A 144179-nucleotide genomic window follows, 5' to 3' on the forward strand; every position below is an offset into this window, starting at 1 on the left:
CACTCCATAGTCGCCTCACAGCGACCAAAACAACACAGAAGGCAGCAGTTACGGGTTATAAGTCTATGGTGTAGAGATTGGGTGCCACGGTTGCCTTTGTCGGTAGGAGAGGTCATCGCATCTCACTAGACAGCTACCGCCCACCTCAAACCGGGCAGCCCCCGGTCTGTAAGTTTCTGTCTCGCCACAGTCCATCTGCTTCAATGGATGTTTGGGGCTCAGGGTCATTGCCCGACAAGTGGACTGTAACACCGCACCAAACAGCACAACAAAAAAAGGAAAGAAGGTACTAGCCCTTCGTTTTGCAAACTGGAACATCAGAACTATGTGTCCTGGCCTGTCGGAAGACCCTACACAAATCAACGATTCTCGGAAGACCGCCATCATTAACAACGAGCTCAGTAGACTCAATGTGGACATTGCAGCACTTCAGGAGACATGCCTCCCTGAGAGCGGATCTCTAAGAGAGCAAGACTACACCTTCTTCTGGCAGGGTAGAGATCCTGAAGAACCAAGACAGCATGGAGTGGGCTTCGCCATCAGAAACTCTTTGCTCATGATAGAGCCACCCTCAAATGTCTCGGAACGCATACTGTCCATCCGACTGTTCACCGCCTCTGGTCCAGTACACCTACTCAGCATCTATGCTCCAACACTCTGCTCCCCACCTGAAGTTAAAGACCAGTTCGACGAGGAACTCCATAATATCATTAGTAGCATCCCCAATACCGAACACCTGCTCCTGCTGGGAGACTTTAATCCCAGGGTTGGGGCCGACCATGACTCCTGGCCCTCCTGCCTTGGGCGCTATGGCATTGGAAGGATGAATGAGAATGGACAGAGACTGCTTGATTTGTGTACCTATCATAACCTCTGCATCACCAACTCGTTCTTTCATACTAAACCTTGTCACCAGGTTTCTTGGAGGCACCCAAGATCATGTCGTTGCCACCAGCTGGACCTCATCGTCGCAAGGCGAGCCTCTTTAAACAGCATTCAAATCACACGCAGCTTCCACAGTGCGGACTGCGACACCGACCACTCCCTGGTGTGCAGCATGGTGAGACTTAAACCAAAGAAGCTGCATCTCTCCAAGCAGAAGGGCTGCCCGCGCATCAACACTAGCAGAATTTCTCATCCACAGCTGTTACATAAGTTTCTAAATTCACTTGAAAAAGCTCTTCAAAACACTCCTACAGGGGATGCAGAGACCAAGTGGGCCAACATCAGAGACGCCATCTATGACTCAGCAATGACCACCTATGGCAAACATGTGAAGCGGAATGCAGACTGGTTTCAATCTCACTTTGAAGAGCTGGAACCTGTCATAGCCGCTAAGTGCATTGCACTGTTGAACTACAAGAAAGCCCCCAGCGAGTTAACATCCGTAGCGATTAAAGCAGCCAGAAGCGCTGCACAAGGAACAGCCAGGCGCTGCACAAATGACTACTGGCAACACCTAGATTAGATTATGATTAGAGATACAGCACTGAAACAGGCCCTTCGGCCCACCGAGTCTGTGCCGACCGTCAACCACCCATTGAAACTAATCCTACACTAATCCCATATTCCCACCAAACATCCCCACCTGTCCCTATATTTCCCGACCACCTACTTATACTAGTGACAATTTATAATGACCAATTTACCTATCAACCTGCAAGTCTTTTTGGCTTGTGGGAGGAAACCGGAGCACCCGGAGAAAACCCACGCAGACACAGGGAGAACTTGCAAACTCCACACAGGCAGTACCCGGAATTGAACCTGGGTTGCTGGAGCTGTGAGGCTGCAGTACTAACCACTGCACCACTGTGCCGCCCTAAGCAGTCATATTCAGCTGGCCTCTGACACCGGAAACATCAGAGGATTGTACGATGGTATTAAGAGAGCTCTTGGGCCAACCATCAAGTAGATCACCCCCCTCAAATCTAAATCAGGGGACACAATCAATGACCAACGCAAGCAAATGGACCGCTGGGTGGAGCACTACCTAGAACTGTACTCCAGGGAAAATGTTGTCACTGAGACCACCCTCAGTGCAGCCCAGTCTCTGCCAATCATAGATGAGCTGGATGTACAACCAACAAAATCGGAACTCAGTGATGCCATTGATTCTCTAGCCAGCGAAAAAGCCCCTGGGAAGGACGGCATTACCCCTGAAATAATCAAGAGTGCCAAGCCTGCTATACTTTCAGCACTCTGCGAACTGCTTTGCCTGTGCTGGGACAAGGCAGCAGTACCACAGGACATGCGCGATGCCAATATCATCACTCTTTATAAGAACAAGGGTGACCGCGGTGACTGCAACAACTACTGTGGAATCTCCCTGCTCAGCATAGTGGGGAAAGTCTTCGCTCGAGTCGCTTTAAACAGGCTCCAGAAGCTGGCTGAGCGCGTCTACCCTGAGGCACAGTGTGGCTTTTGAGCAGAGAGATCCACCATTGACATGCTGTTCTCCCTTCGCCAGCTACAGGAGAAATGCCGTGAACGACAGATGCCCCTCTACGTTGCTTTCATTGATCTCACCAAAGCCTTTGACCTCGTCAGCAGACGTAGTCTCTTCAGACTACTAGAAAAGATCGGATATCCACCAAAGCTACTAAGTATCATCACCTCATTCCATGACAATATGAAAGGCACAATTCAGCATAGCAGCGCCTCATCAGACCCCTTTCCTATCCTGAGTGGCGTGAAACAGGGCTGTGTTCTCGCACTTACACTTTGGGATCTTCTTCTCCCTGCTGCTCTCACATGCGTTCAAGTCTTCAGAAGAAGGAATTTTCCTCCACACAAGATCTGGTGGCAGGTTGTTCAACCTTGCCCGTCTAAGAGCGAAGACCAAAGTACGGAAAGTCCTGATCAGGGAACTCCTCTTTGCTGACAATGCTGCTTTAACATCTCACACTGAAGACTGTCTGCAGAGACTCATCGACAGGATTGCGGCTGCCTGCAATGAATTTGGCCTAACCATCAGCCTAAGAAAACGAACATCATGGGACAGGACGTCAGAAATGCTCCATCCATCAATATTGGCGACCACGCTCTGGAAGTGGTTCAAGAGTTCACCTACCTTGGCTCAACTATCACCAGTAACCTGTCGCTCGATGCAGAAATCAACAAGTGCATGGGAAAGGCTTCCACTGCTATGTCCAGACTGGCCAAGAGAGTGTGGGAAAATGGCTCACTGACACAGAACACAAAAGTCCAAGTGTATCAAGCCCGTGTTCTCAGTACCTTGCTCTACGGCAGCGAGGCCTGGACAACGTATGTCAGCCAAGAGCGACGTCTCAATTCGTTCCATCTTCGCTGCCTCCGGAGAATCCTTGGCATCAGGTGGCAGGACCGCATCTCCAACACAGAAGTCCTCGAGGCAGCCAACATCCCCAGCATATACACCCTACTGAGCCAGCGGCTCTTCAGATGGCTTGGCCATGTGAGCCGCATGGAAGATGGCAGGATCCCCAAGGATACATTGTACAGCGAGCTCGTCACTGGTATCAGACCCACCGGCCGTCCCTGTCTCCGCTTTAAAGACGTCTGCAAACGTGACATGAAGTCCTGTGACATTGATCACAAGTCGTGGAGTCAGTTGCCAGTGATCGCCTGAGCTGGCAGGCAGCCATAAAGGCGGGGCTAAAGTATGGTGAGTCAAATAGACTTAGCAGTTGGCAGGAAAAAAGACAGAAACGCAAGAAGAGAGCCAACTGTGTAACAGCCCCGGCAACCAATTTTATCTGCAGCACCTGTGGAAGAGTGTGTCACTCTAGAATTGGCCTTTATAGCCAATCCAGGCGCTGCTTCACAAACCACTGACCACTTCCAGGCACTTACCCATTGTCTCTCGAGACAAGGAGGCCAAAGAAAGAAACCTTGTTGAATACCTTTTGGAAATCCAAGTACACCACATCAACTCAACAAGGCTCCTTCGACAACACCTTCCAAACCTGCGACCTCTAACTCGACAGCATCTATTGTCCATGCCTAATTGCCCTTGAGAAGGTCGTGGTGAGCTGCCTTCTTAAACCGCTGCAGTCCTTGTGGTGTAGGTACACCCACAGTGTTGTTAGGAAAGGAGTTCCAGGATTTTGACCTAGCAACAGTGAAGGAATGGTGATATAGTACCAAGTCAAGACTGGCGACTTGGAGAGGAATGTGCAGATGGTGGTGTTCCCATGGCCTTGTTCTTTTAAACGATGGGTTTTGCTGGTTTGGAAAGTGCTGCCAAAGGAGCCTTGGTGAGTTGCTGAAGTGCATCTTGTAGATGATATTTAGTACTGCCACTGTGCACCAGTGGTGGATGGAGTAAATATTTAAGGCAGTGATGCGGTGCCAATCAAGCAAGCTACTTTGTCCTGGATGGTATTGAGCTTCTTGAGTGTTGTTGTTGCTGCAGTCATCCAGCATTCCAACACATTCTTGACTGGTGGAAAGGTTGTGAGGAGTCAGGATGTGAATTACTTGCCACAGAATACCCAGTCATTGATCTGCTCTTGTAGCCACAGCATTTATGTGGCTGGTCCAGTTAAGCTTCTGGTCAATGGTAACCCCCTGGATGTTAATGGTGGGGGATTCAGCAATGATAATGCCATTGACTGTCAAGGGGAGATGGTTAGATTCTCTCTTGCTGAAAAGGATCATTGCCCGGCACTTGTGTGCTGTGAATGTTACTTGCCACTTTACACGCCAAGCCTGAATGTTGTCCAGGTCCTGCGGAATGTGGGCATGGACCTCTTCATTATCTGAGGAGTTGCAAATGGAAATGAACACGCTGCAATCACCAGCAAATATTCTCGCTTCTGACCAGATGTTGCGAGGAAGGTCATTGATGAAGGGCTACAGATGGCTGGGCCTAGGACACTATCCTGAGGAACTCCTCCAATTATGTCCTGGGGCTGGAATGATTAGCCTCCAACAATCACAACCATCTTCCTATGTGCTAGGTATGACTCCAGTTTTCCTTCTGAATCCCATTGACTTCAATTTTACTACGACTCCTTGATACTGCACTCGATCAAATGTTGCCTTGATATTAAAGGCAGTCACCTTCACCTTGCCTCTGGAATTCAGCATTTTTCCCACTTTTGGACCAAGGCTGTAATGAGAACTGGAGTCAAATCGGCCTGATGAAACACAAACTGAGCTTCGATGAGCAGGTCATTGGTGAGTAAGTGATACTTGATAACATTGTTCATGACACCTCCATCACTTTGCTGATGATTGAGAGTAGACTGATGGGGCAGCAATTGGTCAGAATGGATTTTTCCTGCTTTTTGTTGACAGGACATACCTGGGAAATTTTCCAATTTGTTGGCAGATGCCACTGTTGTACCTTTACTGGAACACATTGGTTAGGGGCACAGCTAGTTCTGAAGCACATATCCTTAGTACTACCGCCAGAATGTTGTTGGGCCCATAGCTTTCTCTGTATGCTGTGCACTCAGCCGTTTCTTGATCTCATGTGGAGTGAATTAAGTTGGCTGAAGCCTGGAATCTTTGATGTTGAGGACCTCAGGAGGAAGCCAAGATGGATGATCCACTCGGAACTTCTGACTGAAGATAGTTGCAAACGCTTCAGCCTTGTCTTTCGCATTGACATGCTGGGCTCCCCCATCATTGAGGATTGGGGTGCTCTTGAAGTCTTCTTGTCCTGTTAGTTGTTTACTTTTCCACCACCATTCATAACTTGATTTGACAGCATTGCAAAGCTTTGATCTGATCAGTTGGTTGTGGAATCAATTTGCTTTGTCTATAGCATGCTGCCTCCTCTATTTAGGATGCATGTAGTCTTGTGTTATTCACCAGGTTGGCACCTTATTTTATGCCTAGTGCTGCTCCTGGCATGCTCTCCTGCACTCCTCATTGAATCAGGGTTGGTCCCCTGTCTTGAGGGTAATGATAGAGTGAGGAATATGCTGGATCATAATTGTGGTGGAATACAATTCTGCTGCTGGATGCCCAGTTTTGAGCTGCTAAATCTATCCTGAATCTATCAGTGGGACAGGACATACCCAGGGATGGTGATGGAGGAGTCTGGGACATTGGCTGTTGGATATGATTCTATGAGTATGACGACATCAGGCTGTTGCTTGACTCGTCTGTGGGTCAGCTCTCCTAGTTTTGTCACAAGGCCCTGGCTGCTTGAGAAGAGGACTTTGCAAGGTTGGCTGAGCTGGGTGTGTCTTTGTAGTATCAGGTGCCCGGTGGTCTGTGTGATTTTATTCTTATTCAATTTCTTTGAAGAAGTTTGATACAACTGAGTGTCTTGCTAAGCCATCTCATGACAGTTAAGAGCCAACCATATTGCTGTGAGACTGGAGTCACATGTAGGCCAGATTGTGTGAGAATAATAGTGAACCAGATGGCTTTTTACCACAATCCAATAGTTTCATGGTCACCATTACTGAAGCAAGCTTTTTATTCCTGATTTATTTAATTAATTTAATTCACTTTTCCCAGCTGTCATGGGGGGATTTTAATTCATATCTCCAGAGCAATGGTCCAATAATATAACCAGTTATGCTACATTTGAGGTTTCTCCCATTCTTTCACATCTGATTTGATCAGCATATCCCTCTATTCCCTTCTCCCTTGTATGCTTATCTTGCCTTCCCTTAAATGCACCTATAATATTTGCCTTAACCACTCCCTGTGGTAGCGAGTTCCACATTCTCACTGCCCTTTGGGTAAAGAAGTTTCTTCTGATTTCCCTATTTGATTTCTTGGTGTCTATCTTATATTGATATCTTATAGCTTTGCTCTTCCCCACACTCTTTCTTTGTCTACTTTATGAAAACCTTCCATAATTTTGAAGACATCCATTAGGTCACCCCGCAGCCTTCTCTTTTCAAGAGAAAAGAGAACAGCCTATTCATACTTCCCTATTAGGTATAACCTTGCATATCTGTTATCATACTTGTAAATAATTTTTTCATCCTCTCCAGTGCCTCTATGTCCTTTTTTATAATAAAAGAACTGTATACATTACTTCAGGTGGTCTAAACAAGATTCGATACAAGTTTAATATAACTATTCTATTTTTCAATTCTACCCCTCTAGAAATAAACCCTAATGCTTGGTTTGCTTTTTCTTATGGCCTTATTAACCTGTGTCAGTACCTTTAGTGATTTGTGTATTTGCACACCCAGATCCCTTTTCTTCTCTATGCTATTTAGTTTCTTATTTTCCAAGTTAAATGTAACTCCTTGTTTTTCTTCCCAAAATGCATTACCTCACACTTACCTGTGCTGAAGTTAATTTGCCAAATATATGCCCATTCTGCAAGTTTATTGTCGTCTTGTAAATTCTTGCAGTCCTTCTCAGTATTGATTATCAGGCCCCCAACAATTTGGGGTCATCATCAAATTTAGAAATTGTATTTTTTATTCCAAAGTCTAAATCATTAGTATAAATTGTAAATAACAGGGTTTCAGAAACTCATTGTTACCTCTTCAAAGAATTTAATTAGGTGGGTAAACAAGACTTTCCCTTTTGAAATCCATGTTTACTATTCGTTATTATATTTTTGGTTTCTGGATGTTTTTCTATTGTTTTTCCCTTTAGTAGGGATTCATTATATTTCCTACCACCCATGTTAAGCTGAGTGGTCTATAGTTTCCTGGAAATGTTATATTTCTCTTCTTAGACATAGGTGTAGGTGTTCATGCAGCCAATGATACAGCTCTGCATCTGACTATATGCTGCCTTAGAACGTAAGCAGCCAGATCTGCATAGTCATTGCCAGATAGGTGCCCCTCTACCTATAAATGCATCTGCGACAGGATAGGAAGCTGTATGCAGTCAGCCTCTGGTAGAGCCTAACCTGGCAATCTGCTCCTTCTCTTCATCCTCCAAAAAACATAAGGGACATTCCCATTGGGAAAACCTTTGTCCCAATATTGCGACTGAATCCAAAAAATAAAACTGCCAAAACACATGGCACAAAGCCAACTATTTTGGAGATGGGAAAGAAGCCGAAGGAAGATTCAGAAATAGCCACAAAGTATTATTATAAATATTACTACTGGGCTTTTTAAATGCACCTACATAAACAGCACAGCCTCTAGAAGCCTGAATAATAACAACAACTTGCAATTTATATAGAATCTTTAAGGTAGTATAACTTCCAAAGACGCTTCACAAATATAATCTGGCACTGAATCACATAAGGAGATGTTAGGGCTGGTAACCAAAATCTTGGTCAAAGATGTAGGTCTTAAAGAAGGTGAGAGAGGTAGAGAGATGGAGAGCTTTAAGATGGGAATTAAGGCCTTGGCAGCTGAAGGCATCACTGCTAATAGTGAAGCAATTAAAATTGGTGATGCGCAAGAGACCAGAATTAAAGAAGCATAGAAATCTTAGAGTTGTACGGGTGGAGAACACCCATTTAATGCAGACAGGTAAAAGACTGAATGCCATACCAGCGAAAATGTTAACAAATTGCATGGATGTCTAAGTGAGATCAGTGAGGGCTAAACTGGTGGGTGTTTCTGGCACCAGTATGAAACCCAATCAAAAAATTGTGTGCTAACTGGAAATATGGTGTAATGATTCTCTGATTATTTTTGATTGGTATGCTCATTTTATGCCAATTAATCAGGCATAAAATCAACCCTTATGTTATCCCAGAATGGAACTCAAATGGCATCAAGTTCTAAATAATTTAAAGGGGTTATCCCACCCACAAGTTATCCTGAATGTTAATAAACCAGGCCCTGCGCTAATTCAAAGAAGCTTGTCTCTAAGATAGATTTGGTTTTGACACCAATAAGTTTACCTATGATTTTTATTGATTGCTATTCCAAACATTTAACACCCTTATATCTAAGTAATAGCACACACTGAGATCTGGACCATTTTACCCATTTTGTCTCTGGGCAGTATGCATAATGTAGCTTCTGTCAGCTTGATATCCTTTGCTGGGGTCTCTACACAAGAAGCTCTTTCATTTCTGCTCTGATATCCCTTTTAGTTGTGCATCCCTGAACCATTAAAATTGTCCCAGTGAGTACCTTCCCAATATTGTTTTCCCTTATCAATATTACTACAGATCTTCCCTTTTATTCTTTCCTTCCATTCTATGTTTTCCTGCCTCTAAGCTGACTTAAAATCTGTTACATCTGTAACATTTTTCAGATCTGATGAAAGGTCATCAATCTGAAACATTGGGTGGAATTTTATGCTTTCCCCTGCAGTGGATTTGGCGGCAGGGATAGCATAAAAGTGGATGGATATACAAAGGGATATAGATAGGTTAAGTGAGTAGGCAAAGACCTAGCACATGGAGTATAATGTGGGAAAGTGTGAAATTGTTCACTTTGGCAGGAAGAATCAAAAAGAAGCATATTATCTAAATGGTGAGAGATTGCAGAGCTCTGAGATGCAGAGGGATCTGGGTGTCCTTGTGCATGAATAGCAAAAGGTTAATATGTAGTTACAGCACATAATTAGGAAAGCTAATAGAATGATATCATTTATCGCGAGGGATATTTAATACAAAAGTAGGGACGTTATGCTTCAGCTATATAGGGCATTGGTGAGATCACATCTGGAGTACTGTGTACAGTACTGGTCTCCTTATTTAAGGAAGGATGTAAATGCATTGGAGGCAGTACAGACAAGGTTTACTAGACTAATACCTGGAATGGGCGGGCGATCTTATGAGGAATGATTAGACAGGCTATGCAAGTATCCGCTGGAATTTAGAAGAGTAAGAGGCGACTTGATTGAGACATGTAAGATCCTGAGGGGTCTTGACAGGGTGGATGTGGAAAGGATGTTTCCCCTTGTGGGAGAATCTAGAACTAGGGGTCACTGTTTAAAAATAAGGGGCTGTCCATTTAAGACAGAGATGAGGGGAAATTTTTTCTCTCAGAGGGTCGTGAGTCTTTGGAATTCTCTTCCTGAAAAGGCAGTGGAAGCAGAATCTTTGAATATTTTTAAGGCAGAGGGAGATAGATTCTTGATAAGCAAGGGGGTGAAAGGTAATCGGGGTAGGTGGAAATGTGGAGTAATCAGTTCAGCCATGAACTTATTGAATGGCGGATTAGGCTTCAGGGGTCGAGTGGCCTACTCCTGCTCCTAATTCATATATTCGGGGTGGGTTGCCACTACCATCCCTAAATTTAATCTGGAGCGGGAAGGTCTGTGAATGGCCTTCTCACCCCGCCATCAATTGAGGCCCTTAACTAGGCAATTAACCCTAATTAAGAGTCTCTTCCCGCTGCTGCCGCAATAAGCTGTGTGGCGGGCGGCCCTGTTGTCACATGGGAAGCACTGTATGAAAAACTGTGCAAGCTGCTTCCTGGCTCTGGGGTTGGCTTGTGGGCGGGCAGGGTGGGGGGTGGTGGTCCCTTGTTCAAAGGCACAGTGCCTGAACGAGGGAGACGGCATTGGGAAGGGGGGTGCCCACTGAGGACCATCACCCTGGCCTTGCTGTCTCCTCCCGCCTTCCCACGAGACCCACCCTGCGAAACCCCTGTCGCCCTGATCTACCTGAGGCCTGGCTCCAGCGATGCTCCTTGGCCTCTGGTAGGTGCAGCTACAGCAGCATCCACAGCCTTTGATTGGCCAGCAGCTCTGCAAGGCTGGGACTTCCAGCGACGGGGTCCTAAATCCTATGGAAGGCCTGTCACTGTCCACTTAAGTGCCTGATTGTCACGAAATTCAGCGTGCCTTCCGGAAAAGAGGTGATACAGGGATCTTGGCATCGGTTTCACCCGAAGCCGAGACCCCCACCGCCAACATAAAATTCCCCCCAATAACTCTGTTTCTCTTCCCACAGATGCTGCCTGACCTACTGACCATTTCCAACATTTTATGTTTATATTTCAGCTTTCTGACTTGCTACTTGATCAAGTTCACCTTTGTTTCATTTTGGCATATCCGAAGAAAATGAAATGTATCAATGACAGCCCAGGCTTTTCTTTTGGTGCTCCCAGAAGACCCTTCTATGGAGAGCCTTTCTTTTCCTCCCTGTGATCAGCAAAAACCTCCAAATTGCTCCAGCAACTCACCACAGTGCTTCCACAGACTTTGCCTCAGCACAAGTAAGTCAAAAGCACCTCAGTTGCAACTTGTTGAATGACATTTTAAATAGCCCAGAACAGGGCCCATCTTGCTTATTAGCACTTGTTGTTTCAGGATTTAATAATGAAAACAATGTCTGCTCATTCTTTGACTAATATTGGTATCCTGGCATTGCATCGGCCCGTTCATGTCAATGACATCAAGATTGTGTACTTTCAGCGTCTTTGGGTGCACACAAAGGATGGATCTGCGTGCATCAGTCCACTTCACTAATGCTGTGAGGGCCATGCAAAAAGTGGCACTTGACGTGCATGGAAACATTAGGTAGGCCTTAGTAATGCACCCAGAAGTGGCACTGTGCAACTAAATTTTGCGTCCAGTGTCTTTAATTTAGGCATAACATTTGCAATCATCCAGTCCTCTGATGCCACTCCCCATATCTAAGGAGGATTTGAAGATCATGGCTACAGTGACCATAATTTCCAGACTTACTTCCCTCAGTAACCATCTGGACCATGTGACTTTTATACTTTGAAGACTGCAAACATTTTAAATGCCTTCTCTATTTGTATCCTGTTCAATATTGCTACTACCTCCTCCTTTACTGCTACATTGGCAGAATGTCTTTTCTGGTGAAGATAGATGTAAAGTACTAATTTAGTACCTCAGCTATGCCCTCAGCCTCCACAAGAATATCTCTCTTGTGGTTCCAAATCAGCTCAACGTTTCCTTTGATGTCTCTTACTATTTATATATTTATTAAAGACTTTTGGTTTCCCTTATGGTAGCCACTAATCGATTCTTCCATTCTTGCTTTGACCCTCTTATTCCCTTTTTTAGATCTCCTCTGTGTTCTCACTTTTTATTTCAATTCTACATTAAATTAGATTACATTCAGATACAGACTGCAGACTGGTTCTGATCATTCCAGAAATACTTTCTTTTTCTACAATCTATTCTTGACTTTCTTCATGAAGTATTTTGAGCAGCTCTTTAGGACTAAGGAATGCTTATTCCACAGTTGCAAAACAGAGGAAAATGTGACAGAGAATGTCAGATCCCTTTATATTTCAAAGAACAAGAACAAAGAACAGTACAGCACAGGAACAGGCCATTCGGCCCTCCAAGCCTGCGCCGATCTTGATGCCTGCCGAAATTAACACCTTCTGCATTTCCGGGGCCCATATCCCTCTATTCCCTTCCTGTTCATATATTTGTCAATATGTCTCTTAAACGTCGCTATCGTATCTGCTTCCACCACCTCCCCTGGCAGCAAGTTCCAGGCACTCACCACCCTCTGTGTAAAAAACTTGCCTTTCACATCCCCTCTAAACTTTGCCCCTCTCACCTTAAACCTATGTCCCCTATTAACTGACTCTTCCACCCTGGGAAAAAGCTTCTGATTATCCACTCTTTCCATGCCGCTCATAACTTTGTAAACCTCTATCATGTCGCCCCTCCACCTCCGTCGTTCCAGTGAAAACAATCCGAGTTTTTCCAACCTCTCCTCATAGCTAATGCCCTCCAGACCAGGCAACATCCTGGTAAACCTCCTCTGTACCCTCTCGAAAGCCTCCACGTCCTTCTGGTAGTGTGGCGACCAGAATTGCATGCAATATTCCAAGTGTGGCCTAACTAAGGTTCTGTACAGCTGCAACATGACTTGCCAATTTTTATACTCTATGCCCCGACCGATGAAGGCAAGCATGCCGTATGCCTCCTTGACTACCTTATCCACCTGCGTTGCCACTTTCAGTGACCTGTGGACCTGTACGCCCAGATCTCTCTGCCTGTCAATACTCCTAAGGGTTCTGCCATTTACTGTATACCTCCCACCTGCATTAGATCTTCCAAAATGCATTACCTCACATTTGTCCGGATTAAACTCCATCCGCCATTTCTCCGCCCAAGTCTCCAACCGATCTATATCCTGCTGTATCCTCTGACAATCCTCATCATTATCCGCAACTCCACCAACCTTTGTGTCGTCCGCAAACTTACTAATCAGACCAGCTACATTTTCCTCCAAATCATTTATATATACTACAAACAGCAAAGGTCCCAGCACTGATCCCTGCGGAACACCACTAGTCACATCCCTCCATTCAGAAAAACACCCATCCACTGTTACCCTCTGTCTTCTGTGACTGAGTCAGTTCTGTATCCATCTTGCCAGCTCACCTCTGATCCCGTGTGACTTCACCTTTTGCACCAGTCTGCCATGCGGGACCTTGTCAAAGGCTTTACTAAAGTCCATATAGACAACATCCACCGCCCTTCCCTCATCAATCATCTTCGTCACTTCCTCAAAAAACTCAATCAAATTAGTAAGACACGACCTCCCCTTCACAAAACCATGCTGTCTCTCGCTAATAAGTTTGTTTGTTTCCAAATGGGAGTAAATCCTGTCCCAAAGAATCCTCTCTAATAGTTTCCCTACCACTGACGTAAGGCTCACCGGCCTATAATTTCCTGGATTATCCTTACCACCTTTCTTAAACAAAGGAACAACACTGGCTATTCTCCAGTCCTCTGGGACCTCACCTGTAGCCAATGAGGATGCAAAGATTTCTGTCAAGGCCCCAGCAATTTCTTCCCTTGCCTCCCTCAATATTCTAGGGTAGATCCCATCAGGCCCTGGGGACTTATCTACCTTAATGCTTTGCAAGACACCCAACACCTCCTCCTTTTTGACAATGAGATGACTGAGACTATCTGCACTCCCTTCCCTAGGCTCATCAAGTCCTTCTCCTTGGTGAATACTGATGCAAAGTATTCATTTCGCACCTCACCCATTTCCTCTGGCTCCACGCATAGATTCCCATCTCTGTCATTGAGTGGGCCAACCCTTTCCCTGGTTACCCTCTTGCTCTTTATATATGTATAAAAAGACTTGGGATTTTCCTTAATCCTGTTTGCCAATGACTTTTCATGACCCCTTTTAGCCCTCCTAACTCCTTGCTTAAGTTCCTTCCTACTGTCTTTATATTCCTCAAGTGCCTAGCCTTCCAGCCCTTTTTCTTTTTGACTAGGCTCACAATATCCCGTGTTATGCAAGCTTCCCGAAACTTGCCAAACTTGTCTTTCCTCCTGACAGGAACATGCTGGTCCTGGATTCTAATCAGCTGACTTTTGAAAGACTCCCACATGTCAGATGTTGATTTACCCTCAAACAGCCGCTCCGAATTTAAATTCTTCAGTTCTTGCCTAATATTGTTATAATTAGCCTTCCCCCAATTTAGCACCTTCACCCGAGGACTAGTCTTATCCTTATCCACAAGTACCTTAAAACTTATGGAGTTATGGTCACTGCTCCCGAAATGCTCCCCCACTGAAATTTCGACCACCTGGCCGGGCTCATTCCCCAATACCAGGTCCAGAATGGCCCCATCCCTAGTTGGACTATCTACATACTGTTTCAAGAAGCCCTCCTGGATGCTCCTCACAAATTCTGCGTTAAGTGAGTCCCAGTCAATATTGGGGAAGTTAAAATCACCCATCACTGTTACCTTTTACTGTCACCCTGTTACCTTTACATCTTTCCAAAATCTGCCTACATATCTGCTCCTCTACCTCCCGCTGGCTGTTGGGAGGCCTATAGTAAACCCCCAACATCATGACTGCACCCTTCCTATACCTGAGTTCCACCCATATTGCCTCGCTGCATGACCCCTCTGAGGTGTCCTCCCGCAATACAGCTGTGATATTCTCCTTAACCAGTAATGCAACTCCCCCACCCCTTTTACATCCCCCTCTATCCCGCCTGAAGCTTCTAAAGCCTGGAACATTTAGCTGCCAATCCTGCCCTTGCCTCAACCAAGTCTCTGTCATAGCAACAACATCATATTTCCAAGTACTAATCCAAGCTCTAAGTTCATCTGCCTTACCTGTTATACTTCTCGCATTGAAACAAATGCACTTCAGACCACCTGTCCCGCTGTGCTCAGCAACATCTCCCTGCCTGCTCTTCCTCTTAGTCCTACTGACCTTATTTACTATGTCCTCCTCATTTACTTCACTAGGTGTCCTACTGCTCTGGTTCCCACCCCCCTGCCACACTAGTTTAAACCCTCCCGAGTGACGCTAGCAAACCTTGTAGCCAGGATATTAGTGCCCTTCCAGTTTAGATGCAACCTGTCCTTCTTGCACAGGTCGCATCTGTCCCCGAAGAGAGCCCAATGGTCCAGATATCTGAAACCCTCCCTTCTACACCAGCTGCTCAGCCACGTGTTTAGCTGCACTATCTTCCTATTTCTAGCCTCACTGGCATGTGGCACAGGGAGTAATCCAGAGATTACAACCCTAGAGGTCCTGTTTTTTAACCTAACTCCCTAAACTCCCCCTGCAGGACCTCATCACTCTTCCTGCCTATGTCATTGGTACTGATGTGTACCACAACCTCTGGCTGTTCACCCTCCCCCTTCAGAATGCCCTCTGTCCGTTCAAAGACATCCTTGACCCTGGCACGAGGGAGGCAACATACCTTCCTGGAGTCTCTTTCACGTCCACAGAAGCGCCTATCTGTGCCCCTGACTATAGAGCCCTTTATAACTATTGCTCTTCTGCGCTTTGTCCCTCCCTGCTGAACAACAGTGCCAACCGTGGTGCCACTGCTCTGGCTGCTGCTGTTTTCCCCTGATAGGCCATCCCCCCCAACAGTATCCAAAATGGTATACTTGGTAGAGAGGGGAATAGCCACAGGGGATTCCTGCATTGACTGCCTGCCCCTTCTCGCGGTCACCCATCTATCTGCCTGCACTTTGGGTGTAACCACTTCTCTAAAACTCCGTTCTATGACGCTTTCCGCCACCTGCATGCTCCTAAGTGCATCCAGTTGCCGCTCCAACCGATCCATGCGGTCTGTGAGGAGCTGCAACTGGGTACACTTCCTGCGGATGTAGTCGCCCGGAACGCTGGAAGCGTCACGGACTTCCCACATCTCACAGGTGAAGCACTTCACCCCTCTAACTGACATTTCTAGCACTAATTAGTTAATTAATATAAAATAAATAAATACTTATTAAATCCTTACTAAATTATGATACACTTCACTATGTGGTCCCTAGTGCTAGATTTCTACAATAAATACAAATAATAGTTCCCCTGAAGGGGGAAGAATGCCTATGTCTACAATAGGCTCAAGCTATGGTCTGCCGTGGTAATGAGATGGGAGCAAGTGTACCTGGCTCTTCCATCTAGATTTGCTCCCCCAAGAGGGGGATACCCAGAAAAGGTGGGACTAGGAACCAGAAGGATCGGTTGACTAGACAGCTAGTGTATGATGCAAAAAGATGTCAACAGCATAGGTTCAATCCCTGTACTGGCTTTGGTAGTTCATGGAGGCCTACCTCCTCGCCTTGCCCCATGCTTGAGGAGTGGTGATCCTCAAGCTATACATCACCAACTGTCTCTCGAATGGGGAGGGATGCCTATGGGACTATGGCTATGGGACCAGAGTGAGCAGTACTCTAATCTTCTGATTAGAAGCAGATAGGTAAGAAAGACAACAGCATTCAAGATAAACCCTCTTTTCTGATCACAGACAGCTATCAGTGCTGAAGGACTCTCGGTGGCTGTTTCTGCACAGCAGTTAGAAGGCCTCAATTCTGGAAGGCATTCCCAATGCTGCAGACCTGTTCAGCCTCCAACAAGAGCTGATTTTCCTCTGCTGTTTCAATGCACTAGGCCCTGCCAAGAAGGTGTTCAGGCACAAGGTAAGCAAGAAATTTGGCACCATTATCACGAGATGTCATTTGGAACAGTATAACACACTGTAATAAACTCCATAAATCTTTACACTTAGTGATGTTGATGATGGGTGATAGTGTTAAACAGGTGCTATCGATTCAGTATGAAATATGGGGCGGTATGGAAATCGGGCATCTGACGCCACTTAATCAAGGTCAGCATTTCTTAAAAGGAAGGGGCTTTCTAGCTGCACCTTCACAAGGGCAATTAGAGTTAGGTAATAAATGCTGGCCTTGCTAGCGATGCCCGCATCCCAAGATTGAATAAACAAAATACCAGGGAAGATGTTCTGTTGAAGAAATGGCTGAAGGAGGTAGTGAGTGGGTATCAAGGTTATCTAATGCTGCCTTGGAGATGCTGGTGCAGGCAGAGAAGAGGAGGAGGGGCATCCTCTTCTGCCAAGGAGGCAGGAAACCTTTCAGGCATTTACTCATGTGAAAGTGGGAAGAAATAGCAGAGCATGATAATGCCTGGAGCATAGGTGCCTGGATGTGGCTGCAATATCACAGGAAATGTAATAATCTAACTCGAGTTGTTAAGGTAAGAATACTGCTGCTGTACTGTCTGCTCAAAACTGCACCACTTACCACCTCAGCAATACGTATAGCACTCACCGCACACCCATCCCTGACTTCCTTCACCCTCCTACAATCTGTGCACCATGCTTCACTACTTCTCACTCACACACTCACTACTATTACAAGCCTCATTTACCCACAACTTACATCTTATACAGAGATTATCAGCTATTTCACCATGGCTACCACATTCTTCAATCAACTCCGAGGGAGTATTTTCACAATGGTGCAGAGCATGGAGGAGTCCAGCACCAACTTGTCTCAAAGCTTTGTGCAAAGCATGGAAACCATTCTGCTAAACAGATTGCTGCAAAGATAAATACCAATGCCACAATTAAAACAAGAAACAAATTTATCAAACAAATATTCTCACATCATGTCAATATTGACAAAAAAAAAACATACATCGCCCTTGTGCAAGCCCCTGATGCTTTTCGTATATGCTCATTTCCCTGTCCTTATGCTCCTATGCAATGTTTCCACAATGGCTGCAGCTTGGGAGGTGGAAGGCAGCTAAACTTCCGTTGAGGTAATTCAGGTGACTTGGAGGATGACACCGAGCGGCTGTGAGCCTGAAGGGTCCAGCTGCAGACTGCAGCTTCTCAGCATGAGCTGGAGTAGCCTGCCCTGACTGGCTGTGTTGCACAATCAAAGGCATTGGCAGGGGAGCAGGCACACCATCACCCTGAGACTGCTGGCATGGAAGCTCAAATAGCTGCCATCTTGGCTTCTGGGGTCACTTTTGACTGGGATTTCCAAACATTACAACACCTACACTCTGTTCTTGAATAGAGCTCTAGAAATGCTTTGCCACCCCAGGAGTGTCACCTTGGCTCTGTGGGAGAGGCACCTGCTGTCCTCTCTTAGGATTGATAAAGATATCCGGCTGATGAAAGGGAACATGCAAGGTAATATGTTTACAGTCTACAGCACTTTGCACCCTGGGGAAGCCTGCACCTAGTGCTTTCTCATACTGCTTCACTCTGGAAAGGGGACGTATGTATTCCTTGGTGACCTACCTGATACATTGGTGTAATGCAAGCTGCAAGATGTTGATGATGTTGCTCGAAGCATCCAGAAAGGTGGCCGTGATATAAAAGCTGAGAGCCACAATGACCTTGACAGCCATAGGCAATGCTGTTCATGTCCTGGAGCAAGGCTTGAATTGTGGCATCAGCAGGTGACAGAGTTTAGTGAGAGCCTCCTTGGTGAAGCGAAGGTGCCTGAAATTTTCTGCTGAGTGAGTTCATGTAGGAGAAGAGCTCCCGGATGACCCTCTGTGGGTGTGGCCTCCTGTGCAGTTCCCTTCTCCTCCTCCTCCTTGCTCTTCTGGTAACTTCTTCTGCTCTCTGTCTTCCTTGGTGCTCTCCTCCATCTTCCAGCCCAAAGGCAGCCTTATAATACCACCCATGTCTGCAGCCAAATTATTTCTGAGGCAAAGAACAACAGTGCAAGACCAGGAAAGCCACAAACAAATGAACTTTCCAGAGTGACAAAACACACACAAAAAAATCCAGAAGTCCAACAGCAGCCGAAAATGAGAAACCAGGAACTAACTGCAAGTACTGCATGATCCCATTAAATATCACTGGTGAGGGAACCTTCTTGTCAGTTAGTGACACATTGTGCTGTGTAAATTCAGCACATGGTGAGTGAAGCACTGGGGAGATTGAAAAGGGAAAACAGGTTCTGTAGGAAACGAAGGACTGCGCTTCTGCCATCTGCGCATCTACGTTTACCAATGTGGACAACAACACAGTTCCTTTGGAAAATACACACATGCTAGGTTTGTAAACTCTGGCTGGATGTATTCCTGGAAATTTCATTACCTAACCTTCTCTCTCCAACTGCCCCACTCCCATGCTCAACATGTCCATTCTTAATGGCACAGTGCCTTCCCAGCCAATTGGAAAGTGAACAGACTCCTTATTGCCTGATTGAATGATTCTTCATTGGTTAAACAACCTTTTCTTTCTATGTTAATAACTAAGAAGCAAATGCTGTGAAAAGAATGATTTTTTTTTTAATGCCCCTATGATTTTTCTGCTGGGCTCCTCCCAGCATGATTCTGCAGATTAAAGTTCAATTCCTGGAGACTTGAAGACAATCCTGGAGTGTTGGCAGCTTTAAAGTGCACTTCCTGACCACCATATTGGGAGCTTAGCAGGCCATTTAGTGTCAGAGAAACAGTGCTACATAGTGACAATCTAGGCCTTGATGTGGGAAGGATCAACAGAGAAGATGTGATAAAAATGGAGAAGCTGGGAAAAGTGGTTGGAGTCTTTACAGGAAGTGGGGTGGGATGATATATAAAGCTATGGTCGTCTGAAGGTTTGTTATCGATGCTTGATTCCAGAGATTGATAGATAAAGTACAATAAGAGTCAGAGATAGATCATAGTCTTAACAATGCATTAACAGGATATTTGGTCTTGTCTACCCCACTTTCTCTTTGAGAATGGTGTGTTTCCAGCATTTTCTGTTTTTATTGCAGCATTTGCAGATTTTGTTTTATTTTCTCCAGTTGAACCCATCTTTGCCTTTTTCCTTGTTTGGGCCTCTTCCATGCCCTTTCATTCACTTCGTTATTTGAGCATTCTTTGTTCTTTTAATATCTCCTTTTTGCTTTCTGATAGGATATTCTGTATCATCTAACAGTTCCCTATTTTTTTATTTAAGTAGTTTTCGAGTTGTTCAACCCATTAGTTATTCTCTGTCAGATGAATTTTCACTTCTATTGCCAGGCAGAAAAAGGGCGGGAGCAGATCAGCTGTCCATTTTACACCCCACCTTATTTTTGTTTGCATTGATTTCAGTGGAAACAAAAATTGGACGGGGTGTATAATGTAGAACCAAACTGCTATTGTACTTTGGCTCAGTGAGTAAATACTTTACATGGTGTGGTGCACTACAATTGACCACTATATTACCAGTCCAGTGACTACTGTTGAAATGTGTGTCGATGCAGGATGAGAACAAGATTGGATTTGACAATCTATCTACAGTTATACTTCACAAACAATGAAAATCTCAGCTCAACTGTAAAGAGTAATCACTGACAGAATTTTGAGGGTTACTGCGAAAATTCAGAGATCTATATCTCAGCTACATGAGAGATTTAACTTCTTGTCCAAAAAGACGGCACCTGCAACAGTAAAGCAGCCCCTCAGTACTAAACTGTAGTGTATGCTAGATATTGTACTCAAGTTTCTGGAGTGGGACTTGAGCGCACAACCCTCTGGTTGAGAGGCAAGAGTAGTACCAAAAAACCGCAGCAGACACCAGACAGAAAGTTGAAAATTATCATTGTGATCCAAAAGTGAATTTTACAAATTTGTGCTTCTGGTATGGATCTCTACTTGTTGGCTAAATCTGTAAGATTTACCCTACACTACTTATGGGGTTTATTCAATGGTTGGGCGCTGCCTGTGAGGAGTTACGCTCACAGAGAGCTCAGGTTGGGAAATCATGAGCTGCAGGCCAAGATTGTCCACCTTACACGTTGGGAGGGGATGACTTTGAAATCAGCTCTTATAGCTGTACGTAAGTGTTGTAGTGAAATAAATTGCCAACCAAAAGATTGTTTTATAAAGTAATGATCCAATGTCAAAGTGGATGAGATATTTAAAATCAATCTTTTCTATCTCATTTTTCAAAGAACAAAGAACAAAGATAATTACAGCACAGGAACAGGCCCTTCGGCCCTCCAAGCCTGCGCCGATCCAGATCCTCTCTCTAAACATGTCGCCTATTTTCTAAGCTTCTGTATCTCTTTTCTTCCTGCCCATTCATGTATCTGTCTAGATACATCTTAAAAGACTCCATCGTGCCCGCATCTACCACCTCCGCTGGCAATGCGTTCCAGGTGCCCACCACCCTCTGCGTAAAGAACTTTCCACGCATATCCCCCCTAAACTTTTCCCCTTTCACTTTGAACTCGTGTCCTCTAGTAATTGAAACCCCCACTCTGGGAAAAAGCTTCTTGCTATCCACCCTGTCTATACCTCTCATGATTTTGTACACCTCAATCAGGTCCCCCCTCAACCTCCGTCTTTCTAATGAAAATAATCCTAATCTACTCAACCTCTCTTCATAGCTAGCGCCCTCCATACCAGGCAACATCCTGGTGAACCTCCTCTGCACCCTTTCCAAAGCATCCACATCCTTTTGATAATGTGGCGACCAGAACTGTACGCAGTATTCCAAATGTGGCCGAACCAAAGTCCTATACAACTGTAACATGACCTGCCAACTCTTGCACTCAATGCCCCGTCCGATGAAGGAAAGCATGCTGTATGCCTTCTTGACCACTCTATTTACCTGCGTTGCCACCTTCAGGGAACAGTGGACCTGAACACCCAAATCTCTCTGGACATCAATTTTCCCCAGGACTTTTCCATTTACTGTATAGTTCACTCTTGAATTGGATCTTCCAAAATGCATCACCTCGCATTTGCCCTGATTGAACTCCATCTGCCATTTCTCTGCCCAACTCTCCAATCTATCTATATTCTGCTGTATTCTCTGACAGTCCCCTTCACTATCTGCTACTCCACCAATCTTAGTGTCGTCTGCAAATTTGCTAATCAGTCCACCTATACTTTCCTCCAAATCATTAATGTATATCACAAACAACAGTGGTCCCAGCACGGATCCCTGTGGAACACCACTGGTCACACGTCTCCATTTTGAGAAACTCCCTTCTACTGCTACTCTCTGTCTCCTGTTGCCCAGCCAGTTCTTTATCCATCTAGCTAGTACACCTTGGACCCCAAGCGCCTTCACTTTCTCCATCAGCCTGCCATGGGGAACCTTATCAAACGCCTTACTGAAGTCCATGTATATGACATCGACAGCCCTTCCGTCATCAATCAACTTTGTCACTTCCTCAAAGAATTCTATTAAGTTGGTTAGACATGACCTTCCCTGCACAAAACCATGTTGCCTATCACTGATGAGCCCATTTTCTTCCAAATGGGAATAGATCCTATCCCTCAGTATCTTCTCCAGCAGCTTCCCTACCACTGACGTCAGGCTCACCGGTCTATAATTACCTGGATTTTCCCTGCTACCCTTCTTAAACAAGGGGACAACATTAGCAATTCTCCAGTCCTCCGGGACCTCACCCGTGTTTAAGGATGCTGCAAAGATATCTGTTAAGGCCCCAGCTATTTCCTCTCTCGCTTCCCTCAGTAACCTGGGATAGATCCCATCCGGACCTGGGGACTTGTCCACCTTAATGCCCTTTAGAATACCCAACACTTCCTCCCTCCTTATGCCGACTTGACCTAGAGTAATCAAACATCTGTTCCTAACCTCAACATCCGTCATGTCCCTCTCCTCGGTGAATACCGATGCAAAGTACTCGTTTAGAATCTCACCCATTTTCTCTGAGTCCAAGCATAACATTCCTCCTTTGTCCTTTAGTGGGCCAATCCTTTCTCTAGTTACCCTCTTTCTCCTTATATATGAATAAAAGGCTTTGGGATTTTCCTTAACCCTGTTTGCTAAAGATATTTCATGACCCCTTTTAGCCCTCTTAATTCCTCATTTCAGATTGGTCCTACATTCCCGATATTCTTTCAAAGCTTCGTCTTTCATCAGCTGCCTAGACCTTATGTATGCTTCCTTTTTCCTCTTAGCTAGTCTCACAATTTCACCTGTCATCCATGGTTCCCTAATCTTGCCATTTCTATCCCTCATTTTCACAGGAACATGTCTCTCCTGCACGCTAATCAACCTCTCTTTAAAAGCCTCCCACATATCACATGTGGATTTACCTTCAAACAGCTGCTCCCAATCTACATTTCCCAGCTCCTGCCGAATTTTGGTATAGTTGGCCTTCCCCCAATTTAGCACTCTTCCTTTAGGACCACTCTCGTCTTTGTCCATGAGTATTTTAAAGCTTACGGAATTGTGATCACTATTCCCAAAGTAGTCCCCTACTGAAACTTCAACAACCTGGCCGGGCTCGAAGCTTTCCTCGAAGCTGAACCCATTGCTCTCTATGAGTAATGTAAATAAGTTCATTCTATTCAGAAATATCATTGCTGCTTGATTACAATGTCACTTAGCTATATGTTGGCAATCTGCCATTAGGAGCAGTTAATAGCTGTGCAATTGCAGGCAATGTGAATGGCTGCCAGTTGAATAGAATATTCTGGACTGCAATAGATGAACAATATTAAACAAAAAAATTAGTGCATCATCAATGGTGCAGAAGCTGTTCATGTGATTTAAAACTTCTGATTTTGGCTTTCAGAGACTCAGAGATTGGAATCTGTAAATTGGGAAACAATAATTTAAAAAATATGAACAACATAATCAAGACTACTCGCCTCAGGGATTACTGGACCAAAAATATCTACAGGAGTGTCAGGCTTGATCTAAATTCATAGCAATTTTAAATTCAGCTAAAAACACGTGTTTTAACCTGATTCTGCTGAAATGAGGGTACTAAAAATGTCTTGCACCTAATAGTAGCACCGAGGGGCTCTTTGTTATAATTTGCACAAAGTGAATGATGCACACTATTGCACCATATGCTTCAGCATCCCAATTTCCCACTCCAGTTTGGTGTTGGGCAGAGGTGACCAAGGACTCAGGTTCTTGTGTTGTTGCCATTTTTTACACATCCTTAGTTTCTGTACAGGTGTTAAGCATTAACCACAGGATGTGGGACTGGAATCATATATTGGTCAGACCGGGGAGAGTTGTGCAGAAGCCCCTCCCCTTCAACAACAGCAACACTCCCCTCAGTTCAATGAGTAATTGGGTTAATTTGTATAAATCTATATTAAAATTTACCTCCGAGCCCTAACATTCAATTTAAATATTTAAAGGTAACTTCAATAAAAAATTTTTAATCCATTTAAATTGCCCCTGTCCCACCACCCCAAAACACCATAAAATTAATCACTTGCCCTCTCCCCCAAAACATTTCCCCACCCACCTGACCTTCCCCCCCATAAAGTACATAAACTTTACACTCTAATCCATCCCACCATCGCCTACACCATCGATATGATTTTGACCCCGCTCCCCGTCCCCAACCCACACAGTGAAACTTACCTGCTCTCCCCTCCCAACAGTGTTCTGCCTCGGCTCCTAGGACGGGGATCCGAAGGTGTGGGAGTGCCGGCCACCAGCACTAATAGCACCAGGACAGATTATGGGACTGAGAAGGTAATTTATTCCTTTATTTAAATTAATTTACATATTTAAATTTGGCTTCAGTCGCCGAATGGTGGGGGGGCCACCACAAGGCCTCGCCGCCACCGGCAATAGCGAGCTGGGCCTTCCCTGCGTTGAGGCCCATGGTGGGCCTCTGTCGGAGACATTTACTGGAATACCACCATCCCACCCCCCCCCCCCCCCCACCCCCCGATGCCATGACACCCGACGTCAGGGGCCCAAGAGTATAAAATCCTGGCTTATAAAGTCCATGTCCCCTACCTGTAATGTGTTTTGTTCAAGGCAGTAAATAAACTCCCAAAAACTGCATAACAGAGTTTCGACCATTTTCCTTGGGTCATGCCAGTCTTCTACTGCAGTTACAGTAGGGGACTGATAGAACCCTCATGAACTTTCAGGGTCATATTTGTTAAAGGAATATACAGGGCTGTGGTTTGACTGTAGTGCACTGGAATTAGTTTTGGATTTCTTTCACAAAAAGACAGAACTGGCACATTAGGCTTCTTTCAGAGTATAAACTTTTATGGTTCTACGATGCTCTAAATTTAAAAAAATGTTGATATTTGAATTGCACCCAGGATGCTTTAAATCAGGATGAAAACATTTTTCTGAAACTGCTCTATTACTAAAACTAGACAGTAGGTTATGTTGCACTATTCCCCTTGATTTTGTTCACCAGGCCAGTCCATGTTCCAATTCTCTCTCAACAGCATAATACTAATGAACAGCTTTCTGTAGATGATGAGGGTGGATATCCAAAATACATGGTGAAATGTATTTGTACAGCTCTTTGATTTAGATCATAGTGAATCTGCTCTCAACAGTGGTGACTGCAGCAACAATACTTTATTATGAAGTTGCTTGCCTCCATGCAGGCAACATTGAAAGGTAATCTGAATAATATCGTAGAGCCTGATACACAGATGTGGAATGTCGTCTTCTAACAATTGTATTTGCTGGAGTCTGTCATTGAGTACATAGCAACAGCTGTATTTTCAGCATTAAGGACCTCAGTTAAATAGACTGTTGGCATATTGAGAGCAGTTTTTGTTACTATTTCCACTGCTGCTCTGGATACTTTGGGTCCAAGTTTAAGGAGCAGTCATGGCTAGTTTCAATATTTGAAATACAGTCGCAGGCAACCACAGAGATTTAAAAAAAAACTCCTTAATGCCCATTGTTCTATTTTCACACAATGGGCAGTGTGAGGAGATTCATGGAAATAGTAATTCTGTGCTAACCTGTACCTCAGCATGAGTGACAACAGGTACTGCCTTTGAAAAAATTGATAACGCAAAACTTCAGCAAAGCAGATTCTCAGGACTGATTCAGGCCCATTGGGGTTAATTGCAGATCAAAAAGAAGGTCTTCTATGTTAATCACAGCTTGAGCAATGACTCTGTAGCCAGCCACCTTACTACATACCAGCTGGAGCTACACTTAGTAGAAGGGTATATCTATAACCAACATGAAGAAGTTCACAACACAGTCGTGACAAATGTAACAGCATAACATATTGAGCCCAATGTTATCCCGGGGTGGAGGCAGAGCAGGGCAAAATTTTGCAGTGGGGAAGAACAGGTTTCCATCAGATCCAATAGAATTTAATGGCAGGACCTGATTTGCACTTTTTGCATCTGTTTCTTACCCAAAGCGAGCCAGATTGAAAGGCTGGCTGACATTGGGCAGATAGGCATCAGCACAAGGCCACAGCTGGGGAGTGGAGATGAGGGGAAGAGGGATCGGAAAGACTGGGGTTGGGCCAGAGCAGGGGGAATATCAGAGGCCAGGAACAATATTGGAGACCACAGCAAGTGGAAGATGGAGGCCAAAGGCAAGATCATAGAATCATAAAAAGGTTATTGTACAGAAGGAGACCATTCAGACTATTGTGTCTGTGCTGACCCTCAGCTAGTTCCACTCCCCCGCCTTTTCCCCATAGCCCTGCAAATATTTTCTCTTCAGATAAATGTCGAATTCTGCTTTTTAAGCCATGATTGAAGCGACCTCTGCCATACTCTCTGGCAGTGAATTCCAGATCCTAACTGCTCGTTGTATAAAAATACATTTTCCACATGTGGCCTTTGTTTCTTTTGCCATTCACCTTAAATCAGTGTCCTCTGCATCTCGATCCTACTTCCAATGGGAACAGTTTCTCCCTATTGACTCTGTCCAAATCCCTCATGATTTTGAACACCTTCATCAAATCTCCTCTCAACTTGCTCTGCTCTAAGTAGAACAACCCCAGCTTCTCCAATCTATTCATGTAATTGAAGTCACTCATCCCTGGAACCATTCTCGTAAATCTTTTCTGTACCCTCTCTAAAACTTTCACATCCTTCCTAAAGTGTGCTGCCCAGTTGAGGTCAAACAAGTGTTTTACAGTTCACCATAATATCCTTCCTTTTGCACCCTGTGCCTCTATTTATAAATCCCAGGATCCCAGATGCCTGTCCTGCCACCTGCAATGTTGAGTGTCCATATTTCCCCAGGTCCGTCTGCTCCTGCACCCACTTTATAATTGTATCCTATATTTTATATTGCGTGCCCTCGTTCTTCCTAGCAAAATGTATTACTTCTATTTTCATCATGGGATGTGGGCATTGCCGGCTAGGCCAGCATTTACTGCCCATCCCTAATTGCCCTTGAGAAGGTGGTGGTGAGCGACTTTCTTGAACCGCTGCAGTCCATGTGGGGTAGGTGCACCCAGAGTGCTGTTAAGAAGGAAGTTCCAGGATTTTGACCCAGCAACAGTGAAGAAATGGCGATATTCCAAGTCAGGATGGTGTGTGGCTTGGAAGGGAATTGCAGGAGGTGTTGTTCCCATGCATCTACTGCCCTTGTCCTTCTAGGTGGTAGAGGTCGCGGGTTTGGAAGGTGCTGTCGAAGGAGCCTTGGTGAGTTGCCGCAGTGCATCTTGTGGATGGTACACACTGCTGCCACTGTGCGTTGGTGGCGGAGGGTGTGAATGTTTGTGGATGGGGTACGAATCAAGTGGGCTGCTTTGTCCTGGATGGTGTCGAGCTTCTTGAGTGTTGTTGGAGCTGCACCATCCAGGCAAGTGGAGAGCATTCCATCACACTCCTGATTTGTGCCTTGCAGGTGGTGGACAGGTTTGGGGAGTCAAGAGTTGAGTTATTCGCCGCAGGATTCCTAGCCTCTGACCTACTCTTGTAGCCACTGTATTTATATGGCTACTCCAGTTCAATTTCTGGTCAATGGTAACGCCAGGATATTGATACTGGGGGATTCAGCGATTGTAATGCCATTGAATATCAGGGGAATATGGTTATATTCTCTTTTGTTGGAGATGGTCATTGCTTGGCACTTGTGTGGCGCAAATGTTACTTGCCACTTATCAGCCCAAGCCTGGATATTGTCCAGGTCTTGCTGCATTTCTACTCGGACTGCTTCATTATCTGAGGTGTCATGAATGGTGCTGAACATTGTGCAATCATCAGCGAACATCCCCACTATGACCTTATGATTGAAGGAAGGTCATTGATGAAGCAGCTGAAGATAGTTGGGCCTCGGACACTACCCTGAGGAACTCCTGCAATGATGTCCTGGAGATGAGATGATTGACCTCCAACAAGCATAACCATCTTCCTCTGCACTCGGTATGACTCCAACCACTGAAGAGTTTTTCCCATGATTCCCATTGACTTTAGTTTTGCTGGGGCTCCTTGATGCCATTCTCAGTCGAATGCTGCCTTGATGTCAAAGGCAGTCACTCTCACCTCACTTGTTGAGTTCAGCTCTTTTGTCGATTTTTGAACCATGGCTGTAATGAGGTCAGGAGTTGAGTGGCCTGGTGGAACCCAAACTGAGCATCACTGAGCAGATTATTGCTAAGCAAGTGCTGCTTGATAGCACTGTTGACGACACCTTCCATCACTTTACTGATGATCGAGAATAGACTGATGGAGTGGTAATTGGCTGGGTTGGATTTGTCCTGCTTTTTGTGTACAGGCCATACCTGGGCAATTTTCCACATTGCCGGGTAGATGCCAGTGTTTAACTGTACTGGAACAGCTTGGCGAGGGGTGCAGCAAGTTCTGGAGCACAGGTCTTCAGTACTATTGCCGGAATATTGTCAGGGCCCATAGCCTTTGCAGTATCCAGTGCCTTCAGTCATTAGCTCTGCCCATGATGTTGCTTATGCTGTTTGGCATGCCTCGACAGGTTGTAGCCTCGACAGGTTGACACCTCATTTTTAGGTATGCCTGGTGCTGCTCCTGGCATGCCCTCATGCACTCTTTATATCATGCGGAGTGAATCAAATTGGCTGAAGACAATCTGTGATGCTGGGGACTTCAGAAGCAGCCTGAGATGGATCATCCACTCAGCTCTTCTGGCTGAAGATTGTTGCAAATGCTTCAGCCTTATCTTTCGCACTGATGTGCTGGGCTTCCCCATCATTGAGGATGGGGATATTTGTGGAGCCACCTCCTCCAGTTAGCTGTTAAATTGTCGACCACCATTCACGACTGGATATGGCAGGACAGCAGAGCTTAGATCTGACCCATTGGTTGTGGGATCACTTAGCTCTGCCTATGATGTTGCTTATGCTGTTTGGCACGCAAGTAGTCCTGGGTTGTAGTTTCACCAGGTTGACACCTCATTTTTAGGTATGCCTGGTGCTGCTCCTAGCATGCCCTCCTGCACTCTTCATTGAACCAGGGTTGGTCTCCTGGCTTGATGGTAATGGGAGAGTGAGGTAAATGCTGGGCCATGAGATTATAGATTGTGGTTAAGTACAATTCTGTTGCTGCTGATGACCCACAGCGCCTCAAGGATTTCCAGTTTGGTGTTGCTAGACTTCACACATCTCTGCATCAAATTTCATCTGCCACGTTTCTGCCCATTCCACCAGCCTGCCAGGTAGTCCTTGATAAGTCTATCACTCTCCTCCTCACAGTTCACAATACTTCCAAGTTTTGTGGCATCTGCAAATTTTGAAATTGTGCCCTGCACTCCCATTAATATAGATTATTACGGTCAAATGAGGAGTCGTCGAAGGGCTTCCCTCTTTTCCCTCTACTTATTTGACCACAACAGATTTAATTCTTTCTTAAAGTGGATGTACTGGCCAATTCAATAGGTGTTTGATTACTTACTTGCTATGATCATAACAAGAACCAAACGGACGGGTTTTCTTGAGTTAACGAAGAAAGAAGTTAACTTTACTGTACCTAAACTGAACCAATAAAAATAATAAATAACAATAAATAACGCGCAACTTTCACTCACATCCACACTCTGGAGGTTTACACACATAAATAGGTAGCAGAGTGGGGAAGGCTAGGTTGGTTGAGTTAGAGTCCATAAAAAAGATACACTGTCTGTGGAGTTTGGTGGTTCAGCTGACTTCTAGCTGAATTCATATGAACATATGAATTAGGAGCAGGAGTAGGCCACTCAGCCCTTGAAGCCTGCTCCACCATTCAATAAGCTCATGGCTGAACTGATTACTTCACATTTCCATCTATCCCCGATAACCTTCCACCCCCTTGTTTATCAAGAATCTATCTACCTCTGCCTTAAAAATATTCAAAGACTGCTTCCACCGCCTTTTGAGGATGTGAATTTCAAAGACTCACGACCCTCTGAGAGAAAAACATTCTCCTCATCTCTATCTTAAATGAGTGACACCTTATTTTTAAACAGTGACCCCTAGATTTAGATTCTCCCACAACGGGAAAAATGCTTTCCACATCCACCCTGTTAAGACCCCTCAGGATCTTATATGTTTCAATCAAGTCGCCTCTTACTCTTCCAAATTTCAGCTGGTACAAGCCTAGCCTGTCCAATCTTTCCTCATAAGACAGCCTGCCCATTCCAGGTATTAGTCTAGTAAACCTTCTCTGCACTGCCACCAATGCATTTACATCCTTCCTTAAATAAGGAGACCAGTACTGTACACAGTACTGCAGAAGTGATCTCACCAATGCTCTGTTTAGCTGAAGCATAACTTCCCTATTTTTGTATTCAATTCTCCTCCTGATAAATGATAACATTCTATTAGCTTTCCTAATTACCTGCTGTACCTGCATACTAACCTTTTGCGATTTGTGCACTAGGACACCCAGATCCATCTGCATTCAGAGCTCTGCAATCTCTCACCATTTAGATAATATGCTTCTTTGTTATTCTTCCTGCCAAAGTGGATAATTTCACACTCTCCCACATTATACTCCATTTGCCAGGCCTTTTACCACTCACTTAACCTATCTATAATCCCTTTGTAGCCCCCTTATGTACTCTTCACAAGTTACTTTCCTACCTATCTTTGTGTCATCAGCAAATTTAGCAACCATATCTTCGGTGCCTTCATCCAAGTCATTTGTATCAATTGTAAAACGTTGAGGCCCCAGCACAGATCCCTATGGCACACCACTCATTACATCTTGCCAACCAGAAAATGACCCATATATGCCTACTCTCTGTTTCCTGTTAGCTAGCCAATCTTCTATCCATCCCAATATGTTACCCCCTACACCATGAGCTTTTATTTTCTGCAATAACCTTTGATGTGGCACCTTAAAAAATGCCTTCTGGAAATTTAAGTACAATACATCCACTGGTTCCTCTTTATTCACAGCACATGTAACTCCCTCAAAGAACTCCAATAAATTGGTTAAACATGATTTCCCTTTCTCAAAACCATGTTGACTCTTCCTGACTACCTTGAATTTTTCTAAATGCCCTGCTATAACATCTTTGATAATAGCTTCTAACATTTTCCCTAAGTGAGATGTTAAGCTAACTGGCCTGTAGTTTCCTGCTTTCTGTCTCCCTCCCTTTCTGAATAAAGGAGTTACATTCGCTGTTTTCCAATCTAACGGAACCTTCCCCAAATGTAGGGAATTTTGGAAAATTAAAACTAACGCATCAACTATCTCATCAGTCACTTCTTTTAACACCCTAGGACGAAGTCCATCAGGACCTGGGGACTTGTCAGCCCGCAGCCCCATCAATTTGTTCAGTACCATTTCCGTGGTGATTGTAATTTTCTTGAGTTCCTCGCTCCCTTCCATTTCCTGATTTACAGCTAATACTGGGATATAATTTGTATCCTCATTAGTGAAGACCAAGGCAAAATATCTGTTCAATTCATCTGCCATCTCCTTATTATCCATTGTTCATTCCCCAGATTCACTTTCTATAGGACCAACGCTCACATTGTTAACTCTTTTTAAAATATTTATAGAAACTTTTACTATCTGTCTTTATATTTCTAGCTAGCTTTCTCTCGTACTCTTATTTTGCCTTCCTTATCCATCTTTTAGTCATTCTTTACTGCTTTTTATATATTCTGTCCAATCTTCTGACCTGCCTCCTATCTTTGTGCAATTGTAGGCTTTTTCTTTAAGTTTGATACTATCTTTAACTGTTTTAGTTAACCACGGATGGCGGATTCCACCCTTGGAATTTTTCTTTCTCGTTGAAATGCATCTGTTCTGTGTATTCTGAAATATCCCCTTAAATGTCTGCCACTGCATCTGTATTGACCTATCCCTTAACCTGATTGGCTGGTTCACTTTAGCTAGCTCTGCTTTCATGCCCTCATAATTCATAATTTCAAAATACTCTTCTCTCCCTCAAACTGAATGTAAAATTCAATCATATTTTGATCGCTGCTACCTATAGGTGCCTTAACTATGAGGTCATTAATTAATCCTATCTCTTTGCACAATACCAGGTCTAGTATGGCCTGCTCTCTGGTTGTCTCCAGAATGTATTGTTCCAAGAAATTATCTCGAAAACATTCTATGACTACCTCTGCCCATCTGATTTTTCTAGTCTATATGTAGGTTAAAACCCCCCATGATTATCACTGTACCTTTCTGACCAGGTGACATTATTTCTTCCTTTATACCCCACCCTATAGTGTGGTTAATGTTAGGCGGCCTGTACACCATTCCCACAAGTGACTTCTTGACTTTATGATTTCTCATCTTTACCCAAACAGCTTCTACTGCACTCATACCATCACTAATTAACAGAGCTAGCCCTCCACCATTTCCCAGCTTCCTTTCCTTCCTAGGTGCCAATGACATAGGCAGGACAAGGAAAGACATTCTGCATAGTCAGTATGAGGAACTAGGCACCAAATTAAGAAGCAGAACCTCAAAGGTAATAATCTCTGGATTATGCCATGTACCCTTCAATATTCAGGTCCCAATCTATGTCATCCTGCAGCCATGTCTCTGTAATGGCTTTCAGATTGTACTTATTTATTTCTATTTGCGCTCTCAGTTCATCTGTTTTGTTTTGAATGCTATATGCATTCAGATACAGAGCCTTCAGTTTTATCCTTTTATTATTTTTGTAATCTCCAGCCTTATCTGTTGATTTACTCTTAGGTTTGTACGCTCTGTCCCTTCCTGTCACAGTCTGTTTATTATTTCCCATATTAATACCTTTCTCTCTTGCCTTGTCTCTACTCCTTGATTTACCATATCTTCCCAAATTTGATCCCTTGCCCCCACTATTCAGTTTAAAACTCTGTCTACTTCCCTAGTTATGTGGCTCGCTAGAACACCGGGTCCAGCATGGTTTAGGTGTAGACCGTCCTAACGGTACAGCCACCACTTTCCCCAGTATTGGTGCCAGTGCCCCACGAACTGGAACCCATTTCTACCACACCAGTCTTTGAGCCATGCTCGATTTCTCTTATTTGCCCTATGCCAATTTGCACATGGCTCAGGTAATAATCCAGAGATTATTACCTTTGAGGTGTTGCTTCTTAATTTGGTGCCTAGTTCCTCATACTGACTATGTAGAACGTCTTTCCTTGTCCTGCCTATGTCATTGGCACCTACATGGATCATGACGATTGGATCCTCCCCCTTCCACTGTAAGTTCCTCTCCAGCCCTGAGCAGTTGTCCCGAGCCCTGGCACCGGGCAGGCAACACAGCCATCTGGACTCTCGCTCTTTGCTGCAGAGAACAGTGTCAATCCCCCTAACTATACTGTCCCCTACTACCACTACACTCATTTTTTCTCCCTCCACTTGAATGGCTTCCTGTACCATGGTGCCATGGTCAGGTTGCTCATCCACTCTGCAGCCCCCACTCTCATCCAAACAAGCTGAAAGAACCTCAAACCTGTTGGACAATCACAAAGGCTGAGGCTGCTACACTCCTACCCTCTGGGTCCCCCTACCTGCCTCAGCTGCAGCCATACACTTCTGTCCCTGACCACTGACCAAATCAGAAGACCCTATCCTAATTCAGTAGTCCTGAGGCTTTTAGTTTGAAGAGGTAGTTGACTGGTTTGATGGGTCTCTTGCAATGCAGATGATTTCCTCCAATGGGGTTTCTGATTGTAGTTGGAGTGTGCAAAGGTGGTTAGTCAACAGTCGGGATTTGAAAGTTTTCAAGCTGTAATGGAGAGGGAGAGAGAGGGACCCCTACTTGGATCTGCAGATGTCTGAGTCTAGTTGCTTCTCCTCTCTCTGCTGTAGAAAGACACAAGCTTGAAACCACAGATGGGGAGAGGTTTGTCACATGACAGTCACTCAGTCATTCAAACATAGCATTTAGCAGTATTTCTCTCTTGCTAAAAAGAACAGGTAGTTCCTTTGAACTTCCTGGGTTTTGATTCTTGCTGAAGCATGAGCAGACATTTTATCACCATCCTCACAAGCATTGCAGTGTAGGATACAGTGTTGCAAATTAGGTAGCCATATTAAGCTGCCAGCAAAGTCATCCTTTTAGCTGGTCTTTTTAAAATGCCTTTTAAAAAATATATAAATTCAGACCTCCACTCTGTGGATTGAAGAAAATTATTATTCAACAAAGCACATTGGTATAACAAGATCAGCAAAAGTAGTGGTCCTAACACTGACCCCTTGTGAATCCCATTATATACCTTCCTCCAGTCTGAAAAAACAACTATTCACCACTATCTCTGTTTCCTGCCACTCAGCCAACTTTATATCCATGTTGCCACTGGCCCTTTTATTCGCTTTCCATCAACTTTGCTGACAAGCCTGTTATGTGGCACTTTATCAAATTACTTCTGGAAGTCCATGCACAGCACATTATCCTCATCAACCCTCTCGGTTACCTCATCAAAAAACTCAAATAAATTCGTCAAACACTATCTGTCCTTAACAAATCTGTGCTGTTTTCCTTAATTTATCTACATTTGTCCAAGTGACTTTTAATTTTGTCCTGGATTATCCTTTCTAAATGCTTTCCCACTACCGAGGATAGACTGATTGGCCTGTAGTTACCAGGTTTATCCTTACACCCTTGTTTAAACAAAGGTGTAACTTTTGCAATTCTCCAGTCCTCTGGCACTATTCCTGTATCTAAGAAGGATTGGATGATTATGGTCAGTGCCTCCACAATTTACAACCTTACTTGCCTCAGTATCCTCAGATGCATCCCATCCGGTCCTGGTGACTTACCAACTTTTGAGTCTTGCTAATACCTCCGCTTTCTCAATTTTTATCCCGTCCAGTGTCTCAACTACTTACTCTTTCACGAACACTTTGGCAGTATCTTCTTCCTTGGTAAAGACAGATACAAAGTACTTATTTAGTACCTCACCCATGCCCTCTGCTTCCATGCATAAATTCTCATTTTGGTCCCTAATCAGCCCCACTCCTCCTTTTACCACCCTTTTACTATTTATATGCCTATAGAAGGCTTTTGGATTCTCCTTTTTGTTAGCTGCCAGTTTCTTCTCATACTCTCTCTTTGCTTCTCACATCAGAGACCAGAGGCAAACTTGGGGAGCAGGGTCATAGGAAATCTGAAGCTGGAGTCCATAGGCAAGATCAGAGTTTGGGGTCAGGAGAAATAGGAGGCCAGAAGGGAGATTGGAGACCAGGATCAGATTAGATCTACAGCCAGAAAGCATATTGGTTGGGAATAAGGATTGGCAGGGGTGGGAGTAAAGATTGGCAGGGGTGGAACACGTCTGATTACCATGGGTAAGTGAATCAGGCTTGTTGGATCCAATAGGTAAGTGAAAATGCACTTATTTTTTGAATGCAGCAGTTCCTGCCTCCCTGTAGCTGATGGGTTTCCTAAGGCATGGAAAAAACAGCCAGCCAGTTTAATGTAAACTGATAGTTAAAACAGAGGCAGATAGCCTCATTATAAAATGTAAATGAGTAACCCACCTCCTGGGAGTGGATTGGTTACCTGCAAGCCTGCCACTGTAAAAGTTATACATGCCAGGTTGGAGGTGGATTATGGTTGGGATTCAGCTTCTTACATTTTTACATTCCACCAACCCAAACCAAACCCATCCATTTTTAGGCATGACAATTCCTTGCCTCTTCTTCCTTCTCCTCTCTTACCTCCTGCTCCTGTTTCTCGCCTGATGACCTGTCTCCTTCCAAGGCCTCACCGTCCTCAAGGTCCACACCTCTCTGGAGGGTCATATTATGCAGAGCACAGCAGACCACCACAATGACCGAGACCCTTTCAGGAGGATTCTTCTCCAAGGAGCAATCCAGTCAGTCCCACTCCCCTGCTCATTCCCCGTAGCCCTGCAAGTCTATTTCCTTCAAGTGGTCATCCAACCTCCTCTTGAAGTCATTGATTGTTTCCGCTTTCACTACCCTGTGGACAGTGAGTTCCAGGTCATTACCACCCGCTGCATAAAAAATTCTTCCTCATATTCCTACTGCATCTCTTGCCCAAAACTTTCAATCTGTGTCTCCTAGTCCTTGTACCATTTTTTCCTGGAAACAGTTTTTCCTTGCCTAATTTATCTAAGCCTGGCATAATCTTGTACACCTCAATTAAATTTCCCCTTAATTTCCTTTGCTCCAGGGAGAAAACCCCCAGATTTTGCACCCTAACCTTGTAACCAAAATCCTCCATCCCTTGAACCATTCTGGCAAATCTCCTCTGCACCCTCTCAAGGACCCTCACATCCTTCCTAAAGTGTGCTGACCAGAACTAGATGCAATACTTAATTTGGGGCCTAACCAGAGCTTTATAAAGGTTCAGCATAAACTTCCCTGCTTTTGTACTCAATGCCTCTATTTTTGAAGCTCAAGATCCCATATGGTGTACTAACCACTTTCTCAATATGTCTTGTCACCTACAAAGATCTATGCAGGTACACTCCAGATCCCTCTGTTCCTGCACACTCTTTAGAACTGTGCCATTAAGTATATATTGCCTCTCCCTATTCCTTCCGCCAAAATGCATCACCTCTTGTCAGTATTTAATTCCATTTGCCACATGTCTGTCCACTCTGCGAGCCTATCTCTGCCTTGTTGCAGGTGGTTCATATCATCCTTACTGTTTGCCATACCTCCAAGTTTGGTGTCATCAGCAAATTTGTATTCCAATATCCAAGTCATTTATATATAGCAAAAAAGCAGTGGTCCCAGCATTGACCCTTGGGGAACACCACTGTCTACCATCCTCCAGTCTGAAAAACAACCATTTACTATGATTCTCTGTTCTCTATCACCAATTTTTTTTTATCCAATTGGACACTGACCCTCCTATTCCATGAGCCTCAATTTTGTTAAGCAGCCTTTTATGTGGTACCTAATCAAACACTTTCTTAAAATCTGTATAAACAATATCCACTGCATTCCCTTCATCAACCTTCTCCGTTATTTCATTAAAAAAATTCAATTAGATTCATCAAGCATGAGCTGTGCTGGCTGTCCTAAATTAACTCAAATGTATCCAAGTGTCCGAGTGTCTGTTGATTTCTTCCCTAATTATTGTTTCTAAAAACTTAACCCATGACTGATGTTAAACTAACTGGCCTACATGAAGAAAGTAGACTCTCAATTTCTGTTTGTGCAGGCATTATTCAAATGGCTGACCAGATCTGTCTTCGTTTCACTTTTGGAACCACGGCCCCTCAAGGTTGGCTGACAGCATAGTGAGCAGTTTTACAAACACAGCACAAAGCAATCAATCACTGAGCAATCAGATGCTACAACTTCTGCTCTTTTTGCCAATCTTTTAAATTCCTTTTATAGAAGAATATGATTGCTCAGATCAGCATTAAACATAGACAGATCATTTACTAGTCTTTGCTCCTAGCACTGCACCAATTTTTACTCAGTGTAGTACTCCAACGAAAATCAACAATAATCAACAAATCAAGAGTGTTGGTCATATAGAGCTGGAGCAATTGCTCAGCACACAAGGTGTTTGAAAATAGAAGAATTAACTGTAGTTTCATCGTTTTTTGGAAAATACCCCATAAATCACAAATGGTCTTTTAACATTACATATGTATCCAATGTTCTTAACTATGTCACCTTTCAAAAATGTTGTTTAAGCCAAATATTGATGCAGATTTAGCTAAACCTATATTAATTATTCATAGTAAATGATCTAATAATATTTCATCTTTGGGTTTGATGAGTAACTAGACTGATCAATCAATGCAGTTGGAAACATCACTTTCAAAATGTTGTCTCTTTCCTCCCCAGGGTGTTACTAACTATGCTCCACTTTATGGTGAGATATGCATCTATATTTGAAACAGACTGTCAATTAAGCGAATTGGGACATTGTGTGCTGATGTTGCAACTTCAGTAGAACAATGTTAACTGTAAGAGGCAGTTTCCAAATATAAATGAAGATATGATATGAAGTTGCATCATGACTCCAATGGCAAATTCTTAAAACCATGCATAAGTATAGGAGCAATAGAGTTCAAAAGTGGAGCCATAACATTTGGTTTTCACAGAAGACAGATTTCAAAGCCTGCAAAAGGTCTGTGAATACTTTATTGTGTCATATGCTCACATGTTGTGCATCACAACCGATGAGGATGAGAGGTACACACACTTGCAATCTGACTTTTCCACAGCTTCGAAGGGATCACTTTGAAAAACTGAGATTGGCCAGAAAGGAGGTTTATTTTTCACCAAAGAATGGTTCCACAAATCAGCAAAGATCATTCTGAAGACAATTTTCACCAATGTCAATAAGAATGGGGGTCTGGGGGATTGAAACAGGGCCTTTCCTCCCTGCTGCCCTCTACAAACTCGCAGGAATTTCCAGTTCATTGCATTCTAAAGTTTTAAATACAAAATTATTTTCCTTAAAATTTGTTATAAAGTTACATCAACAGTTTATACCTGCACTTCGATATTGCACTGATTTATATAGTAGAACATTATTTCCTTATCATAAAGCACGTTTGAAATAAGTGTTGTATAACTCACTTCTTTGTCCAGTGTCCACTTTGTAAAGGTTTAATTTCTTACTTCATATAAAAATTCCACATGAATCTGAGTTTGGCAGTGTAACCTAAGATGTACATACTGAAGAGCAATAATCAAAAGGGTGTTTACATATTATCACAACATATGGCTGATGTATCATTTCACAAATATATATATGAATAATTTAGTGTAGCCTTAAATTTCACAAGCACCTTTGCAAAGATAATATCACCTTTGCACAATAATATCATAAAGACAAATTTTAATTCAGGGTGTGAATCGGTGGGTGGGGAAAGAAGGGAGATTGAGAAGAGAAATGACATTGCAAGGGTGAGTCTGGGTGATTTTACCTCCTAGGCCATATTTCAATATGATTGACAGACTGCTCACCTGATGGCATTGACAATCAGGCAGCCCACCCAATTTCTGTGTGCAATTTCTGGCAGGCTTCCTGAGGCCAATTTCATAGAATCATGGAATAATACAACACAGAAGGAGGCCACTTAGCACACATTGTGCCTGTGCCTGCTCTTTGACAGAGCTATCCAATTAGTCCCACTCCTCTGCTCTTTCCTTAGAGCCTTGTCAATTTTTCCTTTTCAAGTATATAACCAATTTACTTTTGAAATGTACGATTGGATCTGCTTACACTACTCTTTCTGGCAGTGCATTTCAGGTCATAACAACTCATGGTGTAAAAAAATTCTCTTCATCTCCTCTCCAATTCTTTTGCCAATTACCTTAAATCTGTGCCCTCTGATTACTGATCATCCTGCCATGGCAACAATTTCTCCCTTTGTATTTCATCAAAACACCTCAAAATTTTAAACACCTCTGTTAAATCTCCCTTTCACCTTCTCTGCTCTAAAAAGAACAATTTCAGCTTCTTTAGCTTCGCCGCATAACTGAAGTCCTTCATTCCTGGTACCATTTTAGGTTATCTCCTCTGCACCCTCTCCAAGGCCTTGACATTCTTCCCAAAGTGTGGTGCCCAGATGTGGGCACAGTACTCCAGTTGGGGCATAACAGTATTTTATAAAGTTCTAGCTATAATTTTTGTACTCTATGCCTCTATTTATAAACCCAAGGATTCTATATGCTTTCCTAACAGTCTTCTCAACTTGCCCTGCCACCTTCAGAGATTTGCGAATGTAAACTCCCACGTCTCTGTTCCTGTATCTGTTTTTAAATCGTACTATTTAGCTCATAATGTCTCTCCCCATTCTTCCTAGCAAAATTGCACCTCTTAAACTGTGTTTGCATGCCCTGTTTTGAACTTTCATTACAACAATGCTGGACACAATGTTAGCAAGACAAATGAATTGCAGTGCTACTCCAAGGTTTTCTGATGCCTTCCTGGAGGTCCTGGCAGATGAGGTCAGGGCAAAGAGGGTGGAACTTTTTCCAACTGAATACAAAGTGATGTGGAAGCTGCAAACTCTCCTGGAAACTCAAATAACATGAAGACCCTGTGATGCAATTGTCTGCAGGTGATTGTCCCTTTAAATACCTCTAAATGCAGTGTTTCTGAGAGCGCTATGCTAATAAATTTTACAGGCGGGTTCGACACTGGATGAGACTTCCATAATATTGCGTTAAATTGTCAACAGGGTCCTTAGTGTGTTATCAGACCCTAAATCATATGGCCCCTGCCTCTAGTGGATGCCTTGGTCAACTCAAAGTGTACAAATTGGAGCAAGAGTGCAGCACAAGCACACTGATAATCACTCTACTGCTAATTTACTCCCCTACGTGCCCCAATCCTGTCGGTTGGGCACGGTTACAATCAGGCCTATAGTCAGATTTTAATACTCTGCAACAGAAAAGCAAGAGTTATTGCTAATTGCTGTAAGTAATGGGGAAAATTGTTCAATAGATTATTTTATAACTAAAACTTATTTTGGATGTTGCCTTCTACTCCTGTCTTCTTGGTGCAGTTTTAAAACCTACTCTGAGTATATCTAAATTCTGCCACAGTACAAGGCTGAGTTGTGGTGGCCAACCCAGTCACTTCTGATTAAATTATATCCATGCTTCAATAACTGATTAAGTGCAGGGATTTAAACACCATGGAACATTTTTTATGCCCAAATAAATATAGAATGCATAATTTGGGCTGGTAACAATTCAGCCAAAACGCAAATAGGTATCTGAGTTCAATTTTCCATCTGATGAAAAAGGAGCAATAACTTCAATCGAGCAAGAGCAGGTTGTCTGTAATTAAAACATCTCCTAATGAAAGAAAGACTTGCAATCGATGGTTGTCATATGTTTTCAACAACAATTTGCATTTATAGAGACTCTTTAATGTAGTAAAATGTCCTAAGATGCTGTACAGAAGCATTATCAAACAAAATTTGACAATGAGCCACATAAGAAGATATGACCAAAAGCTTGGTCAGAAGAGGTAGGTTTTAAGGAGTGTCTTAATGAAGGAGAGAAAAGTAGAGACAGAGAGGTTTAGCGAGGGAATTCCAGAGCTTAGGGCAAAGGCCTCTGAAGGCACAGCTATCAATCTTGGAGTGATTAAAATTGGGATGTGCAAGAAGTCAAATTTGAGGACAACACAGATGTCAGAGGGTTGTAGAGCTGGAGGAGGTTACAGAGGGTGGACCGAGGCTATGGAGGGATTTTAAAACAAGGATGAGAATTTTAAAATAGATGTGTTGCCAGACCCAGAGCCATTGTAGGTCAGCAAGCATAGGGTGAAGGGTGAACAGCCTTGGTGCAAGTACGGATATGGGTAGCAGCTTTTTGGATGAGTTGAAATACATAAAGGGTGCAAGGTAAGTGGCTGCCCAGAAGAGCATTGGCTTAGCTCAGTCTCGGGGCAACAAAGGTATGGATGAGTATTTCAACAGCAGAGGAACTGAGGCGGGGCGGAGACAGGTGATGTTACAGAAGTTAAGGTAAGCGGTCATTGTGATGTAGAGGATTATGGGGTTGAGAGTTTAGCTTCAGGTCAAATAGGATGCCAAGGTTGTGAATGATCTGGTTCAGCCTCAGACAGTGGTTGGGGGAACAATGGAGTGGATGGCAAGGCAATGGAGTTTGTGGCAGTGACTGAAGACGATTGCTTTGGTATTTCCAATATTTAATTGGATGAAATTTCTGCTTATCCAATATAGGATATTGGAAAAGCAGAATGACAAATCAGAGGCAGTGAGGGTAGGGGGTCGAATGTGGTGGTCGTGAAGTAGTGCCGGTGTTGTCCACGTACATGTGAAACCTGATGTTGTGTCTTCAGATGATGTCGCTGAGGGGCAACATTTTCAATTAATTATAATGGACAAATGATTTTTGTAGAAGTACTGTATATGCTGAGGAAAATTCATTTGTTGATTATGTTAATAGGTTTTATTGCAGCTTTTGACACAGGTGATTAGGCTGCAGTGTAATACAAGACGTAATAGTACAATCAAAATGACAGTTTAATTGATACTAGTGCTAATGCATGTTAACTTGATTTTTTTAGAGAATAATTTATGTTATTTTAATGAAGTAGGCTAAAATGTATATCCGAATTCAAATCGGTAAATAGCTAAGAGTACCTAATCTAATTTGTTATTATACACAGCTCTCAGCTACTTGCTCATAAATCATCACATGTAACAATTTTAGTGAGGTGGTTGACAAACTGTGGATACTTTCTATTATGCACATTTCACATAAACATTCATAGCAGTGGCTAACCATCAACTTGATTTAGGGCACTGTCTTCACAGATGCAAGCTGCATGTATGCATCAAATCACTGAACTAAGCATTCAATTTTTGATTATTTAAAGGGTTCATTATATATTAAAATACTCAGTGTGGACATTTTTTGAGATCACAAACCCCATTGTAAAAGGGTTTTGAGCACCGGACTGCCAAGGCTTTTAAGAATGGACTGTCATTCAGCCATGAAACTGTCCTATGACATAAGTGGACGTGACCATTGTTTTAAAAGATGTATTACATTGCTGACCTTGAGAACAGGTCAGCAAGGTACAGTAAATCTGCGATTACATTGGCCAAGGAATTTATGAATTGGTTTATCCACAGAATCACAGAATCGTTACGGTGCAGAAGGAGCCATTCGGCCCATTGTGTCCGTACTGGCTCTCTGAATGAACAATTCCCTTAGTTCCATTGTGTCCCTGAAACCCTGCACATTCTTCTTTTTCATATAACTGTCCAATTCCCTCATGAATGCTTCAGTTGAACCTGCCTCCACCACACTCTCAGGCAGCACATTTCAGACCTTAACCACAATCTGTAACCTCATGTTACATTTGCTTTTCTTAGCAAATACTTGAAAAGTGTACCCTCTCATTCTCGATCCTTTGACAAGTGGGATCAGTTTCTCTATCCACACTGTCCAGACCCCTCATGATTTTGAATACCTCTATCAAATAACCTCTCAGCCTTCTCTTCTCCAAGGAAAACAGTCCTAACTTCTCCAATCTATCTTCATAACTGAAATTTCTCATCCCTGGAACCATTCTCGTGAATCTTTTCCGTACTCTCTCCAATGCCCTCACGTCCTTTCTAAAGTGCGGTGCCCAGTACTGGGTGCAGTACTCCACCCGAGGCTGAACTAGTGTCTTATACAAGTTCAACATAACTTCCCTGTTCTTGTACTCTATGCGCCTATTAATAAAGCCCAGGATACTCTCTGCTTCATTAACTGCTGTTTCAATCTGTCCTGCCACCTTCAATGACTTATGCACACATACACCTAGGTCCCTCTGCTCCTGCACCCCCTTTAGAATTGTACCCTTTATTGTTCATTGTCTCTCCATGTTCTTCCTACCAAAATGAATCACTTCACATTTGTCTGGATTGAACTTCATCTGCCACCTATCTGCCCATTCCACCAACTTATCTATGTCCTTTTGAAGTTCTACACAATCCTCCTCACAGTTCATAATGCTTCCAAGTTTCGTATCATCTGCATACTTTGAAACTTTGCCATGTGCACCAAGGTCTAGGTCATTAATATATATCAGGAAAAGCAAGAGTCCCAACACTGATCCCTGGGAAACTCTACTACAAACCTTCCTCCAGCCCGAGAAACATCCATGAATCACTACTCTTTGTTTCCTGTCACTCAGCCAATTTCATATCCATGTTGCTTCCATTCCTTTTATTCCATGAGCCATAAGTTTGCTCACAAGTCAGTTGTGTGGCACTGTATCAAATGTCTTTTGGAAGTCCATGTACACCACATCAACAGCATTGCCCTCATCAACCCCCTCTGTTATCTCCTCAAAAAACTCCAGCAAGTCAGTTAAACATGATTTTCCTTTAAGAAATTCATGCTGGCTTTCCTTAATTAACTCGCATTTATCCATTTGACGATTGATTTTGTCCCGAATTAATTTTTCTAGAAATTTAATAAAATGTTTTTTTATTCATTCATGGGATATGGGCGTCACTGGCTAGGCCAGCATTTATTGCCCATCCCTAATTGCCCTTGAGAAGGTGGTGGTGAGCTGCCTTCTTGAAACACTGCAGTCCATTTGGGGTAGGTATACCCACAGTGCTGTTAGGAAGGGAGTTCCAGGATTTTGACCTAGCAACGGTGAAGGAACAGCAATATAGTTCCAAGTCAGGATGGTGTGTGGCTTGGAGGGGAATTTGCATGTGGTGGTGTTCCCATGCATTTGCTGCCCTTGTCCTTCTAGGTGGTAGAGGTGTTGGGTTTCAAAGGTACTGTCTAAGGAGCCTTGGTGCGTTGCTGCAGTGTATTTTGTAGATGGTACACAGTGCTGCCACTGTGTGTCGCTCAGTGATGGAGGGATTGAATGTTCATGGATGGGGTGCCAATCAAGCGGCTGCTTTCTCCTGGATGGTGTCGAGCTTCTTGTTGTTGGAGCTGCAGCCATCCAGGCAAGTGGAGAGTATTCCATCACACTCCTGACTTGTGCCTTGTAGATGGTGGACAGGCTTTGGGGAGTCAGAAGGTGAGTTACTCGCCACAGGATTCCTAGCCTCTGATCTGCTCTTGTAGGCACGGTAGTTATATGGCTACTCCAGTTCAGTTTCTGGTCAATGGTAACCCCCAGAATATTGATAGTGGGGGATTCAGCAATCGTAATGCCATTGAATATCAAGGGGAGATGGTTACATTCTCTCTTGTTGGAGATGGTCATTGCCTGGCACTTGTGTGGTGCGAACATTACTTGCCACAAATCAGCCCAAGCCTGGATATTGTCCAGGTCTTGTTGCATTTCTACATGGACTGCTTCAGTATCTGAGGAGTCATGAATGGTGCTGAACAATGTGCAATCATCAGTTAACATCCCCACTTCTGACCTTATGATTGAAGGAAGGTCATTGATGAAGCAGCTGAAGATGGTTGGGCCTAGGACATTACCCTGAGGAACTCCTGCAATGATGTCCTGGAGCTGAGATGATTGACCTCCAACAACCACAACCATCTTCCTTTGTGCTAGGTATTACTCCAACCAGCGAAGAGTTTTCCCTCTGATTCCCATTGACTCCAGTTTTGCTAGGGCTCCTTGATGCCATACTCGGTCAAATGCTGCCTTGATGTCAAGGGCAGTCACTCTCACCTCACCTCTTGAGTACAGCTCTTTTGTCCATGTTTGAACCAAGGCTGTACTGAGGTCAGGAGCTGAGTGGCCCTTGCGGAACCCAAACTGAACATCAGTGAGCAGGTTATTGCGAAGCAAGTGCTGCTTGATAGCACTGTTGACAACATCTTCCATCATTTTACTGATGATTGGGAGTTGACTGATGGGGCGGTAATTGGCCGGGTTGGATTTGTCCTGCTTTTTGTGTACAAGACATACCTGGGCAAATTTCCACATTGCCGGGTAGATGCCAGTGTTGTAGCTGTACTGGAACAGCTTGGCTAGGGGCGCAGCAAGTTCTGGAGTACAGGTCTTCAGTACTATTGCCGGAATGTTGTCAGGGCCCATAGCCTTTGCAGTATCCAGTGCCTTCAGTCGTTTCTTGATATCACGCGGAGTGAATCATAAGAATGTAACATAAGAACATAAGAACTAGGAGCAGGAGTAGGCAATTCAGCCCCTCGAGCCTGCACTGCCATTCAATATGATCATGGCTGATCTCATCTCGGCCTCAACTTCCCTTTCCTGCATATTCTCTACAACCTTTCAACCCATTACTAATTAAAAATCTGTCTATCTCCTCCTTAAATTTACTCAATGTCCTGGCATCCACCGCACTCTGGGGTAGTGAATTTCGCAGACTCACGACCCTTTGAGAGAAGTAATTTCTTCTCATCTCTGTTTTAAATCGGCTATCCCTTATCCTAAAACTATGACCTCTCGTAGAATCAAATTGGCTGAAGACAATCTGTGATGCTGTGGACTTCAGGAGGAGGCCAAGATGGATCATCCACTCGGGACTTCTGGCTGAAGATTGTTGCAAATGCATCAGCCTTAGCTTTTGCACTGATGTGCTGGGCTCCCCCACCATTGAGGAGGGGGATATTTGTGGAGTCACCTCCAGGTTTAAACCTCCAGGTTTAATTGTCCACCACCTTTCATGGCTGGATGTGGCAGGACTGCAGAGCTTAGATCTGATCCGTTGCTTATGGGATTGCTTAGCTCTGTCCATCGCATGCTGCTTATGCATTTGGCACGCAAGTAGTCCTGGGTTGTAGCTTCACCAGGCTCACAGCTTATTTTGGGGTATGCCTGATGCTGCTCCTGGCATGCCCTCCTGCACTCTTCACTGAACCAGGGTTGGTCTCCTGGCTTGATGGTAATGGTAGAGTGGGGGATATGCCAGGCCATGAGGTTACAGATTGTGGTTGAGTGCAATTCTGCTGCTGCTGATGGTCCACAGCGTCTCATGGATGCCCAGTTTTGCACTGATAGATCTGTTCAAAATCTATCCCATTTAGCACAGTGGTAGTGCCACACAACACAATGGAGGGTATCCTCAATATGAAGGCGGAGCTTTGTCTCCACAGGACTGTGCAGTGCTCACTCCTACCATTTGTTGCTGGGCTTATGTACTATATACTCCAGGTCCCAAATCACTAGGTATCAAATTAATAATTTTTTTTAAGCTCTTTGACTCAGCCACTTGAGACAGAGGCAGACACTTCCTAGAGGCAACATGTACAGTTCACAAGCAAGAGGTTTAAAGAAAGAAAGTCTTGCATTCATATAGCACATTTCCTGACCTCAGTATGTCCCAAAGTGCTTTACAGTCAATGAAGGACATTTGAACAGTAGTCATTATTGTAATGTAGTAAATGTGGCAGCCAATTTGCACACAGCAGCTCCCATTAACAGCAATATGATAATGACCAGATAATCTGGTTGATTGAGAGATAAATATGGGCCAAGACATCAGGGATAAATTCTCTGCTTTTCTTTGAAATAGTGTGAAGGGATCATTTATGTCCCCCTGAGAAGGCAGATGGGGCCTTTTTAACATCTCATCTGAATGACGGCACCGCCGACAGTGCAGCACTCCCTCAGTACTGTCCTGGAGTGTCAGCCTAGATTTCTTTGCTCAAACAAAAAATGAGGTTGTATGATGCAAGTCAAGTGAATTCTTCAAGTGCGAACCAGGTCAAATACAATAAGTTGAGAGGGGAAGTGAAGAGGAAAATAAGACTGGCAAAGAGAGAATATGTGAATAGAATGGCAGTCAATATAAAAGGGAACCAAAAAAATCTTCTATCAGCATAAGGGGATAATAAGAAGCAGGGCGGGACCTTCTAGGGACAAAGAGGGCGATATATGCTTAGAGATGCAAGGCAAGGCTAGAATATTTAATGAGCAATTTGCATCGGTGCTTACTGAGGAAGAGGATACTGACAAAATGTCATAGAAGTGGAGATAGTAGAGGTAATGGATGGGGTGAAAATTAAGAGGCAGGAGGTACTGGAAAGCTGGTTATGCTTAGAGTAGCTAAGTTGCTGGGTTCAGATAGCTTGCATCCAAGGTTGCTAAATAAAGTGGGGGTGGAGATAGCAGAAGGGCTTACCATAATCTTCCAATCTTCCCTTGATATTGGGGAGGTGCCAGAGGTTTGGAGAATGGTAAGTGTGACACCCATATTCAAGAAAGGGTGTAAGGACATTCCTAATAACTACAGGCCAGTCAGTTTAACATCAGTGGTGGATAAGGTTTTAGGAAAAATAATCATGGAAAAAAATCAACAGGCACTTGGAGAGGTTTGAGCTAATTAGGGAGAGCCAGCATGGATTTGTGAAAGGCAGATCAAGCTTGACTTAATTAAATTTTTTGATGACATAACAGAGAAAGTTGATGAAGGGAATGTAATGGATGTTATCTATATAGATTTTAAGGAAGTGTTTGATAATGTACCACATAAAAGGCTGATTACCAGAATTGAGGCTCATGGAATAGGAGGGTGTCAGCTCATATAAGAAATTGGCTTAATGACAGAAAACAGCGAATCGTGGGTAAATGGTTATTTTTCAGACTGGAGGATGGTAGACAGTGGTGTTCCCCAAGGCTCAGTGTTAGGACCACTGCTTTTTTTTGATATATATATAAATGACTTGGATATTGGAATAGAGAGCACCATTTCAAAATTTGCCACTGATACCAAACTTGGAGGAATGGCAAACAGTGAGGATGATACAAATTGACTGCAACAGAACATAGATGGGCTAGCAGAATGGCCAGACAAGTGGCAAATGGAATTTAATACAGCGAAGTGTGAGATAATGCATTTTGGCAGAAGAGATGTGGAGAGGCAACATAGAATTAATCACACAGCTCTAAAGAATGTACAGGGACAGATGGACCTTGGGATTCATGTGCATAGATTTTGAAGGTGGCAGAACACATTGAGAGAGAAATTAACAAAGCAGATGGGATGTTGGGCTTCATAAGTAAAGGTATTGAGTACAAAAGCAGGGAAGTTATGCTGAACCTTTATAAAGCATTGGTTAGGCCCCGTCCAGTATTCAGTCCAGCTCTAGCCACCACACTTTAGAAAGGCTGTGAGGGTCCTTGAGAGGGTGCAGAGGAGATTTACCATAATGGTTCCAGGGATGAGGGCTTTTATCTATGAGGTTGGGTTGTGGAATCTGTTGTTGTTCTCCTTGGAGCAAAGAAGATTGAGGAGAGATTTGATAAAGGTGTACAAGATTATGACAGGTTTGGATAAGGTAGTCAAAGAAAAATTGTTCCCATTAGCTGATGGTACAAGGACCAGGGGACACAGATTGAAGGTTTTGGGCAAGAGATGCAGGGGGAATGTGAGGAAGAACTTTTTTACGCAGTGAGTGGGAATGACCTGGAACTCGCTGCCTATGAGGGTGGTGGAAGCAGAGACAATCAATGGTTTCAAAAGGAAATTGGATGGGCACTTGAGGGAAATAAACTTGTAGGGCTACAGGGATAGAGCGGGGTATGGGACTGATTGGATTGCTTTACAGACAGCCGTCATGGACCCGATGGGCTGAATGGCCTTCTGTACTGTAAATGACTCTTAAGTGGGGGTTGAACCAAAACCTCTGACTCACAGGTGAGAAAGCTACCATCTGAGCCACAGCTTTAATCTATTTTGATGGGAGCAGCTGAGTTCAAAATTGGCTTACCAACCAGAAGCAGAAGGAGGTGATAAGTGGAAAAAAGTCTGATTGGAGGTAATAATTATTAAAATCCCAGAGGGATTTGTTCTGAGATCCCTGGTGTTCACACTTTCCATAAATGTCAGAAGTTAAATTTTGAAAACCCCATGAGCAAATATTGGTAAATTGGATGAGGAAGTCAGGGGACTTGATGGTTTTACATTTTTTAAATTATCTTTCCTCTTCTTACTGACTGTCTCCACCCGACTGGATAGTTATGGATAATATAACATGCAACAATAATCTTGCTGGCAATGACTGAATTATACTGTAGAACACATAATCAATCCGAGCAAAGGAAGTTCTGTGCCAAATTTGTTTTGTGATCACTCTGATGGATGCCTTGGTACCATTTTAGTTTTCCTTCACTCGACCTTGGACACCATTCCAGGGTCCTGAATGATAGCTGCCGGGGAAACCCTTGGTTTCCTTCCTGGAGTCTTGTTGGCACTACAAATTAAGGGTGACACCATTAACTGCCACAGGATAAATGAATCTTGGCAGCTACTAGGCAAATCACTTACACGATCCTTATCCTCTGGTCATAGATCAGCTGTATAATGATGGAAAGGTGGCCCTTTCTACTTAAGATTGCACACTACCTGGACTCATATGGCTGCAAGAATACAACTAATGATGCTTTACATTTGTGGGAGTCATACCACACTGTGGAAGTACAGGGCTCATTCTTGTTGCCCACTGTTTTGCACTAGAAAAGTGATCAAAGAGGATTCTGGCATTTCTGCAACCACAAACGTGTTTCCTGAATAGTTTGGTGCCTCCCTGGTGCCAAGGATATCACTGAGTGGGTGCCTGATATTTAGCGAGGGGAAGGGAAACAGCCAGAAGTCATGGTCTACGTTGGAACCAATGACATAGGTTGAAAAAGCATTGACAGTTAAATTGGAGAACGCCCAAAACAGGCACAGGGATTGTGATGTGCAATTCACCCATGCCGCTTCGCTGTGCTATTTTCTATGATTGTTCCAAAGCTCCCTGTGTTGCTCACGGCTGCACACATCACCAGGGGACCCAGTACTGCGAGTACCTAGCAGTACATAAAGGCAGATTGCACCTCTTAAAGGAGAGGTGCATTGTGGCTGCAAGAACTGGTGGAATTAATTTGAAAATTGGGTCTGTGCTCTGTTACTTTGACCAATGGCTGACCATGGTAGAGAGTGTGCAACACAGTTTTCAGGCACTGCAAGGTGGTCTTGGTGGAAGAGGTAGAAAGGAGGAGAGAGGCTCGATATCCTCAAGGGGGCAGGAGGCAGTGCTGGAAGAAGTTCAATAACCTCACGTGGGTGTCAAGGTCAGTGAGTTCATCTTTAAATATATCCTGCCAACTGCACCATTAGCCTCATCCACTGCTCAATTCACCTATCAATATTCTCTACCAATCAGGACTCATACGTAACATTCATACGCTTTACCTCACCCTCATAGATGTAGCACTGTTGAAAGTCCCACAGCCACATCTCACAGCTCGCACAATATGAGCAGCTATTCAATCATGGCACCCACATCACCAAAACATATTGTATGACAATAACTGAAAAACTTCTCTCATTCTTGCAGGAGAAGGTGACGCAAATAGGAGGCACCATGAATTAACTGGAGGCTGACAAGTGCACTTGCAGGTTTTAACTCCTATAGAGGACGCAGTGCTGGCCATCATGGGAAGTGGCCACCAGTGGGGCTGGAGCATTTTATGGTGAGGATATCCACATCCCTAATTCTCCTTATTCACCCACTTCTCCTCATCTTTGAACCTCTTCTGATTGGAAGGCTGCAGAGGGTATAAGTTCAGACTTCTTAATTTCTCTTCTCTGCTCACCATAATCCAACTCTTAACCTTTTTCATTTCAGATACCCAGGACTGGAACCAGCACAATAAGTGGAGGATGTAGAAGAAGAAGGTGAGAATGAAGAGACACCATCACTCAATCTCATTCATGGCCACCATGTCAGATACTCACACTATTGCTACAACCAGGTGAGAAATGTGTCTAGGGTTCTCTCTCAGCCTTCACTTGATCTTACAGTAACAAGGTTTAATTTTAAACACACTGTGTTTTTAGCTCCCCCTTGGTGAATCCTTGTTCACTGCTTTCCAATTATAAGGCAAAGAAACCAGCACAAACAGGTTTTCTTAGGTTTAAAGAAGAAAGGTTGAAATTTATTAAACTTAAACAAACTCTAATTCGGTTAACGCCTACAGATACATGATGGGCCCAAGCTTGCATGTATATGCGATACACACATGCAGATAGAGACAGAAAAGAGCAGAAGAAAAATAAAGTGGAAAGGTTTGAGGCAATCTCTGAAGAGGGTTTTTGTTACGGTTCTTCAAGCTCACTGTAGAGTCCTTGATTGTAGGTAGATCTTGCTTTTTTTGGAGCCCAGTATTCTTCTTAAACCTTGTTAGCTGTAGGAGACTTTTCTCTCTTGGGGTTCATGTTTCTTCAGTGGATTTGGAATTCCGTGAGAAAGAGATGGGAGTAGATAGACAGGAGGCTGCGGCGAGCCAGCCGGGAGAGGTCGTTTCAGTCCAGGAACAAACAGACACTCTCAGTTCAAACTCCTTGTACAATTCAGAAAAAACAGGTTGTCAAGCAGGCTAGTCACATGACCAGCTGGTCTGACCCCTGTCTGTTTGTGGATTTGGCCATTCCAGCAGTCATCCTGAAACTTGAGCTCCCTCACCTTCAATGTTTAGTGCTCAAAGTCCATTGCTAAATTGGACAAGGAAAGTAACGCCTTTGTCTCCACAAGCACTGACTGTTATTATGCAAATATCTTTCCAGCCAAGGGCCTGGTGATTTTTTTTAAACATGTCCTTTCTTCACTTCAGCAACAGTTTTCAAATCAATGTTCATATGACAAAATTAATGTGCCTCATTCTTGACAGGTGGGGGCTCTGCATGACACTGTGCATATTTTAGAGGATAGGATAAAGGTGGGATATGCATGTGGTGAGACCCTGAGAATATGTGTGCAGCTGCCACAGGTGGGGAAAAGGATAGTGCAGGTGCCAGCTTGCCTGAGTACAAGGTCACAAACTAATTCTACAGCAGAGTAATTAGATGAGGACTTTGATGGAACAGGATTCAGAAGGAAACTGATGGGTGTACATAACCAAATGCTTAGTGAACTGAAAAGCCTCCCAGAAAGCCTGCACTCAATGGCAAGGAGCATGGAGGAGTCTGGCATCAATTTGCCACAAGGCTGTGCACAAAGTTTGGAGGCCTTCCTTTCTGACATGAAATGAGTGGTCACCTCCATCAGCATAGCTGTGGCACTATCTATGATGCAGTATCTGCTGGCTGATGTCTCAGCTTCCATTTCAGTACAAGCAGCTTCTATCAAAGGTCTGATGCTGTACCGGAAGCTCAGACTGCTGCCATCATGACTCTGGATAAAACAAGGGACTTGCAGGATAGCACACCAGTCCAACAATCTGTTCTCCAAGAGATCAGTAGGATTGCTGAGGTACCACCACGGGATAGTGGCCATGGTTCCACGGAGTACAAACCTGCTACCGTCTCTCAGGATGACAACATTTGTGGACCCACCCCTCCGACTTCACCAGTATCCATATCAGACAACCAGCCCAGACTGTTGCAACCAAGGTCAAGATGGTACAGTCTGAAATTGGGCCTTTGAGGTTGCCCTCCAAAGCCATCTGCAGTCTTCTCAATGGAAAGTCAGCAGCCTTCCACCAGCCAGGCTGAAGATAATGTGGAAGCAGCTCATAGGAGCACTAGGACAGGCGAAGGCATACGAAGAGATCCTAAGGGAATACACAAGTGTGATTAGTATTTTAGTATTAGGATGCATTATAGCATGATTTAATTGAGAAATTTCGATTGGATTGTGCATTTTGCGTTGGCTTTTATTTTAGCATTTTGGGCAAGAGGACAATGTGATGGTCAGTGACAGTGAAAGATAAGGATTGAGGAACTGTTAGGTAATGGGGAATTGGGGTCGAGATTACTGAAATAGCTTATGAATTATTTAATTCTGTACAGCCCAGGCAGAAAGGGGCTGTCTATGTTGAAGCCTCCCTTCCTCTTGCTGTTCTACCGCTTCCTCCTCCTCCTCCTCCTCATCTTCCTCCTCCTCCACTTAGTGCTCTGGCTCTGCAGCTTCTTGCCAGATAGGTGGTGGCAAGACCTGTTCACTCATAAAGGCAAGGTTATGTACCATGCAGCATACTTTCACAAAACCTTGATACCCACTCAGCTGAGAACTGCAGGCTTCCTCCAGACTGATTCAGGCAGTGGAAGTGTTTCTTGAGAATGGCAATGGTGTGCTCTGTAAAATTCCTTGTGGCAGCATGGCTTTATTGTATACTTGTTGTGCATTTGGGCACAGGATTCAGAATGGAGTCGTGAGCCATGCCAAAAGTGTCACCCAATAGGCAGCCTTTGGTTTGCCATAGTGGTTCAAATAAAGCTAGCACAGAGCACTGCCACAGGATGAAAGAATCATGACTGTGCCAGAACATCGAGAACAGACCTGAATGAATTGTTGCCATGCAACTGCACACTGAGGGAGTCTAATCTGTTTCAGATCAGGAGATCGAATGATATGTAGGCAAAGCTATATGCATGCAGTCAATAGCACCCTGACCAAGGGGAAGCCTGTTTTCCAAGCAAACCCTTGTACTCACTTCACCTGCTTGTCTATAGAAAGAGACAATGAGATGAAGCTGTTTCTTTTTGCACAAAGAGCCCTTGACCTCCCCAATGCAAGAGTGTACTTTAAACTGCAAAATGTTGCTCAACTCTCCACCAGTAACTTGGTAGGAGACAAACGCATAAAAGTTAAGAGCCACAGTCACCTTCACAGCCACTGGCAACATGGTCCTTGCCCTGCTTTGAGTTTGGAATTGGGCCACAGTAGTAGGCATATTTCAGTGACGACCTCTTTAGTGAAGCAAAAATGTCTCAAACATTGCTCCTTGCTGAAGTTCAGGTCAGAGAATTTCTCTCTAAAGACCCTGGGTGAATATGGCCTTCTGCTGAGAGCTCGTTGCCTCTTTGTTCTCCTTCCTCTTCTAGTAGTTTGTCCTCCACTGCATAGCCTCTCTTTATTCTCCCGGTCATGTTCAATTCCAGGAGGAATCATTATTAGGTCACGCATGTCTGGAAGCAACTGGTTTCTGTATTGAGTAAGGATAATATTAGAGTTCTGGAGAGAAAGGATATCCTAACATGGTTAATGACAGAATCTATTTGGTTAGAGTTAAGAAACAATAGCAGTACCATTACAATATTGGGTGTATTCTATAGGCTAACAAATAGTGGGAATGACATTAGAGGAGCAAATTTACAGGGAAATTACAGAGAGGTACAAAAACTATGCTGTTGTGCTAATGGGGACTTTATTATCCCAATACAGACTGAGATAGTAATAGTGTAAATGGCAGAGAGTGGGAAGAGTTTCTGAAGTCTGTTCAGGAGAATTTTCTTGATCAATATGTTTCCAGCCCAAACAGAAAAGAGGCTTTGCTGGATCTGGTTTTGGGGAATGAGATTGGTTAAGTAGATCAAGTGTAAGTAGGGGAACAGTTATGGAGCAGTAATCATACTATCATTAGGTTTCGGTTAGCCATTGAAAAGGACAAGGAGCAATCCAGAGTAAATATATTTGATTGGAGGAGGGCCAATTTCAGTGGGTGAGAACGCATCTGGCAGGCAAATTGGCAGGCAAATTGTAATGGAACAATGGGCTGCCTTTAAAGATGAAATAAATCAGGTATAGTCAAGGTACATTCCCACAAGGGGGAAAAGGTAGGACAAATAAAACCAAAGCTCCCTGGGTGACGAAAGAGATAGAGAATAAGATGAAGCAAAAAAAGGGTGCATATGACAATGTCAGGTTGAAAATGCAAGTGAGAACCAGGCTGAATATAGAAAGTTTGGGGGTAAGTGCAAAAGGAAATAAGAGAAGCAAAGAGAGAGTATGAGATGAGACTGGCAACTAACATAAAAGGGAATCCAAAAGTCTTCTATAGGCATATAAATAGTAAAAAGGTAGTAAGAGGAGACATGGGGCCATTACAATTTTGCCTGCCAATTTACCTGGGCCAGATTCATTCTCACCCACTGAAATTGGCTCTCCTCCAATCAAGTATTTTTACTCTGGATTGCTCCTTGTCCTTTCCAATGGCTAACCTAAACCTAATGATACTATGACCCAAAAAGGGGATTTATGCATGGAGGCAGAGGGCATGCTTAAGGTACCTGTCTTTACCAAGGAAGAAGATGCTGCCAAATTCATAGTGAAAGAGGAGGTATTTGAGACACTGGATGGGCTAAAAATTGATAAATAGAAGAGGGGACAGTCGCATAGTAGTAATATTACTGGACTAGTAATCTAGAGGCCTGACTAATGCTCTGGGGACATGAGCTCAAATCCCACCATGGCAGCTGGTAGAATTTAAATTCAATTAATTAATAAATCTGGAATTAAAAACTAGTCTCAGTAATGGTGACCCATGAAACTACCAGATTGTCGTAAAAATCCATTTGGTTCACTAATGTCCTTCAGTGAAAGAAATCTGCCATCTGCCCAGTCTGGCCTACGTGTGACTCCAGTCCCACAGTAATGTTGACTCTTAACTAGCCTCTTAAATGGCCTAGCAAGCCACTCAGTTGTACCAAACCACTACAGAAAAGTTGAGTAAGGATAAAACTGGACAGATCATCCAGCATCGACCTAGGCACTGGAAAGAACAACAATTGACCCTGCAAAATCCTCCTTACTAACATCTGGGGATTTGTGCCAAAATTGGGAGAGTTGTCCCACAGACTAGTCAACCTGACATAGACGTACTCACCAAATCATACCTTCCAACAAATGTCCAGCATCCTCCATCACCATCCCTGGGTACATCCTGCCTCACCGGCATGACAGATCCACCAGAGCTGACGGCGCAGTGGTATACAGCTGGGATAGAGTTCACCTGGGAGTTCTCAACATTGACTCTGGACCCCATGAACTCTCATGGCAGCAGGTGAAACATGGGCAAGGAAACCTCCTGCTGATGACCACCTACCGCCGTCACTCAGCTGATGAATCAGTGCTTCTCCATGTTGAACACTACTTGTACGAAGTACTGAGGGTAGCAAGGGCACAGAATGTACTATGGTTGGGGGCTTCAATATCCATCATTGAATGGCTCAGTAGCATCACTACTGACTCAGCTGAAGGACATATCTGCCAGAGTTGGCCTGCGGCAGGTGGTGAGGGAATCAACAAGAGGTTGACCTTGCCCTCACCAGTCCATCTGTCGCAGATGTATCTGCCCATAACAGTATTGGTAGGAGTGACCATCACACAGTCCTTGTGAAGATGAAGATCCGACTTCACACTGAGGATACCATCCATTGTGTTGTGTGGCACAAGCACCGTGCTAAATGGGACAGATTCGGAATAGGTCTAGCAGCTCAAAACTAGGCATCAATGAGGTGCTGTGGACGATCAGCAGGAGCTGCAATTGTACTCAATAACGATCTGTAACCTCATGGCTCGGCATTGATAATGGTAGGTTAATTATATTGTTAAAGACACACAGGTGAAGGGCATTGTTTAATTAAGGACTTAGAGTAGATAAAGAGAGCCTGCTGGGACACGAGTAAAAGACAGGAGGCAAAGCTATGTAATACTGCATTCTGTGAATAAAATGACTATCAAGAAGTGAATCGTGTCTAGCTTCATTCTTCACCATTTGGCTTGGAACAGTTTAACAGGCATATCCCTCACTCTAACATTATCATCAAGCCAGGGGAACAACCCTGGTTCAATGAGGAGTGCAGGAGAGCATGCCAGGAGCAGCACCAGGCATAGGTAAAAATGCAGTTCCAAACCTGGTGAAGCTACATCACAGGACTGCTGTTTGGCTGGCATCCTTCCATCTAGGAAAGATGATGGATATGCAGCAAACAATCCATTTAGGTGGAGTGTTTTCTTTTGGTGCACCATTGCTGATGGCTGTGAATCCTTGAGAGGCTTGTTCTGCCGCAAGTGCCACATGTGAAGGTGCCAAGTGTCATGCTAGCCCCCCACCTGCCAAGAATGAGGCACTTTAATTTTGTCAAGAACATTGATTTTAAACTGTTACTGGAGTGAAGAAGATCAGATCAGCTGTGACTGATTAACAGACAGTATTTGGAAGGACAAAGCAGCCATTCCCACAATGGACTTTTGATCACCAGACGTTGAAGGTCGGGGTTGACTGCTAAGAGGCCGAATACACAAACGGACATGGTCAAACCAGCTAGTCACATGACTAACCTGCATGGCAACCTGGGTTTTTTGAATTTGTACAAACAATTTGCCAGAAAGTCTAAAATAAAAGCAAAATACTGCGGATGCTGGAAATCTGAAACAAAAACAAGAAATGCTGGAATCACTCAGCAGGTCTGGCAGCATCTGTGGAAAGAGAAGCAGAGTTAACGTTTCGGGTCAGTGACCCTTCTTCGGAACAGTTCCGAAGAAGGGTCACTGACCCGAAACGTTAACTCTGCTTCTCTTTCCACAGATGCTGCCAGACCTGCTGAGTGATTCCAGCATTTCTTGTTTTTGCCAGAAAGTCTATTGGCTCCTGGAATGAGATCTCTCTTCTGTTTGCTCCCATCTCTTTCTCACAAGCCTCTGAATCCACTGAAGACACATGAACCCCAAGAGAGAAAAGTCTCCTACAGTGAACAAGGTTTAAGAAAAATACTGGGCCCCAATGAAAAGCAAGATCTACCTACAATCAAGGACACTACAGTGAGCTCGAAGAACCGTAACAAAACCCTCTTCAGAGATTGCCTCAAACCTTTCCACTTTATTTTCTTCTCTTTTCTGTCTCTATTTGCATGTGTATATCATGTACGCATGTTATCGTAGGGTGCGGTGTGTATCCACAGGCATTAACCGAATTAGAGTTTAAGTTTAATAAATCTCAACTTTTCTTTTTTAAACCAAAGAAAGCCTGTTTGTGCTGGTTTCTTTGCCTTATAATTGGAAAGCGGTGAACAAGAATTCACCAAGGGGGAGGTAAAAACACGGTGTGTTTAAAGTTAAACCCTGTTACAGTAAGACCAGGTGAAGGCCGAAAGGGAACCCTAGACATCTTTCTCACCTGGTTGTAACACAAGTGATGCTGTGAATGTTGTTTTTGATATTGGCACCTGTTGTTAAAGCTGGTGTAGCAACTGGTTGTTGTGGTATTGCACACCAGTCCACAGAATGTGTCGCCATTTCCCTCTTTCACTGGCTCGTGACTCCCAGGTGCAATAATCAACATTTAGAGCCTTCATGTCACACTTGTAAGCCTCCTTGAACCGGAGCTTTGGGCGACCCACTGGTTGTCTGGCCCCGGCTACCTCACCATACAGAAGATCTTTGGGTATGTGACCGTCTTCTATCCTGTGGACGTGTCTGATCCACCGAAGCCACCTCTAATAATTAGTGCCAACACACCTGAGAGATCTGTCTTTGAGAAGACTGCTGCACTTGCAATTATCTCCTGCCAGTATATACCCATAATGCACTGTAGACAGCGAAAATGGAAATTGTTGAGCTTCTTTACCTGGTAGCTGTTAGTCACCCATGTTTCACAGTCATACACTAAGATTCTGAGAACATAGGTCTTATAAACTATCAGCTTGGTCCTAACGGTCAGCTTGGTGTTACCCCATGCACGTTTTGCAAGCTGGCCAAAAGTGGTAGCTGCTGGTCCTGTGCATATTTTGAGCTCTGCATGAAGAGACAGTTTGTCACCGTGGACCCAGGGTAGCAGAGTTTGCTAACCACTTCTGTGAGCTACACCAGCTGGTGTCAACATTGCTGCTCTACACGAAACAAGATTAGCCAGAACAGGCTCTATTCGAGAGGCTAATTACACCTTCTACTGGCACGGCAAGAGTGCTGAAAATCAGCGTGCGCAAAGGTGTTGGCTTCGCAGGGAGCAACCAGCTGACACAGCCAATTGAGTCACCGGCAGCAACCTCAGAGCGTCTCATCTCACTGCGGTTATCATCCCATGGAGGCACAGTCAACATCATATGCATCTACGCACCAATTCTGAAAGCCAGCACCTCAGATAAAGAGCATTTCTATGATTCCCTAGGTGACATTTTGAGGAACATCCCAAATATCACAGGACTACATACATGTTAAACAGTGGAAGCAGCATGTGATAGACAGGGCTAGGCAATCCCATAACCAACAGATCAGATCAAAGATCTGCAGTCCTGCCACATCCAGTCGTGATTGGTGGTGGACAATTAAACAACTACTGGAGGAGGAGAGTCCACAAATATTCCCATCTTCAATGATGGGGGAGCCCAGCGTGTCAATGCAAAAGACAAGGCTGAAGCATTTGCAACCACCTTCAGCCAGAAGTGCTGAGTGGATGATCCATTTCAACCTCCTCCTGAGGAGCCCTGCATCACAGATACCAGACTTCAGCCAATTCGATTCACTCCACATGATATGAAGAACAGTTGAAGGCACTGGATACTGCAAAGGCTATGGGTCCCTACAACATCCCGGCAGTAATATTGAAGACGTGTGCTCCAGAACTAGCCATGCCCCACCCAAGCTGTTCCAGAACAGCTGCAACACTGGCATCTACCCAACAATGTGGAAAATTACTCAGGTATGTCCTGAACACAAAAGCAAGACAAATCCGACCCTGCCAATTAACGCCCCATCAGTCTACTTTCGATCATCAACAAAAGGGTGGAAGGGGTTGTCGACAGTTCTATCAAGCAGCACTTGCCCAGCAATAACCTGCTCACTGATGCTCAGTTTAGGTTCTACCAGGGCCACTCAACTCCAGACGTCATTACAGTCTCCGTCCAAACAAGGATAAAAGAGCTGAATTCGAGAGGTGAGGTGAGAGTGATTGCCCTTGACATCAAGGCAGCATTTGACCCTTGTGGCATCAAGGAGCCCTAGCAAACTTGAGGTTAATGGGAACCAGGGGGAAAATTCCCTGCTGGTTGGAGTCATACCTAGTGCAAAGGAATATGGCTGTGGTTGCTGAAGGCCAAACATCTCAGCCCCAGGGAGTTGATGCAGGAGTTCCTCAGGGTAATGTCCTAGGCCCAACCATCCTCAACTGCTTCATTAATGACCTTCCTTCCATCATAAGGCCAGAAATGGGGATGTTCACTGATGATTACACAGATACTGTAGCAGTCCGTGCACACATGCAGCAAGTCCTGGACAACATTCAGGCTTGGGCTGATGAGTGGCAAGTGATATTTGTGCCACACAAGTGCCAGGCAACGACCATCTCCAACAAAAGAGAATCTAACCATCTCTCCTTGACATTCAACAACATTACCATACGATCACAGGAAATAGGAGCAGGAATAGGCCATTCGGCCCATCGAGCCTGCTTCACCATTCAAACAGATCATAGCTGATCACCTACCTCCAAGCCATATCCCTTGATGTCATTAGTATTCAGAAATCTATCGATTTCAGTCTTGAACATGCTCAATGATTAAGCTTCCACAGCCTTCGGGGTTAGAGAATTCCACAGATTCATTGAGTAAAGAAGTTCCTCCTCATCTCAGTCTTAAATATTCTGAGACTCTGTCCCCTTATTCTAGACTCAGTAGCCAGAGGAAACATCCTAGTCACATCTACCTATGAGATCACCTCTCATTTTTTGAAAATTTAGAGAATCCAGGCCCAGTTTCTGCAATCTCTCCTCATAAGACAATTGCTCCATCCTAGGGATTAGTCTGATGAACCTCCGTTGCACTCCCTTGATGGCAAGTATATCCTTCCTAGATAACAAGACCAAACTGGTATGCACTTCTCCAGGTGCGGTCTCACCAAGACTTTATACAATTGAAGCAATACATCTTTAATCCTGTACTCAAATCCCCATGTAAATAAGGCCAACATGCCATTTGCCTTCCTAATTGTTTGCTGCACCTACATACTAGCTTTTAGTGACTCATGAACAAAAACACTCAGGTCTCTTTGGACATCAACACTTCCCAACCTTTCACCATTCAAAATACTCTGCCTTTCTGTTTTTTTTCTACCAAAGTGGATAACTTCACACTTGCTCACATTATATTCCACCTTCCATATTCTTGCCCATTCACTTAGCCTGTCCAAATCCCCTTGAAGCCTCGTTGCATCCTCCTCACAACTTACATTCCTTCCTAGTTTTGTCTCACCCACAAATTTTGAAACATTACAATTGGTCCCCATGTCCAAATTATTTATATAGATTGTAAGCAGCTGTAGCCCAAGCACTGATCCTTGCAGTACCCCATTAGTAACAGCCTGCCATCCTGAGAATGACCCACTTATTCCTATAGTCTGCTTTCTGTCTGTTAACCAATTCTCAATCCATTGCAGTATATTACCCCCAATCCCATGTGCTCTAATTTTGTTTGCTAAACTCCTGTGTGGGACTTTATCAAAAGCCTTCTGAAAATCCAAATACACCACATCCAATGGTTATCTTTTATCTCTGCTACAAGTAACATCCTCAAAAAATCCCAACAGGTTTGTCAAACTGATTTCCCTTTCACAATTCCGTGTTGACTCTGCCCAATCATATTATTTTCCAAGTGTCCAGTTACCTCATCCTTTATAATAGATTCTAACATTTTCCCTACTCCTAACGTCAAACTAACCGGTCTGTAGTTCTCTGTTTTCTCTCTTGTTCCCTTCTTAAATAATGGGGTTACATTTGCTACTTTTCAATCTGCAGGAACCCTTCTAGAATCTATAGAATTTTGAAAGATACCCACCAATGCATCCACTATAGCCTGATCCTTCAATACTCTGGGATATAGCTCATCTGGTCCAACGGATTTATCAACTTTCAATCCAATTAATTTTTTGAGTACTACCTCTTGAGTCATTTGGTAGTACAGAACTTGAGTATTGCTGAAAATAGAGACATTTTGTTGAAGCTTTTCATCTTGCGCTCATCAGGACAATTTGTAAGAATATCAATGTAAGGAAAAGCAACAAATTTATACAGTATGAGAAAAGAATGCTGATTGGTTGGTAAGTAGACTCTGGTTGGTATAGGTGTTGCCATGGATAAAGCACCAGTTTACGTTGACTGACAGTGAACTGCCAAGCTTTGTTTGAAATTTGAACCAGGCAGCTTGACTCTGATTGGTCAAGGCATTGCCCTGAGGAATGAACCAGTGAATGGCTGTCACTTATTTTGTTTAGCTGAAACAGGCGCAATGTGTGTACATGTTCTTTCTGTTTGCAAAGAACAGGGCCCTGAGTATTAATATATGTAGCTTCCAGTTCACGCAAATGCGCCACACTGCGAGCCCGACTGACAATCTTAAATTGGTTGTCAGCGTAATTCTTAGCGCACTCAGGATTATTTAGCAAATGTTTTTCAATCTCAGAATCACATCTAATGTTGGACACTGTGTTTTGAGTTTTGCAAGCACGGGCTGGTTGGGTATGGCCTGTACCTTGCCTGTTGCGAACAGCAGAAGGGACATGTTGTTTGATACAATTCACCAGTCTTTGGGATGTACAGCCTATCTACCTAGCATCACACTGGCATTGGAATTCATATATCACATTACTCATTTGTGTGATAGGCAGGAAGGGTAATGTATCCCAAAAATTTGAGCAACAGGTGAAGCTAGTTGTTTCATGTTGCTACTATGCAGTAGCAACACGTTTGGTGTTTGCGACTAACAGGATGCTGCCGTCAAACCAAAAAGACATTCTGTCTGGTTCCCTTAGACTGCCTGGCGGTCACCCGTTCCATCTCTGCCTGCACATTCTTAATGTGTGGTGTGACCACCTCCCTAAAGGTGCTATCCACATAGTTCTCTGCCTCGCGGATGCACTCCAGACACTCCAGCTGCTGCTCAAGTTCAGTAACCCGGAGCTGAAGCTTCTGCAGCTGGTGACATTTCCTGCAGATGTGTTTGTGAAGAACACATGGTGCATCCATGACTTCCACATAGCACAGAAGGCACATTCCACTCGGCTGAGCTGCCTTGCCATACCCTAGCTTTACAAACTAATTATTGTTGGTGTAATAAGTGTAATAAGGAGAATAACTTACCAGTTACTCACCAATCAGCTTCTTCCCCATACTGAAGTAAGAACCAAATAGTGGAGATTGAAAAGGCAGAAAAGAAAAGAAAGAGACAAAGGATCACCTCGTTCCCCTTGTCACTGAACTCCCTCACACACCAACTCACAGCCTCACACTCTGTCCAAGCAGCATTTTCTAATTAGTAATTACTAATAAATTACACCAATTAAAACCTTAGTATTAATGACATCAAGTGACAAGAATCACAGAGGAAAGAAAGCAAACTGTCTTAAAGTTATGTAAACAATTTGCTCACCTTACTTGGAAAGGTTAAAAATCCTGCTAAAAGATGCAGCTGTTGTTGATGAAGAGTATATGAGGCTAATGGAGATTAGTGAGAAGTGTGAAATCGTAAAAAGTTTTGAAGGATGCTGCCACGTCCTATTGTAAACTTTCCATTGACAGTGACTTTAGTGAGGTAACTGCCATGGATCTAAAGATATGGGACAAAGACAGAAATGTTTTCATTCTATATTTTATAGACCTGATGACCAGATTTTGTCTTTCTACAATAATACTTAGTAAGAACAAAACGGTTATTATAGACAAAATCATGGTGAAATGGATAGGGACCATATTTGGGGCCCCAGTGAAGTTTCTGACTGATAATTGAGGGAAATTTGCCAATGACGAGTTCAGAGACCTATGTGAAAACCTAAACATTATGGTCATGAATACCGTAGCTGAAAGTCCTTTCAGTAATGGGCTCTGTGAAAGGAATCATGTGGCGATTGAAGATGCTGCATAAAGTTTTAGCTGATCAACCAGAATGCAAGTTGACAACCATCCTGGCAAGGGCGGATCATACAAAGAATTCACTCTAGATGGTTGGAGGAGATATTCCCTATCAATTAGTCTATGAGCGAAATCCCAAATTGTTTTCTGTGCTGTGTGATCATCCTCCCGTTCTAGAAGGTACTACAATTAATTCAAGTTTTTTCAGTACTTCAAAATCATAAGGGGTCTAGTCAGAGTAAATGGAGAGAAACTGTTCTCATTGGTGGAATAAGGTGATTGGCAAAAGAACCAATGGCAACATGAGGACATTTTTTTTACGCAACTAGTGTTTAGGATCTGGAATGGAATGCCTGAGAATGCGGTGCAGGCAGCTTCAATTGTATTTTCTAAAGGGAATTGTATAAGCAACAGAAGAGAAAAAGTTGCAGGGCTGCAGGAAAAGGGCTAGCTGAGTTGCTCTTGCAGAGAGCCAACATGGACAGGATGGGCCAAATTGTCTCTTTCTGTGCTGTAACCATTCTATGATGCTCTGCACGTTGCCGGTCATTGCTAAGTGCACACATGTAAACACCTTTACAAATATTGGCCATGATTTTGCTGAACTCCTGATGTCAGGCTCTGTGGCAGGGGGCGGGGGGCTAGAAGATCATTCCGGCAGCGGCCAGTCATGAAGCCCGACGCTGGGAGTACCGGACCTGATCTTCCCAAAGGTGGTGAAGCTCCACGGTGGCCTCACCTCCCCGCACACCCCCGCCACCGGGCAACAGGACCCGGAATAAAATATTTAAATTAATGAAATGAATACATTAAAATAAAATCAACAGCGATCTTACCTTCGGGCCACAATCTTCTGAGCATCAGCCGGCACTCGCGCCTTAACTTTCTCGTCCAGGAAAAGCTGGCGCCACTGTGGTGGGGAAGGGGGGAGCTTATGATTTTTACTACAGTGGCGGGGGGGGGTGGGGGGGTGGTGGTGGGGGAGGTGACACCTCTGCATTTTGATCAGTTTGGGGGGGGGTGGGTTGGGGAAGGTCAATTGCTGAAGGTAAGTTTGTTTTGGGGGGGAGAGGGAAAATGTTGAAGTTAATTGTTATTAGGGGAGGAAGGATCAATAGATTTATCGGTGATATATTTGGGGGTAGCCCTTTAAAAATTTAACTGACCGGCAGGGATGGCTGCCCTTTACAAATGACACCAGTGCACAGGCAGCTGGTGCCATTTCCAGCATTGGAGAGTCCGTCCCTCTTCCACATGGTTGGGACGGGGGGGGGGGGGGGGGGGGGCGGCGGTGGTCTGACCGGCTCATTATCCTGGGCTGCTGCGAGGAAGATTGTGGTGGCTTGGCGGGCCGCCAGTTTTTTCGCCCGCTTCCACTCCCAGCAGCCGGGAGAAGAAAGTCCAGCCCATTGCGTCTGCCACCTTTCCCCATCAGAAGTGAGAGTGCCCATCACAAACACCATTTTCAAACTTTAGGAGGTCTCATATCACCCACAATATGGCTTCTATAGACACTACATTTTCCTGGTTGAGATCCTAGCAGCTTCAGACAAAGTATCAGGATCTAGGAAAATGTTTAAAAAACAACCACAAAACTAGTTATCTTAGGATTATTCCCAGCGCCACGTGTTATTGAGTTTAGAAACAGGAGGATAGTGCAAGTAAATGTGTGGCTGGAGAAGTGGTGCAGACTCTTAGGGCATTGGGACTGGTTCTGGGAGAAAGAGGAATTGTACAGGATGGAAGGGTTAGACCTGAACAGAGCCAGGACCAATGCTCTTGCTGAGAGGTTAACAAGTATTGGTGGGGTGGGGTGGTGGGGGTTTAAACTAATTTGGCAGAGGGTTGTAAACCAGAAAATAGCAGAAAGGAGCAACAGTGAGATTCGAGGACAGAGTAATATAAACAACAGTAAAATTAGAAATTTCCCCAAGTTGCAGGGATCAGATTAATGAAAATAGCAAAAGTGATCCACAAGGAATTAAATTATGTGTATGTCAATGTCCGTTGTGTAACTGATAAGGTTGGTGAGCTGCAGGCACAAGTTGCCACATGGGATTACATTGTAGTTGCATTAACAGAAACATGGCTCAAACAAGGCCAGGAATGAGTTTTCAATATTCCTGATTATCAAGTATTTAGGAATGATAGAGAAGGTAAAAGAGGAGGGGGCATGACAGTTTTGGTTAAGGATGATGTTAAAGTTCTAAACAGAAAAGGATAAACTAGATGGTTCTGGGATCATCTAGAATCTATTTTTCTTGAGTTAAGGAACAAAGGAGAAGCTGCAAAGGAGAAACATTGCTGTTTTTTTTAAAATTGTGCTCCAACAGTGAGAAGGAAATAGATGAGCAAACTTATTGGCAAATTTCAAAGGTGTGTAACAGAAATAGAGTAGTAGTTTCAGGAGACTTTAATTACCCTAATATAGACTGGGAAAAATATAATGGTATGGTTGGGAAGGAGAGGGATTTCTGATATGTGTACAGGAGAACTTTCTGGGCCAATATATGTTTGGACCAGAAAGGAGTTGAAGCAGTGTTGGATCTTATTCTTGGAACTGAGCAAGGAGCAACTGGGCAAGTGGAGTGATCATCTAGCTAACAGTGACCACAATATAATTCAGATTAGAATAATTATAGAAAGAGACCAGAAAATAACAAAAGTAGAAATGCTTAACCAGGGAAGAGCTAATTTCAGTCATTCAAGGAGGGTCTTAGAACAGATTGGGAAAGCTGATTATGGGATAAAGCAGTACTGGAGCAATGGAGGGCATTCAGGGAAGAGATGGTTCAGGTACTAACTAGGCATATTCCTTTGAAGGGAAAAGGCAGTGGAGTCAAGGAAATAAATGTTAAAATAAAATGGGAAAACCGAGGCTTATGACAAATGTCAGCATCAAGATTCCATTAATAATCAAGAAGATTATGAAATGTGCAGGAGGGAATTGAAAAAGTTAATATGAGAAGCAAAGAGAGGCTATGAGAAAAGATTAGCAGGCAACATTAAGTTGAACCTGAAAACATTTTATAAACATAAATAGCATGAGCGTTTAGCTCGGGAAATAGTTATGTTTGGACCTGGCTAATGTATTAAATTAATACTTTCCACCTGACTTCACAAAGGAAGTGGATTATGTGACGATTACAATAAGAGAGAAGAGGAAAGTTATGGACAGGAAAGTAATAGAAGTTGTACTAAAAAGATTAGCACTACTGAAAGTTGCTGAGTCACCTGGTCCTGATGAAATGCATCCTAGGTTGCTGAAAGAGGTATTGGTTACAATATTTCAGTCCTCATCGGATAAAAGGAGTACTGTCAAGGATTAGAGGGTTGCTAATGTTATACCACTATTCAAGGAAGGGAAGAGGAATAAACCAGGAAACTACTGGCTAGTCAGCCTAATATTGGTGTAGGGGAAATACCAATCTTTCATGTAGTAAGGCAAGGGTTAATCAAGTAGCGTCAGCATGGATTTGTTAAGGGCAAATCATGTCTGACTAACTTAATTGAATACTTTGATGGAGGTAACAGAGGTTGATCAAGGTAGTGCAGTAGATAATGTACATAAGAGCAAAACCTCCCAACCCCCCACCTCGAGCCTGCTCCGCCATTATATGCACAGACTTTCAGAAGGCATTTGACAAAGTGTCACACAGGAAGTTTATTAAGAAGAAAGAAGTCCATGGAATTAAGGGGAAAGTGAATGCATGGATATAAAATTAACTCAGTGACAGGAAGCAAAGGATGGTGGTAGATGGATGTTTTTCAGACTGTGAGGTGGTTTTGGGCCTATTACTCTTTCTAGTTTTATATATGACCTAAACTCTGGTATAGGGAGCATCATTATAAAATTTGCAGATGATACAAAACTTGTCAATTTAGTAGATAGTGATGAGGATAGTAGTAGACTTCAGAATGCCATAGACAGGATGGTGAAATGGGCAGAAGCATGGCAGAAAGAGTTCAATGCAGAAAGTTATGAAGTGATGTACTTTGGGAGGACTAATATGGAAAAACAGTGGCACAATTTTGAAAAGTGCAGATGAGCAGAGAGACCATGGTATCCAGACACAAATCCTTAAAGGCGGCAGGGCAAGTTGATAAGGTGTTTAAAAAGCATATTGGTTACTTGGGTTTATAAATAGATGTATAAACATAAATGCAAAGAGATCAGGCTAGAACTTTATAAATCACTGGTTAGACATTAGCTGGAGTAGTGTGGACAATTATTGGCATCACATTTCAGGAAAGATGTAAAGGCCTCAAATGATACGGAGGAAGTTTTCCAGGGTGTTACTAATGATCAGGAGAGGTTGGAACAGATAGGACAGTTCGTCTTGGAACAGAAAAGATTAGGAGATGGCTTAATAGAGGTTTCCAAGATGATGACAGGTTTTGGTAGAGTTGATAAAAAAATCTATTCCCTCTGGCAATTGGGTCAATAGCCAGAGGTCATCAACTTAAAATCACTGGCAAAAAATCTAGTGGGGAGATGAGGAAAATTCATTTCACTTGGAGATTTGTTGGAATATGAAACATTCTAATGGAAAAAGCAATGGAAACTGATTCCTTAAATAATTTTAAATGAAAATGGTACTTGAGGATGAGGAACTTACAGGGATGCTGACAAAAAGCAGGGATGTGCGGCTAGGCATGACTGCTCTTTCAAAGAGCCAGAACAGGCACAATGGGCTGAATGCCCCCCTTCTGTACTGTAATATTCTGTGATTCCAGGAAGTCCCTGGCCCTTGCAAACAATGGATGAGTTACCTACTTGATACAATTGAAGATATAGTGAGGATCTCCCACACCTGCCCAAAAGGAGCCAACTGTATCAAAGTTCAAAGCAATTCTAACTTTGATAGCTACCCCATGCTGGAACTGGTCTCCAAGTCTGGCTGCAGAGCTTCGTAACAGCTTCATTCAGGAATCTAAATCACCATTCTAAGGATTCTTCACACGGGTCCCAGATAATGACTCTTTATACATCAGTTAATGGAAGGACAGTTCATGCTGAGTGTCAGAGGTGCAATCACATTGGTCTAGCATGTTTTCTAAGATTCTTGTCTTCATCATTCAGAACTTGCAAATAGAAAGGTATGCCTGTGGGAATACTCACAGCTGGCAGACTTTAACCCAGAAATTGCAGGAAAAATAATGGTGAGTTCACAGCGGTCACCTTTACTAGTGTATAAACAACCGAGCAATTTGTGGCAAGGAAGAGATATGCCATGATATGCGTATTGCCATAAATTGCTTTTGCAGCTTCAAACGTCTGACGAGTATTAAGAAATTACTGGATTAGCACTGTAAATTCAAAAGAATCTCATTGCTGACATATAGAAATGGTATTGCATGGTGTAAGGACCCTGTTAATGACTTCATTTATGATCCTAACATGAAACTCAATGTTGGAGGCCCAGAAAAAGATCAATTGAAACTGTGGAATCTCTTGCCTGCAGGTAGTAAATTGTTCTGGATTTTTTTTTTAATTTAACATTTTACTTTTTTTTCTTACTTTTCCAATCTCTCTCTCTTGTTTCTCTCTCTCTCTCTTAATCTCAATCTTGATTTTCCTCTCTTTTATTTCTCTTTCTATATTTAATATGACTCTAATTTACCCTATTTCCTTCTCCATTGTTCCCTGTGTTGCTTTCTCTATCCTTAAATTATTAGCTAAGGAGATGGGCCATTGGTCCTGTTTCATCTTTATGTTGTTTCTGGTTCCAAGATGTTGGAAAGAATCACACTCTAAACTTGGAAAAGGCTGGAGTCAGTCTTGTTTATTAGAGCACCATGCTTTGTGCTGTCGTGCCTGATTCTTCTGTTACATATAACATGAATCCCCAGTGCAGCCGTGAATGAGGCCCCCCACTGGAACACTTAAACATAACAACTAGTTCCTAGCTAATTAGTTCCTAACACTTTACGGGTAGTATAACAATATATACATATATAACAGGTCCCAACATTCAGGGGGTCCCAGAATATCCCATTGACATCACGTGCCATTATCAATTTGCATTTCAACAATTTGTGACGTAAATACAGCCTGATGGGTGAAGAAAAAGATCAAATTCATGGCACTCGCCACAAGATAATCTGGTTCAGCAATTACTGGCCCTATGAGTCTCTAACCATCATAGCTGTACAGTGACAAAAGATACAGAAGCTTTAAGGATCTATCAGGAAAGCTCCTTAGTGGAGAAACAATTACTTGCAAAAAGACATACCTAAAGTAATAACGTCCTTTAAACAAGGACCAACTGAAGGGAATAGGCATCCCCAGCAGGCTCTCAGTCAATTAGGAGTTGCTCCTACCTCCGAAACACATTGGGGCGGCCACTTCAATTTATAAGCTTCCAGGTTCTAAGAATCTATTGCACAGTTGTGTCGAAGCTCCAAGTGTGCATTAGACAGCAGAGATGTACCATGGTGTGCCAGCCACACTGGCTGTGCAGTAGGCTGCAAATCTCATTGTTCAATAATATATCGAGCTAGCAACAATGCACATCAACATTCTCAGCCCCTATGTGTTAGCAACATCACAAAAATAGTAAGAGGAGTGGGACTTGCTGAGTTACTCTTGCAGAGAACCGGCATGGACACGATGAGCCAAATGGCCTCCTTCTGCGCTGTAACCATTCTGTGTATCTCTTACTTTTGCCAGTTGCAGCAAAATCATTTTAAAAGACCACGGTAGAAAAAGCAATCAAAAAAAGCTGAAATGGACTAAAGCAAATCTTCCTTCTGTGTTCCAAATCAGAGTATTAATATTGATTGCATTACCATCTAATGAAAACGTCACCTGTTTAGAGATTTCTTCCATTTAAGAAACAGGTTAAAGATTAAGGAGATATACCTTTTTGAATAAATGTAGCATATTTATGCATGATCTCAACGAAGTGCACAAATGGGTTCCTTTTCATAAATTCATTTGTTTCTAATCAGTCCAGAACTCTTCCACATTTAGAAACAATCCAATTTGAACACACAAATCAATATATGAGCTTTAGCAACACCTACAGTTTCAAATCAGTTTGCACTGTTCATTAAATGCATTAAATTGACATGCAAAGATAAGGGCAGTAACAGTTGCTTCAGGAACCAACATCAAATGAATAATTTGCAGGAAAGCTGACTGGAGTTTCATGGCACGCATTGTTATTTATTCTGTTTGAGTCTTAAATGGTTTATAAATCATACACAGATGGTATAATTGCAAGCACTCACCACTGAGTGCTAAACAAAGATACAAAGGATTCAAGCCTCAAGTGGTATCAGTTGAGTGGTATGATTCCTTCCTCTTAATTCTATGAAATAATTATTTCAAAACAATTAGGCTGCAAGAACTCATTAATATTCTTGTAGCCAAGCATGCTTATCTTCTAATCTAGACCTTCGGGTTAGAGTTGCAAAGCAAAAAGGGTATGATCACACTATTCTCTAGGCCTCCAGATAGTGAGAGAGAGACACACACAGAGGGAGAGAGATAGAGGAGCAAATCTGCAGAGACATCACAGAGATTTGCCAGAACGACAGAGTAGTGATATTGGGGAACTTTAATTACCCTAATATCAATTGGGATAATGATAGAATAAAGGGTAAGGAGGCGAGGAATTTCTGAAATGTGTTCAGGAGAACTTCCTTGATCAGTATGTTCTCAGTCCAACCAGAAAGGAGGCAATGCTAGATCTGTTGCTGGGGAATGAAGTTGGCCAAGTGGATCAAATATCTGTGGGGGAACACTTGGGTAAGAGTGATCATTGTATCATCTTCTTAGGCAATCCCTTGGGAACGAGGATGACTTTCTTCCACTCCAGGGTTGTGAATCCCTAGGTGACTGAATAGTCCAATTCTGGATCTGTACACCAGGCCGGTGGTGTATGATGAGGTGAGTGGATGGGATGCTTGAATTTCCTAATGCTCCTTCCGCTGTTTGTGCTTGGCTGCTGCCTGGGCATGTCAATGTTGTTCGAACTGGCTGGCACCTTCGTGGATGCTTCTTCTCCATTTTGGGTGGTCTTGGGCAAGAGATTCACAAAAATCAGTGGAGATGTCACATTTTTTCAGGGAGGCTTTAAGGGCATCCTTGTAGTGTTTCCTCTGCCCTCTTGGTCACCTCTTGCCGTGACGGAGCTCAGAGTAGAAAATTTGTTTTGGGAGTCTTGTGTCAGGCATGCAGACGATGTGACTCACCCAACGTAACTGACTAGCCATGACCAGTGTCTAGATACTGGGGTTGCTGGCCTGAGAGAGGAAACTGATATTGGAGCACTTGTCCTGCCACTAAAAGATCTTGCGGAGGCACCGCTGGTGATATCTCTGCTGGACTTTGAGATGTCTGCTGTACAGTGTTCATGCTTCTGACACATACAGGAGGGCAATTAACACTGCTGCCCTGTAGACCATTGCTGACTGCCTCAGCAAGCCCCCTTGTGGGATAAACGAACATCTCATGACTCACCCTAGCCCAGAAACAGCACACCACATTCGTCAGCTCGTATGCCCATACCCTAGAATCAACAGATGTGGCCAAAGAGGAATTCTACTCCAGCCTTGATCACTTGTTGTCCCACGTTCCCAAGGAAGACAAGCTGATCCTTCTAGGGGACTTTAATGCCAGAGTTGGGAGGGACACAAACCTTTGGAAAGGTGTGTTTGGCAAGGGTTGGTGGTGAAGAGCTCATTGCTTGTGGGGGTGTGGGGGAACCATACTCCATGGGCAATCTATGGCCCATGGAGGAAGCCCACTGGGAAAAGCTCCACCTAAATTAACCCCCTCCCCCGCACTAACCACCCACCCTTGACCCACCTCCCCTTGCCAGGATCTGAGAGTCTGGCCCGCTGACCCCGCCTCACTGACCTTGGGTGCAAGCTCCAGCGCTGGGCCTGGGTACAAGGCCTCCTGCAGTACTGGCAGTGGCCACCATTCTGGGTGGTGCTACTGAGCTGCTGGCCATCTGATTGGCTGGCAGCTCTTGGAGGCGGGATCCCTGTCTTTAAAGAGATGGGATCCCAGTGCTCGGCACCTAAGTGCCTGAACGCCATTAGATCACGCTGGGAGGGCTCCAAAAGGCTAAGGTAGGGTTCCCCTTGCCTTTTTGGCCCTGCACGGCGTGACAAAATCCAGCCCTAAGTATTATTTAGCTTGCCCTTATGACAAGTGTATTAAAGAGCAAGGTAAATTCTGCGATTGGACCTTGTATACTTGCAGTGTATATTACGAAATCATGTGTATCCAGCATGATTTTCTACCCGTTAAAATGAATTAACAGAAAAGATGGGCTGAGTATGTGCAATTTCCTAATAAATGTTATTGGTGCGCAAACTGTCATGCCAGGAACATGCAATCGGAAAATTGTATACTAAAACATATTTGTTGTAATTCAGGGTACACTAGCTTCATACATTACTGAAACAATTATAAAATTCCAAAAGTAAAGGAGTATAATTACACAAAATATGGCTGTCTTAATCATATATATGTGACATCATAGGTGAGAAATGGGAATTTTATTTTCATACTTGTGAGAGCACACAAATGTGAAAAATTGCTCCAATACATCAGAGAGCAGATGATCTCAGTTTTGCCTCTAAGCATCATTGATTTTCATAAGTTAGAGCACAGAAATTAAACCAGAATAGCTGTAGTACTGTCACATACATCACTCTTCCCATCTAATTCCCATCTAAAAGTCAGATCTATTACATACATTAGCAGATCTCCACTGATGTTGCTCAGAGTGAATTGGAGTGGTTCCTACTGTAAAGATTTGCATAGACGTCTGAACAATGAGTTCAGACAGTGGAAAACATTTTAACACTTAGACCCTCTTGCAGCAGGGGAGGCCAGGAGCGGGTCAGGAACCCGAAGGTTAGTTGAATAGCCTTTGCCATGGTTTTTTAACTCAGCCATGGCATTAGCATCCCACTTCCTGGTTTCCTGAGCAAGTGGAGCCGTTGGGCATGATGACAATCAACACCTAATTGTTAAAGCCTCACTATCTAAAGGGACCCGAGTAGGGGTCAGAATGGTTCCATTATAGAGCTGCCAGGACAGAGAGAACAGTTGCAATGATAAAGCTTTGATGTTGGAAAGCTGCTCCTGCTTCTCTGAGGCATCCCTGGAGGTCATGCTGCAGCCTGTAAAGGCCTGCAGAGAAACACTCTTCCCAGCAGATTGGAGGAAGAGGCCAACCTCTGAAACCAAGCAAGCATAGCTGGAAGTGACTCAGGAGGGTAGCAACAAGTGTGTGGTACATCAAAGAAGGGTCACTGACCTGAAACGTTAACTCTGCTTCTCTTTCCACGGATGCTGCCAGACCTGCTGAGTATTTCCAGCATTTATTGTTTTTATTTCAGATTTTCAGCGTCTGCAGTATTTTGCTTTTATATTATTGTGGTACATCGCAAATGGATTCAGTGCCAAAAGAGGTTCAATGACTTCATTAGGGCAGGAAAAGTGACTGGCATCCCACACTCAAGCCAAAACCTGACTTCCCCAGCATTCTTGTGCACTATACTCCTCAGACCAACACACCTTTCAGCTCCACTCATTCCTCTTTCTTGAGGCACCTCTTCACCTCTCCATCTGAACATCCACCACTGACACTCACCCTCATCTTACGTCTTTCCATTCTGTCAAACATTCCAATTCTCATGCTCATAACTCTCTGCTTTCTCTCCTTGCAGGAGAAGAGAGCACAGAACTCCAGGGAGAGGCAGCAAAACAATCATTGCCACCCTGACTGTTGTGGAGGGAGATGTAATGGAGATCAGCAGAGTGATGGAGTGCAGGGCTATTGGAGATGGAGAGATGGGGATCCCCCAGATATCTGGTGATAGAATGAGATATCACATAGCCACATGGCACATAACAATCACTCATGTTGAATTGATGCCACCAATAACTGAAATATGATCATCTACCCAATAATGACTTTGAACCCTTTCGCCTTATCAGTTTTAATTCATGTCTTTCATCTCCCACAGGTCTTTCATGTGTGATGCAGGATCTAGTGCAGGGGGAGGTCAAGGAGGTTGCGCACTCTGAGCACAGTCATATGATTCATGCGTACACTGCACCAGGTCAGGTTCACCCACCTCGGTGGGGCCTCCAAGGCAGGTAGCTGGGTTATCACATGTTGAACCACACATCACAAGTGAGCAGAGGAGCTGGTATTGGAGATAGGTACAGCAGTGAAATGACCGGTCGGTGGGCACTGGACCCACCAAGTTCTGCTCAGCTCAGTTCTGCTGAGTCTTGGGGGCCATCCATGAAGAAAAGAATTCTGGAGCAGTAGCAGAAACTGTGTGAGGTTCTGTCAGCATTTCCTAAGGCAGTGCACACTTTTGGATAGAGATTAGAGGAGTCCATCTCTCGCAAGAGTACCATGATGTCTCAGGCCTTTGCCCTGATATCCACCTCCATGGAAAGAATTGACACCAGCATGGAGTGTTATGGACAGATGGGAAGTGGTGTGGGTGACTTCCGCTTTTCACCTCTCAACTGACCACAGATAGTGTTTTTAAAAATAATGTTTTAGTCCCTGAGTGTTTTAATGGTCAAATAAATAGACAAACATGTTTTCTCATAGGTTAAAAAAAGATAAATATTTATTTTATACAATAACTGAAAAATGTTTGTAACCTCACCCATTCACACACGCACACACTCAAGAAAAGATAGAGAGAGTAGAGTGGTAGCATGCAGTTGTGTCCAATTGTGGTAAATGAGTTTGTTGTTTTAAGAAAACCTTTCGATGCTTTTGGAAGGAAATCTTTCAACCGTGAAGGCCTGAAAGTTACTTGTCTCTTAAAGGATGAAGTGTTGCAGGCTCCATGTAGTTAAGCCTTAATCCAAAGTTGATGGAGCAAATTCTGGTTCATTTTTGCAGCTAGAGGAATTCCAAAGTCACCTTGTAACTTCTCTGCTGCAGTAGTAAAATGGTCAGTCGGGCTCCTGCAACTATCTCACAGCTGTTCTGCTGGAAAAGACCTTCTCTGGCTGTTCTCTCTCTTTCTAGAGAGATACTTTTTAAGGTAGAAATTTGTCAGGTTGGGGTGTTGGTCAGGTGACTAAGGGCATTCTCCCCTGGGGTGTTTCATATAATGTTTCATAATATGGGAACCATTGTTACATGATGGCATCTGAATGTGGTTCATTCTGATAAATAGGTGTTACTTCACACCTATTATTTTGGCCTTGGTTTTGGAGTCAGTCGGTCTGCAAAAATCTTTGTTAGTTCCATTCCTGCAGATATGAGTTGTTAGCATGGAATGTGCTGTTTTCCATTTCAATGTGTTTCCCCCAAAGCTAATTCAGATGTAGATGATGTGTTTCATCTTCAACAGACAAATGTGTTTATTGACAATACAGGAGGGGTCACCTGACCTCTATTTCATTTTGTCTGTGGCACAAATGTGTCTATTTTCTTGTGGTCCAGTTCAACAGTTTACTTTTATTTCATAATTCCTCCAGTTCATTTCATATTCCATCCCTGTTCCCTCCGGGAGTGTGATAGCAGCATCAGACACTGCAAGCCACCGAGTGCATGCCTGCATTCACCAATCGCCTGCACACTCAGTCCGAAAGTTTTAATAGGGTGGAGAAAAGCCTCACCTTGGCCATTTGGAGCCTCACTGAAGTGAAGCAAAGTGCTCTCCAGCTTTTGGCTAGCAGGATATGCTGATGGACCATGAGAGGGAAGGTGAAGAAAGGGCATATGGAAGTGGAGACTCTGCTCAAAGTGCTATCACTCCTCGTGCCTTGTCATCCTAATCAGTCAGAGCCTCACATGCTGAGTCCTATCCAGATGGCTGAGTCTGCCCCTGCACAGGTACAGTTGGAACCGTCTTTGGCAGAGCCTTCATGGGCTCCAAAACCCAGAGGGCATCGGCCATGAGCATTTCAGCATTCACGGTAGTGGAATGAGCGACCTCCCTCCAGCTCTGCTGAAACCACCAGGTAGAAGTAATAGGAAAAGGAAAAGAAAGACTTTGTATTTTCACAAGGGGGTAATCACTTGGGTGTTTACAGGTTTGTCACTATGTTAATTTTATTGTCAATGTTTGTGCATCATAAACTTTATATCAAGTCTCCATTGTCCAGTCATCTCCATTGTGCCTGCCATGTGCTAAGTGGCCATCAGCTAAAATAAAAATGAACAGAGTAGAAGACAAGCAATGTAGTTAATGTGATGGAAGGATTATTGATTGTGGGAATGCTTAATGCTGGGGTACGGGGGTGGGGCAGTAGATTCAGCATTGGTGTGACATATGGTTTCACAGCCTCAGGTTAGCTGAATCGTGCCTGTATGAGACTGTCATGGACATCTCTGGCAGCTGGGTGAGTGGCTGCAGGGACGCTGGCCACATCAGGCTGCTCCTCCCGCTCCTTTGAAGATACAGAGAGGTCATCACCTTCCTTCATCTGCAGTTCTCGTCCTCTCTGCTGTGCAATGTTTTGCAAGACACAGCAGACTACTACCATTCGGGAGACCCTTGCTGGTGCATAATAATGGGTGTCCCCCCTCTGAGCATGTACCTGAATTGCATCTTCAGCAACTCAATGGCTTGCACTATGACCATTCCTGTGCTCACATGGCTCCAATTGTACCATTCCTGTTTATCAGTTGTTGGGTTCTTTAAGAATCCTGGGAAATCCCTACATCCAATTTTTTGTTAATTAATGAGAGTTTTGACTGACATTGTATGTTAAGAGTTTTTACTAGTTGTGGTATGATAATGTTTATACTGAAGTACATTTTATTCCTGCTTGTGATATTGTTACAAGGTTTTTGTTTTGTTTTAAAAACTTAGAATTCTGTGTGTTTAAAAAAAACCTGAAAAATTATATTTCAGTGGACATTGACACCTGCAAATAGCTGAAATTTTTGGATGTTTTGAAAGGAAGCTGACTTTGTATACAAGGACAGGAAAGCAGGCTATTTCAAGAAAGCCAGCAAGGGATTTGACCTCCTCAGAGCAACTCTTTGAATGACAAGGGAGACGCTGTCTGGACATATGACCTGGTTATGAAGGTTTTTCTTTCACTTTGGATGCTTTAAAAAGTCAGTGAGTTGGACAAAGAGTAGGCATTTGAAATTTGATTTTTGACCTGCCTGGAGATCAGAGGGGAAGACCCAGAATCCTGCATCTCTTGAGAAGAAACCCTGTATTTCAAAGGTGGAAAATTCCTATTGCCTCCTGTTTCTGAAGTATCCCTGCATCAAGTGGGATTTCTGTTGCCTCCTGTGTTTTAAGAAATCCTGAAATCTGAAGAAATCCTCTACTGCTATCCTGTGGCTGTAAAACCAAAGAAGAATTGTTGCTGTGGCTGTAAAACCTAAGAAGACCTGTTGCTACACCTTGATGAAAGACCTATGTGAAGCCTACTGCAGTTCAATTGCCTTGAACACCTACCCATCACAGACTGTTCATCAACTTTGCCTGGAGAGACTTCGAGTGGCATCCAACTATTCAACTCTGGGACACCTCACCAAACCAAAGAACCTCCTACCAGAACACGACAACCTAAGCTATTTTATTATTTCTTTCATTCCTATGAAATAGCTGTAAACCAAAAAATCTTTTCTCCCTGGTTAATCATTTTTTCTAAATGTATGTGTGTGCATGAGGGCTAGGGAACTAAGGAGCTTTTGTATATAGAGTTATCTCATTATTTGTTAAGACTTTTTTTTATAATAAATAGTTGATGTAGTTGTTGATTAAAGAAACCTGGTTGGTATGCTTTATTCTGCGGGTCAAATAGAATATATAATTGCCTGCTTTTTGGTAGGTGGGGAAATTTATTGATATGCTGCGACCCTTGGAGAAGTGGGACTGAATTAACAGTACACTCCTCCCACCTTGATCGTAACAATATGCCCTGGTTAGAAGCAGCTGAGACGTGACATGATGGGAAATTGTGGTCTGGGCCTTCATTAACCAAGTGTATTATTGACCCCAAATGTTTAAAAGGGATCAAGTGCTAAAAAGGTAAAATTCAAGCAGAGCATCGAAACAGACAGCTGCTGTGTGCGAACTAAAAGATAAACACTTTGGTAGAATTCCAGCGACTCAAACAGAGGGCAGAGAAAACTTGAAGTCTCAAACTCTCAGAAATCTTCACTAATGTCTTTCTGTTCCCTGGACTTGTTCCAGTGTCGCTACAGAATGAAACCCATCTCAGAACTACAAACATTATCCCTTGCTTTGAATCAGCCTCAGGAAAATAACGCCACTCTTATATAAAATGCAATGGCTGAGCAATGTTACGGAATGTATCATTTTGAATCCTAGACAACATAGTTGGCTACCAAGGCCACCATGTATTCCTTGCTTTAGCCAGGCACAAGCATTGAAATGTCAACCTGCTGATAAGAGTCCGAGAGTAGGAAAAAAACAGGACATTAGGAATCATGAGACACTGACCTGCCCTGGGTGGGCAGATAAGTATGACACATCTCTTGCAATTGGGCAGCTCCAATCATAGCAAGGAAATGATTGGGTTAAATTGGTTTCCATAGGCATTGCTGTGTAGTAAGATTATATGACAATTGCTTAGAGCACCCTCAAGTGTAGAGTTACTCAGCCAAAGCAGGCTTGGGACCATTCCGCAGATGAACCGTCGCAGAAAGATGGGCTGGTAGATGGACCACACATGTACATGGTGCACTGACTGACACAATGGTGCCTGGCAAGGCCATTTTGAGTAGTTACATGGAGATTTCACTTCTACCTAGGACGTAATGGTAATGTTGTTGCACTTTGATACTACTGTTCAGACATTAGCATGTGTCAAGCCTGACTTATACTGAATAAAATACAACTGCTGTCACCAATGTCATTTTGAATCATTTCAAAATTTGAGAGTGAAGAGATTAAAAGGGTTAATTAACTCTGACACCACCTAGTTATAAATGTTCCTCACAGGTGTCATCAGCCATGTCCTTAGAAGGTAGCTCTTGTCTCCAAGGAGCCATCCTCTGACTCTGGGGGTGCAAAGATCTGTGGGAGGAGTGACTGGTGCAGAATAAAGGCTTCATAGCAGCTTCCTGGAATCTTGCACAGACATGCAATGAATATCTTCCAGTGGTTACATATCAGCTGAACATTTACGGAATGGAATCCCTTTTTATTGACGAATACTGCTGACTGATCTAAGGGAATCTTGATTACTACATGTGTACAATCTATGACTCCTTGGACCTGTGGGAATCCAGACAATCCAGCAAATTCTAGGACTCTCTCAGTCTGACTGGCCTCATCAGTAGCAAAGTGGATGTAAGTGGTGGCCCTGGAAAGCAAGGAATACAACCTTGTTTTAGGAAGTGCAACCCCATTTTAAATAGGCCTCGCAAGGCCAGTCAGAAAGTGGGCAGACTTTTAAATTGAGATTCCCACCCCAAGTTAAATTTGTTAAAGATTAGCTTAAGAAATTTTCATAAATTTTCTTTGAATGAAAAGGACAGTATTGACTTTGTTGATTAATGCTGTCTGATATAATTCTTTAATTCCTCCCTCCTTTTACTCTATTATGAATGCTGGAGAGCCCATGTTCAATTTCATTGCAAGACATGAGCAGAATTTCAACACTGAACTTCTCTTTTATGGCTGAATTTAAAAACAATTCAAATAAAGAGGTGAATTCCATTAATGGGAAATAAAAGGCTTGAGTACAACAGCAGCAATTTCAGCATAGTCCCGAATGAGCATAACTCCACAAAGTGACCAGCCTGCTTCTGCAGTCTAGTACCCGAGAGGATTGGTTTCATATATATAACAAGTAAAAATGTCACTTTTACCACTTTCTTCAAGTTGATGTTGAAAACATAATAGTTAAATTTGTACCAGTGGTACGTTCCTTCAAACCGCTGTCACTGATATAAACTAGATGAAAATTGTCACCAGAGGCAAGAAACAAAAATATTGTACTTAATTCTGCAGAACCTTTATATCTCAGGATGACAAGAGTAGGATCATAAAATGATTTCATAAACAGTATCCAATGTATTAGCACATGAAACTAAGAGTAAAAATTGAGAGCTCCTTCGACAGCGAAGAGACTGAACCAGGATTGCTTACAGTCAAACATGCATTAATTTGGGCAATCTAAAGTAGCATTTCTGCAACACATCCAGAATCACATGAGGTCTGACTAAGGCCAGAGAATGTGGAGTTAGGGAACAAGTAGCAGAATGGATTGCAAGCTGGCTACAAAACAGAAAAGGTAGAGGTTAAAGATAGGTACATTCTCAAAAGGTTCTGACGAAAAGTAATCAGCCTGAAATGTTAACTGTTTCTCTCTCCACAGGTGCTGCCAGACCTGTTGAGTATTTCCAGCATCTTCTGTTTTTATTCCAGATTTGCTCATGAACAAAAAGTGGGATGTGGTCTTCACAGAATAGTATATAACGCCATTTGACCCATCAAGTCTGCACCAGGTCTTTCGAAGAGCAATCTAGTTAGGTCCCCACATAGCAGTCTAAAAAATGCAAAAGTGGAGAAAAGAGGGAAGAAGCACATGTAGCTGAGATTGATATGCAGACTGTGACTCAAAATCTATCAGATGACCCACTCTTTCTCAAAATCTGTTAGGATGACCCACTCTTTCCCCATGTCCCTGCAATTTTTTCTCCGTCAGGTATTTATCCAATTCCCCTTTGAAAGTTCCTATTGAATCCATATCCACCACCCTATGAGGTAGTGCATTCCAAATCCTAACCACTCTTTGCATAGAAAAGTATTTCCTCATGTCGCCTCTGGTTCTTTGCCAATCACTTTAAATCTGTGTCCTCTTGTTAAAGGCCTTTCAACCATTGGAAACAGTTTACCTTTATTTACTCTATCTAAACCCTTAATGATTTTAAACTCCTTTACGAAATCTCCCCTCAGCCTTCTCTGCTCTGAGGAGAACAATCCCAGCTTCTCCAGTTTATCCAAGTAACTGTGATCCCTCATCCATGGAACCATTCTAGTAAATCTCTTCATTACCTGCTTAGTGCTCAGAATTGGCCACAATACTCCAGCTGGGGCCAAATTAGTGTTATAGATAGGTTTACTGTTACTTCATAGTTTTTGTACTCTGTGCCTTTATTTATAAAGCGCATGATTTCATTTGCTTTATTAAAGGGGAGTAGAAGGGTGGCAAATGATGCTTGATCAATTGTTAATTTTGATTCTGAGATTGGCAGATTTTTATTAACTAAAGGTATTAAGGGATATGGGGCAAAGGCTAATATATGGAGTTAGGTCACAAATCAACCATGATCTCGAGGAGATAAATGGTCTACTCCTATTCCTATGTTCCTAACTGCTTTGTTTGCCTCTCCTGATGCCTACAACGATTGTGCAAAAACACCCCCAGATCTCTCTGTTCTTGCATCTCCTTTAACATTGTACCATATCTTTGTACCAAAATGTATCACCTCATACTTTGCTGCATGGAATTTCATCTGCCATGTGCCCACCCATTCCACCAACTTGCCTATGCCCTCTTGAAGTCTAATACAATCTTCATCACTATTTACTTCACTTGCAGGTTTTGTGTCAATTTGTGTAAATTTCCAAATTATGCCGTGTACCTCCAAATCATTGATGTATATCAAAAACAGTTGTGGTCCTAGTACTGAACCTTGGGCAACACCACTGTATGCCTCCCTACATACACAGGCATGTATGCTGTCATGGTGACAGAGGTTATTTACGTTCCCCATGCATTTCTCTCCCCCCACAGTACCCTCCCTTGTACATGCAACCAGCTGAGCCCTCGCCCCCCACCTCCCCCGACAGCCTCCACCCCTTCTTTAGACTTCCTCACCTTCCAGTAGAACCCCAGTCCTCACCCCAGCCCTCACCCGAGATTTCCCAACTCCCAGTCATTTGCTCTTAGAAACACCCCGGTTGCCATCCTGCCTACTCTGCGAATGTCTTGCAGCAGAGCCTGGCCTCCAATCATCTTGGAACCTCCTTGCCATCGGACCTAGGCCCCACTCTGCTCAGGCCGTGTGGTGACTGGCATGCAAATAAAACACACAGGCATATTCCACTCACCAAAATGAAGTTTGGGACCTGGTACGTCAGGACCCAACAGCGACAGGCCTGAGTGGCACACCGCCATCACAGCTCGGGAACTCAGGCACCTCGACATCAACATTGCCGTCCTAAGTGAGACAAGATGTGCAGGAGATGACCAACTGAAGGAACAAGGTAGTGGATACACATTTTCTTGAAGGGTCTCCCGGAATTGGAACAACGCCTCCATGGGGTGGGCTTTGCCATCAAAAGCAAGCTTTTCTGGTGCCTCAGTGACTGCCCCTGTTGGTTAAGTGAACACCTAATGACTGCCGAACTCACCCTAACAAGAAACACGGCATGCCACTGTCATCAGTGTATACGCTCCTACTCGAGACAACGGATGAGGCCAAGGAGAGATTCTACACTGACCTTGAGCAATCCCTATTCCGAATCCCAGCAAACGACAAACTGATCCTCCTCAGAGATTTCAACACTAGAGTTGGGAAGGATGCGAATCTCTGGAAGGGGGTGATTTGCAAGGACGGTGTAGGGAAAGCAAACTTCAACAAAGTTCTTCTCTTGATGAAATGTCTTGAGCATGACCTCGTCATAACTAACACCCTGTTCCACCAGCGAGACAAACACAAGACCTCATGACAACACCCTCAGTGCAAACTCTGGCACCTACTTGACTACGTCATCATTCGAGCGAGGGATCGCACAGATGTCCACATCATCCACATCTTGACAGGAATTGATGACTGCTGGACTGACCACCGTCTCATCTGTTCTACCATCTCCATCAGTCCAGCCCCCAAGCAGCAGAAGGAACAAAACAATGCCTTAAAAAAATTAACAATGAAGGCCTCAAAGATCCTGCTAAAGCGGCCCTTCTCAGTCAGCACCTTACCGCCAACCTCTCAACCTCCAACCACCAGGACCCTAAAGACCACCATAACAAGCACCTGCAAAGAGGCCTTTAGCTTCTCCACCAGAAAGCATTGTGACTGGTTTGACGAGAACAGGACCTAATCAAACGTTAGTGCAAAGCCTTAGCAAACTGGAAACTTCACCACATATCCAAGCTAAAGCAGTAATCTTACAAACTCCTGAAGGCAGTGGTGCAGTATAAAACCCAGAACACAAAAAACAAGTGGTGGGTAGAAAGAGCACGAGAGATCCAGCAAAGTGTGGACGCCAACGACGTGTGCGGTTTTTTCAGCACTGTCAAGGCAATCTACAGCCCGAGCACTCAAGGGCCCACCTGCAAAGAGCCAGGCAAGGAGGAGAAATCATCAAGGACAGTGAGGCAGGCAGTCAGGGAACATTTCAAAGAACTCCTCTACTGAGACTCTGACTTCAATTTGAATGTCCTCAACTCCATCCCTCAACAACCCATCTGGCTCAGTCTCGGTGCTACCACAGTCCAGAGTGAGGTCAAAAAAGACATTCAACAGCTGAAGAACAACAAGGCCTCTGGAGAAGACGGAATCCCTGTTGAAATCCTGAAGCATGGCAGAGATACACACCTGGCATGACTGCACAACCTCATATCCCTCATCTGGGATGATGTGTGCTTGCAGGGAGACTTCAGGGACACTACAAAGGGAGACAAGATCAATTGCAGCAACTACAGATGAATCACTCTGCTGCCTGCCACAGGGAAGATCATTGCAAGGATCCTCCTCAATCGCCTCCTCCCAGTGGCTGAAGAGCTCCTTCCGGAGTCACAGTGCAGCTTTTGCCCATCGAGGGGTACCACAGACATGATCTTCACTTCACGGAATATTCAAGAAAAATGCAGGGAACAACGCCAACTACTGTACATTGCCTTTTTCAACCTCACAGAAGCCTTTGACTCTGTCAACTGCAAAGGCTTATGGAGTATCCTGCTCAGATTTAGCTTCCCTCAGACATTTGTCACTATCCACAATGACATGCATACATGATCCACACCAATGGAACCAAAGCAGACCCTATCTCAGTCAAGACTGGGGTCAAGCAAAACTGTGTCATCTCCCTAACCCTCTTTTCCATTTTCCTTGCTGCAATGCTACACCTCACCTCCTGCAAGCTACTGCAGGTACAGAGATAATCTATGGATTAGACAGGAAACTATTCAATCTACGCCGTCTTTGATCCAAAATCAAAATCACTCCAACGTCAGCCGTCGAGCTTCAGTATGCAGATGATGTTTGCGTGTGTGCTCACTCTGAAACTGATCTCCAGATCATTGTCAACTCCTTCTCCGAAGCATAAGAAAATGGGTCTTTCACTGAACACTCAAAAAGCAAAGATCCTTTTCCAACCAGCTCCAACAGCACAGCACCTCCCCCTGTCAATCAAGATCAAAGAAGAGAGCCTGGAAAATGTGAACCATTTTCCATATATTGGGAGCCTCCTCTTGGTGAAGGCGGACATAAATGATGAGGTTCATCATCGCCTCCAATGTACCAGCTCAGCCTTTGGCTGACTGAGCATAAGTTCATGGTTTACTGGGCAGCAGTGATCCCTGCACTCCTGTATGCTTCGGAGACTTGGACAACCTACAGCAGGCACCTCAAAACACTGGAAAAGTACCACCAGAGGTGCCTCTGCACGATCCTCCAAATCCAGTGTCAAGAATGGTGGTCCAACAGCAGCATCCTCTCCCAAGTCAACCTGCCCAGCATCGGGACGCTAATCACCCAGAACCAGCTCTGCTGGGAAGGGCATGTCATCCGCATGCCTTACACCAGACTTCTGAAGCAGCTGTTCTACTCAGTACTTGGTCGCAGCAGGAGATTCCCAGGACAGCAGAAATGCTTCAGAAATGTCCCCAAAGCATCCCTGAAGAGATCAAACATCTCCATCGAATGGCTCATGACTGTCCTAGATGGAGAAAGCTCATTCAGGAATGCATCATACACCTCAAGGGACCTCGTTGGAAACATGTGGAAGTAAAGACGAGGTGTCAGAAGGAGCGCACAAACCTCCAAACTATTCATCTACCTGACCCTTCAAGCACCACCTGTCCCTCATGTGGCAGAGTCTGCAGATCATGCATTGGAATTATCAGCTATCTCAGATCTCATCGATCCGGAGTGGAAGCAAGTCATCCTTGATCCCAAGCAACTGCCTACGAAGGAAAAGACCTCCCTACGGTTTGAAAAACCATTATTGTTTCTAAAAGTTTTCCTACCACTGGCAGTAAAACTGTAATTGCCAGGTTTATCCTTCTCTTTTTTTTGAACAAGGGTGTAACACCCTCCAGTCCTGTGGCACTACCCGCATCTAAGGGGAATTGGAAGATTGTCACCAGCACATCTGCAATTTCTACCTGAGAGAAATAGACTTGTAGGACTACAGGGATTGAGCCGGGGAGTGGAACTGACTGCATAGCTCCGTGGAGAGCCAGCATGGACTCAATGGGCCAAAAAACCTCCTTCTGTGCCATAAATAACTCCATGACTTCCCTTAGCAAACTGCAATGCATCCCATCTGGAAAGGGTGACTTATATACTTGTCAGCCTAGTCCTGTCAGCCTTCCTAGTACTTCCTCTTTATCTATTTTTATCTCATCCAGTATCCCAGCAACCTTCTTTGTTATCACAGCTTTAGCAAAGTCCTCTGCCTTGGTAAACACCAATGCAAAATAATAATTTTGTACCTCAATTATGCCTTCTGCCTCCACCAATAGATCTCCACTTTGGCCCCAAATCAGCAAGACTGCCTTTTACTATTAATATTCTCTTTTGCAGTCTATTAATTAAGGATTAATTAAGGAAACACAGCATGGAATTGTTAAAGGTTGTGTTTAACTAACTTGATTGAGTTTTTTGATGAGGTAGCAGAGAGGGTTGAAGTGGTGTACATGGACTTCCAAAATGTGATTGATAAAATGTCACATAATAGGCTTGTCAACAAAGATGAAACCCATGGAATAAAAGGGACAGTGGCAGCATGGATACAAAGTTGGCTGAGTGACAGGAAACAGAGAGTAGTGGTTAATGGTTGCTTTTTGAACTGGAGGAAGGTTTACAGCGGGGTTCCTCAGAGGTCAGTACTAGGACACCAGCAATTCTTGATATATTTTAATGACCTAGACTTGGGTGTTGAGATGGAGTCCACAGTCTGCTAGACCAGTGAGGGAGCACGTGCGAGCCGTTGTCTGAACAGATGACTTGTTGAATGCTTTGTTAGGTGCACTGACCCTGGTTTCAAAGCTTTTTTTAAAATTGAAGACAGACCCTAACTGAAATGGAAACTAAAACTGAAACTGAAACAAAAATATCAGGTGTCTGGGGAAACAGAAACTGCTCCCAGTGGCACTGCCGATACTGCTGAGCTGCCAGCCCCGTGATTGACCAACAGCTCTTGGAGGTGGGATCCCCATCTGTAATGGGATGGAGATCCTGGCACCAGGCACGTAGGTTCTGGAACAACGAAGGATCGCTTCAGGGGACTCGAAAAGGCCGAGGGGGGATCCCCCTGCCTTTTCGGCCAGGCACTGGGAGGCCTGCTGATGCCACAAATTCCGACCCTATGATTCTATATCGTACTGCCCATTGCCGCTCTTCTTTTCACTTCTCCTCTGTACTCTTTATATTCAGCCTGATTCTTCTTTGTACTATTAAGCTTACATCTGTCATGCACCCCCTTTGTCTGCTTCATCATCATCCGGGTAGCTCTGGTTTTGGTTACCTTCCCTTTCCACATAATAACTGCTCAGTATGCCCTTACATTTCTGCCTGTCAGTCTTGAGTCCAATTTATCGAGGTCAGATTCCTCCTCTTTGGTGCTCTTCTTTTCACTTCCCCTCTGTACTCTTTATATTCAGCCTGATTCTTCTTTGTACTATTAAGCTTACCTCTGTCATGCAGGTCATGCCCTGGATCCTGGCAGCAGTCATGATGCCTTCATTCTGTAGCAGTTCACTGTGCCAGCGTATTTCAGCCACCACAGCAATCCAAAAGGTGGAGACTGGGCGACAAAGGCTATCTGCTGATGACATGGTTGATTACTCCAATTTGCCACCTATGAGTACATACACAGCAGACCATTGGCATGCTCAAACAAAGATTCCAATTCCTGGACCACTCTAGAGGAGCCTTGCAGTCCTTGTTGGAGCAGGTCTCAAGATTTGTGGCAGTATGCAGCATGCTGCACAGCCTTGCCATTATGAGGGATCACCCTTGCCACCACCTATCAGGCAAGAAGCTGAGCAGCAGCAGCAGCACCCCCAAGGAGGAAATGATAGAAAAGGAAAAAAGGACTTGATAGGTTAGATACCGGCAAGATGTTTCCTCTTGTGGGGGAGACTAGAACTAGAGGACACAGTTTAAGAATAAGAGGTCTTTCTTTTAAGATGGAGATGAGGAGAATTTATTTCTCTCAAAGGGTCATTAGTCTGTGGAATTCTCTTCCCCAGAAAACAGTGGAGGCTGGGTCATTAAATTTATTCAAAGCAGAGTTAGAAAGATTTTTGATAAACAAGGGAGTCAAAGACTATGGGGGGTCAGACAGGAAAGTGGAGTTGAGACCACAACCAGGTCAGCCATAATCTTATCGAATGGCAGAGAAGGCTCGAAGGGCCAAATGGCCCACCCCTGTTCCTATGATCCTATGTACCTTCCTATGAAAGTGGAGGAGACAGAAAAGAGGAAGAGAAAGGGAAGCAGCAATTTAGACCCTTTCTGCCTCGGCTGTACCTGAAGAACTCATTCAAAAGCAATCCCAGTAACCTCAATCCCAATAGTGCCACATTCCTTATTTTCCCTCTGCCAATGACCATTGCAGTGCCCTCTTCTCCACAATGCAAAATAAAAGCCAACACAAAATAAATATTTCAAACCAAACTTATAAATGAAATCATGCCATATTGGACACACGTTTAAACTAATAACCCTTGTGTATTCCCTCAGTGCCCATTTTCTGCATGCCTTTGCTGATCCTTGATCTGATGCAGAGAAACAAAAGAGCAGTAGCTAATTAGAATGTGGAGAATCCAGTAATGGAGGTGATGTAATTAACTTCTCAATAACAAAGGTTAAGTAAAAGCAAACACAGGTGATACATGTAATTAGCTCACTCTATTTGAAATGTTTTCAAAATTCAATTTGCTTGCCTTTTAAAAGAAAACCTGTGAGATACACACTTTGTAGGATAATGAAAACAGAGAAAAAAAACATATTTTACAATTGCATGATTACATCTGTGCTTTGTTTCTTAATTATCTACCACAATTTCACTCTCTGCAAAAATGTAAAAGATCTCCTGAACTTAGTATTTAAAAATTCTCCAAGTTGTTTATATCCTTTTCAAACACTAAAAAAATGTAAATGATGTCCGAGAATGAGGAGCTGAACCTTGTACTTGGAAAGTCCAGAGGGAAACCTGCTGCGATATGTTGGGACACCCTGCAAGCTGCACATGCTCAGATTGCAAAGGAGAGGTAGGCAATTACCTTCAACAGGTTTGGGTGAAAAATATTCAGTTGAGAACCAGGCTTTTGAGACAGGCCGTGACTTTGACAGAGAAACTTTCTTGAGAAGCAGCAAATGGTGTTATATAGAAAAGGCGAGCAGGGAAGGGTTTGGGTAAATAAAAACGAGAAATGCTGGAAATACTCAGCAGGTTTGGCAGCATCTTTGGAGAGAGAAGCAGAGTTAACGTTTCAGGTCAGTGACCCTTCATCAGAAATGGTTTGGGTACTCAGTGGTAATTTCCTTGCCTTCACCAAGGTTTAGAAAAAGATACCCCCAGCATTCAATACTGCAAATTATTGGATCAGTACGTGTTTTCAACAGGACTTCCTCAGCTTCGTCTTGTAGAAGGCATTTTAGGAATTAAGTCCCTGCATTGAGGAAAGTCACATTTCTGACAGTGACTGGGAATTACCTTTAAGTTATTTAATTGTCTCCGGTGCATTTAAATCCATAGTGGTTGCATTTCCGCATCTGTTTCGAGGTACAAGGCCCTGTTGAAAAGCCTGTGTGTGCCCGGGATTAGTTGGGCCAAGGGAGATGACAAGAACAACAAATAAGTGTGGGTCCAGCTCGGTGAAGGTGGAGTAAATTTCTGGTCCTCCGTGCCTGACCAACAGTTGAATGGGAAGGAAAATCAGCCCTAAGAATTCTTTGCAGTTGTGCAATATTTCACTTTCCATATATAAGGAAAATTTTCTTGTTTTTGTGATTATGTGCTGCCCTATGCAGGAGAACTTTAAAGACGGTAATAAAAATAAAATCAAAGAGCCAGCTAACAGTCCGTCTCTGTGTTTCAACCATAGCATTTCCACCTTGAACTAGCTTCAGCAAGAAGAGCTGGGTGGATTATCCATCTTGGCCTGCTGTCTGGTTGGAAAGAGAGCACAGTGAGATGGTGGGAGGATAAAGGAGTGGGCCTGAGAGAACATAGGTGAGATGGTGGCAGGATAAAGGAGTGGACCTGAGAAAACACAGCGGGATGGTGGCAGGATAAAGGTGTGGGCCTGAGAAAGAACATAGTGAGATGGTGGCAGGATAAAGGAGTGGGCCTGAGAGAACATAGCGGGATGGTGGCAGGATAAAGGTGTGGGCCTGAGAAAGAACATAGTGAGATGGTGGCAGGATAAAGGAGTGGGCCTGAGAGAACATAGCGGGATGGTGGCAGGATAAAGGTGTGGGCCTGAGAAAGAACATAGTGAGAAGGTGGCAGGATAAAGGAGTGGGCCTGAGAAAGAACATAGTGAGATGGTGGCAGGATAATGGAGTGGGCCTGAGAGAGAACATAGTGAGATGGTGGCAGGATAAAGGTGTGGGCCTGAGAAAGAACATAGTGAGAAGGTGGCAGGATAAAGGAGTGGGCCTGAAAGAGAACATAGTGAGATGGTGGCAGGATAAAGGAGTGGGCTTGAGAGAACATAGCGGGATGGTGTGAGAATAAATGTGTGGGCCTGAGAAAGAACATAGTGAGATGGTGGCAGGATAAAGGAGTGGGCCTGAGAGAGAGCACAGTGAGATGATGGGAGGATAAAGGAGTGGGCCTGAGAGAACATAGTGAGATGGTGGCAGGATAAAGGAGCGGGCCTGAGAGAACATAGCGGGATGGTGGCAGGATAAAGGTGTGGGCCTGAGAAAGAACATAGTGAGATGGTGGCAGGATAAAGGAGTGGGCCTGAGAGAGAACATAGCGGGATGGTGGCAGGATAAAGGTGTGGGCCTGAGACAGAACATAGTGAGATGGTGGCAGGATAAAGGAGTGGGCCTGAGAAAGAACAAAGTGAGATGGTGGCAGGATAACGGAGTGGGCCTGAGAGAGAACATAGTGAGATGGTGGCAGGATAAAGGAGTGGGCCTGAGAAAGAACATAGTGAGATGGTGGCAGGATAATTGAGTGGGCCTGAGAGAGAACATAGCGAGATGGTGGCAGGATAAAGGAGTGGGCCTGAGAGAGAACATAGTGAGATGGTGGCAGGATAAAGGAGCGGGCCTGAGAAAGAACATAGGTGAGATGGTGGCAGGATAAAGCAGCGGACCTGAGAGAGAACATAGTGAGGTGGTGGCAGGATAAAGGAGTGGGCCTGAAAAAGAACACAGTGAGATGGTGGCAGGATAATGGAGTGGGCCTGAGAGAGAACATAGTGAGATGGTGGCAGGATAACGGAGTGGGCCTGAGATAGAACATAGTGAGATGGTGGCAGGATAAAGGAGAGGGCCTGAAAGAGAACATAGTGAGATGGTGGCAGGATAACGGAGTGGGCCTGAGAGAGAACATAGCGAGATGGTGGCAGGATAAAGGAGTGGGCCTGAGATAGTACATAGTGAGATGGTGGCAGGATAAAGGAGTGGGCCTGAAAGAGAACATAGTGAGATGGTGGCAGGATAACGGAGTGGGCCTGAGAGAGAACATAGCGAGATGGTGGCAGGATAAAGGAGTGGGCCTGAGATAGAACATAGTGAGATGGTGGCAGGATAAAGGAGTGGGCCTGAAAGAGAACATAGTGAGATGGTGGCAGGATAAAGGAGTGGGCCTGAGAGAACATAGTGAGATGGTGGCAGGATAAAGGAGTGGGCCTGAGAGAGAACATAGCGAGATGGTGGCAGGTTAAAGGAGTGGGCCTGAGAGAGAACATAGTGAGATGGTGGCAGGATAAAGGAGCGGGCCTGAGAGAATATAGCGGGATGGTGGCAGGATAAAGGAGTGGACCTGAGAAAGAACATAGTGAGATGGTGGCAGGATAAAGGAGTGGGCCAGAGAAAGAACATAGGTGAGATGGTGGCAGGATAAAGCAGCGGAACCTGAGAGAGAACATAGTGAGGTGGTGGCAGGATAAAGGAGTGGGCCTGAAAAAGAACATACTAAGATGGTGGCAGGATAAAGGAGTGGGCCCGAGAAAGAAAATAGTGAGGTGGTGGCAAAATAAAGGATTGGGCCTGAGAAAGAACATAGTGAGATGGTGGCAGGAAAAAGGAGTGGGCCTGAGAGAGTACATAGCGAGATGGTGGCAGGATAAAGGAGTGGGCCTGAGAGAGGAAATAGTGAGATGGTGGCAGGATAAAGGAGCGGGCCTGAGAGAATATAGCGGGATGGTGGCAGGATAAAGGAGTGGGCCTGAGAGAGAACATAGCGAGATGGTGGCAGGATAAAGGAGTGGACCTGAGAGAGAACATAGTGAGATGGTGGCAGGATAAAGGAGTGGGCCTGAGAAAGAACATAGTGAGATGGTGGCAGGATAAAGGAGTGGGCCTGAGAAAGAACATCGGGAAGTGGTGGCAGGATAAAGGAGTGGGCCTGAGAAAGAACATAGTGAGGTGGTGGCAAAATAAAGGAGTGTGCCTGAGAAAGAACATAGTAAGCTGGTGGCAGGATAAAGGAGTGGGCCTGAGAAAGAACATAGTGAGGTGGAAGCAGGATAAAGGAGTGGGCCAGAGAAAGAACATAGGTGAGATGGTGGCAGGATAAAGCAGCGGACCTGAGAGAGAACATAGTGAGATGGTGGCAGGATAAAGGAGTGGGCCTGAGAAAGAACATCGGGAAGTGGTGGCAGGATAAAGGAGTGGGCCTGAGAAAGAACATAGTGAGGTGGTGGCAAAATAAAGGAGTGGGCCTGAGAAAGAACATAGTAAGCTGGTGGCAGGATAAAGGAGTGGGCCTGAGAAAGAACATAGTGAGGTGGAAGCAGGATAAAGGAGAGGGCCTGAGAAAGAACATTGTGAGATGGTGGCAGGATAAAGGAGTGGGCCAGAGAGAACATAGGTGAGATGGTGGCAGGATAAAGGAGTGGGCCTGAGAGAACATGGGTGACATGGTGGCAGAATAAAGCAGTGGGCCTGAGAATGAACATAGTGAGATGGTGGCAGGATAACGGAGCGGGCCTGAGAGAACATAGATGAGATGGTGGCAGGATAAAGGAGTGGGCCTGAGAGAACATAGTGAGATGGTGGCAGGATAAAGGAGTGGGCCTGAAAGAGAACATAGTGAGATGGTGGCAGGATAACGGAGTGGGCCTGAGAGAGAACATAGCGAGATGGTGGCAGGATAAAGGAGTGGGCCTGAGATAGTACATAGTGAGATGGTGGCAGGATAAAGGAGTGGGCCTGAGATAGAACATAGTGAGATGGTGGCAGGATAAAGGAGTGGGCCTGAAAGAGAACATAGTGAGATGGTGGCAGGATAAAGGAGTGGGCCTGAGAGAACATAGTGAGATGGTGGCAGGATAAAGGAGTGGGCCTGAGAGAGAACATAGCGAGATGGTGGCAGGTTAAAGGAGTGGGCCTGAGAGAGAACATAGTGAGATGGTGGCAGGATAAAGGAGCAGGCCTGAGAGAATATAGCGGGCTGGTGGCAGGATAAAGGAGTGGACCTGAGAAAGAACATAGTGAGATGGTGGCAGGATAAAGGAGTGGGCCAGAGAAAGAACATAGGTGAGATGGTGGCAGGATAAAGCAGCGGAACCTGAGAGAGAACATAGTGAGGTGGTGGCAGGATAAAGGAGTGGGCCTGAAAAAGAACATACTAAGATGGTGGCAGGATAAAGGAGTGGGCCCGAGAAAGAAAATAGTGAGGTGGTGGCAAAATAAAGGATTGGGCCTGAGAAAGAACATAGTGAGATGGTGGCAGGAAAAAGGAGTGGGCCTGAGAGAGTACATAGCGAGATGGTGGCAGGATAAAGGAGTGGGCCTGAGAGAGGAAATAGTGAGATGGTGGCAGGATAAAGGTGCGGGCCTGAGAGAATATAGCGGGATGGTGGCAGGATAAAGGAGTGGGCCTGAGAGAGAACATAGCGAGATGGTGGCAGGATAAAGGAGTGGACCTGAGAGAGAACATAGTGAGATGGTGGCAGGATAAAGGAGTGGGCCTGAGAAAGAACATAGTGAGATGGTGGCAGGATAAAGGAGTGGGCCTGAGAAAGAACATCGGGAAGTGGTGGCAGGATAAAGGAGTGGGCCTGAGAAAGAACATAGTGAGGTGGTGGCAAAATAAAGGAGTGGGCCTGAGAAAGAACATAGTAAGCTGGTGGCAGGATAAAGGAGTGGGCCTGAGAAAGAACATAGTGAGGTGGAAGCAGGATAAAGGAGTGGGCCAGAGAAAGAACATAGGTGAGATGGTGGCAGGATAAAGCAGCGGACCTGAGAGAGAACATAGTGAGATGGTGGCAGGATAAAGGAGTGGGCCTGAGAAAGAACATCGGGAAGTGGTGGCAGGATAAAGGAGTGGGCCTGAGAAAGAACATAGTGAGGTGGTGGCAAAATAAAGGAGTGGGCCTGAGAAAGAACATAGTAAGCTGGTGGCAGGATAAAGGAGTGGGCCTGAGAAAGAACATAGTGAGGTGGAAGCAGGATAAAGGAGAGGGCCTGAGAAAGAACATTGTGAGATGGTGGCAGGATAAAGGAGTGGGCCAGAGAGAACATAGGTGAGATGGTGGCAGGATAAAGGAGTGGGCCTGAGAGAACATGGGTGACATGGTGGCAGAATAAAGCAGTGGGCCTGAGAATGAACATAGTGAGATGGTGGCAGTATAACGGAGCGGGCCTGAGAGAACATAGATGAGATGGTGGCAGGATAAAGGAGTGGGCCTGAGAGAGTACATAGCGAGATGGTGGCAGGATAAAGGAGTGGGCCTGAGAGAGGAAATAGTGAGATGGTGGCAGGATAAAGGAGCGGGCCTGAGAGAATATAGCGGGATGGTGGCAGGATAAAGGAGTGGGCCTGAGAGAGAACATAGCGAGATGGTGGCAGGATAAAGGAGTGGACCTGAGAGAGAACATAGTGAGATGGTGGCAGGATAAAGGAGTGGGCCTGAGAAAGAACATAGTGAGATGGTGGCAGGATAAAGGAGTGGGCCTGAGAAAGAACATCGGGAAGTGGTGGCAGGATAAAGGAGTGGGCCTGAGAAAGAACATAGTGAGGTGGTGGCAAAATAAAGGAGTGTGCCTGAGAAAGAACATAGTAAGCTGGTGGCAGGATAAAGGAGTGGGCCTGAGAAAGAACATAGTGAGGTGGAAGCAGGATAAAGGAGTGGGCCAGAGAAAGAACATAGGTGAGATGGTGGCAGGATAAAGCAGCGGACCTGAGAGAGAACATAGTGAGATGGTGGCAGGATAAAGGAGTGGGCCTGAGAAAGAACATCGGGAAGTGGTGGCAGGATAAAGGAGTGGGCCTGAGAAAGAACATAGTGAGGTGGTGGCAAAATAAAGGAGTGGGCCTGAGAAAGAACATAGTAAGCTGGTGGCAGGATAAAGGAGTGGGCCTGAGAAAGAACATAGTGAGGTGGAAGCAGGATAAAGGAGAGGGCCTGAGAAAGAACATTGTGAGATGGTGGCAGGATAAAGGAGTGGGCCAGAGAGAACATAGGTGAGATGGTGGCAGGATAAAGGAGTGGGCCTGAGAGAACATGGGTGAAATGGTGGCAGAATAAAGCAGTGGGCCTGAGAATGAACATAGTGAGATGGTGGCAGGATAACGGAGCGGGCCTGAGAGAACATAGATGAGATGGTGGCAGGATAAAGGAGTGGGCCTGAGAGAACATAGTGAGATGGTGGCAGGATAAAGGAGTGGGCCTGAAAGAGAACATAGTGAGATGGTGGCAGGATAACGGAGTGGGCCTGAGAGAGAACATAGCGAGATGGTGGCAGGATAAAGGAGTGGGCCTGAGATAGTACATAGTGAGATGGTGGCAGGATAAAGGAGTGGGCCTGAGATAGAACATAGTGAGATGGTGGCAGGATAAAGGAGTGGGCCTGAAAGAGAACATAGTGAGAAGGTGGCAGGATAAAGGAGTGGGCCTGAGAGAACATAGTGAGATGGTGGCAGGATAAAGGAGTGGGCCTGAGAGAGAACATAGCGAGATGGTGGCAGGTTAAAGGAGTGGGCCTGAGAGAGAACATAGTGAGATGGTGGCAGGATAAAGGAGCGGGCCTGAGAGAATATAGCGGGCTGGTGGCAGGATAAAGGAGTGGACCTGAGAAAGAACATAGTGAGATGGTGGCAGGATAAAGGAGTGGGCCAGAGAAAGAACATAGGTGAGATGGTGGCAGGATAAAGCAGCGGAACCTGAGAGAGAACATAGTGAGGTGGTGGCAGGATAAAGGAGTGGGCCTGAAAAAGAACATACTAAGATGGTGGCAGGATAAAGGAGTGGGCCCGAGAAAGAAAATAGTGAGGTGGTGGCAAAATAAAGGATTGGGCCTGAGAAAGAACATAGTGAGATGGTGGCAGGAAAAAGGAGTGGGCCTGAGAGAGTACATAGCGAGATGGTGGCAGGATAAAGGAGTGGGCCTGAGAGAGGAAATAGTGAGATGGTGGCAGGATAAAGGTGCGGGCCTGAGAGAATATAGCGGGATGGTGGCAGGATAAAGGAGTGGGCCTGAGAGAGAACATAGCGAGATGGTGGCAGGATAAAGGAGTGGACCTGAGAGAGAACATAGTGAGATGGTGGCAGGATAAAGGAGTGGGCCTGAGAAAGAACATAGTGAGATGGTGGCAGGATAAAGGAGTGGGCCTGAGAAAGAACATCGGGAAGTGGTGGCAGGATAAAGGAGTGGGCCTGAGAAAGAACATAGTGAGGTGGTGGCAAAATAAAGGAGTGGGCCTGAGAAAGAACATAGTAAGCTGGTGGCAGGATAAAGGAGTGGGCCTGAGAAAGAACATAGTGAGGTGGAAGCAGGATAAAGGAGTGGGCCAGAGAAAGAACATAGGTGAGATGGTGGCAGGATAAAGCAGCGGACCTGAGAGAGAACATAGTGAGATGGTGGCAGGATAAAGGAGTGGGCCTGAGAAAGAACATCGGGAAGTGGTGGCAGGATAAAGGAGTGGGCCTGAGAAAGAGCATAGTGAGGTGGTGGCAAAATAAAGGAGTGGGCCTGAGAAAGAACATAGTAAGCTGGTGGCAGGATAAAGGAGTGGGCCTGAGAAAGAACATAGTGAGGTGGAAGCAGGATAAAGGAGAGGGCCTGAGAAAGAACATTGTGAGATGGTGGCAGGATAAAGGAGTGGGCCAGAGAGAACATAGGTGAGATGGTGGCAGGATAAAGGAGTGGGCCTGAGAGAACATGGGTGACATGGTGGCAGAATAAAGCAGTGGGCCTGAGAATGAACATAGTGAGATGGTGGCAGTATAACGGAGCGGGCCTGAGAGAACATAGATGAGATGGTGGCAGGATAAAGGAGTGGGCCTGAGAGAACATAGTGAGATGGTGGGAGGATAACGGAGCAGGCCTGAGAAAGAACATAGTGAGATGGTGGCAAGATAAAGGAGTGGGCCTGAGAAAGAACATAGTGAGATGGTGGCAGGATAAAGGAGTGGGCCTGAGAGGGAACAAAGTCAGATGGTGGCAGGATAAAGGAGTGGGCCTGAGAAAGAACATAGTGAGATGGTGGCAGGATAAAGGAGTGGGCCTGAGAGGGAACAAAGTCAGATGGTGGCAGGATAACGGAGTGGGCCTGAGAGAGAACATAGTGAGATGGTGGCAGGATAACGGAGTGGGCCTGAGAGAACGTAGTGAGATGGTGGCAGGATAAAGGAGTGGGCCTGAGAGGGAACAAAGTCAGATGGTGGCAGGCTAACGGAGTGGGCCTGAGAGAGAACATAGTGAGATGGTGGCATTATAAGGGAGTGGGCCTGAGAGAGTACATAGTGAGATGGTGGCAGGATAACGGAGTGGGCCTGAGAGAACACAGTGAGATGTTGGCAGGATAAAGGATTGGGCCTGAGAGAGAACATAGTGAGATGGTGGCAGGATAACGGAGTGGGCCTGAGAGAGAACATAGCGAGATGGTGGCAGGATAAAGGAGTGGGCCTGAGATAGAACATAGTGAGATGGTGGCAGGATAACGGAGTGGGCCTGAGAGAGAACATAGCGAGATGGTGGCAGGATAAAGGAGTGGGCCTGAGATAGTACATAGTGAGATGGTGGCAGGATAAAGGAGTGGGCCTGAAAGAGAACATAGTGAGATGGTGGCAGGATAAAGGAGTGGGCCTGAAAGAGAACATAGTGAGATGGTGGCAGGATAACGGAGTGGGCCTGAGAGAGAACATAGCGAGATGGTGGCAGGATAAAGGAGTGGGCCTGAGATAGTACATAGTGAGATGGTGGCAGGATAAAGGAGTGGGCCTGAGATAGTACATGGTGAGATGGTGGCAGGATAAAGGAGTGGGCCTGAGATAGTACATAGTGAGATGGTGGCAGGATAAAGGAGTGGGCCTGAAAGAGAACATAGTGAGATGGTGGCAGGATAAAGGAGTGGGCCTGAGAGAACATAGTGAGATGGTGGCAGGATAAAGGAGTGGGCCTGAGAGAGAACATAGCGAGATGGTGGCAGGTTAAAGGAGTGGGCCTGAGAGAGAACATAGTGAGATGGTGGCAGGATAAAGGAGCGGGCCTGAGAGAATATAGCGGGATGGTGGCAGGATAAAGGAGTGGACCTGAGAAAGAACATAGTGAGATGGTGGCAGGATAAAGGAGTGGGCCAGAGAAAGAACATAGGTGAGATGGTGGCAGGATAAAGCAGCGGAACCTGAGAGAGAACATAGTGAGGTGGTGGCAGGATAAAGGAGTGGGCCTGAAAAAGAACATACTCAGATGGTGGCAGGATAAAGGAGTGGGCCCGAGAAAGAACATAGTGAGGTGGTGGAAAAATAAAGGATTGGGCCTGCGAAAGAACATAGTGAGATGGTGGCAGGAAAAAGGAGTGGGCCTGAGAGAGCACATAGCGAGATGGTGGCAGGATAAAGGAGTGGGCCTGAGAGAGGAAATAGTGAGATGGTGGCAGGATAAAGGAGCGGGCCTGAGAGAATATAGCGGGATGGTGGCAGGATAAAGGAGTGGGCCTGAGAGAGAACACAGCGAGATGGTGGCAGGATAAAGGAGAGGACCTGAGAGAGAACATAGTGAGATGGTGGCAGGATAAAGGAGTGGGCCTGAGAAAGAACATAGTGAGATGGTGGCAGGATAATGGAGTGGGCCTGAGAGAGAACATAGTGAGATGGTGGCAGGATAACGGAGTGGGCCTGAGAGAGAACATAGTGAGATGGTGGCAGGATAACGGAGTGGGCCTGAGAGAACATTGTGAGATGGTGGCAGGATAAAGGAGTGGGCCTGACAGGGAACATAGTGAGATGGTGGCAGGCTAAAGGAGTGGGCCTGAGAGAGAACATAGTGAGATGGTGGAATTATAAGGGAGTGGGCCTGAGAGAGAACATAGTGAGATGGTGGCAGGATAACTGAGTGGGCCTGAGAGAACATAGTGAGATGGCGGCAGGATAAAGGAGTGGGCCTGAGAGAGAACATAGTGAGATGGTGGCAGGATAAAGGAGTGAGCCTGATATAGAACATAGTGAGATGGTGGCAGGATAAAGGAGTGGGCCTGAAAGAGAACATAGTGAGAAGGTGGCAGGATAACGGAGTGGGCCTGAGAGAGAACATAGCGAGATGGTGGCAGGATAAGGGAGTGAGCCTGGTATAGAACATAGTGAGATGGTGGCAGGATAAAGGAGTGGGCCTGAAAGAGAACATAGTGAGATGATGGCAGGATAACGGAGTGGGCCTGAGAGAGAACATAGCGAGATGGTGGCAGGATAAAGGAGTGGGCCTGAGATAGTACATAGTGAGATGGTGGCAGGATAAAGGAGTGGCCTGAGAGAGTATAGTGAGATGGTGGCAGGATAACGGAGTGGGCCTGAGAAAGAAAATAGTGAGATGCTGGCAGGATAAAGGAGTGGGACTGAGAGAACATAGTGTGATGGTGGCAGGATAACGGAGTGGGCCTGAGAAAGAACATAGTGAGATGGTGGCAGGATAAAGGAGTGGGCCTGAGAGAACATCGCGGGATGGTGGCAGGATAAAGGTGTGGGCCTGAGAAAGAACATAGTGAGATGGTGGCAGGATAAAGGAGTGGGCCTGAGAGAACATAGCGGGATGGTGGCAGGATAAAGGTGTGGGCCTGAGAAAGAACATAGTGAGAAGGTGGCAGGATAAAGGAGTGGGCCTGAAAGAGAACATAGTGAGATGGTGGCAGGATAAAGGAGTGGGCCTGAGAAAGAACATAGTGAGATGGTGGCAGGATAATGGAGTGGGCCTGAGAGAGAACATAGTGAGATGGTGGCAGGATAAAGGAGTGGGCCTGAGAGAACATAGCAGGATGGTGGCAGGATAAAGGTGTGGGCCTGAGAAAGAACATAGTGAGAAGGTGGCAGGATAAAGGAGTGGGCCTGAAAGAGAACATAGTGAGATGGTGGCAGGATAAAGGAGTGGGCCTGAGAAAGAACATAGTGAGATGGTGGCAGGATAAAGGAGTGGGCTTGAGAGAACATAGCGGGATGGTGTGAGAATAAATGTGTGGGCCTGAGAAAGAACATAGTGAGATGGTGGCAGGATAAAGGAGTGGGCCTGAGAGAGAGCACAGTGAGATGATGGGAGGATAAAGGAGTGGGCCTGAGAGAACATAGTGAGATGGTGGCAGGATAAAGGAGCGGGCCTGAGAGAACATAGCGGGATGGTGGCAGGATAAAGGTGTGGGCCTGAGAAAGAACATAGTGAGATGGTGGCAGGATAAAGGAGTGGGCCTGAGAGAGAACATAGCGGGATGGTGGCAGGATAAAGGTGTGGGCCTGAGAAAGAACATAGTGAGATGGTGGCAGGATAAAGGAGTGGGCCTGAGACAGAACATAGTGAGATGGTGGCAGGATAAAGGAGTGGGCCTGAGAAAGAACAAAGTGAGATGGTGGCAGGATAACGGAGTGGGCCTGAGAGAGAACATAGTGAGATGGTGGCAGGATAAAGGAGTGGGCCTGAGAAAGAACATAGTGAGATGGTGGCAGGATAATTGAGTGGGCCTGAGAGAGCACATAGCGAGATGGTGGCAGGATAAAGGAGTGGGCCTGAGAGAGAACATAGTGAGATGGTGGCAGGATAAAGGAGCGGGCCTGAGAAAGAACATAGGTGAGATGGTGGCAGGATAAAGCAGCGGACCTGAGAGAGAACATAGTGAGGTGGTGGCAGGATAAAGGAGTGGGCCTGAAAAAGAACACAGTGAGATGGTGGCAGGATAAAGGAGTGGGACTGAGAAAGAACATAGTGAGGTGGTGGCAAAATAAAGGAGTGGACCTGAGAAAGAACATAGTAAGATGGTGGCAGGATAAAGGAGTGGGCCTGAGAAAGAACATAGTGAGGTGGTGGCAAAATAAAGGATTGGGCCTGAGAAAGAACATAGTGAGATGGTGGCAGGTTAAAGGAGTGGGCCTGAGAGAGAACATAGCGAGATGGTGGCAGGATAAAGGAGTGGGCCTGAGAGAGAACATAGTGAGATGGTGGCAGGATAAAGGAGCGGGCCTGAGAGAATATAGCGGGATGGTGGCAGGATAAAGGAGTGGGCCTGAGAGAGAACATAGCGAGATGGTGGCAGGATAAAGGAGTGGGCCTGAGAAAGAACATAGTGAGATGGTGGCAGGATAAAGCAGCGGACCTGAGAGAGAACATAGTGAGATGGTGGCAGGATAAAGGAGTGGGCCTGAGAAAGAACATAGTGAAGTGCTGGCAGGATAAAGGAGTGGGCCTGAAAAAGAACACAGTGAGATGGTGGCAGGATAAAGGAGTGGGCCTGAGAAAGAACATAGTGAGGTGGTGGCAAAATAAAGGAGTGGGCCTGAGAAAGAACATAGTAAGCTGGTGGCAGGATAAAGGAGTGGGCCTGAGAAAGAACATAGTGAGGTGGAAGCAGGATAAAGGAGAGGGCCTGAGAAAGAACATAGTGAGATGGTGGCAGGATAAAGGAGTGGGCCAGAGAGAACATAGGTGAGATGGTGGCAGGATAAAGGAGTGGGCCTGAGAGAACATAGGTGACATGGTGGCAGAATAAAGCAGTGGGCCTGAGAATGAACATAGTGAGATGGTGGCAGGATAACGGAGCAGGCCTGAGAAAGAACATAGTGAGATGGTGGCAAGATAAAGGAGTGGGCCTGAGAAAGAACATAGTGAGATGGTGGCAGGATAACGGAGTGGGCCTGAGAGAGAACATAGTGAGATGGTGGCATGATAACGGAGTGGGCCTGAGAGAACGTAGTGAGATGGTGGCAGGATAAAGGAGTGGGCCTGAGAGGGAACAAAGTCAGATGGTGGCAGGCTAACGGAGTGGGCCTGAGAGAGAACATAGTGAGATGGTGGCATTATAAGGGAGTGGGCCTGAAAGAGAACGTAGTGAGATGGTGGCAGGATAACGGAGTGGGCCTGAGAGAGAACATAGCGAGATGGTGGCAGGATAAAGGAGTGGGCCTGAGATAGTACATAGTGAGATGGTGGCAGGATAAAGGAGTGGGCCTGAGATAGAACATAGTGAGATGGTGGCAGGATAAAGGAGTGGGCCTGAAAGAGAACATAGTGAGATGTTGGCAGGATAAAGGAGTGGGCCTGAGAGAACATAGTGAGATGGTGGCAGGATAAAGGAGTGGGCCTGAGAGAGAACATAGCGAGATGGTGGCAGGTTAAAGGAGTGGGCCTGAGAGAGAACATAGTGAGATGGTGGCAGGATAAAGGAGCGGGCCTGAGAGAATATAGCGGGATGGTGGCAGGATAAAGGAGTGGACCTGAGAAAGAACATAGTGAGATGGTGGCAGGATAAAGGAGTGGGCCAGAGAAAGAACATAGGTGAGATGGTGGCAGGATAAAGCAGCGGAACCTGAGAGAGAACATTGTGAGGTGGTGGCGGGATAAAGGAGTGGGCCTGAAAAAGAACATACTAAGATGGTGGCAGGATAAAGGAGTGGGCCCGAGAAAGAAAATAGTGAGGTGGTGGCAAAATAAAGGATTGGGCCTGAGAAAGAACATAGTGAGATGGTGGCAGGAAAAAGGAGTGGGCCTGAGAGAGTACATAGCGAGATGGTGGCAGGATAAAGGAGTGGGCCTGAGAGAGGAAATAGTGAGATGGTGGCAGGATAAAGGAGCGGGCCTGAGAGAATATAGCGGGATGGTGGCAGGATAAAGGAGTGGACCTGAGAGAGAACATAGTGAGATGGTGGCAGGATAAAGGAATGGGCCTGAGAAAGAACATAGTGAGATGGTGGCAGGATAAAGGAGTGGGCCAGAGAAAGAACATAGGTGAGATGGTGGCAGGATAAAGCAGCGGACCTGAGAGAGAACATAGTGAGATGGTGGCAGGATAAAGGAGTGGGCCTGAGAAAGAACATCGGGAAGTGGTGGCAGGATAAAGGAGTGGGCCTGAGAAAGAACATAGTGAGGTGGTGGCAAAATAAAGGAGTGGGCCTGAGAAAGAACATAGTAAGCTGGTGGCAGGATAAAGGAGTGGGCCTGAGAAAGAACATAGTGAGGTGGAAGCAGGATAAAGGAGAGGGCCTGAGAAAGAACATTGTGAGATGGTGGCAGGATAAAGGAGTGGGCCAGAGAGAACATAGGTGAGATGGTGGCAGGATAAAGGAGTGGGCCTGAGAGAACATGGGTGACATGGTGGCAGAATAAAGCAGTGGGCCTGAGAATGAACATAGTGAGATGGTGGCAGGATAAAGGAGTGGGCCTGAGAGAACATAGTGAGATGGTGGGAGGATAACGGAGCAGGCCTGAGAAAGAACATAGTGAGATGGTGGCAAGATAAAGGAGTGGGCCTGAGAAAGAACATAGTGAGATGGTGGCAGGATAACGGAGTGGGCCTGAGAGAGAACATAGTGAGATGGTGGCAGGATAACGGAGTGGGCCTGAGAGAACGTAGTGAGATGGTGGCAGGATAAAGGAGTGGGCCTGAGAGGGAACAAAGTCAGATGGTGGCAGGCTAACGGAGTGGGCCTGAGAGAGAACATAGTGAGATGGTGGCATTATAAGGGAGTGGGCCTGAGAGAGAACATAGTGAGATGGTGGCAGGATAACGGAGTGGGCCTGAGAGAACATAGTGAGATGTTGGCAGGATAAAGGATTGGGCCTGAGAGAGAACATAGTGAGATGGTGGCAGGATAACGGAGTGGGCCTGAGAGAGATCATAGCGAGATGGTGGCAGGATAAAGGAGTGGGCCTGAGATAGAACATAGTGAGATGGTGGCAGGATAACGGAGTGGGCCGGAGAGAGAACATAGCGAGATGGTGGCAGGATAAAGGAGTGGGCCTGAGATAGTACATAGTGAGATGGTGGCAGGATAAAGGAGTGGGCCTGAAAGAGAACATAGTGAGATGGTGGCAGGATAAAGGAGTGGGCCTGAAAGAGAACATAGTGAGATGGTGGCAGGATAACGGAGTGGGCCTGAGAGAGAACATAGCGAGATGGTGGCAGGATAAAGGAGTGGGCCTGAGATAGTACATAGTGAGATGGTGGCAGGATAAAGGAGTGGGCCAGAGAAAGAACATAGGTGAGATGGTGGCAGGATAAAGCAGCGGAACCTGAGAGAGAACATAGTGAGGTGGTGGCAGGATAAAGGAGTGGGCCTGAAAAAGAACATACTAAGATGGTGGCAGGATAAAGGAGTGGGCCCGAGAAAGAAAATAGTGAGGTGGTGGCAAAATAAAGGATTGGGCCTGAGAAAGAACATAGTGAGATGGTGGCAGGAAAAAGGAGTGGGCCTGAGAGAGTACATAGCGAGATGGAGGCAGGATAAAGGAGTGGGCCTGAGAGAGGAAATAGCGAGATGGTGGCAGGATAAAGGAGCGGGCCTGAGAGAATATAGCGGGATGGTGGCAGGATAAAGGAGTGGGCCTGAGAGAGAACATAGCGAGATGGTGGCAGGATAAAGGAGTGGACCTGAGAGAGAACATAGTGAGATGGTGGCAGGATAAAGGAGTGGGCCTGAGAAAGAACATAGTGAGATGGTGGCAGGATAAAGGAGTGGGCCAGAGAAAGAACATAGGTGAGATGGTGGCAGGATAAAGCAGCGGACCTGAGAGAGAACATAGTGAGATGGTGGCAGGATAAAGGAGTGGGCCTGAGAAAGAACATCGGGAAGTGGTGGCAGGATAAAGGAGTGGGCCTGAGAAAGAACATAGTGAGGTGGTGGCAAAATAAAGGAGTGGGCCTGAGAAAGAACATAGTAAGCTGGTGGCAGGATAAAGGAGTGGGCCTGAGAAAGAACATAGTGAGGTGGAAGCAGGATAAAGGAGAGGCCCTGAGAAAGAACATTGTGAGATGGTGGCAGGATAAAGGAGGGGGCCAGAGAGAACATAGGTGAGATGGTGGCAGGATAAAGGAGTGGGCCTGAGAGAACATGGGTGACATGGTGGCAGAATAAAGCAGTGGGCCTGAGAATGAACATAGTGAGATGGTGGCAGTATAACGGAGCGGGCCTGAGAGAACATAGATGAGATGGTGGCAGGATAAAGGAGTGGGCCTGAGAGAACATAGTGAGATGGTGGGAGGATAACGGAGCAGGCCTGAGAAAGAACATAGTGAGATGGTGGCAAGATAAAGGAGTGGGCCTGAGAAAGAACATAGTGAGATGGTGGCAGGATAACGGAGTGGGCCTGAGAGAGAACATAGTGAGATGGTGGCAGGATAACGGAGTGGGCCTGAGAGAACGTAGTGAGATGGTGGCAGGATAAAGGAGTGGGCCTGAGAGGGAACAAAGTCAGATGGTGGCAGGCTAACGGAGTGGGCCTGAGAGAGAACATAGTGAGATGGTGGCATTATAAGGGAGTGGGCCTGAGAGAGAACATAGTGAGATGGTGGCAGGATAACGGAGTGGGCCTGAGAGAACATAGTGAGATGTTGGCAGGATAAAGTATTGGGCCTGAGAGAGAACATAGTGAGATGGTGGCAGGATAACGGAGTGGGCCTGAGAGAGAACATAGCGAGATGGTGGCAGGATAAAGGAGTGGGCCTGAGATAGAACATAGTGAGATGGTGGCAGGATAACGGAGTGGGCCTGAGAGAGAACATAGCGAGATGGTGGCAGGATAAAGGAGTGGGCCTGAGATAGTACATAGTGAGATGGTGGCAGGATAAAGGAGTGGGCCTGAAAGAGAACATAGTGAGATGGTGGCAGGATAAAGGAGTGGGCCTGAAAGAGAACATAGTGAGATGGTGGCAGGATAACGGAGTGGGCCTGAGAGAGAACATAGCGAGATGGTGGCAGGATAAAGGAGTGGGCCTGAGATAGTACATAGTGAGATGGTGGCAGGATAAAGGAGTGGGCCTGAGATAGTACATGGTGAGATGGTGGCAGGATAAAGGAGTGGGCCTGAGATAGTACATAGTGAGATGGTGGCAGGATAAAGGAGTGGGCCTGAAAGAGAACATAGTGAGATGGTGGCAGGATAAAGGAGTGGGCCTGAGAGAACACAGTGAGATGGTGGCAGGATAAAGGAGTGGGCCTGAGAGAGAACATAGCGAGATGGTGGCAGGTTAAAGGAGTGGGCCTGAGAGAGAACATAGTGAGATGGTGGCAGGATAAAGGAGTGGACCTGAGAAAGAACATAGTGAGATGGTGGCAGGATAAAGGAGTGGGCCAGTGAAAGAACATAGGTGAGATGGTGGCAGGATAAAGCAGCGGAACCTGAGAGAGAACATAGTGAGGTGGTGGCAGGATAAAGGAGTGGGCCTGAAAAAGAACATACTAAGATGGTGGCAGGATAAAGGAGTGGGCCCGAGAAAGAACATAGTGAGGTGGTGGCAAAATAAAGGATTGGGCCTGAGAAAGAACATAGTGAGATGGTGGCAGGATAAAGGAGTGGGCCTGAGAGAGGAAATAGTGAGATGGTGGCAGGATAAAGGAGCGGGCCTGAGAGAATATAGCGGGATGGTGGCAGGATAAAGGAGTGGGCCTGAGAGAGAACATAGCGAGATGGTGGCAGGATAAAGGAGAGGACCTGAGAGAGAACATAGTGAGATGGTGGCAGGATAAAGGAGTGGGCCTGAGAAAGAACATAGTGAGATGGTGGCAGGATAATGGAGTGGGCCTGAGAGAGAACATAGTGAGATGGTGGCAGGATAACGGAGTGGGCCTGAGAGAGAACATAGTGAGATGGTGGCAGGATAACGGAGTGGGCCTGAGAGAACATTGTGAGATGGTGGCAGGATAAAGGAGTGGGCCTGACAGGGAACATAGTGAGATGGTGGCAGGCTAACGGAGTGGGCCTGAGAGAGAACATAGTGAGATGGTGGAATTATAAGGGAGTGGGCCTGAGAGAGAACATAGTGAGATGGTGGCAGGATAACTGAGTGGGCCTGAGAGAACATAGTGAGATGGCGGCAGGATAAAGGAGTGGGCCTGAGAGAGAACATAGTGAGATGGTGGCAGGATAAAGGAGTGAGCCTGATATAGAACATAGTGAGATGGTGGCAGGATAAAGGAGTGGGCCTGAAAGAGAACATAGTGAGATGGTGGCAGGATAACGGAGTGGGCCTGAGAGAGAACATAGCGAGATGGTGGCAGGATAAAGGAGTGAGCCTGATATAGAACATAGTGAGATGGTGGCAGGATAAAGGAGTGGGCCTGAAAGAGAACATAGTGAGAAGGTGGCAGGATAACGGAGTGGGCCTGAGAGAGAACATAGCGAGATGGTGGCAGGATAAAGGAGTGAGCCTGATATAGAACATAGTGAGATGGTGGCAGGATAAAGGAGTGGGCCTGAAAGAGAACATAGTGAGATGGTGGCAGGATAACGGAGTGGGCCTGAGAGAGAACATAGCGAGATGGTGGCAGGATAAAGGAGTGGGCCTGAGATAGTACATAGTGAGATGGTGGCAGGATAAAGGAGTGGCCTGAGAGAGTATAGTGAGATGGTGGCAGGATAACGGAGTGGGCCTGAGAAAGAAAATAGTGAGATGCTGGCAGGATAAAGGAGTGGGACTGAGAGAACATAGTGTGATGGTGGCAGGATAACGGAGTTGGCCTGTAAGAACATAGCTGTGATTGTGCCAGGATAACGGAGTGGGCCTGAGAGAACATAAGTGAGATGGTGGCAGGATAAAGGAGTGGGCTTGAGAGAACATGGGTGAGATGGTGGCAGGATAAAGGAGTGGGCCTGAGAGAACATAGCGGGATGGTCGCAGGATAAAGGTGTGGGCCTCAGATAGAACATAGTGAGATGGTGGCAGGATAATGGAGTGGGCCTGAGAGAGAAGATAGTGAGATGGTGGCAGGATAACGGAGTGGGACTGAGAGAGAATATAGTGAGATGGTGACAGGATAAAGGAGTGGGCCTGAGACAGAACATAGGTGAGATTGTGGCAGGCTAAAGGAGTGGGCCTGAGACAGAACAGAGTGAGATGGTGGCAGGATAAAGGAGTGGGCCTGAGAGAGAACATAGTGAGATGGTGGCAGGATAACGGAGTAGGCCTGAGAAAGAACATAGTCAGATGGTAGGAGGATAAAGGAGATGGCCTGAGAGAGAACGTAGCGAGATGGTGGCAGGATAAAGGAGTGGGCCTGAGAGAGAGCATAGTGAGCTGGTGGCAGGGTAAGGGAGTGGGCCTGAGACAGAATATAGCGAGATGGTGGGAGGATAAAGGAGTGGGCCAGAGAGAACATAGTGAGATGGTGGGAGGATAAAGGAGTGGGCCTGAGAGAGAACATAGCGAGATGGTGGCAGGATAAAGGAGTGGGCCTGAGAGAGTACATAGTGAGATGGTGGCAGGATAACGGAGTGGGCCTGAGAGAGAACATAGTGAGATGGTGGCATTATAAGGGAGTGGGCCTGAGAGAGAACATAGTGAGATGGTGGCAGGATAACGGAGTGGGCCTGAGAGAACATAGTGAGATGTTGGCAGGATAAAGGATTGGGCCTGAGAGAGAACATAGTGAGATGGTGGCAGGATAACGGAGTGGGCCTGAGAGAGAACATAGCGAGATGGTGGCAGGATAAAGGAGTGGGCCTGAGATAGAACATAGTGAGATGGTGGCAGGATAACGGAGTGGGCCTGAGAGAGAACATAGCGAGATGGTGGCAGGATAAAGGAGTGGGCCTGAGATAGTACATAGTGAGATGGTGGCAGGATAAAGGAGTGGGCCTGAAAGAGAACATAGTGAGATGGTGGCAGGATAAAGGAGTGGGCCTGAAATAGAACATAGTGAGATGGTGGCAGGATAACGGAGTGGGCCTGAGAGAGAACATAGCGAGATGGTGGCAGGATAAAGGAGTGGGCCTGAGATAGTACATAGTGAGATGGTGGCAGGATAAAGGAGTGGGCCTGAGATAGTACATGGTGAGATGGTGGCAGGATAAAGGAGTGGGCCTGAGATAGTACATAGTGAGATGGTGGCAGGATAAAGGAGTGGGCCTGAAAGAGAACATAGTGAGATGGTGGCAGGATAAAGGAGTGGGCCTGAGAGAACATAGTGAGATGGTGGCAGGATAAAGGAGTGGGCCTGAGAGAGAACATAGCGAGATGGTGGCAGGTTAAAGGAGTGGGCCTGAGAGAGAACATAGTGAGATGGTGGCAGGATAAAGGAGCGGGCCTGAGAGAATATAGCGGGATGGTGGCAGGATAAAGGAGTGGACCTGAGAAAGAACATAGTGAGATGGTGGCAGGATAAAGGAGTGGGCCAGAGAAAGAACATAGGTGAGATGGTGGCAGGATAAAGCAGCGGAACCTGAGAGAGAACATAGTGAGGTGGTGGCAGGATAAAGGAGTGGGCCTGAAAAAGAACATACTAAGATGGTGGCAGGATAAAGGAGTGGGCCCGAGAAAGAAAATAGTGAGGTGGTGGCAAAATAAAGGATTGGGCCTGAGAAAGAACATAGTGAGATGGTGGCAGGAAAAAGGAGTGGGCCTGAGAGAGTACATAGCGAGATGGAGGCAGGATAAAGGAGTGGGCCTGAGAGAGGAAATAGTGAGATGGTGGCAGGATAAAGGAGCGGGCCTGAGAGAATATAGCGGGATGGTGGCAGGATAAAGGAGTGGGCCTGAGAGAGAACATAGCGAGATGGTGGCAGGATAAAGGAGTGGACCTGAGAGAGAACATAGTGAGATGGTGGCAGGATAAAGGAGTGGGCCTGAGAAAGAACATAGTGAGATGGTGGCAGGATAAAGGAGTGGGCCAGAGAAAGAACATAGGTGAGATGGTGGCAGGATAAAGCAGCGGACCTGAGAGAGAACATAGTGAGATGGTGGCAGGATAAAGGAGTGGGCCTGAGAAAGAACATCGGGAAGTGGTGGCAGGATAAAGCAGTGGGCCTGAGAAAGAACATAGTGAGGTGGTGGCAAAATAAAGGAGTGGGCCTGAGAAAGAACATAGTAAGCTGGTGGCAGGATAAAGGAGTGGGCCTGAGAAAGAACATAGTGAGGTGGAAGCAGGATAAAGGAGAGGGCCTGAGAAAGAACATTGTGAGATGGTGGCAGGATAAAGGAGGGGGCCAGAGAGAACATAGGTGAGATGGTGGCAGGATAAAGGAGTGGGCCTGAGAGAACATGGGTGACATGGTGGCAGAATAAAGCAGTGGGCCTGAGAATGAACATAGTGAGATGGTGGCAGTATAACGGAGCGGGCCTGAGAGAACATAGATGAGATGGTGGCAGGATAAAGGAGTGGGCCTGAGAGAACATAGTGAGATGGTGGGAGGATAACGGAGCAGGCCTGAGAAAGAACATAGTGAGATGGTGGCAAGATAAAGGAGTGGGCCTGAGAAAGAACATAGTGAGATGGTGGCAGGATAACGGAGTGGGCCTGAGAGAGAACATAGTGAGATGGTGGCAGGATAACGGAGTGGGCCTGAGAGAACGTAGTGAGATGGTGGCAGGATAAAGGAGTGGGCCTGAGAGGGAACAAAGTCAGATGGTGGCAGGCTAACGGAGTGGGCCTGAGAGAGAACATAGTGAGATGGTGGCATTATAAGGGAGTGGGCCTGAGAGAGAACATAGTGAGATGGTGGCAGGATAACGGAGTGGGCCTGAGAGAACATAGTGAGATGTTGGCAGGATAAAGTATTGGGCCTGAGAGAGAACATAGTGAGATGGTGGCAGGATAACGGAGTGGGCCTGAGAGAGAACATAGCGAGATGGTGGCAGGATAAAGGAGTGGGCCTGAGATAGAACATAGTGAGATGGTGGCAGGATAACGGAGTGGGCCTGAGAGAGAACATAGCGAGATGGTGGCAGGATAAAGGAGTGGGCCTGAGATAGTACATAGTGAGATGGTGGCAGGATAAAGGAGTGGGCCTGAAAGAGAACATAGTGAGATGGTGGCAGGATAAAGGAGTGGGCCTGAAAGAGAACATAGTGAGATGGTGGCAGGATAACGGAGTGGGCCTGAGAGAGAACATAGCGAGATGGTGGCAGGATAAAGGAGTGGGCCTGAGATAGTACATAGTGAGATGGTGGCAGGATAAAGGAGTGGGCCTGAGATAGTACATGGTGAGATGGTTGCAGGATAAAGGAGTGGGCCTGAGATAGTACATAGTGAGATGGTGGCAGGATAAAGGAGTGGGCCTGAAAGAGAACATAGTGAGATGGTGGCAGGATAAAGGAGTGGGCCTGAGAGAACATAGTGAGATGGTGGCAGGATAAAGGAGTGGGCCTGAGAGAGAACATAGCGAGATGGTGGCAGGTTAAAGGAGTGGGCCTGAGAGAGAACATAGTGAGATGGTGGCAGGATAAAGGAGTGGACCTGAGAAAGAACATAGTGAGATGGTGGCAGGATAAAGGAGTGGGCCAGTGAAAGAACATAGGTGAGATGGTGGCAGGATAAAGCAGCGGAACCTGAGAGAGAACATAGTGAGGTGGTGGCAGGATAAAGGAGTGGGCCCGAGAAAGAACATAGTGAGGTGGTGGCAAAATAAAGGATTGGGCCTGAGAAAGAACATAGTGAGATGGTGGCAGGAAAAAGGAGTGGGCCTGAGAGAGCACATAGCGAGATGGTGGCAGGATAAAGGAGTGGGCCTGAGAGAGGAAATAGTGAGATGGTGGCAGGATAAAGGAGCGGGCCTGAGAGAATATAGCGGGATGGTGGCAGGATAAAGGAGTGGGCCTGAGAGAGAACATAGCGAGATGGTGGCAGGATAAAGGAGAGGACCTGAGAGAGAACATAGTGAGATGGTGGCAGGATAAAGGAGTGGGCCTGAGAAAGAACATAGTGAGATGGTGGCAGGATAATGGAGTGGGCCTGAGAGAGAACATAGTGAGATGGTGGCAGGATAACGGAGTGGGCCTGAGAGAGAACATAGTGAGATGGTGGCAGGATAACGGAGTGGGCCTGAGAGAACATTGTGAGATGGTGGCAGGATAAAGGAGTGGGCCTGACAGGGAACATAGTGAGATGGTGGCAGGCTAACGGAGTGGGCCTGAGAGAGAACATAGTGAGATGGTGGAATTATAAGGGAGTGGGCCTGAGAGAGAACATAGTGAGATGGTGGCAGGATAACTGAGTGGGCCTGAGAGAACATTGTGAGATGGCGGCAGGATAAAGGAGTGGGCCTGAGAGAGAACATAGTGAGATGGTGGCAGGATAAAGGAGTGAGCCTGATATAGAACATAGTGAGATGGTGGCAGGATAAAGGAGTGGGCCTGAAAGAGAACATAGTGAGATGGTGGCAGGATAACGGAGTGGGCCTGAGAGAGAACATAGCGAGATGGTGGCAGGATAAAGGAGTGAGCCTGATATAGAACATAGTGAGATGGTGGCAGGATAAAGCAGTGGGCCTGAAAGAGAACATAGTGAGAAGGTGGCAGGATAACGGAGTGGGCCTGAGAGAGAACATAGCGAGATGGTGGCAGGATAAAGGAGTGAGCCTGATATAGAACATAGTGAGATGGTGGCAGGATAAAGGAGTGGGCCTGAAAGAGAACATAGTGAGATGGTGGCAGGATAACAGAGTGGGCCTGAGAGAGAACATAGCGAGATGGTGGCAGGATAAAGGAGTGGGCCTGAGATAGTACATAGTGAGATGGTGGCAGGATAAAGGAGTGGCCTGAGAGAGTATAGTGAGATGGTGGCAGGATAACGGAGTGGGCCTGAGAAAGAAAATAGTGAGATGCTGGCAGGATAAAGGAGTGGGACTGAGAGAACATAGTGTGATGGTGGCAGGATAACGGAGTGGGCCTGTAAGAACATAGCTGTGATTGTGCCAGGATAACGGAGTGGGCCTGAGAGAACATAAGTGAGATGGTGGCAGGATAAAGGAGTGGGCTTGAGAGAACATGGGTGAGATGGTGGCAGGATAAAGGAGTGGGCCTGAGAGAACATAGCGGGATGGTCGCAGGATAAAGGTGTGGGCCTCAGATAGAACATAGTGAGATGGTGGCAGGATAAAGGAGTGGGCCTGAGAGAGAAGATAGTGAGATGGTGGCAGGATAACGGAGTGGGACTGAGAGAGAATATAGTGAGATGGTGACAGGATAAAGGAGTGGGCCTGAGACAGAACATAGGTGAGATTGTGGCAGGCTAAAGGAGTGGGCCTGAGACAGAACAGAGTGAGATGGTGGCAGGATAAAGGAGTGGGCCTGAGAGAGAACATAGTGAGATGGTGGCAGGATAACGGAGTAGGCCTGAGAAAGAACATAGTCAGATGGTAGGAGGATAAAGGAGATGGCCTGAGAGAGAACGTAGCGAGATGGTGGCAGGATAAAGGAGTGGGCCTGAGAGAGAGCATAGTGAGCTGGTGGCAGGATAAGGGAGTGGGCCTGAGACAGAATATAGCGAGATGGTGGGAGGATAAAGGAGTGGGCCAGAGAGAACATAGTGAGATGGTGGGAGGATAAAGGAGTGGGCCTGAGAGAGAACATAGCGAGATGGTGGCAGGATAAAGGAGTGGGCCTGAGAGAGTACATAGTGAGATGGTGGCAGGATAACGGAGTGGGCCTGAGAGAGAGCATAGTGAGATGATGGTAGGATAAGGGAATGGGCCTGAGAGAACAGAGTGAGATGGTGGCAGGATAAAGGAGTGGGCCTGAGACAGAACATAGCGAGATGGTGGGCAGATAAAGGAGTGGGCCTGAGAAAGAACATCGTGAGATGGTGGCAGGATAAAGGAGTGGGCCTGAGAGAGAACATAGTGTGATGGTGGGCAGATAAAGGAGTGGGCCTGAGAAAGAACATAGTGAGATGGTGGCAGGATAAAGGAGTGGGCCTGAGAGAGAACATAGTGTGATGGTGGCAGGACAAGGGAGTGGGCCTGAGGGAGAACACAGTGAGATGGTGGCAGGATAAAGGAGTGGGCCTGAGACAGAACATAGTGAGATGGTAGCAGGATAAGGGAGTGGGCCTGAGAGAGAACATAGTGAGATGGTGGCAGGATAAAGGAGTGGGCCTGAGAGAGAACATAGCGAGATGGTGCCAGGATAACGGAGTAGGCCTGAGAGAGAACATAGTGAGATGGTGGGAGGATAAAGGAATGGGCCTGAGAGAGAACATAGCGAGATGGTGGCAGGATAAAGGAGTGGGCCTGAGAGAGAGCATAGTGAGATGGTGGCAGGATAAGGGAATGGGCCTGAGAGAACAGAGTGAGATGGTGGCAGGATAAAGGAGTGGGCCTGAGACAGAACATAGCGAGATGGTGGCAGGAGAAAGGAGTGGGCCTGAGAGAGAACATAGTGAGATGGTGGCAGGATAACGGAGTAGGCCTGTGAGAGAACATAGTGAGATGGTGGGAGGATAAAGGAGTGGGCCTGAGAGAGAACATGGCGAGATGGTGGCAGGATAAAGGAGTGGGCCTGAGAAAGAACATAGGTGAGATGGTGGCAGGATAAAGGAGTGGGCCTGAGATAGTACATAGTGAGATGGTGGCAGGATAAAGGAGTGGGCCTGAGAGAGTATAGTGAGATGGTGGCAGGAAAATGGAGTGGGCCTGAGAAAGAACATAGGTGAGATGGTGGCAGGATAAAGGAGTGGGCCTGAGATAGTACATAGTGAGATGGTGGCAGGATAAAGGAGTGGGCCTGAGAGAGTATCGTGAGATGGTGGCAGGAAAATGGAGCGGGCCTGAGAAAGAAAATAGTGAGATGCTGGCAGGATAAAGGAGTGGGCCTGAGAGAACATAGTGTGATGGTGGCAGGATAACGGAGTGGGCCTGTGAGAACATAGGTGTGATTGTGGCAGGATAACGGAGTGGGCCCGAGAGAACATAGTGTGATGGTGGCTGGATAAATGAGTGGACCTGAGAGAACATGGGTGAGATGGTGGCAGGATAAAGGAGTGGGCCTGAGACAACATAGCGGGATGGTCGCAGGATAAAGGAGTGGGCCTGAGATAGAACATAGTGAGATGGTGGCAGGATAAGGGAGTGGGCCTGAGAGAGAACATAGTGAGATGGTGGCAGGATAAATGAGTGGGCCTGAGACAGAACATAGTGAGATGGTGGCAGGATAAGGGAGTGGGCCTGAGAGAGAACATAGTGAGATGGTGGCAGGATAAAGGAGTGGGCCTGAAAGAGAACATAGCGAGATGGTGGCAGGATAACGGAGTAGGCCTGAGAGGGAACATAGTGAGATGGTGGGAGGATAAAGGAGTAGGCCTGAGAGAGAACATTCGAGATGGTGGCAGGATAAAGGAGTGGGCCTGAGAGAGAGCATAGTGAGATGGTGGCAGGATAAGGGAATGGGCCTGAGAGAACAGAGTGAGATGGTGGCAGGATAAAGGAGTGGGCCTGAGACATAACATAGTGAGATGGTGGGAGGATAAAGGAGTGGGCCTGAGAGAGAACATAGTGAGATGGTGACAGGATAACGGAGTAGGCCTGAAAGAGAACATAGTGAGATGGTGGGAGGAGAAAGGAGTGGGCCTGAGAGAGAACATAGTGAGATGGTGGCAGGATAAAGGAGTGGGCCTGAGAGAGTACATAGTGAGATGGTGGCAGGATAACGGAGTGGGCCTGAGAGAGAGCATAGTGAGATGGTGGCAGGATAAGGGAGTGGGCCTGAGAGAGAACATAGTGAGATGGTGGAAGGATAAAGGAGTGGGCCTGAGAGAACATAGTTGAGATGGTGGCAGGATAAAGGAGTGGGCCTGAGAGAGAACATAGTGAGATGGTGGGCAGATAAAGGAGTGGTCCTGAGAAAGAACATAGTGAGATGGTGGCAGGATAAAGGAGTGGGCCTGAGAGAGAACATAGTGTGATGGTGGGCAGATAAAGGAGTGGGCCTGAGAAAGAACATAGTGAGATGGTGGCAGGATAAAGGAGTGGGCCTGAGAGAACATAGATGAGATGGTGGCAGGATAAAGGAGTGGGCCTGAGAGAACATAGTGAGATGGTGGCAGGATAACGGGGCGGGCCTGAGAAAGAACATAGTGAGATGGTGGCAAGATGAAGGAGTGGGCCTGAGAAAGAACATAGTGAGTTGGTGGCAGGATAACGGAGCGGGCCTGAGAAAGAACATAGTGAGATGGTAGCAGGATAACGGAGCGGGCCTGAGAAAGAACATAGTGAGATGGTGGCAGGATAACGGAGCGGGCCTGAGAAAGAAAGTAGTGAGATGCTGGCAGTATAAAGGAGTGGGCCTGAGAGAGAACATAGTGAGATGGTGGCAGGATAAAGGAGTGGGCCTGAGAGAACATAGTGAGATGGTGGCAGGATAATGGAGCGGGCCTGAGAAAGAACATAGTGAGATGGTGGCAAGATAAAGGAGTGGGCCTGAGAGTGAACATAGTGAGATGGTGGCAGGATAAAGGAGTGGGCCTGAAAGAGAACATAGCGAGATGGTGGCAGGATAACGGAGTAGGCCTGAGAGGGAACAGAGTGAGATGGTGGGAGGATAAAGGAGTAGGCCTGAGAGAGAACATAGCGAGATGGTGGCAGGATAAAGGAGTGGGCCTGAGAGAGAGCATAGTGAGATGGTGGCAGGATAAGGAAATGGGCCTGAGAGAACAGAGTGAGATGGTGGCAGGATAAAGGAGTGGGCCTGAGACATAACATAGCGAGATGGTGGCAGGATAAAGGAGTGGGCCTGAGAGAGAACATAGTGAGATGGTGACAGGATAACGGAGTAGGCCTGAAAGAGAACATAGTGAGATGGTGGGAGGATAAAGGAGTGGGCCTGAGAGAGAACATAGTGAGATGGTGGCAGGATAAAGGATTGGGCCTGAGAGAGTACATAGTGAGATGGTGGCAGCATAACGGAGTAGGCCTGAAAGAGAACATAGTGAGATGGTGGGAGGATAAAGGAGTGGGCCTGAGAGAACATAGTTGAGATGATGGCAGGATAAAGGAGTGGGCATGAGAGAGAACATAGTGAGATGGTGGGCAGATAAAGGAGTGGGCCTGAAAGAGAACATAGTGAGATGGTGGCAGGATAACGGAGTGGGCCTGAGAGAGAACATAGCGAGATGGTGGCAGGATAAAGGAGTGGGCCTGAGATAGTACATAGTGAGATGGTGGCAGGATAAAGGAGTGGCCTGAGAGAGTATAGTGAGATGGTGGCAAGATAATGGAGTGGGCCTGAGAAAGAAAATAGTGAGCTGCTGGCAGGATAAAGGAGTGGGACTGAGAGAGCATAGTGTGATGGTGGCAGGATAACGGAGTGGGCCTGTGAGAAGATAGGTGTGATTGTGCCAGGATAACGGAGTGGGCCTGAGAGAACATAAGTGAGATGGTGGCAGGATAAAGGAGTGGGCTTGAGAGAACATGGGTGAGATGGTGGCAGGATAAAGGAGTGGGCCTGAGAGAACATAGCGGGATGGTCGCAGGATAAAGGTGTGGGCCTGAGATAGAACATAGTGAGATGGTGGCAGGATAAAGGAGTGGGCCTGAGAGAGAAGATAGTGAGATGGTGGCAGGATAACGGAGTGGGACTGAGAGAGAACATAGGTGAGATTGTGGCAGGCTAAAGGAGTGGGCCTGAGACAGAACAGAGTGAGATGGTGGCAGGATAAAGGAGTGGGCCTGAGAGAGAACATAGTGAGATGGTGGCAGGATAACGGAGTAGGCCTGAGAAAGAACATAGTCAGATGGTAGGAGGATAAAGGAGATGGCCTGAGAGAGAACGTAGCGAGATGGTGGCAGGATAAAGGAGTGGGCCTGAGAGAGAGCATAGTGAGCTGGTGGCAGGGTAAGGGAGTGGGCCTGAGACAGAATATAGCGAGATGGTGGGAGGATAAAGGAGTGGGCCAGAGAGAACATAGTGAGATGGTGGGAGGATAAAGGAGTGGGCCTGAGAGAGAACATAGCGAGATGGTGGCAGGATAAAGGAGTGGGCCTGAGAGAGTACATAGTGAGATGGTGGCAGGATAACGGAGTGGGCCTGAGAGAGAACATAGTGAGATGGTGGCATTATAAGGGAGTGGGCCTGAGAGAGAACATAGTGAGATGGTGGCAGGATAACGGAGTGGGCCTGAGAGAACATAGTGAGATGTTGGCAGGATAAAGGATTGGGCCTGAGAGAGAACATAGTGAGATGGTGGCAGGATAACGGAGTGGGCCTGAGAGAGAACATAGCGAGATGGTGGCAGGATAAAGGAGTGGGCCTGAGATAGAACATAGTGAGATGGTGGCAGGATAACGGAGTGGGCCTGAGAGAGAACATAGCGAGATGGTGGCAGGATAAAGGAGTGGGTCTGAGATAGTACATAGTGAGATGGTGGCAGGATAAAGGAGTGGGCCTGAAAGAGAACATAGTGAGATGGTGGCAGGATAAAGGAGTGGGCCTGAAAGAGAACATAGTGAGATGGTGGCAGGATAACGGAGTGGGCCTGAGAGAGAACATAGCGAGATGGTGGCAGGATAAAGGAGTGGGCCTGAGATAGTACATAGTGAGATGGTGGCAGGATAAAGGAGTGGGCCTGAGATAGTACATGGTGAGATGGTGGCAGGATAAAGGAGTGGGCCTGAGATAGTACATAGTGAGATGGTGGCAGGATAAAGGAGTGGGCCTGAAAGAGAACATAGTGAGATGGTGGCAGGATAAAGGAGTGGGCCTGAGAGAACATAGTGAGATGGTGGCAGGATAAAGGAGTGGGCCTGAGAGAGAACATAGCGAGATGGTGGCAGGTTAAAGGAGTGGGCCTGAGAGAGAACATAGTGAGATGGTGGCAGGATAAAGGAGCGGGCCTGAGAGAATATAGCGGGATGGTGGCAGGATAAAGGAGTGGACCTGAGAAAGAACATAGTGAGATGGTGGCAGGATAAAGGAGTGGGCCAGAGAAAGAACATAGGTGAGATGGTGGCAGGATAAAGCAGCGGAACCTGAGAGAGAACATAGTGAGGTGGTGGCAGGATAAAGGAGTGGGCCTGAAAAAGAACATACTAAGATGGTGGCAGGATAAAGGAGTGGGCCCGAGAAAGAAAATAGTGAGGTGGTGGCAAAATAAAGGATTGGGCCTGAGAAAGAACATAGTGAGATGGTGGCAGGAAAAAGGAGTGGGCCTGAGAGAGTACATAGCGAGATGGAGGCAGGATAAAGGAGTGGGCCTGAGAGAGGAAATAGTGAGATGGTGGCAGGATAAAGGAGCGGGCCTGAGAGAATATAGCGGGATGGTGGCAGGATAAAGGAGTGGGCCTGAGAGAGAACATAGCGAGATGGTGGCAGGATAAAGGAGTGGACCTGAGAGAGAACATAGTGAGATGGTGGCAGGATAAAGGAGTGGGCCTGAGAAAGAACATAGTGAGATGGTGGCAGGATAAAGGAGTGGGCCAGAGAAAGAACATAGGTGAGATGGTGGCAGGATAAAGCAGCGGACCTGAGAGAGAACATAGTGAGATGGTGGCAGGATAAAGGAGTGGGCCTGAGAAAGAACATCGGGAAGTGGTGGCAGGATAAAGCAGTGGGCCTGAGAAAGAACATAGTGAGGTGGTGGCAAAATAAAGGAGTGGGCCTGAGAAAGAACATAGTAAGCTGGTGGCAGGATAAAGGAGTGGGCCTGAGAAAGAACATAGTGAGGTGGAAGCAGGATAAAGGAGAGGGCCTGAGAAAGAACATTGTGAGATGGTGGCAGGATAAAGGAGGGGGCCAGAGAGAACATAGGTGAGATGGTGGCAGGATAAAGGAGTGGGCCTGAGAGAACATGGGTGACATGGTGGCAGAATAAAGCAGTGGGCCTGAGAATGAACATAGTGAGATGGTGGCAGTATAACGGAGCGGGCCTGAGAGAACATAGATGAGATGGTGGCAGGATAAAGGAGTGGGCCTGAGAGAACATAGTGAGATGGTGGGAGGATAACGGAGCAGGCCTGAGAAAGAACATAGTGAGATGGTGGCAAGATAAAGGAGTGGGCCTGAGAAAGAACATAGTGAGATGGTGGCAGGATAACGGAGTGGGCCTGAGAGAGAACATAGTGAGATGGTGGCAGGATAACGGAGTGGGCCTGAGAGAACGTAGTGAGATGGTGGCAGGATAAAGGAGTGGGCCTGAGAGGGAACAAAGTCAGATGGTGGCAGGCTAACGGAGTGGGCCTGAGAGAGAACATAGTGAGATGGTGGCATTATAAGGGAGTGGGCCTGAGAGAGAACATAGTGAGATGGTGGCAGGATAACGGAGTGGGCCTGAGAGAACATAGTGAGATGTTGGCAGGATAAAGTATTGGGCCTGAGAGAGAACATAGTGAGATGGTGGCAGGATAACGGAGTGGGCCTGAGAGAGAACATAGCGAGATGGTGGCAGGATAAAGGAGTGGGCCTGAGATAGAACATAGTGAGATGGTGGCAGGATAACGGAGTGGGCCTGAGAGAGAACATAGCGAGATGGTGGCAGGATAAAGGAGTGGGCCTGAGATAGTACATAGTGAGATGGTGGCAGGATAAAGGAGTGGGCCTGAAAGAGAACATAGTGAGATGGTGGCAGGATAAAGGAGTGGGCCTGAAAGAGAACATAGTGAGATGGTGGCAGGATAACGGAGTGGGCCTGAGAGAGAACATAGCGAGATGGTGGCAGGATAAAGGAGTGGGCCTGAGATAGTACATAGTGAGATGGTGGCAGGATAAAGGAGTGGGCCTGAGATAGTACATGGTGAGATGGTTGCAGGATAAAGGAGTGGGCCTGAGATAGTACATAGTGAGATGGTGGCAGGATAAAGGAGTGGGCCTGAAAGAGAACATAGTGAGATGGTGGCAGGATAAAGGAGTGGGCCTGAGAGAACATAGTGAGATGGTGGCAGGATAAAGGAGTGGGCCTGAGAGAGAACATAGCGAGATGGTGGCAGGTTAAAGGAGTGGGCCTGAGAGAGAACATAGTGAGATGGTGGCAGGATAAAGGAGTGGACCTGAGAAAGAACATAGTGAGATGGTGGCAGGATAAAGGAGTGGGCCAGTGAAAGAACATAGGTGAGATGGTGGCAGGATAAAGCAGCGGAACCTGAGAGAGAACATAGTGAGGTGGTGGCAGGATAAAGGAGTGGGCCTGAAAAAGAACATACTAAGATGGTGGCAGGATAAAGGAGTGGGCCCGAGAAAGAACATAGTGAGGTGGTGGCAAAATAAAGGATTGGGCCTGAGAAAGAACATAGTGAGATGGTGGCAGGAAAAAGGAGTGGGCCTGAGAGAGCACATAGCGAGATGGTGGCAGGATAAAGGAGTGGGCCTGAGAGAGGAAATAGTGAGATGGTGGCAGGATAAAGGAGCGGGCCTGAGAGAATATAGCGGGATGGTGGCAGGATAAAGGAGTGGGCCTGAGAGAGAACATAGCGAGATGGTGGCAGGATAAAGGAGAGGACCTGAGAGAGAACATAGTGAGATGGTGGCAGGATAAAGGAGTGGGCCTGAGAAAGAACATAGTGAGATGGTGGCAGGATAATGGAGTGGGCCTGAGAGAGAACATAGTGAGATGGTGGCAGGATAACGGAGTGGGCCTGAGAGAGAACATAGTGAGATGGTGGCAGGATAACGGAGTGGGCCTGAGAGAACATTGTGAGATGGTGGCAGGATAAAGGAGTGGGCCTGACAGGGAACATAGTGAGATGGTGGCAGGCTAACGGAGTGGGCCTGAGAGAGAACATAGTGAGATGGTGGAATTATAAGGGAGTGGGCCTGAGAGAGAACATAGTGAGATGGTGGCAGGATAACTGAGTGGGCCTGAGAGAACATTGTGAGATGGCGGCAGGATAAAGGAGTGGGCCTGAGAGAGAACATAGTGAGATGGTGGCAGGATAAAGGAGTGAGCCTGATATAGAACATAGTGAGATGGTGGCAGGATAAAGGAGTGGGCCTGAAAGAGAACATAGTGAGATGGTGGCAGGATAACGGAGTGGGCCTGAGAGAGAACATAGCGAGATGGTGGCAGGATAAAGGAGTGAGCCTGATATAGAACATAGTGAGATGGTGGCAGGATAAAGCAGTGGGCCTGAAAGAGAACATAGTGAGAAGGTGGCAGGATAACGGAGTGGGCCTGAGAGAGAACATAGCGAGATGGTGGCAGGATAAAGGAGTGAGCCTGATATAGAACATAGTGAGATGGTGGCAGGATAAAGGAGTGGGCCTGAAAGAGAACATAGTGAGATGGTGGCAGGATAACAGAGTGGGCCTGAGAGAGAACATAGCGAGATGGTGGCAGGATAAAGGAGTGGGCCTGAGATAGTACATAGTGAGATGGTGGCAGGATAAAGGAGTGGCCTGAGAGAGTATAGTGAGATGGTGGCAGGATAACGGAGTGGGCCTGAGAAAGAAAATAGTGAGATGCTGGCAGGATAAAGGAGTGGGACTGAGAGAACATAGTGTGATGGTGGCAGGATAACGGAGTGGGCCTGTAAGAACATAGCTGTGATTGTGCCAGGATAACGGAGTGGGCCTGAGAGAACATAAGTGAGATGGTGGCAGGATAAAGGAGTGGGCTTGAGAGAACATGGGTGAGATGGTGGCAGGATAAAGGAGTGGGCCTGAGAGAACATAGCGGGATGGTCGCAGGATAAAGGTGTGGGCCTCAGATAGAACATAGTGAGATGGTGGCAGGATAAAGGAGTGGGCCTGAGAGAGAAGATAGTGAGATGGTGGCAGGATAACGGAGTGGGACTGAGAGAGAATATAGTGAGATGGTGACAGGATAAAGGAGTGGGCCTGAGACAGAACATAGGTGAGATTGTGGCAGGCTAAAGGAGTGGGCCTGAGACAGAACAGAGTGAGATGGTGGCAGGATAAAGGAGTGGGCCTGAGAGAGAACATAGTGAGATGGTGGCAGGATAACGGAGTAGGCCTGAGAAAGAACATAGTCAGATGGTAGGAGGATAAAGGAGATGGCCTGAGAGAGAACGTAGCGAGATGGTGGCAGGATAAAGGAGTGGGCCTGAGAGAGAGCATAGTGAGCTGGTGGCAGGATAAGGGAGTGGGCCTGAGACAGAATATAGCGAGATGGTGGGAGGATAAAGGAGTGGGCCAGAGAGAACATAGTGAGATGGTGGGAGGATAAAGGAGTGGGCCTGAGAGAGAACATAGCGAGATGGTGGCAGGATAAAGGAGTGGGCCTGAGAGAGTACATAGTGAGATGGTGGCAGGATAACGGAGTGGGCCTGAGAGAGAGCATAGTGAGATGATGGTAGGATAAGGGAATGGGCCTGAGAGAACAGAGTGAGATGGTGGCAGGATAAAGGAGTGGGCCTGAGACAGAACATAGCGAGATGGTGGGCAGATAAAGGAGTGGGCCTGAGAAAGAACATCGTGAGATGGTGGCAGGATAAAGGAGTGGGCCTGAGAGAGAACATAGTGTGATGGTGGGCAGATAAAGGAGTGGGCCTGAGAAAGAACATAGTGAGATGGTGGCAGGATAAAGGAGTGGGCCTGAGAGAGAACATAGTGTGATGGTGGCAGGACAAGGGAGTGGGCCTGAGGGAGAACACAGTGAGATGGTGGCAGGATAAAGGAGTGGGCCTGAGACAGAACATAGTGAGATGGTAGCAGGATAAGGGAGTGGGCCTGAGAGAGAACATAGTGAGATGGTGGCAGGATAAAGGAGTGGGCCTGAGAGAGAACATAGCGAGATGGTGCCAGGATAACGGAGTAGGCCTGAGAGAGAACATAGTGAGATGGTGGCAGGATAAAGGAATGGGCCTGAGAGAGAACATAGCGAGATGGTGGCAGGATAAAGGAGTGGGCCTGAGAGAGAGCATAGTGAGATGGTGGCAGGATAAGGGAATGGGCCTGAGAGAACAGAGTGAGATGGTGGCAGGATAAAGGAGTGGGCCTGAGACAGAACATAGCGAGATGGTGGCAGGAGAAAGGAGTGGGCCTGAGAGAGAACATAGTGAGATGGTGGCAGGATAACGGAGTAGGCCTGTGAGAGAACATAGTGAGATGGTGGGAGGATAAAGGAGTGGGCCTGAGAGAGAACATGGCGAGATGGTGGCAGGATAAAGGAGTGGGCCTGAGAAAGAACATAGGTGAGATGGTGGCAGGATAAAGGAGTGGGCCTGAGATAGTACATAGTGAGATGGTGGCAGGATAAAGGAGTGGGCCTGAGAGAGTATAGTGAGATGGTGGCAGGAAAATGGAGTGGGCCTGAGAAAGAACATAGGTGAGATGGTGGCAGGATAAAGGAGTGGGCCTGAGATAGTACATAGTGAGATGGTGGCAGGATAAAGGAGTGGGCCTGAGAGAGTATCGTGAGATGGTGGCAGGAAAATGGAGCGGGCCTGAGAAAGAAAATAGTGAGATGCTGGCAGGATAAAGGAGTGGGCCTGAGAGAACATAGTGTGATGGTGGCAGGATAACGGAGTGGGCCTGTGAGAACATAGGTGTGATTGTGGCAGGATAACGGAGTGGGCCCGAGAGAACATAGTGTGATGGTGGCTGGATAAATGAGTGGACCTGAGAGAACATGGGTGAGATGGTGGCAGGATAAAGGAGTGGGCCTGAGACAACATAGCGGGATGGTCGCAGGATAAAGGAGTGGGCCTGAGATAGAACATAGTGAGATGGTGGCAGGATAAGGGAGTGGGCCTGAGAGAGAACATAGTGAGATGGTGGCAGGATAAATGAGTGGGCCTGAGACAGAACATAGTGAGATGGTGGCAGGATAAGGGAGTGGGCCTGAGAGAGAACATAGTGAGATGGTGGCAGGATAAAGGAGTGGGCCTGAAAGAGAACATAGCGAGATGGTGGCAGGATAACGGAGTAGGCCTGAGAGGGAACATAGTGAGATGGTGGGAGGATAAAGGAGTAGGCCTGAGAGAGAACATTCGAGATGGTGGCAGGATAAAGGAGTGGGCCTGAGAGAGAGCATAGTGAGATGGTGGCAGGATAAGGGAATGGGCCTGAGAGAACAGAGTGAGATGGTGGCAGGATAAAGGAGTGGGCCTGAGACATAACATAGTGAGATGGTGGGAGGATAAAGGAGTGGGCCTGAGAGAGAACATAGTGAGATGGTGACAGGATAACGGAGTAGGCCTGAAAGAGAACATAGTGAGATGGTGGGAGGAGAAAGGAGTGGGCCTGAGAGAGAACATAGTGAGATGGTGGCAGGATAAAGGAGTGGGCCTGAGAGAGTACATAGTGAGATGGTGGCAGGATAACGGAGTGGGCCTGAGAGAGAGCATAGTGAGATGGTGGCAGGATAAGGGAGTGGGCCTGAGAGAGAACATAGTGAGATGGTGGAAGGATAAAGGAGTGGGCCTGAGAGAACATAGTTGAGATGGTGGCAGGATAAAGGAGTGGGCCTGAGAGAGAACATAGTGAGATGGTGGGCAGATAAAGGAGTGGTCCTGAGAAAGAACATAGTGAGATGGTGGCAGGATAAAGGAGTGGGCCTGAGAGAGAACATAGTGTGATGGTGGGCAGATAAAGGAGTGGGCCTGAGAAAGAACATAGTGAGATGGTGGCAGGATAAAGGAGTGGGCCTGAGAGAACATAGATGAGATGGTGGCAGGATAAAGGAGTGGGCCTGAGAGAACATAGTGAGATGGTGGCAGGATAACGGGGCGGGCCTGAGAAAGAACATAGTGAGATGGTGGCAAGATGAAGGAGTGGGCCTGAGAAAGAACATAGTGAGTTGGTGGCAGGATAACGGAGCGGGCCTGAGAAAGAACATAGTGAGATGGTAGCAGGATAACGGAGCGGGCCTGAGAAAGAACATAGTGAGATGGTGGCAGGATAACGGAGCGGGCCTGAGAAAGAAAGTAGTGAGATGCTGGCAGTATAAAGGAGTGGGCCTGAGAGAGAACATAGTGAGATGGTGGCAGGATAAAGGAGTGGGCCTGAGAGAACATAGTGAGATGGTGGCAGGATAATGGAGCGGGCCTGAGAAAGAACATAGTGAGATGGTGGCAAGATAAAGGAGTGGGCCTGAGAGTGAACATAGTGAGATGGTGGCAGGATAAAGGAGTGGGCCTGAAAGAGAACATAGCGAGATGGTGGCAGGATAACGGAGTAGGCCTGAGAGGGAACAGAGTGAGATGGTGGGAGGATAAAGGAGTAGGCCTGAGAGAGAACATAGCGAGATGGTGGCAGGATAAAGGAGTGGGCCTGAGAGAGAGCATAGTGAGATGGTGGCAGGATAAGGAAATGGGCCTGAGAGAACAGAGTGAGATGGTGGCAGGATAAAGGAGTGGGCCTGAGACATAACATAGCGAGATGGTGGCAGGATAAAGGAGTGGGCCTGAGAGAGAACATAGTGAGATGGTGACAGGATAACGGAGTAGGCCTGAAAGAGAACATAGTGAGATGGTGGGAGGATAAAGGAGTGGGCCTGAGAGAGAACATAGTGAGATGGTGGCAGGATAAAGGATTGGGCCTGAGAGAGTACATAGTGAGATGGTGGCAGCATAACGGAGTAGGCCTGAAAGAGAACATAGTGAGATGGTGGGAGGATAAAGGAGTGGGCCTGAGAGAACATAGTTGAGATGATGGCAGGATAAAGGAGTGGGCCTGAGAGAGAACATAGTGAGATGGTGGGCAGATAAAGGAGTGGGCCTGAAAGAGAACATAGTGAGATGGTGGCAGGATAACGGAGTGGGCCTGAGAGAGAACATAGCGAGATGGTGGCAGGATAAAGGAGTGGGCCTGAGATAGTACATAGTGAGATGGTGGCAGGATAAAGGAGTGGCCTGAGAGAGTATAGTGAGATGGTGGCAAGATAATGGAGTGGGCCTGAGAAAGAAAATAGTGAGCTGCTGGCAGGATAAAGGAGTGGGACTGAGAGAGCATAGTGCGATGGTGGCAGGATAACGGAGTGGGCCTGTGAGAAGATAGGTGTGATTGTGCCAGGATAACGGAGTGGGCCTGAGAGAACATAAGTGAGATGGTGGCAGGATAAAGGAGTGGGCTTGAGAGAACATGGGTGAGATGGTGGCAGGATAAAGGAGTGGGCCTGAGAGAACATAGCGGGATGGTCGCAGGATAAAGGTGTGGGCCTGAGATAGAACATAGTGAGATGGTGGCAGGATAAAGGAGTGGGCCTGAGAGAGAAGATAGTGAGATGGTGGCAGGATAACGGAGTGGGACTGAGAGAGAATATAGTGAGATGGTGACAGGATAAAGGAGTGGGCCTGAGAGAGAACATAGGTGAGATTGTGGCAGGCTAAAGGAGTGGGCCTGAGACAGAACAGAGTGAGATGGTGGCAGGATAACGGAGTAGGCCTGAGAAAGAACATAGTCAGATGGTAGGAGGATAAAGGAGATGGCCTGAGACAGAATATAGCGAGATGGTGGGAGGATAAATGAGTGGGCCAGAGAGAACATTGTGAGATGGTGGGAGGATAAAGGAGTGGGCCTGAGAGAGAACATAGCTAGATGGTGGCAGGATAAAGGAGTGGGCCTGAGAGAGTACATAGTGAGATGGTGGCAGGATAACGGAGTGGGCCTGAGAGAGAGCATAGTGAGATGGTGGGCAGATAAAGGAGTGGGCCTGAGAAGGAACATCGTGAGATGGTGGCAGGATAAAGGAGTGGACCTGAGAGAGAACATAGTGTGATGGTGGCAGTACAAGGGAGTGGGCCTGAGGGAGAACACAGTGAGATGGTGGCAGGATAAAGGAGTGGGCCTGAGACAGAATATAGTGAGATGGTGGCCGGATAAGGGAGTGGGCCTGAGAGAGAACATAGTGAGATGGTGGCAGGATAAAGGAGTGGGCCTGAGAGAGAACATAGCGAGATGGTGGGAGGATAAAGGAGTGGGCCTGAGAGAGAACATAGCGAGATGGTGGCAGGATAATGGAGTAGGCCTGAGAGAACATAGTGAGACAGTGGGAGGATAAAGGAATGGGCCTGAGAGAGAACATAGCGAGATGATGGCAGGATAAAGGAGTGGGCCTGAGAGAGAGCATAGTGAGATGGTGGCAGGATAAGGGAATGGGCCTGAGAGAACAGAGTGAGATGGTGGCAGGATAAAGGAGTGGGCCTGAGACAGAACATAGCGAGATGGTGGCAGGAGAAAGGAGTGGGCCTGAGAGAGAACATAGTGAGATGGTGGCAGGATAACGGAGTAGGCCTGTGAGAGAACATAGTGAGATGGTGGGAGGATAAAGGAGTGGGCCTGAGAAAGAACATAGGTGAGATGGTGGCAGGATAAAGGAGTGGGCCTGAGATAGTACATAGTGAGATGGTGGCAGGATAAAGGAGTGGGCCTGAGAGAACATAGTGTGATGGTGGCAGGATAACGGAGTGGGCCTGTGAGAACATTGGTGTGATTGTGGCAGGATAACGGAGTGGGCCTGAGAGAACATAAGTGAGATGGTGGCAGGATAACGGAGCGGGCCTGAGAAAGAAAGTAGTGAGATGCTGGCAGTATAAAGGAGTGGGCCTGAGAGAGAACATAGTGAGATGGTGGCAGGATAAAGGAGTGGGCCTGAGAGAACATAGTGAGATGGTGGCAGGATAACGGAGCGGGCCTGAGAAAGAACATAGTGAGATGGTGGCAAGATAAAGGAGTGGGCCTGAGAGTGAACATAGTGAGATGGTGGCAGGATAAAGGAGTGGGCCTGAGAGAACATAGTGAGATGCTGGCAGGATAAAGGAGTGGGCCTGAGAGAGAACATAGTGAGATGGTGGCAGGATAACGGAGTGGGCCTGAGAGAGAACATAGCGAGATGGTGGCAGGATAAGGGTGTGAGCCTGAGAGAGAACATAGTGAGATGGTGGCAGGATAATGGAGTGGGCCTGAGAGAGAACATAGTGAGATGGTGGCAGGATAACGGAGTGGGCCTGAGAGAGAAAATAGTGAGATGGTGGCAGGATAACGGAGTGGGCCTGAGAGAACATAGTGAGATGGTGGCAGGATAAAGGAGTGGGCCTGAGAGAGAACATAGTGAGATGGTGGCAGGATAAAGGAGTGGGCCTGAGAGAGAACATAGCGAGATGGTGGCAGGATAAAGTAGTGAGCCTGATATAGAACATAGTGAGATGGTGGCAGGATAAAGGAGTGGGCCTGAAAGAGAACATAGTGAGATGGTGGCAGGATAACGGAGTGGGCCTGAGAGAGAACATAGCGAGATGGTGGCAGGATAAAGGAGTGGGCCTGAGATAGTACATAGTGAGATGGTGGCAGGATAAAGGAGTGGCCTGAGAGAGTATAGTGAGATGGTGGCAGGATAACGGAGTGGGCCTGAGAAAGAAAATAGTGAGATGCTGGCAGGATAAAGGAGTGGGACTGAGAGAGCATAGTGTGATGGTGGCAGGATAACGGAGTGGGCCTGTGAGAAGATAGGTGTGATTGTGCCAGGATAACGGAGTGGGCCTGAGAGAACATAAGTGAGATGGTGGCAGGATAAAGGAGTGGGCCTGAGAGAACATAGCGGGATGGTCGCAGGATAACGGAGTAGGCCTGAGAAAGAACATAGTCAGATGGTAGGAGGATAAAGGAGATGGCCTGAGACAGAACATAGCGAGATGGTGGGCAGATAAAGGAGTGGGCCTGAGAGAGAAGATCGTGAGATGGTGGCAGGATAAAGGAGTGGGCCTGAGAGAGAACATTGTGTGATGGTGGCAGGACAAGGGAGTGGGCCTGAGGGAGAACAGAGTGAGATGGTGGCAGGATAAAGGAGTGGGCCTGAGACAGAACATAGCGAGATGGTGGGCAGATAAAGGAGTGGGCCTGAGAAGGAACATCGTGAGATGGTGGCAGGATAACGGAGTAGGCCTGAGAGAACATAGTGAGATGGTGGCAGGATAAAGGAGTGGGCCTGAGAGAACATAGTGAGATGCTGGCAGGATAAAGGAGTGGGCCTGAGAAAGAACATAGTGAGATGGTGGCAGGATAACGGAGTGGGCCTGAGAAAGAACATAGTGAGATGGTAGCAGGAAAACGGAGCGGGCCTGAGAAAGAACATAGTGAGATGGTGGCAGGATAACGGAGCGGGCCTGAGAAAGAAAGTAGTGAGATGCTGGCAGTATAAAGGAGTGGGCCTGAGAGAGAACATAGTGAGATGGTGGCAGGATAAAGGAGTGGGCCTGAGAGAACATAGTGAGATGGTGGCAGGATAACGGAGCGGGCCTGAGAAAGAACATAGTGAGATGGTGGCAAGATAAAGGAGTGGGCCTGAGAGTGAACATAGTGAGATGGTGGCAGGATAAAGGAGTGGGCCTGAGAGAACATAGTGAGATGCTGGCAGGATAAAGGAGTGGGCCTGAGAGAGAACATAGTGAGATGGTGGCAGGATAACGGAGTGGGCCTGAGAGAGAACATAGCGAGATGGTGGCAGGATAAGGGTGTGGGCCTGAGAGAGAACATAGTGAGATGGTGGCAGGATAATGGAGTGGGCCTGAGAGAGAACATAGTGAGATGGTGGCAGGATAACGGAGTGGGCCTGAGAGAGAACATAGTGAGATGGTGGCAGGATAACGGAGTGGGCCTGAGAGAGAACATAGCGAGATGGTGGCAGGATAAAGGAGTGAGCCTGAGATAGAACATAGTGAGATGGTGGCAGGATAAAGGAGTGGGCCTGAAAGAGAACATAGTGAGATGGTGGCAGGATAACGGAGAGGGCCTGAGAGAGAACATAGCGAGATGGTGGCAGGATAAAGGAGTGGGCCTGAGATAGTACATAGTGAGATGGTGGCAGGATAAAGGAGTGGCCTGAGAGAGTATAGTGAGATGGTGGCAGGATAACGGAGTGGGCCTGAGAAAGAAAATAGTGAGATGCTGGCAGGATAAAGGAGTGGGACTGAGAGAGCATAGTGTGATGGTGGCAGGATAACGGAGTGGGCCTGTGAGAAGATAGGTGTGATTGTGCCAGGATAACGGAGTGGGCCTGAGAGAACATAAGTGAGATGGTGGCAGGATAAAGGAGTGGGCCTGAGAGAACATAGCGGGATGGTCGCAGGATAACGGAGTAGGCCTGAGAAAGAACATAGTCAGATGGTAGGAGGATAAAGGAGATGGCCTGAGACAGAATATAGCGAGATGGTGGGAGGATAAATGAGTGGGCCAGAGAGAACATAGTGAGATGGTGGGAGGATAAAGGAGTGGGCCTGAGAGAGAACATAGCTAGATGGTGGCAGGATAAAGGAGTGGGCCTGAGAGAGTACATAGTGAGATGGTGGCAGGATAACGGAGTGGGCCTGAGAGAGAGCATAGTGAGATGGTGGTAGGATAAGGGAATGGGCCTGAGAGAACAGAGTGAGATGGTGGCAGGATAAAGGAGTGGGCCTGAGACAGAACATAGCGAGATGGTGGGCAGATAAAGGAGTGGGCCTGAGAGAGAAGATCGTGAGATGGTGGCAGGATAAAGGAGTGGGCCTGAGAGAGAACATTGTGTGATGGTGGCAGGACAAGGGAGTGGGCCTGAGGGAGAACAGAGTGAGATGGTGGCAGGATAAAGGAGTGGGCCCGAGACAGAACATAGCGAGATGGTGGGCAGATAAAGGAGTGGGCCTGAGAAGGAACATCGTGAGATGGTGGCAGGATAACGGAGTAGGCCTGAGAGAACATAGTGAGATAGTGGGAGGATAAAGGAATGGGCCTGAGAGAGAACATAGCGAGATGATGGCAGGATAAAGGAGTGGGCCTGAGAGAGAGCATAGTGAGATGGTGGCAGGATAAGGGAATGGGCCTGAGAGAACAGAGTGAGATGGTGGCAGGATAAAGGAGTGGGCCTGAGACAGAACATAGCGAGATGGTGGCAGGAGAAAGGAGTGGGCCTGAGATAGAACATAGTGAGATGGTGGCAGGATAACAGAGTGAGCCTGAGAGAGAGCATAGTGAGATGGTGGCAGGATAAGGGAGTGGGCCTGAGAGAGCACATAGTGAGATGGTGGCAGGATAAATGAGTGGGCCTGAGAGAGAACATAGTGAGATGGTGGCAGGATAAAGGAGTGGGCCTGAAAGAGAACATAGCGAGATGGTGGCAGGATAACGGAGTAGGCCTGAGAGGGAACATAGTGAGATGGTGGGAGGATAAAGGAGTAGGCCTGAGAGAGAACATAGCGAGATGGTGGCAGGATAAAGGAGTGGGCCTGAGAGAGAGCATAGTGTGATGGTGGCAGGATAAGGGAATGGGCCTGAGAGAACAGAGTGAGATGGTGGCAGGATAAAGGAGTGGGCCTGAGACAGAACATAGCGAGATGGTGGCAGGAGAAAGGAGTGGGCCTGAGAGAGAACATAGTGAGATGGTGGCAGGATAACGGAGTAGGCCTGTGAGAGAACATAGTGAGATGGTGGGAGGATAAAGGAGTGGGCCTGAGAGAGAACATGGCGAGATGGTGGCAGGATAAAGGAGTGGGCCTGAGAAAGAACATAGTGAGATGGTGGCAAGATAAAGGAGTGGGCCTGAGAAAGAACATAGTGAGATGGTGGCAGGATAACGAAGCGGGCCTGAGAAAGAACATAGTGAGATGGTAGCAGGAAAACGGAGCGGGCCTGAGAAAGAACATAGTGAGATGGTGGCAGGATAACGGAGCGGGCCTGAGAAAGAAAGTAGTTAGATGCTGGCAGTATAAAGGAGTGGGCCTGAGAGAGAACATAGTGAGATGGTGGCAGGATAAAGGAGTGGGCCTGAGATAACATAGTGAGATGGTGGCAGGATAACGGAGCGGGCCTGAGAAAGAACATAGTGAGATGGTGGCAAGATAAAGGAGTGGGCCTGAGAGTGAACATAGTGAGATGGTGGCAGGATAAAGGAGTGGGCCTGAGAGAGAACATAGTGAGATGGTGGCAGGATAACGGAGTGGGCCTGAGAGAGAACATAGCGAGATGGTGGCAGGATAAGGGTGTGGGCCTGAGAGAGAACATATTGAGATGGTGGCAGGATAATGGAGTGGGCCTGAGAGAGAACATAGTGAGATGGTGGCAGGATAACGGAGTGGGCCTGAGAGAGAACATAGTGAGATGGTGGCAGGATAACGGAGTGGGCCTGAGAGAACATAGTGAGATGGTGGCAGGATAAAGGAGTGGGCCTGAGAGAGAACATAGTGAGATGGTGGCAGGATAACGGAGTGGGCCTGAGAGAGAACATAGCGAGATGGTGGCAGGATAAAGGAGTGAGCCTGATATAGAACATAGTGAGATGGTGGCAGGATAAAGGAGTGGGCCTGAAAGAGAACATAGTGAGATGGTGGCAGGATAACGGAGTGGGCCTGAGAGAGAACATAGCGAGATGGTGGCAGGATAAAGGAGTGGGCCTGAGATAGTACATAGTGAGATGGTGGCAGGATAAAGGAGTGGCCTGAGAGAGTATAGTGAGATGGTGGCAGGATAACGGAGTGGGCCTGAGAAAGAAAATAGTGAGATGCTGGCAGGATAAAGGAGTGGGACTGAGAGAGCATAGTGTGATGGTGGCAGGATAACGGAGTGGGCCTGTGAGAAGATAGGTGTGATTGTGCCAGGATAACGGAGTGGGCCTGAGAGAACATAAGTGAGATGGTGGCAGGATAAAGGAGTGGGCCTGAGAGAACATAGCGGGATGGTCGCAGGATAAAGGTGTGGGCCTGTGATAGAACATAGTGAGATGGTGGCAGGATAAAGGAGTGGGCCTGAGAGAGAAGATAGTGAGATGGTGGCAGGATAACGGAGTGGGACTGAGAGAGAATATAGTGAGATGGTGACAGGATAAAGGAGTGGGCCTGAGAGAGAACATAGGTGAGATTGTGGCAGGCTAAAGGAGTGGGCCTGAGACAGAACAGAGTGAGATGGTGGCAGGATAAAGGAGTGGGCCTGAGAGAGAACATAGTGAGATGGTGGCAGGATAACGGAGTAGGCCTGAGAAAGAACATAGTCAGATGGTAGGAGGATAAAGGAGATGGCCTGAGACAGAATATAGCGAGATGGTGGGAGGATAAATGAGTGGGCCAGAGAGAACATAGTGAGATGGTGGGAGGATAAAGGAGTGGGCCTGAGAGAGAACATAGCTAGATGGTGGCAGGATAAAGGAGTGGGCCTGAGAGAGTACATAGTGAGATGGTGGCAGGATAACGGAGTGGGCCTGAGAGAGAGCATAGTGAGATGGTGGTAGGATAAGGGAATGGGCCTGAGAGAACAGAGTGAGATGGTGGCAGGATAAAGGAGTGGGCCTGAGACAGAACATAGCGAGATGGTGGGCAGATAAAGGAGTGGGCCTGAGAGAGAAGATCGTGAGATGGTGGCAGGATAAAGGAGTGGGCCTGAGAGAGAACATTGTGTGATGGTGGCAGGACAAGGGAGTGGGCCTGAGGGAGAACAGAGTGAGATGGTGGCAGGATAAAGGAGTGGGCCTGAGACAGAACATAGCGAGATGGTGGGCAGATAAAGGAGTGGGCCTGAGAAGGAACATCGTGAGATGGTGGCAGGATAAAGGAGTGGGCCTGAGAGAGAACATTGTGTGATGGTGGCAGGACAAGGGAGTGGGCCTGAGGGAGAACACAGTGAGATGGTGGCAGGATGAAGGAGTGGGCCTGAGACAGAATATAGTGAGATGGTGGCCGGATAAGGGAGTGGGCCTGAGAGAGAACATAGTGAGATGGTGGCAGGATAAAGGAGTGGGCCTGAGAGAGAACATAGCGAGATGGTGGCAGGATAACGGAGTAGGCCTGAGAGAACATAGTGAGATAGTGGGAGGATAAAGGAATGGGCCTGAGAGAGAACATAGCGAGATGATGGCAGGATAAAGGAGTGGGCCTGAGAGAGAGCATAGTGAGATGGTGGCAGGATAAGGGAATGGGCCTGAGAGAACAGAGTGAGATGGTGGCAGGATAAAGGAGTGGGCCTGAGACAGAACATAGCGAGATGGTGGCAGGAGAAAGGAGTGGGCCTGAGAGAGAACATAGTGAGATGGTGGCAGGATAACGGAGTAGGCCTGTGAGAGAACATAGTGAGATGGTGGGAGGATAAAGGAGTGGGCCTGAGAGAGAACATGGCGAGATGGTGGCAGGATAAAGGAGTGGGCCTGAGAAAGAACATAGGTGAGATGGTGGCAGGATAAAGGAGTGGGCCTGAGATAGTACATAGTGAGATGGTGGCAGGATAAAGGAGTGGGCCTGAGAGAGTATAGTGAGATGGTGGCAGGAAAATGGCGTGGGCCTGAGAAAGAAAATAGTGAGATGCTGGCAGGATAAAGGAGTGGGCCTGAGAGAACATAGTGTGATGGTGGCAGGATAACGGAGTGGGCCTGTGAGAACATAGGTGTGATTGTGGCAGGATAACGGAGTGGGCCTGAGAGAACATAAGTGAGATGGTGGCAGGATAAAGGAGTGGGAATGAGAGAACATGGGTGAGATGGTGGCAGGATAAAGGAGTGGGCCTGAGAGAACATAGCGGGATGGTCGCAGGATAAAGGAGTGGGCCTGAGACAGAACATAGCGAGATGGTGGGCAGATAAAGGAGTGGGCCTGAGAGAGAAGATCGTGAGATGGTGGCAGGATAAAGGAGTGGGCCTGAGAGAGAACATTGTGTGATGGTGGCAGGACAAGGGAGTGGGCCTGAGGGAGAACAGAGTGAGATGGTGGCAGGATAAAGGAGTGGGCCTGAGACAGAACATAGCGAGATGGTGGGCAGATAAAGGAGTGGGCCTGAGAAGGAACATCGTGAGATGGTGGCAGGATAAAGGAGTGGGCCTGAGAGAGAACATTGTGTGATGGTGGCAGGACAAGGGAGTGGGCCTGAGGGAGAACACAGTGAGATGGTGGCAGGATGAAGGAGTGGGCCTGAGACAGAATATAGTGAGATGGTGGCCGGATAAGGGAGTGGGCCTGAGAGAGAACATAGTGAGATGGTGGCAGGATAAAGGAGTGGGCCTGAGAGAGAACATAGCGAGATGGTGGCAGGATAACGGAGTAGGCCTGAGAGAACATAGTGAGATAGTGGGAGGATAAAGGAATGGGCCTGAGAGAGAACATAGCGAGATGATGGCAGGATAAAGGAGTGGGCCTGAGAGAGAGCATAGTGAGATGGTGGCAGGATAAGGGAATGGGCCTGAGAGAACAGAGTGAGATGGTGGCAGGATAAAGGAGTGGGCCTGAGACAGAACATAGCGAGATGGTGGCAGGAGAAAGGAGTGGGCCTGAGAGAGAACATAGTGAGATGGTGGCAGGATAACGGAGTAGGCCTGTGAGAGAACATAGTGAGATGGTGGGAGGATAAAGGAGTGGGCCTGAGAGAGAACATGGCGAGATGGTGGCAGGATAAAGGAGTGGGCCTGAGAAAGAACATAGGTGAGATGGTGGCAGGATAAAGGAGTGGGCCTGAGATAGTACATAGTGAGATGGTGGCAGGATAAAGGAGTGGGCCTGAGAGAGTATAGTGAGATGGTGGCAGGAAAATGGCGTGGGCCTGAGAAAGAAAATAGTGAGATGCTGGCAGGATAAAGGAGTGGGCCTGAGAGAACATAGTGTGATGGTGGCAGGATAACGGAGTGGGCCTGTGAGAACATAGGTGTGATTGTGGCAGGATAACGGAGTGGGCCTGAGAGAACATAAGTGAGATGGTGGCAGGATAAAGGAGTGGGAATGAGAGAACATGGGTGAGATGGTGGCAGGATAAAGGAGTGGGCCTGAGAGAACATAGCGGGATGGTCGCAGGATAAAGGAGTGGGCCTGAGATAGAACATAGTGAGATGGTGGCAGGATAACAGAGTGAGCCTGAGAGAGAGCATGGTGAGATGGTGGCAAGATAAGGGAGTGGGCCTGAGAGAGCACATCGTGAGATGGTGGCAGGATAAATGAGTGGGCCTGAGAGAGAACATAGTGAGATGGTGGCAGGATAAAGGAGTGGGCCTGAAAAAGAACATAGCGAGATGGTGGCAGGATAACGGAGTAGGCCTGAGAGGGAACATAGTGAGATGGTGGGAGGATAAAGGAGTAGGCCTGAGAGAGAACATAGCGAGATGGTGGCAGGATAAAGGAGTGGGCCTGAGAGAGAGCATAGTGAGATGGTGGCAGGATAAGGGAATGGGCCTGAGAGAACAGAGTGAGATGGTGGCAGGATAAAGGAGTGGACCTGAGACAGAACATAGCGAGATGGTGGCAGGATAAAGGAGTGGGCCTGAGAGAGAACATAGTGTGATGGTGGGCAGATAAAGGAGTGGGCCTGAGAAAGAACATAGTGAGATGGTGGCAGGATAAAGGAGTGGGCCTGAGAGAGAACATAGTGTGATGGTGGCAGGATAAGGGAGTAGGCCTGAGAGAGAACATAGTGAGATGGTGGCAGGATAACGGAGTAGGCCTGAGAGAGAACATAGTGAGATGGTGGCAGGATAATGGAGTGTGTCTGAGAGAGAGCATAGTGAGATGGTGGCAGGACAAGGGAATGGGCCTGAGAGAACAGAGTGAGATGGTGGCAGGATAAAGGAGTGGGCTTGAGACAGAACATAGCGAGATGGTGGCAGGATAAAGGAGTGGGCCTGAGAGAGAACATAGTGAGATGGTGGCAGGATAACGGAGTAGGCCTGAGAGAGAACAGAGTGAGATGGTGGGAGGATAAAGGAGTGGGCCTGAGAGAGAACATGGCGAGATGGTGGCAGGATAAAGGAGTGGGCCTGAGAGAGTACATAGTGAAATGGTGGCAGGATAACGGAGTGGGCCTGAGAGAGAGCATAGTGAGATGGTGGCAGGATAAGGGAGTGGGCCGGAGAGAACATAGTGAGATGGTGGAAGGATAAAGGAGTGGGCTTGAGAGAACATAGGTGAGATGGTGGCAGGATAAAGGAGTGGGCCTGAGAAAGAACATAGCGAGATGGTGGCAGGATAAATGAGCGGGCCTGAGAGAACATAGCGGGATGGTGGCAGGATAAAGTTGTGGGCCTGAGAAGGAACATAGTGAGATGCTGGCAGGATAATGGAGTGGGCCTGAGAGAGAACGTAGTGAGATGGTGGCAGGATAAAGGAATGGGCCAGAGAAAGAACATAGTGAGATGGTGGCAGGATAAAGGAGTGGGCCTGAGAAAGAACAAAGTGAGATGGTTGCAGGATAAAGGAGTGGACCTGAGAAAGAACATAGTGAGATGGTGGCAGGATAAAGGAGTGGCCCTGAGAGAGAACATAGTGAGATGGTGGCAGGATAAAGGAATGGGCCAGAGAAAGAACATAGTGAGATGGTGGCAGGATAACGGAGTAGGCCTGAGAGAGAACATAGTGAGATGCTGGGAGGATAAAGGAGTGGGCCTGAGAGAGATCATGGCGAGATGGTGGCAGGATAAAGGAGTGGGCCTGAGAAAGAACATAGTGAAATGATGGCAGGATAAAGGAGTGGGCCTGAGAAAGAACATAGGTGAGATGGTGGCAGGATAAAGGAGTGGGCCTGAGATAGTACAGAGTGAGATGGTGGCAGGATATAGGAGTGGGCCTGAGAGAGTATAGTGAGATGGTGGCAGAATAAAAGAGTGGGCCTGAGAGAGAACATAGTGAGATGGTGGCAGGATAACGGAGTAGGCCTGAGAGAGAACATAGTGAGATGGTGGGAGGATAAAGGAGTGGGCCTGAGAGAGAACATGGCGAGATGGTGGCAGGATAAAGGAGTGGGCCTGAGAAAGAACATAGTGAAATGATGGCAGGATAAAGGAGTGGGCCTGAGAGAGTATAGTGAGATGGTGGCAGGATAACGGAGCGGACCTGAGAAAGAAAATAGTGAGATGGTGGCAGGATAACGGAGTGGGCCTGAGAGAACATAGTGAGATGGTGGCAGGATAACGGAGCGGGCCTGAGAAAGAACATCTTGAGATGGTGGCAAGATAAAGGAGTGGGCCTGAGAAAGAACATAGTGAGATGGTGGCAGGATAACGGAGCGGGCCTGAGAAAGAACATACTGAGATGGTAGCAGGATAACGGACCGGGCCTGAGAAAGAACATAGTGAGATGGTGGCAGGATAACGGAGCGGGCCTGAGAAAGAAAGCAGTGAGATGCTGCCAGGATAAAGGAGTGGGCCTGAGAGAGAACATAGTGAGATGGTGGCAGGATAAAGGAGTGGGCCTGTGAGAAATAGTGAGATGGTGGCAGGATAAAGGAGCGGGCCTGAGAAGGAACTTGGTGATATGGTGGCAAGATAAAGGAGTGGGCCTGAAAGAGAACATACTGAGATGGTGGCAGGATAAAGGAGTGGGCCAGAGAGAACATAGTGAGATGGTCGCAGGATAAAGGAGTGGGCCTGAGAGAGAACATAGTGAGATGGTGGCAGGATAACGGAGTGGGCCTGAGAGAGAACATAGTGAGATTGTGGCAGGATAACGGAGTGGGCCTGAGAGAGAACATAGAGAGATGGTGGCAGGATAACGGAGTGGGCCTGAGAGAACATAGTGAGATGGTGGCAGGATAAAGGAGTGGGCCTGAGAGAGAACATAGTGAGATGGTGGCAGGATAATGGAGTGGGCCTGAGAAAGAACATAGTGAGATGGTGGCAGGATAACGGAGTGGGCCTGAGAGAACATAGTGAGATGGTGGCAGGATAAAGGAGTGGGCCTGAGAGAGTACATAGTGAGATCGTGGCAGGATAACGGAGTGGGCCTGAGAGAGAGCATAGTGAGATGGTGGCAGGATAAGGGAATGGGCCTGAGAGAACAGAGTGAGATGGTGGCAGGATAAAGGAGTGGGCCTGAGACAGATCATAGCGAGATGGTGGCAGGATAAAGGAGTGGGCCTGAGAGAGAACATAGTGAGATGGTGGCAGGATAACGGAGTAGGCCTGAGAGAGAAGATAGTGAGATGGTGGGAGGATAAAGGAGTGGGCCTGAGAGAGAACATGGCGAGATGGTGGCAGGATAAAGGAGTGGACCTGAGAGAGTACATAGTGCGATGGTGGCAGGATAACGGAGTGGGCCTGAGAGAGAGCATAGTGAGATGGTGGCAGGTTAAGGGAGTGGGCCTGAGAGAACATAGTGAGATGTTGGAAGGATAAAGGAGTGGGCCTGAGAGAACATAGGTGAGATGGTGGCAGGATAAAGGAGTTGGCCTGAGAGAGAACATAGTGAGATGGTGGGCAGATAAATGAGTGGGCCTGAGAAAGAACATAGTGAGATGGTGGCAGGATAAAGGAGTGGGCCTGAGAGAGAACATAGTGTGATGGTGGCAGGATAAAGGAGTGGGCCTGAGAGAACATAACGGGATGGTGGCAGGATAAATGTGTGGGCCTGAGAAAGAACATAGTGAGATGGTGGAAGGATGAAGTAGTGGGCTTGAGAGAACATAGCGGGATGGTGGCAGGATAAAGGTGTGGGCCTGAGAAAGAACATAGTGAGAAGGTGGCAGGATAAAGGAGTGGGCCTGAGAGAGAACATAGGTGAGATGGTGGCAGGATAAAGGAGTGGGCCTGAGAAAGAACATAGTGAGATGGTGGCAGGATAAAGGAGCGGGCCTGAGAGAACATAGCGGGATGGTGGCAGGATAAAGGTGTGGGCCTGAGAAGGAACACAGTGAGATGGTGGCAGGATAAAGGAGTGGGCCTGAGAGAGAACATAGTGAGACGGTGGCAGGATAAAGGAATGGGCCAGAGAAAGAACATAGTGAAATGGTGGCAGGATAAAGGAGTGGGCCTGAGAGAGAACATAATGAGATGGTGGCAGGATAAAGCAATGGGCCAGAGAAAGAACATAGTGAGATGGTGGCAGGATAAAGGAGCGGGCCTGAGAGAATATAGCGGGATGGTGGCAGGATAAAGGAGTGGACCTGAGAAAGAACATAGGTGAGATGGTGGCAGGATAAAGGAGTGGGCCAGAGAAAGAACATAGGTGAGATGGTGGCAGGATAAAGCAGCGGACCTGAGAGAGAACATAGTGAGATGGCGGCAGGATAAAGGAGTGGGCCTGAAAAAGAACACAGTGAGATGGTGGCAGGATAAAGGAGTGGGCCTGAGAGAGAACATAGTGACATGGTGGCAGGATAACGGAGTGGGCCTGAGAGAGAACATAGTGACATGGTGGCAGGATAACGGAGTGGGCCTGAGAGAGAACATAGTGAGATGGTGGCAGGATAACGGAGTGGGCCTGAGAGAACATAGTGAGATGGTGCCAGGATAAAGGAGTGGGCCTGAGAGAGAACATAGTGAGATGGTGGCAGGATAATGGAGTGGGCCTGAGAGAGAACATAGTGAGATCGTGGCAGGATAACGGAGTGGGCCTGAGAGGGAACATAGTGAGATGGTGGCAGGATAACGGAGTGGGCCTGAGAGAACATAGTGAGATGGTGGCAGGATAAAGGTGTGGGCCTGAGAGAGAACATAGTGAGATGGTGGCATTATAAGGAAGTGGGCTTGAGAGAGAACATAGTGAGATGGTGGCAGGATAACGGAGTGGGCCTGAGAGAACATCGTGAGATGGTGGCAGGATAAAGGAGTGGGCCTGAGAGAGAACATAGTGAGATGGTGGCAGGATAACGGAGTGGGCCTGAGAGAGAACATAGCGAGATGGTGGCAGGATAAAGGAGTGGGCCTGAGATAGAACATAGTGAGATGGTGGCAGGATAATGGAGTGGGCCTGAGAGAGAACATAGTGAGATGGTGGCAGGATAACGGAGCGGGCCTGAGAAAGAAAATAGTGAGATGCAGGCAGGATAAAGGAATAGGCCTGAGAGAACATAGGTGAGATTGTGGCAGGATAAAGGAGTGGGCCTGACACAGAACATTGTGAGATGGTGGCAGGATAAAGGAGTGGGCCTGAGAGAGAACATAGTGAGATGGTGGCAGGATAACGGAGTAGCCCTGGGAAAGAATATAGTCAGATGGTAGGAGGATAAAGGATATGGCCTGAGAGAGAACATAGTAAGATGGTGGCAGGATAAAGGAGTGGGCCTGAGACAGAACATAGCGAGATGGTGGCAGGATAAAGGAGTGGGTCTGAGAGACAACATAGTGAGATGGTGGCAGGATAACGGAGTAGGCCTGAAAGAGAACATAGTGAGATGGTGGCCGGATAAAGGAGTGGGCCTGAGACAGAACATAGCGAGATGGTGGCAGGATAAAGGAGTGGGCCTGAGAGACAACATAGTGAGATGGTAACAGGATAACGGAGTCGGCCTGAGAGAGAACATAGTGAGATGGTGGCAGGATAAAGGAGTGGGCCTGAGAGAGAACATAGCGAGATGGTGGCAGGATAAAGGAGTGGGCCTGAGAGAGTACATCGTGAGATGTTGGCAGGATAACGTAGTGGGCCTGAGAGAGAGCATTGTGAGATGGTGGCAGGATAAAGGAGAGGGCCTGAGAGAGAACATAGTGAGATCGTGGCAGGATAACGGAGTAGGCCTGAGAAAGAACATAGTGAGATGGTGGGAGGATAAAGGAGTGGGCCTGAGAGTACATAGTGAGATGGTGGCAGGATAACGGAGTGGGCCTGAGAGAACATAGGTGAGATGTTGGCAGGATAAAGGAGTGGGCCTGAGAGAGAACATAGTGAGATGGTGGGCAGATAAAGGCGTGGGCCTGAGAAAGAACATAGTGAGATGGTGGCAGGATAAAGGAGTGGGCCTGAGAGAGAACATAATGCGATGGTGGCAGGATAAAGGAGTGGGCCTGAGAAAGAACATAGTGTGATGGAGGCAGGATAAAGGATTGGGCCTGAGAGAACATAGGTGAGATGGTGGCAGGATAAAGGACTGGGCCTGAGAGAACATAGCGGGATGGTGGCAGGATAAATGTGTTGGCCTGGGAAAGAACATAGTGAGATGGTGGCAGGATAAAGGAGTGGGCTTGAGAGAACATAACGGGATGGTGGCAGGATAAAGGTGTGGGCCTGAGAAAGAACATAGTGAGATGGTGGCAGGATAAAGGAGTGGGCCTGAGAGAGAACAGAGGTGAGATGGTGGCAGGATAAAGTTGTGGGCCTGAGAAGGAACCTAGTGAGATGCTGGCAGGATAATGGAGTGGGCCTGACAGAGAACGTAGTGAGATGGTGGCAGGATAAAGGAATGGGCCAGAGAAAGAACATAGTGAGATGGTGGCAGGATAAAGGAGTGGGCATGAGAAAGAACAAAGTGAGATGGTGGCAGGATAAAGGAGTGGACCTGAGAAAGAACATCGTGAGATGGTGGCAGGATAAAGGAGTGGCCCTGAGAGAGAACATAGTGAGATGGTGGCAGAATAAAGGAATGGGCCAGAGAAAGAACATAGTAAGATGGTGGCAGGATAAAGGAGCGGGCCTGAGAGAATATATCGGGATGGTGGCAGGATAAAGCAGTGGGCCTGAGAAAGAACATAGTGAGATGGTGGCAGGATAAAAGAGTGGGCCTGAGAGAGAACATAGTGAGATGGTGGCAGGATAACGGAGTAGGCCAGAGGGAGAACATAGTGAGATGGTGGGAGGATAAAGGAGTGGGCCTGAGAGAGAACATGGCGAGATGGTGGCAGGATAAAGGAGTGGGCCTGAGAATGAACATAGTGAAATGATGGCAGGATAAAGGAGTGGGCCTGAGAAAGAACATA

The 144179-nt window shown here is 46.4% G+C and overlaps 1 long non-coding RNA gene across 1 annotated transcript; it reads left to right on the forward strand.

Moving 5' to 3' along the window:
• Nucleotides 1-10890: 10890 nt before the first annotated feature.
• Nucleotides 10891-78830, forward strand: LOC137369638 (uncharacterized). The gene is made up of 3 exons (XR_010974990.1): nt 10891-11045; nt 16568-16739; nt 78053-78830. It is a non-coding gene; the product is annotated as an uncharacterized lncRNA (long non-coding RNA).
• The last annotated feature ends 65349 nt before the right edge of the window (nt 78831-144179 follow it).

This window comes from Heterodontus francisci, chromosome 5, assembly GCF_036365525.1.
Source record: "Heterodontus francisci isolate sHetFra1 chromosome 5, sHetFra1.hap1, whole genome shotgun sequence".
Classification (NCBI taxonomy): Eukaryota; Metazoa; Chordata; class Chondrichthyes; order Heterodontiformes; family Heterodontidae; genus Heterodontus; species Heterodontus francisci.